This window comes from Lutra lutra, chromosome 1, assembly GCF_902655055.1.
Source record: "Lutra lutra chromosome 1, mLutLut1.2, whole genome shotgun sequence".
In the NCBI taxonomy this organism is placed as follows: Eukaryota; Metazoa; Chordata; class Mammalia; order Carnivora; family Mustelidae; genus Lutra; species Lutra lutra.
In genome coordinates this window covers 12,581,642-12,724,651 of record NC_062278.1, presented here as the reverse complement: position 1 = coordinate 12,724,651, position 143,010 = coordinate 12,581,642, and the positions used below count along the sequence as shown (strand labels likewise).

The 143,010-nt window shown below is 48.3% G+C and overlaps 3 protein-coding genes across 3 annotated transcripts; 1 reads left to right on the top strand and 2 right to left on the bottom strand.

Moving 5' to 3' along the window:
• Positions 1-25,819: 25,819 nt before the first annotated feature.
• MIS18A (MIS18 kinetochore protein A) lies at positions 25,820-36,495 on the bottom strand. The gene is made up of 5 exons (XM_047721055.1): positions 36,125-36,495; positions 33,951-34,017; positions 29,684-29,806; positions 27,157-27,253; positions 25,820-26,094 (listed from the first exon to the last, which is right to left on the bottom strand). Exons 1-5 carry the CDS (start codon positions 36,468-36,470, stop codon positions 26,014-26,016), a joined length of 714 nt encoding a protein of 237 aa, XP_047577011.1. The 5' UTR covers positions 36,471-36,495; the 3' UTR covers positions 25,820-26,013.
• Positions 36,496-51,936: 15,441 nt separating this feature from the next.
• Positions 51,937-70,866, top strand: MRAP (melanocortin 2 receptor accessory protein). Its single transcript, XM_047721041.1, has 4 exons — positions 51,937-51,962; positions 52,433-52,677; positions 68,546-68,645; positions 70,297-70,866. Exons 2-4 carry the CDS (start codon positions 52,491-52,493, stop codon positions 70,424-70,426), a joined length of 417 nt encoding a protein of 138 aa, XP_047576997.1. The 5' UTR covers positions 51,937-51,962; positions 52,433-52,490; the 3' UTR covers positions 70,427-70,866.
• Positions 70,867-72,160: 1,294 nt separating this feature from the next.
• On the bottom strand, positions 72,161-140,450 carry URB1 (URB1 ribosome biogenesis homolog). The gene is made up of 39 exons (XM_047721030.1): positions 140,208-140,450; positions 137,115-137,254; positions 136,155-136,306; positions 135,055-135,187; positions 129,758-129,854; positions 127,659-127,744; positions 125,877-126,002; positions 123,801-123,925; positions 120,297-120,492; positions 118,818-118,955; positions 116,238-116,411; positions 115,455-115,584; positions 114,734-114,850; positions 113,363-113,475; positions 111,668-111,787; positions 110,046-110,162; positions 109,438-109,576; positions 108,516-108,686; positions 107,363-107,556; positions 104,773-104,991; positions 103,841-104,020; positions 101,749-102,604; positions 100,410-100,611; positions 99,555-99,741; positions 97,730-97,788; positions 95,946-96,136; positions 94,795-94,905; positions 94,300-94,363; positions 92,434-92,605; positions 91,849-91,951; positions 81,199-81,359; positions 80,544-80,655; positions 79,082-79,188; positions 78,400-78,543; positions 77,066-77,175; positions 76,451-76,648; positions 75,007-75,248; positions 74,009-74,575; positions 72,161-72,934 (listed from the first exon to the last, which is right to left on the bottom strand). Exons 1-39 carry the CDS (start codon positions 140,347-140,349, stop codon positions 72,753-72,755), a joined length of 6,777 nt encoding a protein of 2,258 aa, XP_047576986.1. The 5' UTR covers positions 140,350-140,450; the 3' UTR covers positions 72,161-72,752.
• Between the last annotated feature and the right edge of the window lie 2,560 nt (positions 140,451-143,010).

Genomic DNA, 143,010 nt, shown 5'->3' with positions numbered 1-143,010 from the left:
CAAGGGCTCCTTGCTCCCTGTAGCAGGGGAGAGGCAGCTGGAGTTATACACCAGCTCTCCTTTCCTTCAGTCTGAAAGTAATTCATGCTACTTCCACCTTCTTTAATCACACCTTGTTCTATGGCCCCAACCTTGCTGCAAGCAAACAGGAATGTGTACAGGGGTGCATGAAACCCCATCTCTGCCACACTGGCATTTTCTTATTATCACCTCTCCCTCTCTTACTCTCTTACTCCTTCCTCAATCAACCCCAATACTATCGCCCTTGTTCCTCTGGCCCATGTTATCTCTCCCTTCCTCAGATATCCTTGCATCCAAGTTCTTCCTGAATCTTAACGACTTCTACTAAGTCAAAGCATTTGCTCTTATACAGGTTGTTGCTGCGGAGAAGAGGGAGGGATGGGATTGGGGTGGGTATGGATTGAGAACAAAGCACATCAGGAGTCTCCCATTTCAAGGTGAGGTTTGCTTTTTCCTAAAATGTCTAAAGAGTCGTTCCAACCTCATACCACAAAGATTCATTTCCTGAAAAAAACAAACAACAACAACAACAACAAAAACCTTTCTCAGCTCTATGCAAGATATGGAGATGTCCTCCTGTTGACATAACATCAACTTTATAATTTCAGTTGTGTGGAAAAAAAAAAAACCCTACATGTGCACTGGAGAGAAATCTTAGTAAAATATGGATAGCTTTTATACCTATGCAATGGGATTATCAGTCATTTTAATTTTCTTCTTAACATACAAATGTAACCCTTTAATGATAGGAACAGGGGAGACTTTTTTTTTTTTTTAAAGAAGTCAAGATTCCTTCAGCTCCAGGTGTCTCTTCCATACAGTTGTGCTCAGGGTGACCAGGAAAAGTTAATTCCCAGCACAGACATCAAGAAGTATAATTATCAGGGATTCGTTGTCTGACAGGGAAGTAGGAGACAGGGACGGGGGAAGGATATATTACCTAAACTTAAAGTTGAAACCATCTTCCAACCTGTCTCAAAAATCTTCAGAGCCTAGCTGATACTGGTAAAGTTTGACAGAAAATCAAATTCCAGTCATTTTTGCCCCAAAATGTTGCCAAGAAAGCTGAAGAGGGTCAAGAATCTGCATCACCACAGGCTTTCTTGAGTGAGTTGTTTATAAAACTCTCCCCCGGAAAAGGTCCCCACGAAGGGGTAGACACAAGTAGGCATGTGTGAGCAGCCGCGGAAGAGAAATGAGATCTCTGACAGACTCGGGGCCATGGGAGGGAGGCTTTCATAATATTCTGGCCACAGAGAAGCCACGAGAAAGAAAACAGAATGGGAGGAAGACTCTGATGAGATCCAACTTCTGGTTGCGTGTTTGTTGCTTCTCAAATAATGAAAGCTCACACTCCTGTCTGGCCCTCCGTGGAGGAAAAGTGTTATGGGACTGGCACATTTATGACACACTGGGGGCCTTTTTCCCAGGAGAAAATCTTTCGTGGTTTGAAAGAAAAATACAGTACAGTTCCTGGGTTGTTTGCGATCACATTTCCTGAACCACAGGCTTCTGCTTCTTTTTGATCCTGCAGAAACAAAGGCAGTTCTAACTAAAGAAACAGGGACCTTTGATGTTGGAATTGAATCTTAGTTGCTGGGAATCACGTAGAAATCAGAAGCCCACGTCTGAGGCAGGGGAGCACTCAGTGACATCAGGGTCAGTGTGCCAGGAGGTTCTAGAGGCAAGCAGGACCAACAGTGACCAGTTACATGGCACTGGGCAAAATCAAGGGATAGAGCCAGACTCTGTTTTAATGTCTCTAAGATGGGGATAATAACAGCCCATGACATTGTTGTCAGGATTAAGTAAGGCTTGGGTATGCAGTATAAGTTGACTCCCTTTCCCTCCACAACAGGTGCACATTCCTCTCTCTACCTGGGATCCTGTCTTTGTATGTGTGCTATACATACAAGCTGCCACAATCCTCGATGTCCCAGAGGTTTACTATTGTACCTATTACTATTATTATTTATTCTTTTTTTTAGGTTTTTATTTATTTGAGAGAGAGAGAGAGACCATGCCAGCGTGGGGGAGGAGCAGAGGGAGACAGACAAACAGACTCCTCACTGAGTGTGGAGCCTGATGCAGGGCTCAAGCCAATGACCTTGAAATCCTGAGCCAAAACCGAGAGTCAGACACTTAATCAACTGCACCATCCAGGCACCCCAATTTTGGAGCATTGGTTTGTTTTCTTTCCTATTTCTTACTCAAGAAAATTTACCCAGCAGTCACTTCTCAGTGAACTATTACTGCCAAGTCCATCTACACGCCTCCTCCCTGGGTTTATTTATTTGTGGTTTATTTTCCCAGCAGCTACTACAATTCCAGAACACAGGGAGTCTCGTTCGTGGCTCACTTCTGGGAGACTTGACAGAAGCTAGTTAAATACTTCAGAAATTTCTCTTTAAAGAAAGGAGCTAAAAAGAATGAGGTCACTTGAGCTGCTAAAATGTGGTCCTACATCTCAAAGTCACACTTAAATGTCAAGGTTGTATTTGGCTTTCAGTGTTTTTGGAGGGACCACAGTAATTTTATATTTATGGTTTTCTTCAAAGTCAGTACTATGGTCTTACCTATTCACAACCTTCATAAATAAGTTCATGGCTCTGAAAATCAAACATATGACTATTCACTTTCCAGTTCAAGTAAATCATTAGATGTGGTTATCATGAAAGTGGGACTTCAAATTCTTCACCAACCAAAGAAAATACAATCACAATCCAAGCAACATTTCAGAAGAGTGCTGCTTTATCTGAAGAAGCAAAATGTCAGGCTGACGGTGAGAAATGCGCAAGAAGGTAAGAGGACCAGTTCCCATTGGTGTGACACCATTGTGGCGACTCAAAAGTGATCACTCACAGCAGTTCCCCATCAGGGAAGACAGTGCACCAGCATGATGCATTAGATCCTGAGGATTTCCCTTTTTGCGGAAAGAAGAAACAGGGAGTCCTTGAGAAGTTAGAGAGTTTCCAAGCCAACCTCTCCAGGCTTGTCACTTGTCTCCTGGAGTTGACTGAAACATCAGAGAAGGACAGGGAATTCTCAGGCTGGGTTTCTGGCCCTCCCTGACCCCTGACACCTGTAGGAGAAAAACACATGTCAACCTCCAATAACTCAGAGACTTCACAGACAACATCTCTTTATAAAGAGCACCATTATGAAAATGGTCTTATCAAGTCATTTCCATGTCCCACAGAAGGTTGAAAGAAATTTTCTTTGTTGATCTCTTGACGATCAATTGCTTACTAGAAAAACTCTTTACAGTGGTAGGAAACAGCCTGACACTGGTTTCCCAATATGAGCCACAATCCACTCTAGGATGAAGGAGGATAAGTCTTCCAAAGACTGTCACTTCTCAGATATACCTGGATGTGGGTGTTTGAGATGAAAACCAAGGCCAATTTCCTCGTCCACATTATTTTATTGAATAAAATAAGTAATATAAATACTAAAAAAATCATTTTTCCCCTCAGGATTTAATATAACCATTTCATTTTGATTGAAAAAAAGTCATAAGCCATAAATATATTTCTTCACTTGAATTGGGCTATCCTACAACAAAAGCAAAAATACTTCTCACCACTGCAACACAGCAGAATGTCTGTCTGTTCCTCATTTGTGATAGCTCCCCTGTGAACAAAAAGCCTCCCTCTGAAGGTGACCTCTGGTCTGTCCTCTCGAATCCAGACGGCACTCAGCCCATCCAGGGTTAGTCATTTTATTCAACAAATGTCATTGAACACTGCTATATGACGGGTCCTGTACTGGGCTGATATAAAGGAATGCCACCATCCCTGACCTCAAGAAGCTCACAGGAGCTGGGGTGCCTGGGTGCCTCTGTTGGTTAACCATCGGGCTCATAATTTCAGCTCAGGTCCTGATCTCAGTGTCAGGAGATCAAGGGCAGAGTTGGACTCCGTGCTGAGGATGAAAACTGCTGAAGAGTCTCTCTCTCCCTCTCCCTCTTCCCCTCCCCTATTTGCTCTCTCTCTCTCTCTTTCTCAGGAAAAAAAAAAAAATTGAAGCTCACCAGGCTGTGGGCCTGAGTAGAGGGACCAGGGTTGCAAAGAGGCAAATGTGGAGAAGCCAGCTCTACCTGGTAAGGTTTCAAGAGAATTATTCCAATAAAAGTGTGAGCTCAGGCCTAACAAATGAGTGAACTCTATTCATTCATCCATCTCCCCAAGACAGTGTGGTAGTAGTAGAACAAAAGAGAGGAACTATACCTAGACCCACACAAATATGACCAAGTGATTTTTTACAAAAGTGCAAAAGCAATTCAAAGGAAGAAGGGTGACCTTTTCAATGCATGGCACTGGAGAAACTGGATGTCCATAAACACCACAACAACAAAATCATAACTTCAGTATAAACCGCTTACTTTCTACAAAAAACAAAAAAAAATTCAATAGATGGTAACTCAAAATGAAAAAACTTTAAACTTTTAAGAAGAAAACATAGCAGAAAATCTTTGGGATCTGGGGTTAGCAAAGCATACTTAGGACACCAAAGAAAATAAAATTGTTAAATTGGGCTTCATCACAATTTAAAAGTTCTGATCTGTGGAGTGCCTGGGTGGCTCAGTCATTAAGTGGCTGTCTTCGGCTCACGATCCCAGGGTCTTGGGATTGGGTCCGTGGTCAGGCTTCTTGCTCAGCAGGAAGCCTGCTTCTCCTTTTCCACATCCCTTGCTTGTGTTCCCTCTCTCACTCTGTCTCTCCCTGTCAAATAAATAAATAAAATCTTTTTTAAAAGTTTTGGTCTGTGGAAGCAGTTAAGCTACGTATTTGAAAATCACATAACTGATCAAGGGAACTTGTATCTAGAATATATCAAGAACTCCTAAGAATCAGTTAGGAAACAAACAACTTTAAAAAAAAAAATCAAAAAGCCTAAACAGACATTTTACCAAAAAACAATACGGGTGACAAGTGAGTGCATGAACAGGTGTTTACCATTTGTCCTCAGGCAAAGGCAAACTCAAATGCCTGCAAGGTACCACCACACACCTATTAAAAATCTGATAATAGCAAGTCCTGGTGAGGATGTAGAGAAACCAGAACACACAAACATTTCTTATAAAGGTGAACGTAAACTTCCCATGTGACAATGACCCAGCAATCCAGACCTTAGGAATTTACCCAAATTCCTAACCCAATTCCCAGACCCATAGGTCTACCCACAGATTTGTATACAAATGTTAATCTGAAAGGGCTTGTTTGTTTTTATTTCTTTTTAAGATTTTATTTACTTATTTATTTGAGAGAGAGAGAAAGATGAGTGAGGAGAGGCAGAGGGAGATGAAGAAAGAATTAGGCAGGCTCTGCTCCGAAACCAGGAGTCCGACGCTAACCGACTGAGCCACCCAGGGACCCCTGAAGGTTTCTATTCATAACAGTCAAAGCAGGAGACAGCCCAAAGGTACCTCTAACAGTGGATGGGAAACAAGTCGCAACAGTCACACAATGGGTCATCACCAGCAGGAAAGAGGAACAGCTGCGGCTTCCTACAGGGACGTGGGTGATCCCAAAATCATTACGCTAAGTGGAAAAAAGTCCGAGACTGAAGACGACACCCTGTAGGATTCCTTTACCACAAAATGCCAGCAAAGGACAAAACCCCACAGTGACAGAAGGAAGAAGAGCAGGCCAGGGGCCCGAGGTGAGGAGGGGATTGGTTGCCAAAGGGCACAAGGGAGGTTTTGGAGTAATAAAATATTCTTTATCATAACTAAAGGTAGTCACGCGACGGTACCTATTTGTCAAAACTCATCGAATTGTACAGTAACTTTAATTCCCACCAATTTTATTGCACTTAAATTATACCTCAATAGGGCTGATCACAAAAAAAAAAAAAAAAATCAATGGGAGGCAAAAACCCATAGGTGAAGCCAGAAGAGGTTAGGAAAGGCGTTGCAATGGAAGAATGTGCTCCAAGAGATACCAAAATACACCATAAGATGATCATTTTCAAAGTGTGCTATTGATACAGAGACAGACAAATAATCAACTGACATAGGGTCCAAAACCTGTATCCAGATCAGCGTGCATTTCTAGTAAATACTTTAGGAAGCAATTAAATTAGTGGGGAAAGAATGGACTATTGAATAAGTTGAGTTGGAATCTGGATTCTATTTGGAAAAAGAATGAAGTTTGCTTCATAATTCACACCATTCTCAAAACTTAAATCATAATTCGTTGATTGGCCCTTGACCTAGCGTACAGGCTCACTCCATTGATCTCATTACCCTGTGAAATGCAGAGGGGACCACTTAGCGCATTATGATAAGGTCTTACCGTAAATAAAAAGGATTCTACCAAACACCCACACTAACTGTAGGCACTTCTGCCTTCTGATGGGAGGTGGCATCAATCATCACAGTGGGAAAGTAATGATCTACGATTGTTCCCAGCCACCTTCCCAGACAAAGGACAGAAAAGGGGCAAAATCCCTGGTAGTCCTTCTGAGATGCCAAAGGGTGAAATTCCAAGGAGACAGATGATCACAGATCACTCTGATGCTCCTCGGATGTCCAGGGAAGGGGGTAAACAGCTAAAGTTCTCTCTGTATAACAAAAGGAATTTTTCAGAAGAAGTCTCCTCAACAGCAGGAGGCCTGTAGTGTGGCGAGGAGGAAGGCAGGGAAGAATTCCTGGTGACAGGCTAGCCAAAGGACTTCCAAAGACAAAGCGGGCTAGCGGCTGATATTCAGTGTTAAGTTGTCGGTGTCCTGCAGTGCGACCTCCCTTCTGTCACATCAAGTGTCAGGAAAGTCTTCTCACCCTGCATAGCTTGGGTGGGTGGTCTTGGGGAGAGCAACAGGGTGGAGAAGGTTTTCTTCCTTATTCCTGGTATTTCCTTTCGTGAGGCAGGATATCCATCAGCAGAAGGCTCCTCCATCATTTGTTGGAAAGAGTTACAGGGTCATCACTCAGCCCCTGGCTCCCTCTGTTATCCTTCAGAGCTGGCCAGATCGAGATCCGAGACACAGAGCATTTGGTCTGTACCTCCTTACCATCAGTTTCATAGGCCTGTGTATGATTCTATCATTAATGTGCTCCTGGAGCACACGCTCCTTCCCTTTTTCCTTATCCTCGGTTATTTCTGGATGCAGGCGAAGAGGAGAGGAGGAGATCCCTTGAGCTCTCAAACTCCAGCAAGGGATTCTGTGTGAAGTGAAACTCCAAGAGTCATCCAATTAAACAGTGAACCCAGGGCAGGCTCCTCGTGGGAACATTCCAGAACACAGAGTTGAGGAGATCTTCCTGGGGTTATCTTGGTCTGACTCCCATTCTAACTCCCTCACTTTGTTGCCAGCATCCTGGCAGACCCTTTCCGGAACCTTCTTTCCAGTAATTGGCCTTCAGAGTTTCCAGGGCACCATGTGGAGCTGCACTAAGACATCCCAGCTGTGTCGGTCACAGCTAGAGCCTGGCAGGCAGGATGATGACTGAGGGGAACGAATAGAAACTGACTTTCTCTGAGACTTCCCCCCCAAAGCATGTGCTGCTTTGGCTCCAAGGAGCAGAGTTTCTTTGTTTGGTTTTGAGGGTTGGGGGAGAAGCACGGAAGAAAAGGAGATGGGTTCCTTTTGACCAAAAAAGTCAGCCAGTCGTGGAGGATGGCTGGCTCCAGCCCAGACTAAGATTATGGGAAACACCCAGTTCTGAGCAAGCACAAATGTTTTTTCAGTGACTCTAGCCAACACCAGTCACTGCTCCTCACTTTGGCACCCTGCCCTTAAACCACTGCAGGGCTCAGAGTCAACGAGCCCTTGGATCATGGAGTCCACTCACTTCTATCGACCCTCCCTATTTTACACCCAAGTAACTGACTCGAAATATAACATCTCGTAGCCACTTGGTGAGCAGTGGCACAGCCCAAACTGAGAACCTGAACCCCTGAGTTCCAAGTCCATGTCCTTCCCATGGCTTGAGATTTCATGGCTCCCCAGAGGAGGAGGAGTCCTTTGATAACAGAGATCTGATGTTTTGCCCAGAAGAGAGGAGACAACTGACGTTTGAAAAGAGGCTACTACGTTCTGGTCACTAGAGTAGGGTCGTTACTGAGTATACACTTTTGGACACATCTCCCCAGGCCCCAGCAAGCCTCTTTGTTGAAGTGCATTGTTATGGGCTGAATTGTGTATGGTAAAAAGTTCACATATTGGAGTCCTAACCCCCAGTACCTCAGAATGTGACTATTTGGACAAAGGATCTTTAAAGGGGTCATTAAGTCAGAATGAAGGCATTATCATGGGCCCTGATCCAATATGACTGGTGTCCTCATAAGAGGAGATTAGGACACAGACACAACAGAAAAAAGACCACGTGGAGACACAGGGAGAGGATGGCCATCTACAAGCCAAGGAGAGAGTCCTCAGAAAAAAATTGACTCAGGAAACAAACTGAGGGTTGCAGAAAGAGAAGTCCATGGGTGGATGGGGTAACTCAGTGATGGTCAATAAGGAGGGCACGTGATGTGATGAGCACTGGGTGTTATATGCAGCTGATGAGTCACTGAGCTTTCTATCAAAAACTAATGATGGGGACGCCTGGGTGGCTCAGTTGGTTGGACGACTGCCTTCGGCTCAGGTCGTGATCCTGGAGTCCCGGGATCGAGTCCCGCATCGGGCTCCCGGCTCCGCGGGGAGTCTGCTTCTCTCTCTGACCTTCTACTCGCTCATGCTCTCTCTCACTGTCTCTCTCTCAAATAAATAAATAAAATCTTAAAAAAAAATTAAAAAAAAAAAAAAAACTAATGATGTACTATACGTTGTCTAATTGAATTTAAATAAAAAATAAAAAACAAAAAGTTTTGGCATACTGGACTCCAATTCCAGAGGAGAACATATATGTACAGAGCAAAAAAATTATTAAATTTGCTAAAACAAAACAAAACAAAACAAAAACAAAACCCCACAAATCTACCAACATCTTGATCCCAGGCCTCTAGAATTGTGAGAAAGAATAAAGTTCGGTTGCTTACCCCACCCAGTCTGGTAATTTGTCGTGACAGCAGTAGCAGGCTAATACTGGCATCCACTTCCCATCCTACCCGAGCTCCTGGACTGGGACTCTGTCCTCCAGGCTGTTGCTAACTGAGCCATGCAGACCCTTCACATCAGAGTGAGGGTGAAGAGAGTCACAGAGAGCAGCAGCCAGAGCAGAACCTTGAATATCCTCCCGCTGCCTAGACCCACACAACAGCCTGGGTCCCTGCCCTCCCTGCAGCCCCCCTGCTTTACCTTTCAGCAAATTCCAGAAGAGACCTCAATACCCTTCGACCACCCAACTCCCTTTCTTGGTTAAACTTTTCCAAAGTGGGTTGTGTTCCTTGCTACCCAAAGCCCTTTAACCATGATATTTACATATGTTATCTCATGTGGTTTAGTTTCTCCCATAGGTGTACCTGCCCCATCTTCCAGACAAAGGAACTGAGGTCCAGCACAGTAAGTAGCTGGTCACGGTCACAAGGTGGTAGAAATGGAGTTTGTGGCACTCATGCTCCTTCCACTGTCCACACTGTGCTTGATGGCACATCTCCTCCATGTCCCCCCTACAGATATGCAGTAGGTGCTCAAAAAAACCCCTGTTAATCGGGGGCGCCTGGGTGGCTCAATCGGTTAAGCAGATGCTTAATGACCCCAGGGTCATGATCCCAGGGTCCTGGGATGGAGCCCTGCATCAGGCTCCCTGGTCAGCAGGGGAGTCCGCTTCTCCTTCTCCCTCTGCCCCTCCCCTTGCTTGTACACATGCTCTAATAAATAAATAAAATCTTTTTTTAAAAAGTCTTGTTAATCAAATACACGGACTTACGTTCTGTTCATACACCAAAGGATAGGTAAATACATGGTATATTCAAACAATGAGAGCCAAAGGGAAATAAAACTCATTTGAGAATTTCATCCATCCTTCTACCCTTCTGCTCCATTCAGGCTGAATGAGGTTGGAGACTATAAACTAGGTTTTCTGTCTTCGGGAAGACCAAGACAGTTTTGTCCCCACTGACCCTGCAAGTCGTCTCTACTTCTTCCCCTACATGGGATGTTTCTTCTTCTATGAACCAGGGCAGCTACTCCAGCAGTAGGATTTCAAATTCTCTAGAAGAAATCTCTGAACCCTGAGTCTCTCTTGCTTCCTGCTCCTCTCCCATTTGTCTTGTAGAAAAAGGATACACACCATCCTTTGTCCAGGACTGTAAACTTGCCTCTCACGGGGCTTGGGAAGTCAGAGGAATCAAGAAAATAGAAGAGAAGAAGAAGAAGAAGAAGAAGAAGAAGAAGAAGAAGAAGAAGAAGAAGAGGAGGAGGGAGAGGAAGAGGAAGAGGAAGAAGAAGAAGGAGGAGGAGGAGGAGGAGCAGGGGGAGGAGGAGGAGGAGGAGGAGGAGAAGAAGGAGAAGAAGAGGAAGAGGAAGAAGAAGAAGAAGAGGAAAGAGGAGGAGGAGGAGAAAAAGAAGAAAGCTCTGGGCTGGCAAAGTATTTCTGGGCATTTTCCTCATCTTTATAAAAATAAAATTACTTTCTCCCCTCTTGCTTTGGAAAACCCCTAAAGCAAATCCAAGATCACTTGTATAGCTGTCATTAAACTTCTCTGGCAGACAAAGACTCCAAAGTTGGGTGGAAGGCAGAATGATGGTGGATATGGCCTTGCCATCTTGTATTTCAACGGGGATGCCTGAAGTTCAGGAGGGGGCCCTGGCCCCTCACCACAGCCTCGTGGGTGTAGACCAGGGGAGAAAGGCTGAGGGCGGGGGTCTTTTCCTCCATGGAGCTCTGTTCCAGGCCCCCCAGACCCGCTGCCTGGGCCTCCTGGTCACCCACACTCTAACACAGGGTCTCAGAGTAAGAAATGCAGCAGAAATGCAGTAAAATGCTGAGCAGGTGCTCATTGACAATATTTGTGTTTCCGTTATCCAGAAGCCATAATTAACTGTGTAGGGATGACGGTTAATGGAAACACAAATGAATGAATAAGAATGATGAATAGTCCATCCTCAGCAGGGAGAAAAACACACCAGCGTGTGGGTCAGCGCGCTGCATTTATGTGGCAATTTACAAAGAGCAGTGTTTCTGGAGAGTCTTCTTAGCCTCTCAACCACTCTGTCGGGTGCCACGTAAACCTCTCAACCACCCCATTTTGCAGAGGGGAACCCTGAGGCTCAGGAGACAGCTGCTGCCTGACAGAAAGGAGCAGGGCAGAAGGAAAAGCTCCTGTCTTCTGACTTCAAACTCAACCATCTCTCCCTTGCCTTCTGCCCAGCCTGGGAGCTGACCACCAGCATAGGTCCCACCAAGCCCCCAACATCTGCACCTTATTAAGCCTTTGATTCTTGCCACCAACTTTCTTTTTCCAAAATGAAAATATCTGTACTGGGTTTGTTTTTTTTCCCCCCGTAATTGTAAAATAAACACTTGTAAAAAATGTTTTGAATGATATAGATGTTCTATACCAACCAAGATTCCCCTGTCCCATAGCAAATCCCTAAATCCACCCACATTAGGAGGACCTCAGGTCTCTCCTGCCCTCTCCCCAGTTACTTCTCAGAGCTCCCCAGAGTACACACACGCATAGGCTGCCCCCCACCAAGGCCCACGGGACAGCACCTGTCCCATCTCTCCAGCTCTGGTTCCTCCAGCCCACTGGGGTCCAGAGGAGCCCTTAGAGCTTCCAGAAAGCAGGCCAGAGCTTCTCATAGGCTGACTGGATGGTGTAAAGTCTTAGCTCTCGCTAGATGTCCCACTTCTCTTGGCTGGGCCACTCTGGCACAAACCCTTGGGCAGCCCCCTTCCTCACACTTCTTTCTCAGTTGAGAAAACCCCATTGAATTAAGAGCCGTGGATGAGACCAAGAAGGGAAAAGAAGGGCTTTAATCAGTTTCCTCCAAGGCTGTCCCTTAAGAGGTGATGAAGGACTATCAGTGAGCCTATTTCTGCCAGAGTGAAAACAGCCTTGAGGGACAATTTTCTAGGATGACTTTTGTGGCTCCTAAAGGTGCTACATCAACTCATAGTCTCCTTCCCTCCCTCTATCACTCTCTCTCATGCACTCTCTCTCTCTTTCCCTCTCCCCCTCTCTCAGTATCTCTTCCTTTCTTCCACACTCCCTGTCTTCAAAATAGCTGACCGCAAGCCCTTTAGGTCCCTAACTACCACTTCCCCTTCAGAAACCACTCCATTTAAGCACCTGATGCCCAGGTAGAGGCAGCTCCCAACATGACCTCTAACCTCTCACCCCCGACCTGGAGCTTCCATATATCTCTTCTCCAACTTATCAGTAAAGAGGAGAAACCCACATAAAATCTGTCCCTCCCCTAACAATTTGTTAACAACTGAAAAATGAAGTCACCAAACAAAGACAGGAACTTGATCTTGGGCAGTCACCCAAAAAGTGACCTATTTACTCCAAAGGAAGGCTTTTCCCAAACTCCACTGAAGGCAGTAGACCAGAGACCAGCTCTGTGCAGGGGGATTAATCGCTCTCAGAAGCGCTTGTATTCTTCTGCCCATGGCTCACAGCAGAACCTTGCCTTTTCTGTTTATCAGGGACTACCAGCCTTTCTTTGCACTTAAATAGCAACTAAAATAAAAGTCAGTCGTACCAGTATGCTTCCCCTTCTTCCCTGTCCTCATCAGTAGAGTTTGAAGACCTGGGGAAGCGTGCTGCTACATTTACTCGGTCAGCATTATATATCGTATTTTAAACAGCTGGGAGAACTTAAAATAACTGCAGTGAAGATATTAGAGTTAGGCAAAGAAAGGGCTTCCAGAAGCCTGGCACTTGCCCGTCTCCGCTCAAGCGGAATGGGGTGCTCCAGTCCCTTGGCCCCAGCACACCCGCTACCAGAAATACCCTTCCCGGTCTGCTCCCCGTCTTGATTCAGTTGGCCGCCTGCTACATGGAACTCCTGTTTTTGGAGTTTGGGAAGAAAAATATGTTTGCTTTACAACATACCTTTCAGTGAACTCAAAAATATTGTCTTTACAGTGGGGCATTTACCATTTTCTCCCAGTGCAAGATGTGTTCCTGTGGGAGAGGGAGTGAACGTTGTTTTCTTTAGGGACCCTGAGAATTAAGGTGGAATTCCTGCAAGCTACCTGGTGGGTGGGCTGGGGGAGACCCTCAGGCACCCCCGACCCCCCCACCCCCCCATACTCCCTACACCCCACCCCCACTCTGCAGCCTCTACTGTTGGCGCAACCATTCGGAGAGCGCGATGAGCCGCGATGAGCACATGCTCTGTGCTCCCTTCCTCCTAGGAGAGGCCCTTGGAGAAGGTACTCACAGAACACCGTGTGAAGGATGCCCCCACCACAACCACCCCCACCAGTGTTGTGCACCCATGGCCTGTGGGGGAGGGTCAGAGGGAGGGAAGGTTCTGGGCCCCTTCATGTTTGCTGAGTGGAATTCTCCCCCATGCCTTTCCATCCGACCGGTGAATGGCAGGTATGTGGGAGGCATGTCTGGTTTCCAGCTGTAGTATTGTCTCTTTGGGGTTAATTGAGGCTGCAAATTTCCATTCATGCTCCCGACTTGCCCCCTGGGGGCCCTCTCCAACTGGAGCTGGAATTCCCAGGATTCTTTATTAAAATATTTCCCCCAGACTTCCCTTCCAACAGCCGCTGTTATCTCTGACAGCAGGCTGGCCTCTGTCTCTCTCAGGCTGGACAGGATCAGCCCCAAACCACTCTCCAGTTTCAGAGCAGTCTCCTGGCTGATGGGAGGGGGAGGTAGCGAGGGAGGGAGCTACTCATGCCTCCGCTCCCCATCCCCCCAGCCCCAGATGGTACACCAAAGTTTACTTCTTTGCAAAGCCCGTGCTCCCTCTGCCTTTGGTTTGCGATCATTATCTGGAATGCGGGCAGGCAGGTGTCTGATTAGCCTGAGTTTCTAGTAGCTTCTCCCTGGAAGCGGTCATTCAGGCGCTGCAGCGTCTACATTTGCAATGCTTGTCGGTTGGTTCATAAAAATCAGTTTTCCTAGAGAACTGGAAATAGTTTAAGTCGATGTAATAGATTTTTTTAAAATAACATTTTGAAAAGAAAATGATAAATCCCTGTAAGTAAACTGCTTTATGACTTTTTAAAAAGATTTTATTTACTTATTTGACAGAGCACACAAGCTGGGAGGAGGGGCAGAGGGAGAGGGATAAGCAGGCTCCCCGCTGAGCCAGGAACCCAAAGTGGGGCTCGATCCCAGGACGCTGGGATCACGACCTGAGCCAAAGGCAGACACTTAACTGGCTGAGCCACCCAGTCACCCCTGCTTTATGACTTAAAATGGTTTTTCACATGCACTTGCCCGATCAAATCCTTACAATAACCCAGTTCAAGAAACAGGTGCATTGATAAGGTCTAATCTTTGTGCTGTTACAAAGCGAGACAGAGAGATGAAGGTATGCACTCAGGTTATGTGCCTGGGCAGGAACTAGAACCCATGTCCCCTCCCTATTCTTGTGGCGTGTGCATTCCACAATCAGATCATACACAGAGCCCAGAGTTAATAGGTCTCACACGGCCCACTGAAGTCATTCGTTCCAGAGTCATTCATTATATGTGCACAGAGACATTCTATGAGAAGATGTTCCATACCCTGTTGTTTGTAATACAGAAAGTCTGGACACAGCCTCACACCTAACGCCAAGAATTTGGGTAAATGAACGATTCAATACTGTGAAATATTATATAGTCATTAAAACAATGGTCTATAAGTACATTTGCTGATATGGAAAACTGTTCATAATATGATAATTATTATTATTACAGCTATTGTTTAAATAATTATAGCTATAAATAAAATGCATAACAAATGATGTGCAAGGATACATACTAAAATCTGAATAAAGCTTGGATTAAAGATGATTTTATTGTCTTCATTTCATTTACCTGCATCTGCTAATTTTTCTACAGCAGAAGTACATTTCTTGAGTACTTTGCAACGGGCCGAAAGTTCTGTCACTCCCCAAATTCACGTTGAAATCATTTTTTTTTTTTTAAAGTAGGCTCATGCCCAGCATGGAGCCCAGTATGGTGCTTGAACTCAAGACCTTGTGATCAAAACCTGAGCTGAAACCAAGACTCGGGCCCTTAACCAACTGAGCCACCCCCAGGCGCCCCTAAAACACCCCTTTTAAAGTGTTAAGATGATTTCATCAGGAAAGCTCATCTGGTTAAAGAACAAACATGCACGCTTTCACCCGAGGTAAGTATATTTAATATTATAAAAATATTTCAGTTTATTTTCAGTTTATTTTCTCCTATCATTAGCTTGCTATGTATGGTAAACTCAGTTTACCTTTCTGAGGGTAATAATAAACATATTTCATAATCTTAGTGATGTCTGCCGTTAGTGAATTTCTTTAAGGAAACAGGACAAATCATAAACCACATTGTTTTCATATGTATTGTGTTGGGATTTTTTTTCTTCCCAGAAATGTTACGTATTTCTGTTCAAACATAAATCATAATTACTATACTCTTTACTGGACAAAGTCACCGAACTGCTGACCGAGGCCACCCTAAACTGTGCTCCCTCGGATCCCACCTCAATGTCCTTTTTGTTCACTTCCGTTTGACTCCCTGTCCCCTATCCCCAAACCGCCGCTGTCCAAGCCCTCGGCTCCCCTATTCTGCTCCCACCAGCTGATCTCATCAGATGACCAGGACTCTCTATCTCTGGGGCCTGGTGAGTTTGCATCTCCACGGGCTGGGGGGATCTGCGTTTCCAAGGACTTCTAATCACGCAGCACACAAAGTAGGGTAATGTGTGCTGGCTTGCCTCGGATGGCTTACGTCTGTCATCCCGGCTTCATTGTGAAATCTCCCCCTGTCCCTCTCTAATGCGCCCTGGTTTGGACAATACATCGTACGGTCTCACCAACGATGGGAAAAACGGTACAAGACAGGAGCTGCTCTGGTTGGGGGCCATCGCCAGCCCTTTCTCCGTGTCTTGGCTCCCCCACTCTTCCTCCCCCCCAAGTAGGGACAAAAATTATTTCTTTTTCCTGCCTCCGTTACTTCCTCACTGTTGGAAGATCATCTAGAGATTCTCAGACCAGTGGTCTGTGTATAATTTTTTAAATCTGTTCTCAGCGGCTCACCCCTGAAACAGTTCAATTCAAATTCAAGTCCACCTTCCAGAACTGGAGCAAATAAATGTGAGTCAGCCTTCTCCTTCCAGAGGAAAATCAAAAACAGGACTGGAACCAGAGTCCAAGTCCACGGATTGTCTGGCCCCACACTGGTTCTCTCCAGAGCCACGTCAGGGTACACTCTGGAAGGCTCCCCTCCAGCCTGGGGAGAGAGACGGCAGGGGTTGCCTTGGAAACTGCGGAGTTTTCTGCTGGGCCTGCTCTGTGGCTGATATCCAGCCCTGACTAATTTTGGTTCTGGTTGGTTCTGGCTTGGCAAAGGGGATCCAGTGATGGGGGTCGGAGGGGAGACAGGAGAACAGGCACAAGGAAAAGGACTCCAGCAGGGCATACGTCTTTTCCCTGCAAAGCAACGCAAGCAATGACAAAAGGAATCACGCGTGTATTTTAAAGATTAATATTCTTGGAGCACCTAGGGGGCTCAGTTGGTTGAGGGTCTGACTCTTGGTCTCGGCTCAGGTCTTGATCTCAGGGCAGTGAGCTCAAGCCCTGCGTTGAGCTCCACGTTGGGCATGGAGCCTGATTAAAAAAAAAAAAAAAGATGAATCTTCTTAATGAAACGGTGGTGACCAGAGATGCTGCTGTTAAATGAAGAGTTCACGTGCCATGTGTTAATTCTATTCAGAATTCTACGAGCTGATTCAAGAATATCTTCAAGACGCGTCACCTGCCAGCCACCTACATCGGACTAAGCCGCAGCCACAGCAAAGGTGGGCAGCGCTTCCATCGTGGTCTTGGTTCTCCAAAAGGGGGAGTCATTGCCAACGTCTGTCTGATTCCGGATGCTTAGTGTGCGCCATCAGGCATGGACCCCGTTTGCCTCCGCCCAGACCTCCAGGCTCCAGGCTGCCCGGTCTGGGGTGTGCTCGCGGACCCCTTTGCTACCTTCTGTGGGGTAAAATAATTGAATGCTTGAGTATATACACACACATGCCTAAAAACGCCCGTTTCAGGTCTGACTTCAAATGGGATTTCCGAATTTACTTTAAGGTCTTGCAAAATGTATGAATCTGAATGAAATGCTTTGGATGCCTCATCCCATAAAAAGATAATAGCATCCGTTCTTGTTTCCGGAGCAACGGATGGCATTAATACAGCCTGAGATTCCTGGGAAGTCCTGTGAGTCAGATCAGCCCAGTGACCAGAAGCGTGCTTTTTCAGGAAGGCCGACTCCTCTCACTTGACAATTCCAAAAGGCTCTGGGAAACACCCCATTTAAGGACTGAGAAAACATGGGGGAGGGGGTTTAGTAATGAACCTGAGTCATGGAAACTCCAGAAGTGACTGTAAGAGAAAACATAATTAACTTCTCAGTGTAAAACTTCAGTCTCCTGGGGAAAATGCTCCTGTGAGTGTAGGTGTAGACAATTTCAGGAATGAATACTGAGTAACCGAAGCTGGTGGCAATCTGGTGAGGGTTCACGGGGGTGGGGTGGGGGGGGCTTGAATGTGATTTTAATTAAGGGGCTCCGTTAGGAAAGGGATTAAACTCCAGGTTGAGATGAAGGAACCCACCCGGGGAAGGGACCTCCTGCAGCCACTCAGCCCCCGCGGGCCTGCGGGCCAGACACGAAGAGAATTTATTTGGTGAAATGCGGCCCCTTGTGGTCAGATTAGGGGAAAATCCAACTCCAACAGGACAGTCCTAGGAACCGACTTCAATAGGGTGTCAGGAGGCCCAGCGGAAACAGCTATGGGATTCAGAGAACTTAATAACCGTGACAAAACACCACTAATGAGGTGTTTTGTTTTGTTTTTTTTTTTTTTTTTTTTCACTCTAAACCAGCGCATCTCCCATCCCAGCGTGCGCGGGGGTCTCCCCGGGCCGGGGGGTGGTGGCGGTATCTTGCTGAACTTGGGTTCTGGGGCCCAGCAGACTAATGAGCTCCCCAGCAATGCCCCCGCTGTGAGTCTCCAGGGGCTGTAGAGAAGGCCCCTGCCCTCGGGTGGGCCAGGCCCGCACCATCGGATTCCGCTGCAGGGACCACAGGCCCCCGGAGAGCATCCCCCGGGGGTCCCAAGTCCCGGCCGCCCCAGACACCAACACACCAGGACAACCACTTTTCTTTTGCCTCTGCAACCTCAAGGGCCTGTCTACCCCAGTTCCCTGGTTATCCTCCCCCAACCCCCGCCCCCAGAAAAGGGTGTCCTGAGGCAAAGCCCACTCCTCGGCACCCTCCTATCTTATCAGAGAAAGCAGCGCTTTCAGGGTGCCCTAGGACCGTGCCTGTTGGATGTTCACGGGATTAAAAGCCAAGGTTTTCTTTCCGGGCTTTCCCGATCTCGAACATCCCCGGCAGGATGTTTCCAGCGCCACCGATGCCCAAGTCTTCTCGGGAGCCGCACGTTTGAAGGCGGCTTGCGATACGAGCGAGCGGGACTCCCCACCCGCAGAGCTTGCACCCCGGGGCGGGGTGGGGGCGCAGCGCGAGTCCCACGTCTTGTTTCAGGAGCAGGGCGGTCTTCGCACAGACACGGTTCCCGAAATTCACTGTATTAGGTTAGGGGGAAAATGTTTGATACAAAGTATTTTTAACTTTGATGTGGGAGGAGAAAGGGAATAGGGTAAGGCAGGAGAATGATCACAGGTGGGTAATTACACATGTAAATGAGTTCAATTTGCTAATTTCCCCTTGAATTTCTATTTACACGGTTAAGGGGGAGTTCCAACCCCACACCAACACTGCATTTTGGGATAGTTTCTTTTTATTCTTTTTTCTTTTTTTTAGAGATTTTATTTATTTGAGAGGGAGAGAGCGAGAGCACAAGCAGGGGGAGGGGCAGAGGGAGAGGGAGAAGCAAACTCCCCACTGAGCACAGAGCATAGGCTCGATCCCAGGATCCCTGGATCAGGGCCCCAGTGGAAGGCACATGCTTAATGGGCTGAGCCACCCAGGCGCCCAGTTTCTTTTTATTCTCATACGACACTTCTGAAATATTGAAAGCAATTTAGAATGCTTTGGCATAAACATTTTTCTCAGCTTAGTTGTTTTGTTTTTTTCTTTTCAGATTTTTTCAACTTACCATCACAACTGTACAAAGTAGACAGGGGATGAAAATTCTCTCTACATTTAACAGGTAAATATTAATTACCTCCAGCATACAAGACCTGACAACGTGCTGGGCCTCGGAAAAAAAAAAAAAGTTAGTCTTGCAGGAAAGTTTCCCACATAACTCTAGTTGAAATCAAAGGAGGCAAGAAAACATCCTTAAGTAATTTAGGAATGATGAAGTGGGAGAAATTACTTCTGAAAGAAATCAACAAGGGCTTCCTGGAAGGAAGTAACATCCCAGCAGGACCTTGAAGGACAAGTAAAAACTGTGTGTGTGTGTGTGTGTGTGTTTAATATTTTATCTGAGAGAGAGAGAGAGAGCATTAGCAGGGGGGCAGAGAGAGGCGGAGGGAGAAGCAGACTCTCTGCTGAGCAGGGAGCTGGACACGGGACTTGATCCCAGAACCTCAAGATCATGACCTGAGCCGAAGTCAGATGCCTAACCAACGGGAGCCGTCCGAGCAACCCAAGACTGTATATATTGTTTTCAGTGGCATATGTGAGACTCAAGAGTGTTCTGACGGGCAAAAGCTCAGAGTCCCAGGTAAGAAAAATGGGAGATAGAGCCTGGAAGCCATCGGAGGCTTAGATGCCCATAAAGCTGGAGTGTGAGAGCACCCTGGTGTTTGGGTTTGACAAAACCTTGCAGACATGCACAGAAACAAAGTCATAACGAAGTCTCCATGCCCCGTCAAAGATGAGCGGCAGTGATCAGCAACGTTGGCCACATGACCCCCCCTTGCTGTGTGGCAACTTCTCTGGCCTATGGCACAGCAGGTCCCCAGCCTCATGGCATATCAACCTTGTTTTATCCCACGCCGCTAAGAAATACGGACAACTGAAAAGAGAACTCTAAAGGCTAGGGTGATTTTTTTTTTTTTTTTAAGATTTTATTTGTTCATTTGAGAGACAGAGAGAGCACAGCAGGGGGAGAGGCAGAGGGAGAGGGAAGCATACTCCCCACTGAGCTGGGGGCCTGCCAAGGGGCTCAATCCCGGGGCCTGGAGATCCTGACCTGAGCCCAAGGCAGACCCTTAATCACCCAAACCACCCAGGCAGCCCAAGGTGGGCGTATTTTACATTGTTGGAAGTTTTGGGGATTTCAGACCAACAGGAACACTTGGTGGGAACATTGACTGGTAGCCCTCAAGAGAGGGGTTTCAGCAAAATGTTTCCTGTGGGCGACCAAAAGGCTTGTCGCGAGCCTGCACGGTTAGGGGTAGGACGGCGGTTCCGAGAGCTGGCTGGGCCGCAGGGAGGCTGCTTGTCGCCAGACAGACACCGGAGCGGAGTCCGCAGGCTGGACAGCTGGAGGCGTGAGGAAGCGGGTGGGTGATGCAGCGATAGGCACCCCGCTGGGTGCTCAGAGCACCTGCCCAGCGAGCGGCTGCATCCCTTCCCGCAGAGGCCACAGGACTGTGGGGATGACCGTCTGACAGAAAGACGATGAAGGGACGGACAAATGTACAATCTGATGTCGGGGGCAGAGGGGTAAGTGCAATAAAGCAGAGAAATGACACAAAGGAGGCGGTGGGAGGGAGATCGGAGCCAGGAGACAGCGGGAGAGGGAGACCTTGCCCCAGGGCAGCCGGGGAATCTGAGGGTAGAGACAAAGAATGTGCAGGGACTTCACCGCACAAGGGTTCAGTTAGCTTCATTTTATAGAAAAGGGAGACGTTCCTGACTTCTAAGGCCTCTAAGGGCTAATCACTCTGGGAAGTGATTCACCTCCCTTTAGGTATTTCCCTGCTAAGAGCCAAGGAGGCTCTAGCTGCAGCTTGGGCCACAGCGAGGAGGCAGCAGCACACTGCCGAGCCCTGGGAATTCGGGCTGGAACTTAACTTCTCTGAGCCTCAGTTTCCGCACCTGTAAAATGGGAGGGAGGATTCCTATGGAAGAGGCTTTTGTGAGAAGCAGGTGAGTTCCCAGCTCCCAGCACAATGCTGGGAAACAATCCTTTGCGTGCTGGATTGGACCAGAAGTCATCCCCTGACCCCCTGGGGAAGCAGCGAGGGGGAAAAGCAACTGTCTGTCTGTCCCCTTCAGGGAAGATCCTCTGCAGGTTTCAGAACATTTCTCTTCAAAATGGTGACCTTCTCTTACATTTGGTTTGAGAATTGTTACTCAACCAAACATGCGCCCAATTGTTCCAGAATTCCTGTTGCTCTGGGGAAGCCTCCAGGATTCTAAGCCCACAGCTCCTGGTAAGTGGGAGTGGGAGTCCCACGGCGGTCAGCGGGAGACTCGTGAATGTGACAACGTGTGTGGGGGAGAGAACTCAAGCTTGCGAAGTCGGCTCAGGGATTCTCACTGCCTCCCTTAGAACTCTCTCTCATTTCCTTTTTCAGCTCCCATGAGCTAGGAGGCTGAAAGGGCCCTTGAGGGCACCTTGTCCCTCTCTGCCTTAAAGTCCGATGGAGGATATCTGAAACTATGGTGGTAATTGTTTAGGGGGGGAAACGTTAGGCTTAATTTAATTTTGTCCAGCTAGCAGAAGTCGATTGGAGCGAACTTAAAATGAGGCCAGTTCTAGTTCAAACCACAGGTGGGCCGTCACCCCTCCGACCCCTCCCTTCCCGTTGCCTCTAATTATCACAAGAATTTAGACAAGTGTACACATTCTGAAGAGACGACAATTACATAGATTGACCTTGACTGCCTGCCGCTGTGATCACCTACCTAGATAAACCCCTGCCAGATAGATGAAACTCCGCTCTTATTAAACAAAATTAATGATCAGTACCCAAACCAGTCTGGGTTAGATCAAAGAGTAAATGATCTTCCCTCAGTTCAAAGCAATTGCAAATGCGCTGTCTGCTGCTTCACAGGCGTGCAACCGCCCACCTATTTATTCAGGAAGAACAAAAAGAGATATACAGATAAATATACATAACATTGACTATTTATACAAAATTTTAGGTCATTAGCTTTCAGGTACCTCTGCTTTTTCTCCAGACGGTGAAGAATGTGGCTGTAATCATCAAAGTCTTAAGATACAGTGTTTCATTTTAGATTTATTAAATGAAAAGACATTAGGATGGAATCTTCTGGGCGACAAAAGAATTCGTTTTCCTTCCCTTAAACTTTAAGACAAACAGTATGGAGGGAGATTCAAAATACACAGTAATGTCCTGGGAAACCAGCTGGTGGCGGTGTGAAGGGGCATTTTGGGTTCTTTAGCACGTGCTGATTTTTCTGGTATAAACACTCCCAGCCACGGCCAACACGAAGCTGCCAACAGTTTAACAACCAACTCACAAAATTCCTGACAATTTAATAGCTGGCTCTCAGATCCTGCACGCCCTGGAGCCAGACGGAGGTAACTGGTTTAAGATTTCGCTCACACCTTCCCTCTTATTCGACAAGTAAACTCAGTTGTTAAGCCACTGAAAGTGTGAATTTCATACCATATGATTGCACTTGAACAGCTTTTAAAATGTTTCCTTAAAAACAGGTGTTCAGGGGCGCCTGGGTGGCTCAGTGGGTTAAGCCGCTGCCTTCGGCTCAGGTCATGATCCCAGGGTCCTGGGATGGAGCCCCACATCGGGCTCTCTGCTCAGCGGGGAGCCTGCTTCCTCCTCTCTCTCTCTGCCTGCCTCTCTGCCCACTTGTGATCTCTCTCTCTGTCGAATAAATAAATAAAATATTTAAAAAAATAGGTGTTCACTAAAAATCAGGTATTTAATAATGCAGAAACATAGTTACGAAGTAGTTTAAGTGAAAACAGTATGTTTGGTATGGTTCCAAATTTGCATATAAAAAATGGCTATAAAAACATACCCAAAAAGTGAATCATTAATTTTTTTAGTTGTGAGATTATGTGCTTTATTTCCTTCTTTGTGCCATTCTTCTATTTTTCAAAATTTCTGCTATGTTCCTATGTTGTATTTGTAATTGGAGAAAGAAGTAAATGGTAATATATATATTTTTACTATGGTGTTTCACATTTCTCCCTTTACACTACTAGAATCTTATGGGGATACTAGGTAGGAAGGAACCAGATCAACAAGGCTATAAATCACTGTCATTTCATTTTTGTGATGCTTTACTGTTTTCAAAGCACTCTCATAAGCATTACCTAATTTGATAATCTGTGATTCAGGGGAAGGTTATTATAGCCTCATTTTATAGACGAGGAAACAAAGGCTCAAAGCGATTAAATAATTTGCTCAAGGTCACATGGCTGAAGAAAGCAGTTCGACTGGGATCCTGACCCAGGATTTCTGCTACCCGTGAGACCAACCCTCAAACACAAGCTGAGGAAGTCTCACTCACAGCTTCTTTGTTCAAGAATTTCCCACTAAATGCGTAGACCCAATTCTGCAAGGAGGCCTTCTCCCGATGCTGCCCATTTTACATGTCCAGAGCTTGACTAGAACCATCCAGACAGGACGCATTCCATCCCGGCTCAGGTGCCACACAGAGCAATGACCGCAGTGGGCCCTGTAGCTTGGAAATTTACAAACACGATGAGAGCATTTGCTGAGGACAGAACCCACACTCGGATGAAACTATAATGTTCTATGCAGACGTGGTTAGAAGAATCTAGAAAGACCATGTAAGAGGTCCTGGTATCAGCTTCCAGAGCTTCTCCCTAAGAACAGGGGAGTGCCCCTTTACGGGGATGGCTGACAGGACAATTTCTGGGTGGATCTGCCTGAAGACTCTTTGAGTCTTGTGCAACTTGGGCTGGAATGTCCGTGTCTCGCTTCAGCACCGCATTCCTGCGCACAAGCCGTGCTTCATCAGAACTTGGCAAGCAGCAACGAGAGCACACTGCTTTTCAGTTACAAGGAACAGAAACAAGAACCCATCGCCTCAAGTCTTGTCGGTGACAGGACGTGGATACACAGGATGCGTTTTTACAGTAGCGTTCTGAGACCTCAGGCAAAAGCCAGGAAAGCCAGGCTTCCCAGCCTTCGGGAAACAGGAGAGGCTGGCCCGGGATGGGGTGGGGGGGAGCCCCTCCTCCTGCAGGTGTCACAGAGCAGCACGCAGGGAGGACAAAGTATTCCCACCCGGAGGCCTCGAGGTGAGCGGTCCGGGAACCTGAGCAGCTCTCTGGCAGGGCAAAAACATCCCACGGTGACACCACGGGCAGGGGCCGAAGACGCGGGCTCCGCCTTGTGAAATGCAACTGTCTCCCGGGATCTCCTTCCGGGGGCTTCAGGGCAGAGCACGTGATACAAGCGTGTGAGTTTCCCACCTGCACCCAGGAGTGCTCCGTTGGCTTCCTCTGAAGGACAGCCTGACAGCAAAGGCAACTGTGGCTGATCCAAGTCCGCGCCAGAGGCAGCCCAGAGCACCCGAGCTGGGCTCGTCTCCTGATCCACAACAGATGCTCAGTCAGCACTTTGGGTCTTAGAAATGATTTTTCACTGCTGAAATGAGTAGTTTTCAAGATGCGTGGCTGGACTAGAAATCCTGCCCCAGTAGGAGCAGAGTAAAGGAATTAGGGAGCCAAACCACCTGTCTTTGGAACAGCCCTGAACGTGACTGCTGGCCTGTTGCCGCCGCACAACAGGAAGTTAGAGGAATTCCTGCTGTCACCGCACTCACCCATCTGCTCCAAATGAACTCGCGTGCAAGCTGCCCTGGAGCACCCGAGGGGACAGACACCGGGGACTGCCTCGAGCTGACCGAGGCAAGACGACTGTGCTGTTGCCAGCAGGGACAAGTATGTGCTGTCTCGCCACCACATTCTACCTGGTCGCAAGTCTGCGTGAGAGGAGACCAAGGGGGCTCACTAATCTCTAATTACCAGGCGTTACTGCCAATCTATCAAAAATAATAACTAAATGAGTCAGTCAATCCTTTTGTTGGGATACCTTTAAGTATTCTCAGAAATAAGTAGGGAACTCCTGAGCAGAAACTGAGTTGAGTTCCTCATACATACCGAGCACTAATGTTGTGCGGCCTCATCTGGACCCAAAACCAGAAAGGCGCCTGGAGAAATCTGGGGTTACCTGTACATTCCTGAGCAGGCTTTCATGGCGTCAGGATTTCTGAGTTCAGTTAAATACGGCAACTCAGTTTTGCTGCAATCAATCTTAAAATACTTTGTTTTCATCTTTAGTCTCCTCCTGATTTTAAAGATAGCACAGGCTTACTCTTAAGTCTCACATTATAGAATATTGAAAATTCCCCAGAACCCCGCCCTCAGAGAATGACTACTGGTCTCTTTGGCAAATACTATTCCAGATTTTGGGGGGCATATAGGAGTAAACAAACAGACCCAGAGGAATTCTACTACCATGAGACTCTATGCTGTTCGGCTCCTGTGCAAGTTTTCAAACAGTTCTGACAAGTGATTCAACTGACCGGTTTCTTCAGAGAACTTTATGCATCCATTTTCAGAGAGAGTCAGTCACACAGTGGGAGGAAAAACCCCTAAGATTTTTTTGCCATTCAATATTAAATATTTCCCAAAGTATTAAAGGTGAATGAAAATTTTTTTTAAAGGAAATGAATAATGAACTCAGTACAGAGAGAAGAGTTCAAAAGATCATGGCAGTTTCTTATTAATACAAAAGCTACTAAATTCCAGTTTCAGCAAGTATCATAAAATGGCTTTAAAATTCAACTTCAGGAAATAACCATCTCTTTACCATTTATTATATTGTAAAGTAGTTCTACAATTCTTCTCACTTGATCAATACAAGAGAATATGCATACAGCCCTTTAGAACTCCTTCCATTCTAGGTGAAATCAAATGATAACCAGAACTGCTACATATGAAGGAAGTGCCCGTCAGCAGGGAGTCCAGAGTGGGGGCGCTTAGAAGATTTCAGCTTTTGCAACTGGCAAAGGACAATTTTGATTCAATCTCCCAGAGCTTCGTTTGTAAGGCTTTCAAAACATCTTCCATCTATTGAGTTAAAAAAATATTTTCAGATACACATAGATTATGATTAAAATCATACCTGATTAAAATACGTATCATTAACAAAATTTATGAAAAGTTATGCATTTATACACACACACACACACGAATTTATAGTGGAATATTATACTGCCATAAGAAAGGCTGAGATCATGCCATTTGAGACAACATGGATGGACCTACAGGCGATCAGGCTAAGTGAAATAAGTCAGGCTGACAAAGACAAATATTATTGATTCCACTCATAAATGGAATCTAAAAATATGAATAAACAAAGGGCAGAATTAGACTTTTAAGTACAGAGAATAAACTGACGGTTGCCAGAGGGGAGGGAGAGGGGGTGTTGGGCAAAATGGGTGAAGGCCTCCAGTTATGGAACGAGTAAGCCATGGGAGTAAAGGAGTATAAGGAATACAGTCAATGATATTGTAATAGTGAGGTAACAGGACAGACAGTAGCTATACTTGTGGTGAACAAAGCATAATGTATCAACTTATCAAAACACTTAAGTTGTACACCTGAAACTAATGTAATATTGTGTGCCAACTATACTCAAATTTTATAAAAATAAAGGAAAAATAAGTTAACGACCAAAAAAAGGTATGCATTACACGTGAAAGTGTTTAGAGGCATACTCTGAATTTTATGTAAATAAGGCATCGTTCTCAGCCTCTAACCTAGAGCTTCTATCCACTCCTCGGTACCTTGCTTATCTGCCATGGGACGACGTCAACATTCAAAAACACTTGCAGGTTGTTTAGAACAGGAGAACTGAATCAAATGAAATATAGTTTACTAGTTTCTAGATCTATATGGTTTTGATTGAGACATGAAACGTCTTATAATTTTTTTTATAAAGCTTTAGCATAAGTTTGGCTAACCCCCAAAGTCAACTTTATTAACGCCTGAAATAAAACAGGCGCGCTCTCACCAGGAAAGTCCTAAGACCAAACCAGACGCCATTCCAAGGGCTGTCTGTGCAGGAGCGCTTGCGCGCTAATAGGAACTTGTTCATACAAAGATAGAAAAAGTACAGAACAGAATTACCTGCTTTAGAGACTTTTCTATTTCAACTCTGCTCTCGAGATTAAAAAGTTCTTTATCTTCTGACACAATTTGCTTTTCCGAGGACCCTAAAATATAACTGTGGTATAGCACAGTACAAAGTTAAAATATGAAAAAGAGGCAAATATGAAATTCATGTTAATAACATTAACTCTATCTTACACTATGTATTTGTACCAAATGAACATAAAATCACGTTTTTGTTACTATTAACTTACACAGGAAGTTGTGCCACCTAAAATCAAGTTTTTCTCCAAGATACCCTGGTCCAGGCATTGCTTTATATTATCCAAAATTCTAAGTATTTCATTCCTTGAACAAACTTGGTCTTTAGTTAACCGAGTAGCAAAACATTAACATAGTTCAAAATTCCTTTTTTTTTAAAAAAGATTTTATTTATTTATTTGACAGAGAGATCACAAGTAGGCAGAGAGGCAGGCAGGCAGGGAGAGCAGAGAGCCCAATGCGGGGCTCAATCCTGGGACCCCGGGCCCTGGGATCATGACCTGAGCCGAAGGCAGAGGCTTTAACCCACTGAGCCACCCAGGCGCCCCTCGCAGTTCAAAATTCTATAATTAAAAAGTTTTAAAAGATTCTGAAGAAGCCACTGCTTTTTTGCTTTCTATAAGTTTTTGGGAACATGGGTACTTTCAAATTTGACTTTTAGTAAATAATATATGGAGTCAATTCTTGGTGACTTGGATTTGCCAACTTCAACAGATATCCAAGTTATGTTTCACTCAGCTCTCTGAGGTTAGGAGATGCCGTGGTGTAGAAAATATGAGACAAGAGAAGTGTTGGCCTGGAAACAAAGAAAACAGTCCCTGGGTTGGTAACCCAGTAAGTCTAAACAGGAAACAAGAAGGTGCTAATATTTCTCCAAAGAAAGTTGATGAATGTGCGTTTCTTCCAAAGTCTTTCCTCACATGCAGCTACTTCAGCAGGCCACTTCTTTCGTCAAACAAGACCAAGCCTCCCTTGGAAGCCTCAGTGATTATATTTCTGAAAAATGGCACGGGAGGTAAAAAGGCAGAAGGCAATTAACATCCTGTTTAGGAAAGAAGAATGCCACGAGGTGGGAAAGGAAGTGGCGTGCAGTAATTTACAGAACTGTAAACAGGGGCGCCCGGCTGGCTCAGTCCGCAGAGCACGCGACTCTCCATCCTGGGGTCATGCATTTGAGCCGAAACTGGGTGTAGAAATTACTTAAAAATAAAGTCTTTTTAAAAAAAACCCCAAAAGTGTAAATAAACACTTCTAAAACCAACCAGGTTCCTTGGCATTAAAATTCTTTTCATCTTGGGGTGCCCGGATGGCTCAGTCGTTAAGCATCTGCCTTCAGCTCAGGTCATGGTCCCGGGGTCCTGGGATCGAGCCCCGCAGTGGACTCCCTGCTCGGTGGGAAGCCTGCTTCTCCCACTCCCCCTGCTTGTGTTCCCTCTCTCACTACGTCTCTCTGTCAAATAAATAAATTCTTTTCTTCTTAAACTATTCTTCTTTCCTGATGTATAAGGTTTTCAGGCATCTTTAAAGGCTTGAGGGTTACATCTTTTGCAGGATAAGTGAAAATACATTGGGGTCAAATAAGTGATTTAATTTTGTGTTTCCTATTTAAAAAGGTTCATGAATTAGAAGGCCACTAAGATGCCTGAAACTCTTGGGTGCCTGGGTAGCTCAGTCAGTTATATGTCTGCCATTGGCTCAGGTCATGATCCCAGGGTCCTGGGACTGAGCCCCATGTCAGTCAGCCTCAGTGGGGAGCTTGCTTCTCCCTCTTCCTCTGTCCCTACCCCTTGTTCATACATTCTTTCTCTCTCCAATATATAAAATCTTTTAAAAATAAATAAACAAAAATTAAAAATAAATAAATAAAAGCTATCTGAAAACTCTTTAACTGACATCTGTCATCAGCCTCCTATCTGCCTTGTTTCCAAATGTCTACTTTCTATAGAAATCTTAGAGAATGAAGGCACTTCCTTGCATGCCTCAGAAAAAAAAACAGGTGATTCCTTACTAGATGCAAGAAAATAAATAAAATCTTTAAAAAAGATTGTATTGGACTTTGTATTTCTGCTTTTCCAGAAGACCAAAGGGACTTCCTTCCTAACCAGTTTTGAAATTCCAAATCCTTCATATTCTAGATGGCTAAAAACTTGGGAGAGGGGGGTTGGAATAAAATGGACGACACATATTGATCTGCACAACTGCTTAAAAAATCCTCTTAAACTAAATCAATTTTTATGGAAAACTGAACCTATTTTTATTCTGAAAAAAAAAACATTCTCACAGTGTTTTCTCCTTACAACTTATAATGTCTGATTTTCCAATACCAAATACATCAGGTCAAAACAAACAAAAAAATCACCAGCTCTACTGTCAGAAATTATTACTTGAAAATATATTTTAACCAAACAGTGTTGATTTAGTTCTGATGTTTTCATACCAATTTTTCTGCAAACAACTTTCCAAGAAATCAGTTACAAGGTATTCATTTATTCAGTATACTTACCTTTCAATGGATTCCACACTGAGGCAAAACAAGTCTCTCTTGTAGTCTAGGCTCTTGGGTGTGCACCTGTACACGTAGCCAAGCCTGAGCGAGCACCCCGTGCAGGAGAGGGCCTCCAGAATGCTGCACAGAGGAAGAACCATTGCTTCAGCCAGGGAAGGAGCAACTCATTATCACAAAAATCCCACTGTTAAAACCCATAAACGCTTAATATTTAAGTTGCTAAAGTATGTTATTCCAACCCGACTAGGTCACATGTTATGTATAAAGAAGGAAAAAAATAATAGTAAAATATTTATATTAAAAAATGTAGACAGTCACCTCCAGGCTACACTGCCTGCAGCACCTAGTGACACGGGACATCAGAAAAGTGACAAGGGAGGATACTGATGTGGTGTTTTTCTAGAATGTAAATGCCCCCATCTGGTATTAAGAAAAATTATCTAAAAATTAAAAATAAGACAAGGATTCCACATGCCCTTTTATTGGCACACTGTCCAACAAGCCCACCAAGCCTCATGAACGCTTGGGGACAAGGAGGCAGATTTCTTCTGCGATGATCCGGGAAACAAGTATCTTCAGTCTGTAGGCCGTGTGGTGTCTACTACAATGACTCACCTCTACTATTACAGCACAGAAGCAGCCACAGATAATACATAGCTGAATCCACACTGTGTCTATGTTCCAATAAAAATGTACTTCCAAAATAAGTGCCTGACCCATGGGCCATACTCTGCCCTCCCGGAAGGTAACACTGGTTGCTCACTACTACTGATTAGGGCCCAGACTCTCCGAAGTTAGATGATAACTTATAGAAAGGAGATTAATAAGATTGATAATTTGTAAAATCAGAAATAATTTTAGTCTGGTAGAGACACAAATGTTCTCTGCTAGTAGAAAAGGTAACCTCAAAGGCTGAGTCTCTGTTGTCCTGCAGGACAGTAACTAGATTTGTTCCACAGAGAGACTCCTTCCCTAAACCAGCTCTGCGAGGCTCCGACTCCCCAAGCAATGAGTTAAATAAATCTCTGACATGTGCTCATCATGTTCCTGTTAGGGGTGCCTTTCTCTCTCTCTTTTTTTTTTTTTTTTTAAGATTTTATTTATTTATTTGGCAGAGAGATAGCAAAAGCAGGAAGAGCAGTGGGCAGAGGGAGAGGGAGAAGCAGGCTCCCCGCTGAGCAGAGAGCACAATGCGGGACTCGATCCCAGAATTCTGGGATCATGACTGCCTTTCTCTTTTTAATTACACTTTGACCTAACACTCTTCTATCCACTACAGATATGTTGTACACAGACAACTCACAAATATTTTACTTGATGATCCAAGTTCTCCACATAATTGTTCCTTCATCCTAGTTATTTCTCATCTCAGGCTCTGCATATTTGAATATAAGCTCCCCCACAATGTCAATTCATGTCTTCTGAAAATCTTAGAATCCAGTCACCCAAATGCCCTGTCAAGTTGACCTATCCAAATTTGCCAATGTTTAATATCTATAATAAATCACAGTCCCAACACATAGCAAACTGATAACTGAAGATTTAAATCTAGAGATCATAATATAATATACATCACAAAAGATAGCGATTATTTCAAAATTCCTATTGGTATTAGCCATTTGTAATAACTACAGAGCTATTCCTGTTATCAAAAAGTGGAGCCAACCAAGACTCAAACAACATATTAGAGACTGCGTTATTGTTTACCTAAAGATACTGAGAGACTTTAACTACTGCAGCTACATATGGAACAAAGAACAAAATGCCCAATAAATGATAAGTCCCTAATGGTGATATAATTAGCTAAATAATATGCCACTGATCATATATTAAGCTTCTATATGTTTTTATATTTTTAAAAATATTATATATTTTTTTAATAGTTCAAATTTATATTTATTTTTTATTTTATATTTCTTAGTAAAGCCCTGGAGGGAACCCTATCCATACTACCAAGAGTGAACAGGAAGATGTCCATACTACATCTCGAACTTCGTCACCTCTGTGTGGCTGCCATACACAATTACCAAGATTGTGAACAAACATATAATGCAGGTGTAATCACCAAAAAGGATACTTAAATAAACCTAAAATACAAAACACACTCATCAACAGATAACAGTGTCTTATCCCAGATTACCCAAATCAAAAAACAGCACTGAGGAATACACATGCAAACCCGTTCACACCTCCAGAGTGACCTTGAGGAACAATGGAGAGAGCAGCACAGTTACTGCAACGTCCTTCTGCTCTCCCCACTGGCCAATTTTGGCCAGAACTCAGCCTTAACACTGAACAATACTGAGAAAGCAGTGCCAGAAATCCTAGGGTGATTTTTCAAAGAAAATGAGTTTTCGAAGAAAAGAGTGAGCATGTAAGAACCTTAACGAATGACAGAAAGAACCCAGGAAACGGCGCTGCTAACCTCCTAACACGTTTCTAAAACCCACGAGTGCCCTTGTTGGCCAGCTGCGGAAGGGCTCAGGTGGCTATCCGGTCAGACAGGCCCATCAAAAACTTACGAGCATCCCAAGGCAATATGGTAGGTTATTTCCCCAAGTGCAGAATATGGGACCCTAGTGAATGTCTTGAATTTAAATTTATGTGGCAAAAGTGATGGGTTCGGGTGACACAGGTAAACAGGACTAAATAACAATGGCTCACAGCGTAGGAGTCAATTCCCCTTTTCAGTTCCCTATCAATCCCGATTATAAAAAAAAAAGTCTCAGTCCAGGGGTAGGAAATCTTTAACAAGAATCTCACAGCTGCAGATCTCTTAACAGTGAGAATCCAGACCTCAGGCTCAGAACCAGTCAGGTGATAGCATCTTTGCTAGAGTTTAATAACAATTTGTTTTCACTGTGGTTAATTTCTAGTTCAAGCAAATGATATGGCAGTAATATATCAGATTCCTTTTGAAATAAATTTAAATGAAAATCTGGAGTCAATGTAATGAAAGATATTAAGTACATGATAGCAAAGCTAGTATGTGGATATGGCAAAAATGGTGAAAGTGGCATCAAAATAACTAAAATTGGAAGGAAAGAAGAAAGAACACTTTCCAAGAAGGAAGGAGAGACAGGCACCTGGTGGCTCAGTTGGTTAAGCAACTGCCTTCGGCTCAGGTCATGATCCTGGAGTCCTGGGATCGAGTCCCGCATCGGGCTCCCAACTCCGCAGGGAGTCTGCTTCTCCCTCTGACCTTCTCCCCTCTCGTGTGCTCACTCTCTCTCTCTCAAATAAATAAATAAAATCTTTAAAAAAAAACAAAAAAAAGAAGGAAGGAGAGACACGGGCACCATCCTAGCTCTACTAAACAGTCCTATGGTTTAAGCAAACTTCTAATCTCGCCAGGTCTTTCTTTATCTACAGAATGAGAAATGATCTAAGACTGGTTTTCCAGACTGAGGTCCCCTGCGTCCCCGCAGCACCGTTTCCGTCACATCCACATACTACCTGTACTGTTATTAATTTAATTCTCCTTAAAGAGGGTAATTTTTTAAATTGAAATACACTTTATTTGAATAGGACCCTCCGGCACTACTTTAAAATGAAAAATGAGTATTTTTAAATACACACTAAAACAAATACATGATTATTAATTTCTGTGTAGTCGTTTGTATGCCACCTAAAGTTACTTAAGACAGATCAATTAAGACACACTTTGGGCAACAATTATACAGGCAGAGCCTTCCATTCAGTTTACTGAGGATGCGGCTTGTAGCAGTGGGTGGCAGGTACGCCAAGATGGTGATCCCTTCGACCCCTGGAGCTGTAGCACAGGCCCTGGACTGCTGGAGGCCCCGTGCTGGTTGCTTCTGGCCTCGTGCAGCCTTGTCTGTTTACCTCAACAGGCCACATGTCCATGCGTGTGAGTGTGATGCCAGCATTTTCTATGGGTAACATAACATTAAAAAAAAGTAGGTAGCATTGGTCTAAGGCACCCTTTGGCTGGGATTTTATGATACAGATAATTTCTTTTTCTACTTTTATTTTCAACTTGCTTTAGCACTAAGCCCAAAGACCCAGAAGAGAGTGTCAGAATGTGACTTTGGAAATTCAGAAACTCTTTCATCGCAATATCTAAAAATGACCACCATCACTCAAAAATTCTTACATTAAAATGACTGATTCTGTATTGATCACCATGAAGAAAGTTATATCCCAACTACTCTTACTGGTAATGACCTTATTAAAGATTTTTAGTTGAAAAATAAACATCTTCTATAATACATATATTCACACAGATAACAGCCTTACTCACCAACCATTTTCATTTTTACGTTTGGATAGTATCTGTTCCTTATCCACAGCAACATTACAGGAAACACCTACAGCAAAGTAACATAACGTATTAGTGTGGTTTGCTATAATACACCTGCAGATATTTAAAGAAACTCTAACTCAATTTTTACTTTAGCACTCAGAGAACCAGAAAAAATAAGAGCCCAGAGTCACATATAAACAAAGGTGGTTCAAAACTAAATGTACAGAGGTCTTCTGGAAAAAAGATGGCAGAATGAGAGTTACTTCTTTCTCTTCCCTGAAAACCACTGACATTAATAGAAGGAGTAAAATTAGCAGGGAAAATTCAACAGCCAATAAAACTTGAAACAATTAGAACCTCAATCACAGACTGCCAACAATACCTGCAAGGTATAATAAAAGTGGGAAAACCCCCAGAAAGATGCTTCAAGCCCAAGTTTCAAATGCAGAGTTCTTAAGGACCTGGACAAAAATCTTTTAATTAGACCATGTCTTGGATAGGGTCATAGTTGACCCCAGAAGCAGGAAACATTTCCAGAGGATCCAGGTCCAGGATGCACTAAAGGAAGGGATAGGGGATGGAGGGAAATGAAGAAGGGACATCACACCTAAAATGTCCACACTAACCTCAGGGCCTTTGCACTAGCTTCTCTCTGCCTGGAAAAAGCAAAGAGCATGACCCCAGAATTGTACATGTAGTCAAGTTGCCATTCGTGTATAGAGAGAACAGAATGACATTTCCAACCATTCAAACTTGAAGTTTTCTTGGGGATTGGGGTGGGGGTGAAGAGTGTCTACTGATGATAATGAAATAAACAACTCAGAAATGAGAAAGCTATTAATAAGCTTCCTTGTATTAATAAGAGTCCTGGAGTTAAAAAAACAAATTCATACAAGAAGGTATATTAAGGTTCAACAACCACGCTATGGCTACAGAACAGAATAAGTATGATAAACCTTGACAAACTAAAAATAATCAAACTAACTCAAACCGAGGCAGGAGGGAATAGAAATTAACCAAAGAATTCATTTCTTTATCTTTCACAGCAGCAGTGATGAAGAGGGGGAGTAAATCGAATTATCTAAAGCTGATTAAGTTGTTAAAATTTAAAAACTGATACAAAGTAAATGTGTTTTTATATATATTTAAAAAAGGGGGAAAAGCATGTGGCAGATGATAGAAGAGAGACTGTAAAAACAGAAAGTACGAATAAAATGAAAGGTTAAACACCAAATGTATTATTTCTTGCCTACTAAGAAAAAGAGATTCTCCTACAATATCAAAAATCTCAACCCAAGTACACACTGTTCTAATGGCAGCAACTCTGGAAACAATCTAGACCTCCAACAACAGACACAGATTGGGAGGATTAATGGTATCTCCGTGGTGAATTTCTTCCAAATATTTATAGAATTCAGACATAAACCTGATTTGAAAACCACAAGTCCAAAAAGAATAGCCATTTTTACAGCCATTCAGAAAAATACATGTGAACCACTCCCCTAAGTAAATACTAGGAAATCAACAAAGCAGAGAAACACAGAGGTAACTGGCAGAGCCAGTATTAGAAGCTAGATTTCAAGCCACCTTCTTGACTTGTTTACAATTAACTCCTTCCTCTCCAGTTTTGAGGAGACTGTTAGTGTTTTTACTACAAGTTTCCTTAAAAAAAAAAAAATATTCTGATAGTAATGTGTTCTGACAACTCTAACACAACTAATAAGAAAAACCAATCCTGACATCCCCCTGCAGGAATCGGGTAGCTGAAAAGCTTCATTTCCTAAATAAACCATGAACATATTATTTACGAATTAACAGCTAGCTAATTTCTGTGGGGAGTAATAGAGAGTGGCAACATCCCAAATGCTTAGAGTTTAGGTCACTTTTTACTGTACAATGCTCACAAAGATGCCGACTGAACCGCTGCTCTTCTGGGCTGGCGGAATCCCAGAAAAGGACCCAAAATTCGTGAGCCCAAGGTGCAGGGGTGACCCTCCTCCTCCCTTTTTCCTGGGACAGCTCACCTTCTAAGATTTTTTTGCTTTTAAAAACCCTGGACGGCCCCAAAACAGCCCCCTCCCCTTCTCCTCCCAGGCCGTCCAGGTGCGGCACAAGCTCTTCCCTACCTCCTCACCCCCACCCCCACTTCCCACCCAGGCGCGGCAACTGACAGCGCAGCAGGATGCAGTTGGTGTCCTCCTGGCTCGTCACCCAGCTCAGCGAGTCGCCCAGTGGCCGCCTGCAGCCGGAGCACAGAAACACCAGCGGCCTATCCTCCTCCTCGGCGGGTTCCGCAGCCTCCTCGCGCCGCGTCCCCTCTGCACAGGCCACCGACGCGTCTCCGCTCACGAAGTTCCACATGTTTGCCCACTTCTGCAGCAGCTGGTGACGGTTCGAATCTTCCGAGAGCCGCCTGCCCAACAGAGAGGAGTCGCTCCACTTGCCCTTGTCACCGCCACACGTACAGCTTGTAGAAGAGCATCCCTTGCAACAACTGGAAGACCAAGCGGCCGCCATTCCTCCAAATCGCCCGCGTCGCGGAGCGCCACGGGAAATGCGCGCCTGCGCCTGCGCGGGGCGGGGCAAGGAGGTGGAGGCCAGAAGGGGGTGGGGCCTTAGGGGGCGGGGCCTGGGAGAGAAGAAATGGCGGGCAACCTGCTAGGGCGCATGCTCTTTGTCGGGCTGAGCAGCGCGAGTTCATCTCTGGGGCTGTGAGATTTTCCATCTTTAGGAAATTGAAGCTGCTGGAGATCCGGCGGCCAGTCTACGTGGGGAGCGGTATTGAGCCCCTTTACTAGTTACTAAAGTGAATACGCCGCCTCACACACCACCCAGGGAAGAGGAGTTGGGGAGCACATCTGCTTTCTACAGCTTCATTTCCCCTCCAGGCTGCAGCCCCTCAAATTTCAGCGCGCCCGAGGGTCACCAGGAAGCTGGTGAAAACAGATTTCTCGGCCCTGTCCTCCCAAATCCAGCCAATGGGTCGGGTGGGCCACGACGCAGTAACCATGAAGCAAACTGCGGAGAGTCTGTTTGCTCTCCCGGACTCTGATTCTTCGTGGATTAAATGGGTCAGTACCGCACCGGGTTCTTTACGAGGATCCAGTGAGACGATGGGCTTGGAATGCTCTAAAGTGCTGCGTCCGCGTCAATTAGCCTGCAATGGGGGGAAAACTGCCTTCTCTCCTTTTTTGTGTGCAAGCAAGCTTGACCTCCCTGGACTGCTCTTTTCAGGCACAATAGTATCTCCGGTACAACCCACATCTGTTCTTTAAGTAAGTGGATAGTAACTCGGAATTCAAAGGGATGATCTCCTTGCCCCAGACTTTGGGTTTTTATTGTCAACACTTAAATTCTGTCGTGGGATATCACAGTAAAGAAGGAATGCAAAGAGGGGCTGCCTGATTAGTTTCTCACCCATGCACTTTTGCCTTAGTAGGCCCATTTCCCCATTAATAATAATTATTATTATAATTATAATACAAATTATATTTTATAACTGTATTACTATAAAGATGAGTATATATATTTTATATTAAAACATTTTCTTTGACCTTAAAGTTCCTTTTTCTCTTCTGATTTTAAAGGAAATTCAAACATTTTCATGGGGCTGTAAAAGTACCATGGCCCTAGGCACTGTGCCTAATGGAGAAGTCAGCCCCAAGGCAAAATGAACCCCTCTGTCGTCACAAGTATGTTTGTATTATGAATATAAAGTATTTAGAACTCCACAAAACCGCATTTTATGTGGGGACAAAATTAGATGCTTGAGTAAGATGACCTTGAACTGGGTGGTGGCAAGAGCTTCCTGAACAGCCATTCCAACCCCTCCTCTTAGTTACACAACTGGGAGATTTGCATAAGGTTGAGTCCCACCCTCAAGTCCACTAACATCACCCCAAATTCCAGGAATGGATTAACCCAATTAAGGTAACCCATCTCTCTTCCACAGTCACGGTACAGTGATGGCTCCTACCCAAGACTTGAGCCAATCAATACATCGTGCTCCCCTGGTGATAAGGATTCACTCAAATTAACAGCTTGACCTAAGTTATCAAGTTTTGTCCAGTCAGAGTAAATATCAAGACTCTTGTTCAGGGGCTGAGGGAAAAGATGTCCTCTTTGTTCCCTGGGTCTGAACAAAAAAGCCCATACCCAGATTGCTTCTGGCAGCCATCTTGAAAACATGGAGAAGGGCAAAGCTGAGCCATCACAGAGATACCGAGCATGCGACCTCCAGCCTCTTCCAGTTATGTGAACCAACAAATCCTCTTTATTGTGGAAGAAGGTTTGAACTGTCCTGTTTTATCTAGCAACTAAAAGTGTATGTAACCATCTTTTATGGTATGTTAAAATTGAGATTTTGACTGAGACTCCAAGATGAGGTAAAAATGACACACAAAACATGTGTGAGACAGATTGCCTCCCTCCCCTGGAGGGATCCTCAGAGTGGATGTTGGAGAATTAAATCCCTCCTGCCCTAACCCACCTCCCACATTTTGGTAATATTAAGGACTGGAGCAAATAGTGACCGAGATGACTTCATAAGAAGGATTTCTTTGGAGACGGGCTGGGCTGTGAGTTCCACTTCTCCCCGGTAGAGGAGGTGGAGGGTATCTGCCCCCTTGCCTCAGTTCAGCTTCGAGGAGACTTTGAGGAACCATTCTCAGGGCCTGTGGGTTCCCAGGTGTTTGGGGTTACAGTGACCAACAGGAGAATCAAGCAGCTAAGCTGATTTGGTGGAACAACGAAGATGAGCCAGACAGGTTGTCAACCAGGTATGAGTTTGCTGATTTAAACTTCACATCTGGAATCTTAAATTCTGCCCAATATAACCTGGAAGGATAATGATTTTCCAGAAGTGAGAATCCAAGTGTGAAAAGGCCCAAGGGGAGAACTTCCTGAGTCATGGGTGAGCAGCTTGGGGTGAGAGTGCAGGGAGCTTCTGAGGGGCCAGGAGATATTTGGTTCTAACCACGCCAGGCCAGAGGGCGCAAAACCAGGTTATGACAGAACCAAGTCAAGTGAAAACCATTTTGTCCCTTTTGTCCCCCATTTCAACCTAGGAATGGAAATAACCCAGAACAGGTAAGGTGAAAAAGAAAGCAGGGCCAGCCACACACCCTTCCCCTACTAAAGGAAGGTGTCCACCTACATGTACCACCTGGGGGAGAGGGGTAACAATTCTTGTCCTGGAGAAAAGACTGTAGCAGTTGATTAATATCTTGGACTGGATACTATCATTCTGTCACTGAGATTCTGTCTGCAACTAAGTAGCTGCGTAACTGTTTACTCCCTAAGAGAGTACACCCAAATTTCAATAATATGGGGAGGGTTTCTTTACAAAGTGTCAAATGAGAAAGGTATAGACAGCATGTAGGAGAGATCCTCAGGGGATCAGGAACCCATGTTAACAGCCTTGACCCACAGGGATGTGGGGAAGGCGTTCTCCCAAAGAAAAGAGAGCTATGAAGAGCAAACCACCTTGGTAGGATCACCCTTCAATCAAGGGATGAAGCCAGCTGAGTTGACCTCACAAGGAGAGAAGCAGGAGATTAAATTCTTTGACCTTGCTCTCGTCCATTTGTCCAGTTTCCTGCTGGGGCTCCCCGTTGTCCAAGTTCAACAAGCATCCATAGGGCACATAGCATATTGATGTGGCCCACACGAGTCTGGTTGATGAGTGGATCTTGAGGGGCAAATGGAGGCAACCCCAAACACAACCTGCCCTTGTCTTCATCCAGAGGCAAAGGAAAGGCTGTCCTTACCAAATAAGTTCTAAGGTCATAGTAGGAAGCAACATTCAAAATAAGATTCCGTTTTGACTCCATCCTTCTTGCTCAACATACTGATTACTCAGACTACCTGATTATAACCCTCATTTCTGGCTGGGTTCAAAAGCGTTGATGTCATTAACAAACAAATGCTAGCCTAATAAATATCAATGGCTAGCCACGGTAGAAAGAGAAAGAGAGACAAAACAGGAAAATTTAACTAGGGGAGAGGAGAGAAGGAACCAACCCCCCTCCCACAAAACCTCCCCCAAAACAAAAAAACAACAAACAAACAAAAACAAAACGGGGAGAAGAAACAAATGAGACCTTGACAATCTTGCTGGAAGAATTTATGCCTTTTGGACTGAGTTAGAGATTGAGGAAAATTAGAAATTAATGGTTGCTAATTACAATCATGGACTGGATTTTAATTGCTACACTTCCTTACTCGTACACAAGAATGACAATGAGGAGTGGTTGCAGGTCCCTGCAGTGAGTCAGCTGGCCCCATTAGTATGTAGCAAGCTGGCTGCATTTGAGGACCACTTGGTCCCACTCTTACTGGTAGAGATACTGGGATCCAAATGACATCCCCACCTGCCTTCCCTGACCATCTGGCACCAAGAGAATGCCATGGTAGGCACTCAGCCCCCGGGGACCTTCTGGCACAATCAGAGCCCTCCTCATGGGGATAAAATGAGCTGTGGGAAAAGTTTGGTTGGATATTTCTGTGCTTCAGGGGTGAAACTATGGGAAGATGCTTCACCTTCTTAAAAATCCTCAGAGGCAGGATGTTCTTTAAATAGGTCTGTTTCCCTCTGCTATTTAATGTGTGGAATCACGCTTTTCTGGTCTCTAACAGAGATATTTAATTCTCATGCAAGTTAAAAAAGAATAAGGAGAAAAACATGATTTTCAGTAAATTCATAATATATTTGGGCTGGGAGAGAATCATAGAGATCCTTCATCTCTGTGTCTCACTCCACAAATAGAAAGGCTGAGGCCCAGCCTGGTTCAGAAGTCATGGATCTAATGAGTGGCAGGGATTGTGGACATCTGGGCTGTTACATGTCCAGCACCCTTCCCCTCTTCTTGGGAAAACTGCTCCACTCCCTCCCTCATTCCAGCAGTTTGACTGTGGTAGGGCTGCCCATCTTGAAGGTCTTACCCAGTGTGTACCTCACCCCAGACCACCACCTTCCTGACCACAGAGATTGATTCTAGTGAGAACTAGAGCCAGTCTGAGTCCATCCCTGGAACTTATCATGCCAAAGTTTGGAGGGAAAGTCCTCTGCTTACTCATTCCTCTTGAGTCATGACCCCAGAGCTGTCATCAGCCATGCCCGCCCCCCCCCCCCAGCTATGTGGAACATCCTGACATGACCCTGACCTTCAGAGAGAAACAAAATATGAGGTGTAGATGAAGATCAACTGGTCGCCCTCCAGTTCTGTGGATATCCCTCACAGCATGTTCCCATTAAGAACCACACTGATGTTTAAGCTAGTTAAAAATCAGGTTTCTGTCACTTACTACCAAGAGTCCTAATACACAGATTTCAGTCTAGAACCTAGGTCCCTAGACCCCAAGTACAGTAGTCACACCACTACACAAACTGTTGAAATATAATACCACATGTTTATTGGTGCTTTATAGTTTTCAAAACACAGTCTTTCAAGGAGACTAATTCAGGAGAATTACAATATCATGTAAGAGAAGAATGCTTTTCCAGTAAAAATTAGTCAGTCTCTCACATTCTTTCCAAGAATTCCTTTGTTTCCCTGGTTCTTTCCATTTTTTAAAAAAAAATATACAGCCAGAGGAAGGTCTCAGAGAATCAGAGTCTTTAATGCCTCAGGCATTAAATCTCCCTTTTAACTAAGAGGAAGTCCTCCAAACTCAATGCAGACTGATCAAAAATGAAAGATTGTAACTCCTGAATCTGGAACAATACTAAAGAGACCATGTGTATCAAAGATGCAAGTTATGTATGTTAAGAGAGATTTGAGGCAAGGTTGCATTCACAGTAGAATTGGAAGGTAAAGTTTAAGAAAATTCACAGGTTATAGACTAAAATAACTAAGAAATATAAAAGGTGGGAAAAAAGATCAAGTGTATGAGCAATCAGTCCAGGAGGTCCAACATCTGAGCAATGCCAGATCAAGTAGACAGGGAAGACAAAATAAAGGAGAACAAATAATCAAATAAATAATACAATATGATTTCTCATAGCTGGAGCACCTGGATGGCTCAGTTAGTTAAGCATCTAACTCTTGATCTTACCTCAGGTATTGATCTCAGGATCATGAGTTCAAGCCCTGTGTGGGGCTCCATGCCTAACATGGAGCCCACTGAAATAAAATAAAATAAAATAAAATAAAATAAAATAAAATAAAATACCAACTTCCCAGCCCAAGAAATGAAATAATCTCACACCAAGACTTAGCATTGTGAGATAACAGAACTCCAATGCTTCAGAGTCTAAAATTTCAAAAAGGGAAAAAAGTTGCAAGAATCAGAGTGGCATTACACATCTCATCAGCAACTCAACTTCAGAAGCTAGAAAGTTCAAAATTCAGAGGGCAATTCCGTTTCAGACGAGAATTACATACCCACTCAAATCATGATCTGGGTATGGTTGACATTTTCAGATGTTTAACTGAAGGTAGAAAATATATCTTCACCGTGTCCTTTCTTACTGGAAAATGTGCTGCGACAAGAAATGTGGGATGTGAGGTCTCACTAAAAGAAAAACAAATATTTAATATATGGAAAGACTCTCTGCCACATTTATTTTTAAACCACACTGAAAACCAATAGCTCACCTATAGATTGGATAAAATTTAGAAGTTTGGCAACATAATTTGTCGTCCAGGAAAAGAGGTAGTTTGATACACTGCTGATAGAAATACAAGTTCTTATAACCTCTATGGAAAAGAATTTGTCAATATTGAACACAAGTACATTAGTATGTAGCCTTTGACAGAATTCTCACTTTCAGGAATGGATTCCAAGAATATGATAAAAACATGAACACAAGGGAATTGCAGCACTATTTGCAATAGCAAGGACTGAAAACAATCCAAACATCCACCAGCTGGGAGCTGGATGAATAAGCTGTACTGTATCCACACAATATCAGCATTATACCTTTGAGAAAAAGAAAGATCTCTCCATGCCATAAAGATATCTCTAGAATAACTTAAGTAAAAAAAGCAAAGTTTTAAAAAATGTGGTTTTTTTAATATCTAAAAATGGGAGAAGAGAAAGACTGAATACTTCTACTTTAAAAATTGAAGGATAAACCAAAAACTTTTAGAAAGTGCTCACTTGGGTGAAAGTCACAGAAAGGGAATATAGGAATAGAAGCTAGAGTTCTGCAAATATACCTTAGTTTGTGCATTTGACTTTGGAATCATGTCAATATTTTATGTGAGTATAAAACTAAATGAAAAAAAATTTTTCAAAAATTGAAATATTTTATGTATTTAGTGGGTGGCAAACTGCATAGGGAAGAATTGTTTCAAGTGACTTTAAAACATAATTTTGACTGTACATATCTTATAGGAGATCCTCAAATAAGATACTCAAGTAACAATAACAAAAAATTGCCCCCTTCATAAAATGTCTCAAATTGTTTTCAATAATCATGTTGTTCCTATTGCTGATACTTAAACTGTTATTAAAGACTGTTTAAGTGTATATCGCATATTGAATAATTATGTTCGTATTGTTTGGAACAGGATTTTAACTTTTGGAGAAAAGAGATACAGCTAAGAAAGATAAGGTTAAGTGAAACCTCTACAGTTTTAATTTTGAATTGGAAGTATTTGTATAAACTCATAATATTTTTCATCTTAAAAAATAAATATATCCTAGCTCCCTGCATTGAATAGACCTGAGCATGTAACCAACCCAATAGCAATAAGCACCCTTAGCACTCAGATTATGGTAGCTAAACACCATTTCCCATTAAAAGAAAACCAGGAGTCCTTGGGGATATAGCTGAATCCATGATCTGGGGTAAGAAATGTACAAAGTGAGCCCGGACCATCTTGTCATTCCAGAAAACAAGGAAATTACAGAAACCAAGGCAAAGCAAACTACTAATGTAACCAACATGAAGAAACTCTCACTGTTCAAATAGGTAATCTGTGCATCACTAATGGTAGTAGCTGTAATGGATTGGAACACAGCAAATAGATGTAATTACATGAACTCATAATGATTTAAAAAATTCCTCTCACTGTTCACTGGGAGGAGCTAGAAAACCCAATCATTATTTTGAAAGCTGGCAATTAAACAGACAAGTAAATCACACACGTATCTCACCTTGGGGCACCTGGGTGACTCAGTTGGTTAAGTGTTGAACTCTCGATTTCAGCTCAGGTCATGATCTCAGGGTTATGAGATCGAGCCTGGTGTGTGGACTCTGTGCTGGGCATGGAGTTTGCTTAAGATTCTCTCTCGGGGCGCCTGGGTAGCTCAGTGGGTTAAGCCGCTGCCTTCAGCTCAGGTCATGATCTCAGGGTCCTGGGATCGAGCCCCGCATCGGGCTCTCTGCTCAGCAGGGAGCCTGCTTCCCTCCCTCTCTCTGCCTGCCTCTCTGTCTACTTGTGATCTCTCTCTGTCAAATAAATAAATAAAATCTTAAAAAAAAAAAAAAAGATTCTCTCTCTCCCTCTCCCTCTGCTGCTCCCCACCCTGCTTATGCTCTCTCTCTCTCTCAAAAAACAAACATTTATCCCGCCTTGATATGAATTGTTCCTCAGGTAACTGAATAGATCGTGAAAGAAGGCTTTTCTTTTTTGTTCATTTTTAAAGGACAGTAGCTACTAAATGAAGAAGGAATAATAGAGGAAGGTGATCCCCATTCTTTCAAGGCTTAATGCATTAAAGCATTGCAGCAAGGATGATCACTGGCTAGTAATATCATAAAAAAAGAGACAACCAGACATTTTGTGTCTCTTGGATAGTCTTGCCAAAAAAAAAAAAAAAAAAAAAAAAATCAAACCAAAGCCTCTAGATCTAACTTTACTTCCCAGGAAATACAGGGAATAGGGAATATGATGAACTCCACCATGGTGTCCAAATGGCAAGCTCTTCAGGGCAAATAGCCCATTTCCTCAACAAATAAATTGCAAGTTGAAAAACAGAAAGTGGGAGGAGGGAGAGAAAAATCTGTAAATTTAACTAGACTTCAGAGCCATAGCAACCAACTGCAACACATATGCTTTATTCTTTTGCTCCTGATTTGGGTAAATTGACTATAAAAGCAATCTTGAGACAAACTGGGAAAATTTGAACATCGAAGGGGTATTTGATGCAATTAGATGATTATTATTATTAAATTCTAGGTGGGATAATAGTATTATGGTTTTATTTCTTTAAAAAAATAATCCTTCTTGAGAGATGCGTATCAAAATATTTACAGATGAGACGATATATTTAGAATTTGCTTTGCAGTCATTCAGAACACAGGGGAGTGGATGGGAGTCCAGATAAAACTAAATTTGTCACAACTTGATCATTGCTGAGGTTGAGGTTGAGGTTGAAACCATGGAGTTTCATTGTGCTGTTTTTGCTGCTTTTGGAAATGTTTGAAGTTGTCTATGACAAAAAAAGTTTAAGTCGTGCAAAGTTTGCATTCAATGTACCATACCTATGCTTGTTGCATATTAAAATGTTTACTCTTTACCAAAAATCACTCTGTTATATTCCTATCCTTGAATGTAACTCTTAACCAAAAATCTTCGAAGAAAATGAACACTCTGGAGAAAAGTGCTGGGTTTATTTTAAAGATGTGTACACCCACAAGATAACATTGCTCACGTGTGGTAGGCTGAATAACAGCCCTCCCCAAATATCCCTATCTTTTTTTAAAAAAATTTTTTTAAAGATTTTATTTATTTATTTGACAGAGACAGAGATCACAAGTAGGCAGAGAGGCAGGCAGAGAGAGGAAGGAAAGCAGGCTCCCTGCTGAGCAGAGAGCCCAATGTGGGGCTCGATCCCAGGACCCTGAGATCATGACCTGAGCTGAAGGCAGAGGCTTTAACCCACTGAGCCACCCAGGCGCCCCCAAATATCCCTATCTTAATCCCGAAACCTGTGAATATCACTTTATACGGCAAAAAGGACTTTGGAGATGTGACTAAATTAAGGACTTTGAGATGGGGAGATTATCCTAGACTGTCTGGGTGGGCCAAATGTAATCCTAAGTATCTTTATAATAAGGAGGAAGAGAGACATTTGACTAAGGAAGAGGAAGATGACACGACAGCAGAAGGCAATGTGATGTGGGACCACAAGCCAAGGAGTGAGGGCAGCCTCCAGAAGCTGGTAAGGGCAAGAAAACAAGTTCTCCCCTGTGGCCACTGGAAGCAACCAGCCCTGGCAACACCTAGATTTTAGTACCCTAAGACTCATTTTCAGCTTCTGATTTCCACGACCTTTAGATAATAAATCTGTGTTGCTCTAAGCCAGCAAATCTGTGGTAATTTGTTACACCAGCCATAAGGCAGTAATACACCTCTGTTTGTCGATCCTGGGGGGTAGCGGGCAGGGCATGAAGGCTGCCCCACCTGGTTGTGTCCCAGCTCTCTGCCTGGAAAAGGGGGCTCCCAGAAGCTGAGGCAGAGTATTGTAAGCATCACACAAAGTGGACATAATACAGTAGCCTGCTCTGGTCATCATCCAATAAATGTTTGTTCTCCCTTCTTAGGTCTCTTCCTTTTACCTTCTCCCCTTCACCTAATCTGTAAACACAATGACAGATAACAAGTGCGCACATTTCCTATAAAAGAAAACACCATCAAAAAACAACTTCACCTTCAAGCTTCAGGTTATAAATTAGAGGGAAAAGAAAAACACTGCCAACAGATAAGGTCTTTGAGGTATTTGCTAATAGGAATATGTGGTTACTATCTCAGAGAGTTGACCTTGGTGAGTGTGTTAGCTCTTACTAATGATAAAGGGGGAAACACACTATTTTAATCTGTCTTTCTACCAGGGTACTTTCATGGGTATTTTAAAGTCAAGATTAATACAAAACCAAGAAATTCATTTTAATAATCAGTATTTGTCAGGTAAAAGTGAAAAATCAAAACTAATGGAATTAAATTGTCTTCAATTTGAAAATGGAGGAAGGAAGGAAGGAAGGAAGGAAGGAAGGAAGGAAGGAAGGAAGGAAGGAAGGGTTAGAGACAGTTATTTAGGTTCTAATAAGATACTGAAGGAAACCAGATAACAGGAAAGTCAGAGTCCTGTCCTGGCAGCATTCCACAAGAAGCCTATCAAGCCAGACAGGCCCAAGATGGTGGGTGCCATGATAGGAAACACCTGACTAAATAAGGAAGCGAAGGCAGGAAACCCAGCTTCCAAGAAATCCCACCCCAAGTGATAATATTATACCTCCTTGTTCACAGCTGTCCCTGAACAATAGAAACCCATACCCAGGATGCAAAGCTCTCTCTCTGGAGCTCACCTGTTCTCACAAGTCTAGAGTATACTTTCGTTTTAATAAACTTTCCTGCTCGGCTCACCTCATGTTATTCCTCTGCTGTATTGTGTCTGACCTTGAATTCTTTCTCCTTATAAGGCCAAGAGCCTTTGGTGACATCTTTGGGGCAGGCTTGGTCAAGGATCCAGGGACAACAGGAGGAAGGAAGGGAGGGAGGGAGGGAGACAGAAGGAAGGCAGGAAGGGAGAGAGGGAGGGAAGGAGGGAGGGGGTACAGAGGGAGGGCAGAAGGAAAGAAAGAAGGAAGACAGAGGTGCAAAGGTAAATTTTATATGTTGACTTGATCACAGGATGCCTAGATATCTGGTTAAACACTATTTCTGGGTGTGTCTGTGTGTTTCCAGAGGAGGTTAGCATTGGAATCAGTGGACTGAGTAAAGCAGATGACCCTCCCCTATGTAGATGGACGCTTTCAATCCACTGAGGGCCTGAGTAGAATGAAAAGCTTGAATTTGTTCCCAATCCAAGTGATGACCTGGGACACAGATCCTCTGTGTGGCTCAGGCCTTCAGTCTTAGTCTGAAATCTGTATCATCAGCTCACAGGCTCTCATGCCTTTTTGAACAATACCACTGGCTTTTCTAGGTCTTCAGCTTACACCAATGATTGATATTATTGGAATCTATCTATATGGAATCTCTCTATATGGGATCTATCTATCTATCTCTCTCTCCTAAGGAGATTTATTTCAATAGATTGGCTCCTTCAATACATTGGCTCTGTTTCTAATAGAGAACACTGACAGAAGGAAATAAATAATACAGAAGCAAAGAAAGAAAAGAAAAAAGGTAAATCAATCCACAATTCCTTGATTTTAAAAAGGCTACACAAAGATGTGAAAATCCTGCCCTAAGCCCCAACCAGCCTCCTACTTTCAATCCATAGATTTACTTACACAAATTTGACGAGCTTTAAGAAAGTCTATAATCTTCTGGAAGCCTTGTCCCAGCCTCACTTCCCAGGAGGTGGACATAGGGAGGAGACTAGGTTTCAGACCATGCAACAGGTTGGCTCATCTGAGCGTGTGAGGTGCTTTTGAGCTGACTCTGCCACAGCCTATGGACAGATTGTACTCATGAAGAGCTCCCCAAAATCCAAGTGTAAATTCTGATCATTTGCAGACATAATTCTTTAGAAAGAGGTCATTGACTTAAGCTGTTTGGGTTTGGTTTTGGTTTGGGAAATGGTTCTTTTAAAAATAGCATTTATTTGGTTTTCAGATCAGGTAAAATTTACCTACAGTGAAAAACACAAATCTTTTTGTTTGTTTTGCTTTTTTTTTTTTTTTTTAATTTTAGAGAGGGAGAGAGAGAGGAAGAGAGAGCGAGCTTCGGAGGAGGGGCAGAAAGAGAAGGAGAGAGAGACTCTTAAACAGGCTCCATGCCATGCGGGGCTCCATCCCACAACCCTGAGATCAGGATTTGAGCTGAACCCCTGAGTCTGATGCTTAAATGACTGAGCCACCCAGGAGCCCCTGGAAAGCACCAATCTTAAGTGTACAAATTGATGAGTTTTGAAAATGTATATACCTATGTAATTCACATCTGTGTTTAAATAGAAAACATTTCCATCACACCCAGAACGTTCCCTTTTGTCTCTCCCCAGTGTCTCCCCAACAGCAACTCCCAGAGGCAACCAGTTACAAAAATGATGTTTTTTGCTAGTTTTGCCCTTTCCAGCATCACACATATGGGATAGTACTGTATGAGATTGTATGTGCTTGGCTTCTTTCCTTCAAAGTCGTACCATTTTGCATTCCCATGAGCAGTGCTTGAGATTTCCAGTTGTTCTATTTACTCACCAACATTTAGCACTGTCAGTATTTTTTTAAAGATTCATTTATTTATTTGAGGAGGGGATGGGCAGAGGGAGAGAACTTCAAGCAGAGTCATCACTGAACACAGAGCCTGATCCCATGGGCTCAATCCCATGACCCTGAGATCATGACCTGAGCCAAAAGCAAGAGTCTAGCACCCAACCAACAAAGCCACCCAGGAACCCCAACACTGTCAGTATTTTTAATTTTACACAATCTGTTATATAGAGAGGTACCTCTTGGTTTTATTTGCATTTCCCTGATGACTAATGATGTTAAGCATTTTTTAATGTGTGTATTAGCTATTTCCGTATCTTTCTTTGTGAAGTGTCTGAGTCTATTGCCATCTTTTAAATTGGGATTCTCTTTTCATTACTGAGTTATAGAGTCTATATAAAAATTCTTTATTGGGTCTATAATTTTTAAGTGTTTTCTTACAGTACCTGACTTGCCTATTTGTTTTCTGTTCAGGTCTTTGATGGACATATTTATAATAGTTGCTTTAAGGTCATCTTCCCTCCAAACCAGAAGTCCCAGTTTTCCTGTGTCTTTGTAATTCCAGTGTTGTTGTGTTTTGTTTGTTTGTTTGTTTGTTTGTTTATGGAATTCCTGTATCTTTGTAATTCCAGTGGTTTTTTTTTTTTTAATGGAATTCTGAACACTGTGGATGACAAATCTTTTCCAGGTCAAAGCTCACAATTCTGAAAATTAGCTCAGCCAAGTGGTCAGTTCTGAAAATTAGCTCAGCCAAGTGGTTGTTGGGTTTTGCAATACTCACTCATGGGTCTACAGTTAGCAGTTGGTCATGGGTCTGCCTCCCGTTCCCCCTCCCCCACTCCCTCCTGCTCCTCCTCCTCCTCCTCCATCTCCTCCTCCTCTTTCTTCTTCTTCTTCTTGTGGGGCCCAAAGCAGGGCTTGAACTCATGACCCTGAGATCAAGACCTGAGCTAGATCAAGAGTCGGATGCTTAACCCACCGAGCCACCTTAGCCTGGAATTTCTTATACAGCTTCTTAACAGTTGTAGAAATCAAAGCCAAAACAAGTCACAAGGTCAACCCACATCTGAAGGATGGAGAAATGTGCTTTTAGCTTTGAGGGGGAGATACAAAGTCACTGTGTATACAAGGAAAAGAACGGTAACCATTCTTGCAATATGCCATACACGTGTATTACTTTGTGGGAGTGTAAATTGGTAAGCTGAGGCTTTTGAGGACTATTTAGCTCTGTACCTAGTAAAGCTATCTATTAGTTATATTTCTGATACATACTTAGGAGAAATCAGTGTCTATGTCCACTTACTCATAATAGCCAAACCCAGAAAACAATGCAAATTTCATCAATAGAAAAATGGAGAGATACGTTACAGAATATTCACATGGCAGAATACCACATGGAAAATAAAAGGACAAAGACCACTACCTGTAGCAATATGGTGACTAAAAGGACCCGACACAAAAGGATACATATGGTGCTATGCGATTAGATTTAGTTGAGGTTTGAAATTGGACAAAACTGATCTGTAAAGGTAAAACTCAGAACCTTGGTGTGTGGGGGGAAGGAGGGAGTTATCAGGCAGGAAGGAGCATGACAGAGCCTGCCCGGGCACTGGAATGTTCTCTATCTTGATGTGAGTGAGGGTTGTGTGTAAGTGTGTGGAGTGTGTATGTGACATTTGTCAAGCTGTATCTGTGAAATTTAGGCATTTAATTTATTGTAAGTTATTCCCCCATTTAAAAATATTTTTTAAAGATTTTATTTTTTAAAGTAATCTCTACACCCAACATGGGGCTTGAACTTCTGTCCCTGAGATCAGGAGTCACATGCTCCTCTGACTGAGTCAGGCAGGCATCCCTAAAATAATTTTTAAAGGGTGGTGGTGATGACAAGTTCATGCAATTGGAGTAGAGAGGAGGGAAGGGCACTGGGGCCTGGCAGGACCAGAAATTGTTTTCGGCCAAGGGGAACTTAAACTTGAAGGAGCCAAGATGGAGGACGGTTTAGGAACTGGCAGACAGAGAGGCAAGCACTCCCACCTGACTCAGCTACTCTCACACTCTACATCCAGTCCACCTGTTAATCTTTGTTGTTTTCTAAAAAATTTATTTATTTGAGAGAGAGCACAAGCAGGGGGAGCTCCAATCAGAGGGAGAGGGAGAAGCAAGCTCCCCGCTGAGCAGGGAGGCCAACTTGAGGCTCGATTCCAGATCCCGGGATCAAGATCCCTGCTGAAGGAGACACTTAACCAACTCAGCTACCCAGGTGCCCCTCCACCCGCCGGTCTTGCCAATCCCCCCAACTCCAACCTTCCAAACTTCTAAGTTCAGAATGAGAAAAGCAAAATATTATATAGTGACTTGGACAGAGAAACATAATCTGGCTGAAATGTATAAAAATGAATACAACCCAAATTAAGGAAGAGCTGGTAGAAGAATTTTTCTGTTCAACACATCCTGCAAAGTCAGACACATCAAACCTGTTGTCCCGGCAAAAGCTTTAGTACCGGGCTGGGGATACAGTGAGTCCTGGACAAATGCACATGGGGACACGCATGCTAGGACGGCTCAGCTTTCCTCTGGAGTGTAGAACAGTAACACTACCAGCTGGGGTCTTGGAGGGGAAAAGCTGCATCATTCTGGGAATTTGGGGTTCCTTGCACATTCTCAGAGGCTCCTCTCACATTCAGTCCTGCTCATTCCAAACATTTGGAATATTCCCCTCGATCGCATCCGTGGCTCTTAGAAAAATGAAGGGATAACTTAGAGGCTCTTCCTGCACAAACGCCCCTGTTGTCAGCCAAGGGCTGGGTGAACCCTCCGGCCCTATTGCCTAAGAGCCGGATCCGCGTGGGAGTCTGGTCCAGGCAAATAGCCTCTTCCGTCGGAACAAATGCCGCTGACTGGTTCGTTCTTGGGGTCTTTAGATAAAAGCTGGGAGGTGTTCTCAGTCGGGACGAGAGGGTTCTTTCGGTTTAATTAATTGGCTCTGCGTACACGAGAGAGGCTACAAGTTCAGGGCTGACATCAGTCAATTTCTGCCCTTAGATATTCGGTCTAAGTCAGCGATTTGCTGGTTGCTCAACAGGGCCCAGAACTGCCTTAATGTAAGTCAAGGGCACCGCCAGCCTTTCATTTTGGTCTGATTACTTTTTAAAGTCTTAAAGCAAAGAGTCCTATTCGGCACCTTGTCCTTCAAGGGGCCCAGGTTCCCGTTTTCCTGTACTTACGCGGAGGGGCACGCTCGGGCCTGCTGCAAACCCAGGACTCCTGCCTCGCAGCTCTGTTTGTCTTGGACTTTTATCAAGGAGGGCGGGGCGGAAAGTTCTGCGTGGGGGCTGAGATGTCAGGCACAGCCCCCTGGCCTTTCTCCCAGCCAAACAGCTCTGATAAGTGGGCAGGCCTTGAGCCCGGAGACCCACAGACACACTTGGATGACTTTACGGAAATCAGTTGGCCAGTCCCTCCGAGGGCTTGGACCCGCTTCGGATGTGCCGCCTGCCTGCGCCGCAGACATGGCCAACGAGACCAACGCCTCCAGCCCGTACGACGGCTACGAGTACTACCTCGATTACCTGGACCTCATTCCCGTTGATGAGAGGAAGCTGAAAGCCAACAAATGTGAGTTGAGGCAGAGCCTGGGAGGTTGGCCCAAGAGACTTGATCCATTCACCTCCTGCTCCAACAGGTGTCAAAGATGAGCCCAAACTTGACCCTGTACATGGAGATAGAAGGAAACAGGAGTCAAATGGTATCTGTTATCTTCTGTAATAGGCTTGAAACTAACCTGGGAAGAAACTCAGACACCTTGGGAGCAGAACGTGCGTTTTAAGATAGAGTTCCTTGATGGAGTTTGATTTGTCTGGGTTTCCTATGAGCTAGGTGAATTTCTTTGAATCGCCGATGTTGCATTGTGTCCACCCCTAAGATAAATGACTTATTAATTTCTATGAAAATACCCACCAATTTTAATCTTCATGGTCTCAGGTAGGACCACCAGAACAAACCAACCTCCTTTTGCTCATCTCTCTCTCTCAGTCTTTCTCTCTTGGGTAAGTTGGTGCTTCGGGAACAGTTGTCTCTGGTTATTCCAGCTACTGAGTCAAGATAAGTTAGCCGAGGAAATGACTATGAGAAACAAGACAAAACAAAGTCCAAATACTGGGGACCCATTCTCTGCTAGCCCCACGTGTCGGGCTTCTCAGGTATTTCACGCCCTACAACCACAAAATCTGACAAAAAGTAAGTGTGGTCACTGGAAGGAACAGGATGCTTTTTGTATGAAAAGCCAAAGAACGTGGTCACACACCAGCTCAACACCGAAATCCATTTGGATGTTATTGCTAATAAAAGACAGATCCCTGGCTGAGCCCTTGGAGGAAGTCATCTAGAATGTCTTGTTAGGAGGCTTCCTGTTTCCAGTTTCCCTTACGACTTCCAGGAGGCCAGCTACTCTCCCATATCTGCCCCAACATGGCACCAAAGCTTTTTGGACTGGGAACAATAGGTTTGGTGTGTTTTGTGCTGCAAGGTATATACTCATGAAATTAAAATGCAGAATTTTGCACATACAGCTCACAGTAAGGAAGACATCGAGTTCTAGGGAGAACGTGTCAGGGTTGAAATAAAAGCCCATTCACATGTATCATCAGAAGCCCAGAACTTTAGGATACATAGAGATCTGGACAAAATGTAGATTCGGCTTTTTGGGGTTTTTTTGTTATTTTGTTGTTTTCTTTTGTTTTCAAAATGTAGATTTGTATTCAGGAGAGTCTTTTTTAAATGAACATGAATTAAGTGCAATTCTGTGTTGGCTTCGGACACCCCCATCCTTTTGTGGGCCAGACACCCCACTTGGTCGCCCCCCACCCCCAGGCTCCAAAGCTCTCTCCCCTGCTTCGAGTAGGGACACGTTTTTGCAACTTTAAAACCTTCGAACCTACAGTCTCAGCCTTCTGCCCCATTCAGTCACCCACAAACAACTTCCATTTCTGGGAAAGGTGGCTGATGTGAGCTGTGTGTGAGGTTTGAAAAGAAAAAAAAATGTTCTTTCTTGCATACGTGAACTTGAGACACAAATTTATAGCATGGTGGGCATAAAAATGAAGGCAAATAAGAAACTCTTCCCCAAACTCCCCAATGCCATAAAGACCATCTCAGTGAGGACACTTAGGGGGAGCTCAGTTGCTGGGTCCCCTCAGACACCCTACATATCAGGAGCTTTCAACACCCATAGAGAATGAGCTACTCCTTCTGACTTCTATTTCTGATGTAGTTCAGTCTTTAGGTGTTCCCTGAACTTAATTTCGGCTTTCTCTGGAAAAGAAGTTTCAGGCTAGACAAAAACTCTGTGCTAGGCTCTTTATGTCCTGGTTGGGTAGTTGTCTAGCTCGCCCTAGAGGGTCAGCTGGGGGGCAGTGACCCACAGGTTGGAGGCCAGGCACGTGGGCTCCCAAGCCAGTCAGCTGCCGTTCCCATCTGAGCTCTGTCACTCACTAGCTCTGTGACTTTGGGCAAATCAGTTACCAAGGCCAGGCCAGATTCAGGAGGAGGGAATTAAAACCCATTTGCAATTAGAAAGGTGTTAACAATTCAAAGCAGTCTCTAATTCACCATTAATATGAAAAAATACAGCAGTTGGGAAAATAAAACTAGAAGGATAGCGAGGTAGAGCGGGGGCGCAAAGAGGAATTGCATCCTTGACTAGGGTGGTGGGTGAAGGGCTCCCCACGGTGACCTGTGAGCTGGTGAGAGATCAGGCATTGAGGATGGCCCTGGACGGAGCCTTCCAGGCAGCGGGAACACCAAGGACCAAGGCTCCAAGGCAGGGGAATGAATGCCTGACATATTCCCGGCATTCAAGCATGAAGACATGGATATTCAGAGTGTCCAGGGAGGAAGTAGAGAAATGAGTATTGCCAGATGCGGTGGATAAGATGAAAATTGCGTTCACCATTTTGGAGAGCGGAGTTGCCAAGGACCAGACAAGTTGAGGATGCTCACAAGGCATAAACCAGGCGTCCCTCTCCCAGGCGCCCTCAGGGAACCCCTGCACGCGCCCACGAGGATATGCATATTTCAGCGTTCACTGCAGCACTGTTTGTGATAGTCAGAAATTGGGAAGGACATCATATCCATCAACAGGAGGAGGGATACATGAGTTATGATTGTATTACTATCACCAGTAATATAGAGCAGTTATAGCACATGAGCCAGATCTGCATGTGACAAGACGAGCAAACTGCTAAAGTATCATGAGGTAAAAAGCAACGGGCCAGGGGCGCCTGGGTGGCTCGGTCATTAAGCAGCTGCCTGCATCTCAGGTCATGATCTCAGGGTCCTGGGATCAAGCCCTGCATCAGGCTCCCTGCTCCTCAGGAAGCCTGCTTCTCCCTCTCCCCCTGTTCCTGCTGTGTTCCCTCTCTCACTAGGTCTCTCTCTGTCAAATAAATAAATAAAATCTTAAAAAAAAAAAGCCATGAGCCAAATTATACATCCTACGGAATTAACTTCCGTTCATGCTTCACGATCCTATTGATTATAACGACATCTCCTTAAATACCAATGAATTTGTTATAATTAATGATGCAATTAATATATAGTAACTTGTAAATATAAAAATACGTATGTTCTTTCTTAGGGGGGTGCAGGCACATGGGAAAATATAACAGCATACATCAATTTCCCCTGGAGCGGAAGACCAGGAAGATGGGAAGGGCTCTGACTTTACCTGTAATCATTTAATATCCTTTTTTGGTAAAAGGATCAGAAGCAAATATTTGGTGGACACATATTCTGTTTTTCTCTACATATTTGGAACATTTATAATTCAGGTTTATAAAGTTTATTTTTTTAATAATTTGGGAGGGAGAGTGAGCATGTGCGTGCATGAGTCGGGGGGGCACAGAGGGAGAAAGAATATCAAGCGGACCCCCAGCTGAGCGTGGAGCCCTACACGGGGCTTGGTTCCAGGGCCCCAGGAGCCTGTGATGAGCTGAAACCAAGAGTCAGCTGTTTAACCCACTAATCCACCAAGGCCCCCTTAAAAATGTTTATTTTAAAGGTTAAAAAATAATAAGATTCATATGCTCTTAGTAAAAGATTCAGACAGCAAATTACTTCACTCTGCTACTGGGGAACCATCAGTGTTAGCATTTTGGTGCCTGGCCGACTAGGGTTTCTCTGTATCTTTTCATCTCTATGCACACACACACACACACACACACACACACACACACACATGCCTGTGTGCACACACAAAGGGACTCCTTGTCTGCATGCTGTCTATAAGAACTCCTGATGGGAAACTGAGAACTCCCTTGAGTTCCCTCTCTCCTCCTTGGGCCTGTCGGTGACTGCATCGGGTGGAAAGTGGTCGTTCTTTCCAGCGGAGGGACGATCTCAGCTGGGGAGCGGGGGGCAAGGACCCGGAGGCTGCTGGAGGTTGGGGAGAATAACTCCATGCTCTGGGCAATTTGGCAGAATTATAAACATTTAGTTCATTTGGACAGGGACCCTCTTTTTTTCTAAACGGTGGTTACAGCAGCTTGAACTGACCTAGATCTCGCCTCACCTAAGTGGAACCATACACTGTGTGACCTCTTGCAACTGGCTTGTTTCACTAAGTCTTCATCGTGACAAGGACTCTCTTGATAAGCAGGCCATTTAGCCCATTCACAGAGCCACGTGGCAGAAAGAAATATATGGTGGGTTAGCCCAAGACCACAAAAATGACCTTGAGGTTGATCATCTCCTGACACCAGAAACAGAGACACTCCCAGTATGGTGGTTCTATCCGAGTTCTCCAGGAAGAACTGCACCAGTAGGATGTATGAATGTATGTTTCCCAGAAACACCTTCACAGACACATCCAAGAATCCCATTTTACCAGCTGTGTGGGCATCCCTGAGCCCAGTCAACTTGACACATAAAATTAATCATCGTGGTGTGTCAGCCAAGCTGGTTATTGGAGGAGGAGCTTTAGTGGTGTAGAGGGAATGTGGGAGCCCCTGGGGTAGGGAACAGTAGCCACCGCAGGACGTCCAGAGACCTGGTCACCAGAGTGATGAATGGGCACAGGGGCACTGGCAGGGGGGCCCCAGCATGGGGTGTCCACTCATTATTTTCACAAAATGCCATTATGTTTCCCCATAGCTCATCAGCTTAGTCTGGAGGACTCCCTTCTTCACCAGCATCTCTCGCTTTCCACTGGCTTCCTCCTTGCTGTCTAAAACATACCCAGATCTGCATCCCTGCTGCTCTCTTGTACCATCAACCAAAGTCTCTCCCACCTGGTCTCCAAACTTCTCCAAGTGGTGCCCACTTTCCCCTTCTCTGGTCCTCTGCACCCATCATCATCTGAAACTGCCCCTTCCGAAAAATCACCCTGCACGCTCACTTCCTTCCTCCCCCTGGTTTCTGTGTCTATCTTCTCTTCTGTCCCTCTCAACCTCTTTCTTCTTTCCCTAGGTGCACTCTTCTTAGGGTCACCAACCCTCTAGGTTTGCCCAGGACCATCACAGGGATGCATCTTGGGGAACTGAGGCACTTCAGATGGTCATCTTAGTTCCCCTCTTCTCCCTCCAGTTCCACCTATGTAGGAATAAAGCTGCCACTATCCTCAATCACAGAAATCAGAAAGAGACCCCTACTCTGTGAACACAGTTAATCACAATTCATCCAGGGGAAATTCCTTGAGCAATGCACAACTTGTGTAACTCTTCATGGCATCCTTGCATAGGAGGGACTCCAGGTGCAACCATGCGCTCATTGCACCATTCCCTGTCCCTGCCATCTTAATGAGTCTAAGCTCCCTTTTCCTCTCAGTAGTCTCTCTGAAATTGAGTGCTGTCAATTTGGTCTTTCATCCATCTCAATAAACCCCATTTCCACATCATACTAGAAGCTCACCAAACCTGTCTTATCTTCTTGCTTTTGCTCACGATTAACTCAACAATCAAAATTTTGTAACTATCCATGATAGGCCAGGCATTGCATGGGCAGCTGGAGGCATAAATCCCTGTCCCTGATTTTTCTCAAGAACGATTTTATTTTATGATCATTGTTATCTATTTTACGATGATGCTGTATTTCCAAGCAGGTTACACATATCACAAGATCCCTCCACCAAACCTCGTAAGATAGTAACAAGTGAGAACATAACACTGTATCTAAACATTGCAATAATGGGGCCTCAGTGTCATCTAACACCCGGTGTACATTCAACTTTCCCCATTTCCAGTAAGGTGGCAGGTTCACATCCTTAATAAGCTGTTACGTGATTCATGGTGTTATGCTGGAGATTTGCAGAAGTGGCCAGCAGAGCTCAGAGAGGGAAGACACAAGGAAGGCTTCACAGGGAAGATGGACTAAGCTGAATCAAAAGACCCAAAGGGACTCTGCCCAATCCACAGAGGGGCGGCCCTGGGCGGGGTAGACCAATTACACTCTGTGTAGGCAAGAGGTGCTTCTGGCAAGCACCACATGGAGGGGGTTTTTTGGGAAGAGTGACATGGTGACAAAATTCTTGCAGGCCAGCCTCAGAGGATTCATGGAAGCTTCAGGGAGTCATTTAAAATTGTAGGCAGAGAAGAGACAAGGTCCAATTTGCTTGCTAAGAATATCCCTCTGGTGAATATATAAATTTGAGGTTTGGGTGGGTAGCGGGTGACACAGAGGCAGGAAGCAGCCACATGCCACCCCTGGAAACATACAGTTGCCAAGATCTCTACCCTCGGGAGTTGACCGTCTAGGAGGGAGGGGTCAGCATAAATAAATTAGGGTGCTGTAGTGTTGCAGCTATCGGAATATAAGTATGGGGGGTCCCGGGGCCCAGAGAAGCCAAGTGACTTTCCCCAGGTCATCCAGCGAAATATTTGCAGAGCTGGGACTTCAATTCCGGGCTCTGATCCCTGGGGACTCTTTCCAGGACACTAGACATGATTAGTGGGCAGACTGTCAGCAGACCGGAGGAACCAAGTAGAACCTTCCTCTGGTCTTGCTCTCTCTAGCCCCAGCTCCTGAGTGGTGCCCGGCATGATCTCTGCGGGATGGATTAATAAACGAATGGGAAGTAGGCAGCTCCTGCACACACCATTAATTTTCATGATGGATAACTGTGTCAGTTATCAATTTACTGCCTTCAAAATACGCTCTGTGATAAATGATGGGATTCCTTTAAAGTGAGCTGGGAGTTAAGATTTCTCGGGACAGGGCCCTGGGGGTGGGGGATCTGTAGGAGGGTTGGGCTGTGGCTGGGGGTCAGCGGGGGTGTGTGAGGACATGTGGGGCAGTCGGCCCCTGTCACTGGCCCCAAACACAGTCCCTCTAAGATCTTGTGGCCTCGCGTGGCAATAACTTCTCTGCAGCCATCTTGACCTGGAAACTGAGGTCCCTAGGCATTCCATGGCCCACAGGGGGCAGAAGTCACAAGCCCCTGACAAGGGGGCCCCCTACCAGCTGTTGGTCATTTGCACCCTGCTGGTGCTCTGGAGGGTGGTCGTTCGTTTGTCCAGCAGCTCCAGACCAGCTCAACATCTCTGCTATCCAGTGGCCAAACCACATCTCCACTGAGGTCTGAACCTCCCCCAACTATGTCCCTCTTTGGTGTGATGGGCTGGACTGTGTCCCCCCCAACCCAATTCCTATATCAAAATCCTAACCTCCGGTACTTAAGAACATGACTGTATTTGGAGAAGGGGGTCTTTAAAGAGGTGATCAAATTATTCTGAGGTCATAAGGGTGAGTCCTAATCCAATATGACCAGTGTCCTTAGAGGAGGAAATGAGGACACAGACACACACAGAGGGAAGACCGTGTGAGGACAAGCCAAGGAGAGAGGCCTCAGGAAGGACCAAGCCTAGGAAGGACCAACTTCCAGCCTCCAGAATTGTGAGAAACTAAATTCCTCTTCTTTAAGCTACTGTCTTCATTGGTTCAGGCTAATATAACAAAATACTATAGAATGGGGGCTTATGAAGAACAAAAATGTATTTTTCGCAGTTCTACAGGCTGGGAAGTCTAACACAAAGGCCCCAACATGGTTGAGTTTGGGAGAGGGGCCTTCTCCTGCTTTGGGGCTGACATCTTCTTGCTGTGTCCTCCCAGGGGGTGAAGGGGTTAGGGCATCGCTCTGCAGCCTGTCTTGTAAAGGCACCGATCTCATTCACAGGGGGCTCTGTCTGTGGCTTAAGCAGCTCCCAGAGGCCCCAGTGCCATATACCACCCCCCTGGGCATTAGGATTGGGCAGATGAATTTAAGGAACCACAATATGTTCTTATCATAGCGCAGCCTAAGCGAACGGACATGCCTGGGTCCCCTCCTGGTTTGGGACCCCTGTTTACTGGAGCAGGAAGGATGGAACGTGGTGAGGGGCAGGGAGGACAGTGGGGTCTGTCGGTGAGGCAGCTCAGACTCTGATCTGGAAGGCGACCAGGCACAGCAGTGGGGCCACGGAGGGTGATGTGTCCCAGCAGTGTCCACTCCCCGTGGGGCCCGAGACCTGACTTCAGAACTCTGATCCTGTCAATCTCGCCTCTCCACTCCCATCAGCACCCACCAGCGGGGGTCCTTGTGAGTTCCCTGGGACAGTGGTCACCCACCCCGGCAACCTGTGTGTGGGAAAGTGACTTTCCTCTGTAGCTGCTGTTACTTCTTTTTCTTTTTTCTTTTTTTTTTTTTTTTAAGATTTCATTTATTTATTTGACAGAGAGAGATTACAAGCAGGCAGAGAGGAAGGCAGAGAGAGAGAGGGAAGCAAGCTCCCCGCCGAGCAGAGAGCCCGATGTGGAGCTCGATCCCAGGACCCCGGGATCATGACCCGAGCCGAAGGCAGAGGCTTTAACCCACTGAGCCACCCAGGCGCCCCGCTGCTGTTACTTCTTGAGTGAACTCTTCACTGGCTGCCCTGCCCCCGAGCTGGACTGGCGCTGGTCCAGGCAGGGGTGTCCTCTTCCCCAGGGGGGCAGCAAGTTAAGCTGGCTCCTTCTTTCCTGGCAGGACCTTGGTGACATCTTCTGCAGCAGGGGGTGGGGGGGATGCTCTTTCTGCTCTGCTCATGCTGATTGCCCTGTCTCTGGCTTTCAAGATTTTCGCGAGCACAGACTCCTGTCCTTTGTGTCCCACTAACTGCAAAGGATACGTGCAGAGCGCCCCTGGAGTGGCCCTTTTGCAGGGTACCAACTACCCTCTCATACAGGGTAAGGGTGGTGGGGGACGATCGACCGTCTCGAAAGAAAATCCCTTGGAGGGAAGCATCCCAAAAGTAGATTTGAAGCAGTCAAACCTAGCTTAGTCTACTCAGGCTGCTGTAATAAAATATTATAGACTGGGAGCTTAAACAACAGACATTCAGTTCCCACATTCCTGGAGACTGGGAGCCGAAGATCGAGGTCGCAGCAGATTTGCTGTCAGGAGAGGACTTGCTTCGTGCCTTGTTGACAGCCACTATCTTACTGTGGGCTCACGGGGCCTTTCTTCCAGGCCTGCAAATGGAGGAGAGAGGAAGGGGAGATGCAGCGGGAGGTTGAGGGGAGACGGAGGGAGGGAGGCAGGCAAGGAGGAAGAGGGGAAGGCAGAGAGTGAGAGGGAGGGAGAGTTTCTTCCTTTTCTTACAAAGACACTAATCCCGTCATGCTGCCAGACCCTCCTGATCTCTTCTAAACCTAATTACCTCTCAAAGACCCCACTTTCAAACACCATCCGTCTGGAGATGAGGGTTTCCGCCCTGGGAGGTGGGGGAACATAGTCAATCCACAACATCGCCTTTCTACAGAGTCAACTATGACCGTCCTGTCTCCCCTAGAGATTTCAAATAGGATCTGGGATATTTCAAATAGGATCCGGCCATATATATATATATATATATATATATATATACACACACATTTAAGGTTTTATTTATTTATTTGAGAAAGAACACATGAGCTGGGGGGGAGGGGCAGAAGGACGGGGAAAGAGGGAGAGGGAGAGAGAAGCAGATTCCCCACTGAGCAGAGAGCCCGATGCGGGGCTCGATCCCAGGACCCTGAGATCATGACCCGAGCCGAAGGCAGAGGCTTAACCCACTGAGCCACCCAGGCACCCCCGGCTGTATATGCTGTTTTGTATTTTGCTCTTACCAACTTGACAATATTTTGTTTTCTTGTGTTGTTAAATATTCTTTCACAAGGATTTTGTAAATAACTGCATCGTGTTCTAGAAATTTCTATTTTTGAACATATAGAATGACTCCTGTATTTTGCTGGTACAAGCAGTGGACTTGAGGAGAAAAACTTCTGTTGTATGTCAAGTAAAGTTATCTCGCCTACTATTGTTCACGGTATTTGAATTCAAGGAAGTTTTTTTTAAAAAAAAACAAACAGGGGCACCTGGGTGGCTCAGTCGGTAAGCGTTTGCCTTCAGCTCAGGTCATGATCCCAGGGTCCTGGGATCAAGCCCTGCATCCGGCTCCCTCCTCAGCAGTGAGTCTGCTTCTCTCTTTCCTTCTTTGCTCTCTCTCTCCCTCTCTCACTTGCTATCAAATAAATAAATAAAATCTTTAAGAGAACAAACAAACAATACCACCCCCACATACACACACATGCAAAACCAGAAATCTCTACCATCCATCCACTCTCTGTGCTACTGTTATCACGGTGTCAATTTTACTTTCCGTAATGAAAAAGCTGGCAAAAGGCAGCTTCTGGCGGGCTCAGAGATGCTCTGTTACTTGGCTTTAAAGGTCAGGTAAGGCAAGCATGAGTCCGGGTGAGGAGGGACAGAGGTCACGATGCAGACAGCAGGTGAGCTTCTCTGTTAACAAATGCACCTTTCTCTCCTCGCCAGTTCCTCTGGGTTGGCTCTCTGACCCAGTCGAACAGATCAGAGAGCTTCACCTCCCAGTTCTTCGCCTCCCAGCAGAGGTACACATCAAAGGCAGAAGGAGGCTGGGAATGGAGCCATGAGCCAGGGATGCTTTAAAGTGAGACAAAGAAGGTCACATGATGTGGTTGGTTGAGATGCGGAAGATCAGGCTGGGCTCGACTTCTGTACCAAGTAGAAAAGGAGGCAAACAGAAGGAAAAGTACCCAGGCTCAGGTGTTCACCTAACAAGCAGGGAGGATTTTAAAGATTTTTGTGTTCGTGCCCATACACTGGAATTTATCCGTCATGGTTGGGCAGAGTGCTGGAAACACCCAGGGACTGATAGACATGTTTTATGGAGCTTTCAGTGCTGACTGGAAGGCTCCGGGTTGCTCTTTCCCAGGGCTGGCTTGAAATCTGGTGTGATTTTGTTAGAGGGACTTCACAAGGATCTATACCCTTGTGATTTTCAGATATGACTTCTGTCTCAGGGAAAGATTAAGAATTTCCCCAACACTGTTGACAAAGTGGGAAATGCAAATCCGTTTCTTGAGGCTCTGCCTGCCTGAATCGTATGTTTGCTTTTCTAGCTGTCCCCCTTTCAGGGGCTAGGCTTAGGGGAAAACAGTTCCATATACCAGTGTTACAGTAGCAACACATATTGCTGTAACACAAGGACTCTCCAGATACGCCCCGATGCTCCCTTGCAGGGAGCGGCAAGATGGATTGATTTCCTTTGGGTAGTGCCTGGCTTTCACGCTGTATTATTTGCTTCTCAGGTCAATATGTCTTCTTCCTTTAAATTATGGCTTAGGAAAAATCTATCATAGTTCATATCGACTTCCACTGATGTGCTGGCTCTGGCAGCTTCAATCAGAAGGCAGTCTGTTCATCTGCTTCTCTCAGAACAGAAACACACCACTAACCCAGCTCTTCTGAACACAAGGCGGAGAAGTTGGTGAAAGGATTGAGCCAGACACCTACATGTAACTCTTTTCTCCCATCAGAGCAATCAGTTTCATGTTACAAGTTTAACCGATACTACTAACTCTTCAGCAAACGGCCAGCCTTGTGGATAGGACATAAACAGTGAAAGTGACTTTGCGTCTTCACTTGGCTCAGGTCATTGATCTCAGGGTCCTGGGATCGAGCCCCACATCAGGCTCCCTGGTCAGTAGGGAGTCTGCTTCTCCCTCTCTCTCTGCCTGCCATTCCCCCTGCTTATGCACTCTTACTCTCTGTGCCAAATAAATAAATAAAATCTTTTAAAAATGTTAAAAAAAGAAAAAGTGATTTAAACAAGATACGAGACTGTTTACCTCGGAACGAATATCCCATCAAGGTAGCCCCAGCTAGAGGTGCTACACATGAATGATTCCATTATTGCTCCCAAACTGTTTGGGGCTCTTCTTTTGGAACTGACTTTGGTAGTGACAACATCTTCTATGGGACATCTACAGTGATAAACTATGTATCTCTTTCGAGGGTGGATTTGCTTTGGGGAAATATTTAAGAGTCATCCTCAACCAATCAGGTGAATGGAAGGGATGACTGAGCTGATTGGTACCGCCTGGGTGTTGAAAATAAAACATGATTTTATGAAGTAGCAAAACTGGGGTGTGTGTGTGTGTGTGTGTGCGTGCGTGTGCGTGCGCACGCACACTTGCCCTTGATGATAATCCCAAAAGAAAGCTTTAAAAATGTTTATGAATCTTTGGTAAATGTTTATAGATGTTTAATCAAGACACGTATTATTTTAGGAAGATTTATATGACTCTGTGATAGAAAATGATTATTGTGAAAGTCAGCATTCATTTGGATTTGTAAGTTTGGGTACACTCATTTAAAAAGTCAGCTCTTGGGGCGCCTGGGTGGCTCAGTGGGTTAAGCCGCTGCCTTCGGCTCAGGTCATGATCTTGGAGTCCTGGGATCGAGCCCCGCATTGGGCTCTCTGCTCTCTCGGGGAGCCTGCTTCCTCCTGTCTCTCTGCTTGCCTCTCTGCCTGCTTGTGATCTCTCTGTCAAAAAAAAAAAAAAAAAAAAAAAAAAAAAAGTCAGCTCTTTTTACTGATTCAGTGAAGAAATTGGTTACAGTCAACAGCACCCAATGGAAGAGAAGCTGGTTTCTGTCTCACAGAGAAGTCTGCAGGACCCTGTGCTGGGTCGGCTCCATGAGTTCCTCAGAGACAGCTTCCTTCCAGCTCCTTGCTCTGCCGTCCCCTGGATCCACCCCTTATCCTCACACCCCAGCCTTTCTCTGGGATTCACATCCAGGTTCCCACCTGAAAAATGGAATACAGAAATAGGAAGGGATACAATGTTATCTGAAATCCAGCAGGCTCTGCAGGAGGACGTCTAGCAGCAGTCCAGTAACCCCACTCACATCTCATTGGCCAGAACCCTGTCACATGACCCTATCTAGCTGAAAGGGAGTCTGGGAAATGTAGTCTTTATTCCAGGCAGTGAGAGGCAGGGCTTCTCTTACTATGTAAGAACCTGCAAACATTAGGATTCGCAACTTGCAGTCTGTACCTCGATTACCTTTACTCATATCCCACATTTCAGTGGAGCTTGCAGGACACAGTGGTATCACTTGCCCAACACCCTCTTAACAGAAAAAATAATTTTAGTTCTATTTATATATCATTTCACAACCATTAAACAAGGAACTGTGCCATTGGCATTATATATACATATTATTTTATTGAATCCACCTAAAAGTCTATCTAACATCTAAAAGTCATCCCCATTTAATAGATTTAGAGATGTAAAAATCTCAGATTGCCTGAGATCCCACGGCTAGAAAATGGCCAAGTCAGAATTTGAGTTCAAAATCGCCCACCTGCATCGCCTAGGTCCTTAACCCAGTTGTTGTTCCCCAAGAAGGGAAAAATCTTGGAGTGAATCTCCTATAGGGCTCTGGGACCCAAATGTTAGTAGCTTTTGGAGGAATGCTAAAACTGAGGTTCAGCAGTTCACAAAATTGAACAGCTCCAAGATAGGATGAGAAACTCCCCAGGTGTGAAGCCGCACCATTCCATCAGAACCTCTTCTTGTCGACCAACTGCGGATGCCTCGCTCCCTTCATTCTGCCCGTGTGGGCTCAGAAGGGAAGGAAGGAAGGAGGGGCGAGATGAGGGGAGAGGAGAAAAAGGAAGTAAATTAGGAAGGGGGAGGGAAAGGGGGAGGAGAAGAGAAGGGAAGGGGAGGAGAGGAGAGGAGAGGAGAGAAGAGAATAGGAGAGGAGAGGAGAGGAGAGGAGAGGGGAGGGGAGGGGAGGGGAGGGGAGGGGAGGGGAGGGGAGGAAGGTTTTCCGTGGTTGGACCAGTTTCCTTGTCAAGCCAGCCTGGGGTTCCTTGTTGTAAAAACAAGCTCAGGGATGTTTAAACATTTCCAGCCCTGAGGAATGACATCTCTGGACCTGCAACGAAATGTTCTCTCCAAGCACTTAGACTGAATCTTCAGTAGGAAGAGGAAAAAGAGCCCCCCCCCCCACTTTTTTTTTGGCCGTCCCTTTCAACAGAACATAAGGAAAGAGAGTTTAGTACCGGAAATGGCCAGTGGCTACTGACCCCCTTTTCAGTCTGAAAACAATTCAGATCTCACTTCTCTGAAGACACTGTTTTCTGTGGAAGGTGTTACTTCATTTCCTGTTTAGTATGTGGAGATAACTGACCACGGGCCAAGCAGACACGTGTGAGCCCAGGAGAAGGGGCAGGGGTGTCCCAGAAGCAGAACTTCTGAAGCTGTTTTCTTAGAGGCCCCGACAGAACTTCTCTAGCTGCCGGAAGATCTCAAACCGTGTATGATTTTCATGGAGACAGAGCAGAGTGGTGTCTGCCTAAATCTAAAACATCCTTACAGGATAAAACCAAAACTTCTGAAAGCATTTATTCCATCCCACTCCAAGGGTTATAAAAGATTGTGACTGGCCGATGGAGCCGAAGCAGGTGTTCTAGAATAATGAGTGAGCAGCCAGGAATGCTGAGAACTTCAGGGGCTCCTTTTTGAAAGTCCTTCAGTTTTGGGCAGACAGTAACAACATCATTCCCTATTTCCTGGGAGCCCATATACCCCTACGACTGGTCAGAGTTCTGGGGCACCACCAGTGTTTCTCAGGTCCGGGACAGAGTGGAGAGAGGTTGTGGGAGCCAGCCTGGGGGTCTTCGTTGTCCTTGTCTTTCTGGAGTTGGAAAGGCCAAGTTGTTGATGCTTCGTTACAAGGCAGTGGGGGTCTGACTCCTTTGGCGAGTACTGCCTCTCTTCCTTGTAACTGTTTTTGATGCTGTCCAGGTATAAGATGAACTCTTACAGTCCTTCGGTTTCTCTCCCTACCTGTCCCAGGTCATGGAGAGTAGAGGTGACACCCTTTACTCAAGTGCCATTATTTACCGCCGGGGCCTTCACTTCCGGCTCTATGTAGATGATGAACAAATCTCTAGCTACCTCATTCATTCATTCATTCATTCATCATTCACTCATTCATTCATTCTGTTCGTTTCCTCTTTTGCTTACCCATTCATAAACATTTTTTGTTTAACAACACAGCGCAAGTCTGGGCAGGCATATCCCTGGGAGTACTGGGAGGAGTGCAGAGGAGGCTGTAGGGGGAGGAGCGTGCGGGAAAGAGGGGAGCAGACATTTCCACTGTGCTCCTGTGGCTCCCTCTGAATCCTTTACACCTCGTGGTGGCACCTGGCATGAGTGGGTGCTTAATAAATTCCTGAGGGGTGATCAGCCTTCAGTAGCCTCCTTTGCTCACACGTGTATGTGTCTAGCAGGTCCATCTGGGGGCATCCGGGCCTGGGGGCACGAGTGTGTCTGGGATAAGATCCTCAAACACACTCATTACGAGCATAGTGTACTGTGCCCATAGCCATCGTCGATCACCAAGAAACACTACCGTATTGCAACAGTGCCTCGCAACTTGCAGAATGTTCTTGATCTGGAGCCCTGGAGGACAGCTCCTCCTGGCCTGTCAGGTTCTACCTAGGGCCCCCAAGAGGCTAACTATGTTTCCTAGTTTTCCTGTCCTTTCAACCTCTGGCCACAAATACAGGCACAGGGTAGGCTGCATGGGTGATCTTCCCTTCTGTCACTGTCCCTCGCCCCCAAATTGGCCACGTGCCCCTGGAAGAAAGGGGCCAGTGAGGCCTCGGTTAAAAGCTCTGCCCTGCCCGCCACGGGAGCGTTCTAGCACCCCAGTCTTGCCCACCTCCTCCTAAATCTCTTGGTCTTGGGGTCTCTGAGGCTGCCCCTAATAGAGCAGTCCCCAAAGGCCCCTGCCGCCCTCACAGGGGAGGGGAGGTTGGTTGTCATACGAGCTGCCCACAGCCCTTTCTTCTCCCTCTGAAGGAGAAGGGGAAGGAGGGGAGCAGCAGCAGCTGAAAAAGCAAATCCACGGGGTCCCTTCGTTTCACTGGCTGGTTTTCCTTCGGCAGTGGAAGGAAACTACCTGAGCCTGCCGCTAGTTGTTCTGGGAAAAAGTCCCTTCGCTGCGGCCCTGGTGCTCGTGGAAAAGTCTTCCCAGGGGTGGCTGCTGAGAGGCTGGGAGAGGAGACAAGTCCTCTCCTCAGACCCCAATGCCCGGAGCTGTGGGCTTCTGTGGCGTCACGCTGACACCGAGATGCAACCCCCCTTCCCACAGATTTCATCGTCATCACCTTCTGGGTGAGCCTGGCGTCCTTCGTCATGCTTCTCTTCCTCATCCTGCTCTACATGTCCTGGTCAGGCTCCTCACAGGGGAGGTGAGTATGGAGGGCGCCGGCACAGGTAAGTCACGGGCTGAACAGTGAGGGACCGCAGGTCCGCAGCGCGGGGTGCTGTTCGGTCACGAAAAGGAACGGATTCCCGATTCCCGGTCCGACACGCATTCACTTCCAAGACACTGTGCTAAGTGTAAGAAGCTAGATGCAAAAGGCCCCCGTGTTGTAGGATTCCATGGATATGAAACATCTAGAATAATCTAGACACAGAAAGCAGATTAGTGCTGGCTACTGGGGCCGGGGCTTCTTGTTCCGATGACAGAAATATTCTACAGCAGACTGTGCGGATGGCTGCACAGCTTGTGACTCTACTGAAGATCTCTGAATTTTCCATTTAAGCGGGTGACCTTTGCTGTCTATAAAATATAGCTCCGGGGGCGCCTGGGTGGCTCAGCGGGTTGAGCCGCTGCCTTCGGCTCGGGTCATGGTCTCGGGGTCCTGGGATCGAGCCCCGCGTCGGGCTCTCTGCTCGGCGGGGGGCCGGCTTCCTCCTCTCTCTCTGCCTGCCTCTCTGCCTGCTTGTGGTCTCTCTCTGTCAAATTAAAAAAAAAAAAAAAAATAGCTCCGTTAAGCTGTTAAAGAAAACCGAGCCAAAATGACCCCATGTGGCAGTTAGGGCTTGCCAAACGACTCACCAGGAGAAGGGGACCCAAATGTAGGCATCTACGACCACCATCTGTTATTGAATACGTACTGTGTGCCTTAGCGGCTAAACTGGAGGCTTCCTTTTGGTCACACAGGGAGGCGGAAAGCTCCCTGATCCGGTGGGCACCCAGGCGGCCGGGGCTGAGGAGTCCTGCCTGTCTTGAGGGCTACCATCTTACATGGCACATGGGTAATGCTATTCACCCTGATACCAAAGAAAGCGCTCTCCAGACATTTCAATGGGCACGGAATGCTCATGGGAGCCAAATGGATCATTTGTAAGATTTGGGAAGGAGATGCTGCATTGCTCCAAGGAGTTGTTCTTTCTATGCTTAAAGATATAAAATTCCACTAGCATCATCTGAAAGGAGGGCTCTGCTCTATCAGGCTCCCTTCCGGACCCTCCTCATTCATGTTAGAATTAGAACTACTTGGAACTACTCTAGCTGGGACTGATTCTGTACCAGAGCATCACCTCGTGTTATCCTGATGGCAGCTAAGAGGTGATGATGGTCCCATTTCATTGATGGGATGGGAAGGCGGGTGGGACGTGGTGGGCCGGCTCACTCCAGGCGGCTATGCCCACTGCCCCAAGCACCTCACATTTGGGAGAGGCATCAGAGAGGATGGGTTTCTAGCTAAGACACGAGTCTGGCTGGAGGCACAGGTGCACGGGCTACATGCTCAAGCATGTGGATAGATGCCTGCTCCCCATTGTAAGTGGACACGAGGGAGATGTGACCGCAGACGGAATGACCGAGGGTCAAGGTCACCACTGAGCACTGCCTATTATCTTCCACTGCTCCACAGTGGTGACCCTCATGAACTGGGCTGACCCTCCCCCAGGGTCTGTTCCCTTAGCGGAGGTGCTCTTGTCCCATGATGTCTTCTCTGTGGGTTCTGGGCAGGCAGGATGGCACAACAGGAAAGCACCCAGTACGTTCTCTCGCCAGCTTTGATGCCTGCCTCCCATCTGCTCTGTCCACAGGAACAAGGCCCAACACCACGCAACATGCCCCTGGAGTCACAGCCTCCACCTACCCCTCTGCGTCCGGGGGCAGCCCTCCGGCTCCACTGAGCTCGGCCGGAGCCCCGGGCAGCCGAGCACGCAGCCCTGAGCGGCAGCAGCGGCCACGAGCCCCTCCACCTGCCCCACTCTGCCCCCTGGACCCACCCTGCTCTCCTCCCAGAACTGGCCTTCAACGGGGACCCCCACAGCATCAGCTGATGTCAGGAACAAGTGGGGTGAGCCTCCCCCTGAAGACAGAACCTCTCAACTGTTTCTACAGTTGAGTTTCTACAGTGACACCAGCAAATCGGTGAACTCAAACCAACCTGAATGCACGGCTGCCTTTGGAAAGCCTACTTACGTGCAGCCGGAAGTGCAGGCCAGGATGTACTCGAGGGGACACAAGCATGCGTGACCCAGGGCTCAGAGTACCCCGCCTAGCACAGGGAAGCAGCCCCAGAGAGTGCTGATTTCCAGTGCATTTTACCTGCAAACGTACTTCTTATGTTCACTTTGGGAAGGGTAGAAAATAAAATATATACGAATTAATTTTAAAAAATATTTGCTTGCTATTACTGGGCCACTTTTTAGCTTCAACTATTACTGCTGTGATATAGTTTTTTAAAGATTTATTTAAGAAAGAGAGAGCGGGTGTGCACGTGCGCAGTGGGGGGAGGTGGGGAGGGGCAGAGAGAGAGGGAGACAAGCAGACTCCTCGCTGAGCATCACGGAGGGGGTGGGCGGCGGGGAGGGGCCTCCATCCCAGGACCGAAACCAAGTCTGATGCTTCACCACCCAAGCCACCCAGGCGCTCCATACTGCTGTAATATTTATCAACCCTGAGTTTTAGGCAGATCTGAACCTTCTTTAGGATACCTAGGGAGGGCGTCCCCATCCCCCACTGTCACCCACCATTACTAAGACAGGGCAGTGCAGGCCCCACCAGCCCCGCTGACTGCAGTCAAGGGACCCAAGTCACACTCCCGACCTCCCCAAAGCCTTTAAAAGGCAGAACCCAAGGGGAGAGGGGTGCACTCGAATGGTGTCACAGGATGTCTCTGAGCTCGTAGGATGGGAGTCAACTGGGTGATGTTATGGGACCTCTGGTCCGAGTCCTCCGAAGGATCCAGTCCTTCAGTGCCCAACAGCCTGGCCCTGTAGACAGAAAGCACAAAGCCCCAGAACCCACACCCCACCCCAGGTGGACTGATATATCCCCCAGACGGGGGCAGGCTCGGCTTCCCTGACTGGGGGCAGTGGGCTAGAAAGGAAGATGAGGGCGGGGAGACGGAGCTCCAGAGAATCAGAAAAGGCGTGAGAAAGAACACGTGGACTTTCTTACTTGAACCTAAAAGCACAAGTCTGATTTGGGAATGGTCTCAAAACACACTGTTCAGGTGTTTGGGGTGTGGGGGAGGGGAGGCAGCCACACCCTGCTTTCTAGACAAGGAGCCCGGACTGGGTAAGGGGATTGGAGGCAGACACTACCCTTATCCTGGTCAAAAATCCTCAATCGTGGAAAACCACCAGAACCCAGACTAAGGAACACTGCAGGAACATCAAAGTGTCAACGTTTAAGCTGAGGCCAAGGGACTGGGAAGGCCGCTGTGCGGTCCTGTGACCGAGGCCAAGCAGCAATCCCCCCCACTTAGCCCCCAACACCGGGTATGGGAGGGCTGTGGGCACACGCGGAGCTCTAACCGCACGCGCCAGAATTCTCTAGGGTTTGTCGGCTGCTGCACAATTAACATAAGAACCTTAAAAAGTCAAATCTTGACCTCTAAACTGCACATTTCTGTGAAATAAAATGGCCTGTTAAAACCAATTAAGCAAAACACATACGTCTAACAAAAATAGACATTTATTAACAAGTTACAAAATCCCAAGCCCCCGCTTTGAAACAATTAAAAAAAATACAGGCTTTCTTTCCAAAGTAGAGGTCAAATCCATTTTACACAGTAAGGGTCTAGTGTAACGTCCTTTTATGTACTAAAATAATTAACACTGGCAGGAACTCATTCACTCACAAAGCTATACACAGCTCTGTAAGACTTCTCACGTGAAGGAAAGCTGAAACATCTCTCTTCACCCTCTTTTAGCTGACGTACTGTATTCTTGGACATTTTGGCTTTAACATGCACAAATCTCTTCCGTGCTCGGAAGTGTTACCTCAACTTGACGTGTATTCTCTGGAAAGGGATGAAGCCGAGAGGAAGGGTCTTGCCTATCTGAACACTGAACGGGCTTGCGGCCCGGAAGGCCCAAGCCCACTACAGCTCCGACCACCCTGCGTGCGCTCTGTGCCTGCTGGTGCATTAATGAGTCAACGTCACTTGTCAGGAAACACAGTGACCGCAGACAGAACTTCTGCATGAAAACCCTGACTCAACCGAACTTCTAGAACCTGGAGTCAGGAAGTATCAGGAGGCAGGGCGTCACGCGCTGGGGACCGAGGCAGTGATGTCCTTGCAGAGGATGACGACGGCCTCCTCGTCACCACTTAGCGTGTCCTCTGTGGCGTCACAGATCATTTGGACATGGGTTAGGAGGGTGTCTGGCCGCTGGGCCCCCAGCCAGATGTCTTTAATGTACAGAGACACCAGGAACGCTGCGGTGGCTGAGGAAGAGGTGGACAACAGGGCCATTAGGACACAGGCTACTTCGCTGGAAAACCGGTCACTTCCCCCCAATGCCCCTCCCCCCACGCATGGGGACACAGGGGCTTTGCTCAATGCCCAATGAACTATGGCAAAAGGAGGTGAGCAAATGTTTAAGAAAAATTAATTTTGGGGCGCCTGGGTGGCTCAGTGGGTTAAAGCCTCTGCCTTCGGCTCAGGTCATGATCCCAGGGTCCTGGGATTGAGCCCCGCATCAGGTTCTCTGCTTGGCAGGGAGCCTGCTTCCTCCTCTCTCTCTCTGCCTGCCTCTCTGCTTACTTGTAATCTCTCTGTCAAATAAATAAATAAAATCTTTAAAAAAAAAAAAAGAAAGAAAAATTAATTTTGCCTTTGCTTAACTTTGGGGTTAATCTTCTTTACTCTAAAATTAATCTTTTTATTTGATCAATGTGTGTAAAATGTAAGGAAAGCTACTACAAGCCAAGTTTCTTCTTGGTTCTGGCCACCCGTGCTGAGAATCAGAATTAAGGTCTGAGGAGAGGTTCCGAGATCATTTCACATCATTTCCCCAATGGCACGGGGGAGGTGACAGGGTTTCCCAGGCCCAGACTCAACTCCCCGAAAGCATCCAGACGAGAGATGTCATCTCCCTACTACTGCCCCTGGGAGGTCACCTGCTTGGGCTGCTGGTTTAGCTATCCTCCCTTCCTGCTCCCCTCCCATCCCTGGGGAAAGGACGGCGGAAAGGACGGTACGTGTGCATGCCTGGGCGTGTACATGCAAGTCCGCACACGCGTGCACCTGTAGCCACGTGTACCCCGCGTGCCCCATGAGAAGGAAGCCCTCGCAGGAGGAAGGCTGGGAACGGAGGACAGCTGGTGCCCCGCAGTGGGCCTGAGGGGGCACTTGTCCACACACACACAGCCGCCCCTGGGCTCTCGCCTGAGAGCAAAGGCAAAGGCCTCCGCTCCCTTCATGTCCGGGGCCCAACAGCAGCTACAAGCCCGACACTCTGGCTCGGCCGCGTGAGTGCTACATCCCGAGTCCCAGACAGGCTTGACGCGGCACCTCACCTGCAGTGGCTCCATCGTCCTCCTGCAGGGAGGCGAGGCAGAGGCGCTGGACCGCCGGGTAGCAGGGGCTCCGCACTGGGCCCTGGGCCGCCAGCAGCTGCAGCAGGACCTCACTGAACAGGCAGGCCAGGCTCCGCGTGGGCCCCGCCAGCTCCCCAGCACTGCAGAACCGGCTGTACAGCTTGAAGATGCTACTTCTCACGGCGCTGTCCCCAAGCAGCTCAGCCACGACCCCCGGCTGCGGCAGAACGTGGCTCTTCAGCCAGCCGAGCAGTCCTGAGGCCTCCGCCCTGCTCAGCGGACACTCCGCCACCGACCGCAGCGCCCAGCGGACCGCCAGGGACGTGGCAGCGCACACCAGGCCCGGTGCAGTGCTCTCGGGGGTGGCCCCGTCCGTGGGCCCCCAGTGGGTCAGTATGGACCTCAGGAGGCCCCTGCATGTCTCCAGGGCGGCTGCCTGCGGCTCAGGGTCAGCCGTCTCCTCTGCCTCCCCAGGCCTCCTCTTCCGGCCCCGTGGGCCTCGGGCTCGGGCTGGCACAACGGGCTTGTTCTTGTCCTTGAGCATCTCTGTCACCCACCCAGAGAGGAAGGCAGTGAGCCTGACGCCCTCTTCCCCACACAGATCGGGGCAGGTGGGTAATGGAGGGGGGAAGAGGGAGAGGTCCCGAGCTCTGGCCCCTGCTCGGCTCCCACAGGACACGCTCCTACCCCTGGAGCCTGGCGAGAGCTCCACACCAGACCGGATTGTGACGGTCACCGCTGCTCTCAGGACAAACCCCATCCGTCCTCACCACAACCAAAGCCACCCGCTGGCCCTCCCCGGGAGCAATGACAGTGGCAGGGGGAGTTCCAAGCCAGGTCTCCCCAAGGATGGGGGGCCCACCCTCGGGACCTCATCAGCTTTGGCCACACTGCTCAGAGAGGGCATGTGCCAGCGGCTCTGCGGGGGACATGAGCACAGTTTGGGGAACACCACACCGTCGGGTCCCGACACTCACTCAGGAGCTCCCTAACTTGGTATTTCTCAATGGCTGATCTCAGGTCCTGCTGGAGCGTTGCGTCTCTCTCAAGGAGGCTCCATTTGTGCAGGAGGACGAGGACGTCCTTGGTGGACAGCACCGTCTCATTCACGGTAAAGCGGTTCATGTCCTTGAAGGCCTGCATGACGGTGGCCCGGTACCTGAGCACGGAGTCGAGCGCCGCGAAGAAGCTGGTCAGCTGGGCGGAGGCCAAGGTCAGCCTGTAGGGAGCCAATGTCACAAACTGAGCAAAAGCTGCCTCCTCATCCTCCAGCCCAGGACCGGGGTGGCTGGGCAATGCCACAGACCCAGAGGGGCCGAAGGTCCACCCATGACTCGGGTGTCCCTTCACAACAGACACAGGGGCATGGAGCCCACCACAAAGAATAGGAAAAAGCAAGTCGCTCCAGCAGAGGCTCGGTGGGGACCCGAGTCTCCCCTCCATGCTGAAGGCATAGAAATCTCCTGGAAACCATGGCTAACCGGGAGAGCGAGGCGGAGAGGCCGAGAGGGTCGGGACACCAGCCGCCTGACTGAGCACCACAGGACGGCCGACTCCCCTGGGCCTCACCACCTCGCAGACTCAGCCCCACTCACGGCCAAACCGGACCGTGAGCTCCCGCAGGAAATCCGCCCTAACCTCGAGGGAACTGAAAATTCAATACCAGCTGCTCCACACAATATTAAAAATTATTTTAAGTAGGAATCAGTTCTCAAACACCAGTGTGTCTTTCAACAGCCTCAGAATAAGAAAGCAGTCTGTCGGCACTGATTTCGTAATTCAGAGCAACCAAAGACCACATGCTCTCAGATTTATCAAGAAAGTCTTCACTGAGATTATCACCTATTGGCGATCAGTTCTTCTGGCTCCAATGAGCACTACCTCCGTCCCTAAGCCAGAACTCGGAGCACACAGGCTGCATTTTCTCTAAGACCGTGGAATCTGGGGAGCAGTCAGCAGTCTGAGGAACCGAGGAGCATTATTCCAGGAGCCAGATGGAAATACTGGAATTTTCAACGAGAGTCTCAGACAAGTGAGTCTGTGCAGGCTGGCGAAGGCAGAGGCAAGTCTGGGAACAGCCTGCCTTTCTTAGGTTTAAAGTCATGGAAAAGACGTTCTTTCTACAAGACACCACTTGAAGTGCTTGAATCAAATTATCAAGTTGTTTGCCGCTAAAAATGATCCGCTATGACACGTTTTAGGTTTCCAGAGTGTCAGGCTCTCAGGGTTGTGAAAGGAGCCTCCCGAAGTTGAAGCAGAAAAGAAGAAACAGCTAAAATAGATTTTCTGACATCATCCACGACTGACAGCAGCCCTCGGGCCCACAGCCCCACCTGTGGAGCCAGCACCGAGGGGACCACTGAGAGGGGACGTCCACAGAGGCCCCACGCTAGGGGCCGCGCCGGTAGGGCAGGCGCTTACCTCAGGTGCCTTGTGAGCGCAACGAGAACATACAGGAACTCGTTGACTAAGTGCAGGGCGAGCAACTTCTGAGGCTCCTGGGATCCTGGCTGGCAGGAAGCCTGGCCCTCCAATGCCACTCCTTTGTCCCCCAGGTTGGTCACCCACAGTGTGTGTAGCAAGGAGATGATGTTGGACAGCAGCTGGGTCTCCAGAAACCTGTAACCAAGTACAGAACGCTCGCTGCCATGTCCTCTCCTTTTGGTGACCCTGGCTGGAGCAGGGGTGGGGGAGCCATGGGACAGACTCTGCCCGCAGTGGCTGCACCTGGCAGTGGGTGGCAGGCTGGCCCCGCCCCCAGCAATCCCACCTGCTTACCCCCACCGCAGCCCCCAAAGGCACAGCGTCCAAGTCAAAACAGGGAGCCTGCCACACAAACAAGGCTTCGGCACGGGATGGGGTGCGGCGTGATTCTCCTTTCTAGCTGGACCATCCCCTGAAGTCCCAACGAGAGAGTCTGGATTCTACTGGATTCTACTGCCCATTTCCCACCAACTCCGAAGCCAGCAGTGGACTCCACGGTCTCCACCCCTCTCTCTTCCCACCCAACACACGTCTCACACACAAAGTGCTTACCTGCTCTCAAGGATGTGTAAAATCCACGTTAAAAGGCTATAGTCCCGCAGGATCTCATAGGCGGACTGGGCATCCCGGGCAGCGTTCTGCAGAATTTCGAGAATCCAATTCTGAAAACCCAAAACTAAGAGTTACTTCTCAGTACGAAAACCAAGTTTACTGGATCAAAGGAACAAGTTAAACAACATCACGGTCTGTCCCGTTCCCAGGTGGTGGCAGACGAAGCTTGCCTGGCTAAGTCTGGGAGCGTGGTGGCGATGCTGGCCGGACACACAGACTCCACAGCCACTGCCCACCCTGGGGGAGCCCACGCCTGCGAGCCCATCCTAAGGAACCAACCCACGGGCCTCAAGTCGTGGCTCAGAAACCACATGGCCCACATGTGAGGCTGGGAGAGAACATGGACCGACTCTTCATCCAGAAAAACAGCTAGTGGCCCATTTTGTCCCTTCCGTTTTACCACCTGGAAAGGCAGACAGAAACACAGGACTGCCCCTTGAATGGTGAATTGGGTGTTTTAGAGTTCTCCCATGCCATAAAGAATAAAAAACTATCATATCCAAATTCAGTTTATTCCGACGTGTTTCTCTCTTCTGACCTGCTCACCTTTACCCACATTTTATACACTATCAGACACAAAAGCTGACAGGCTACAAATTAATCCAAATACCGTGGCTTCACCTAGTTACTCCTTCCAGCCACCCTTGGCCTTTAGAACACATGAGCTCTTGGTCGAGGGCATTCCCTCGTTGGCTCTGACACTGTTGGTTTTGACTCCAATTCTTGTTTCCTAGCTGAGTTTTGGGAAAATACAGCTTCTGTGCATTTAGTGACATTCTGGTGGCTCCAAAGGCTCACAGTTACTGGGTAGCTCTACTAGCAGGCCAAGCCACAGAGAAGGGGCCACGACAAACAGCACATCACCCGAGGACAGATGGCAGTGAGTGCCAGCCCACAGCCTCTACAGGAAAGGCACTCGTGGGATCTCATTTTCCCTCATGGAAAGTCAGCTTGATGTCACATTAGTAGGTCGGTCATGTCCAGGCTGGGATTAGAATGCACAGATTTCACTTGCAAATAAAACCTTCAGAAAAACGGGGCAGCCCTGGGTGGCTCAGCGTCTGACTCTTGGTTTTGGTTCAGGTCACGATCTCAAGGTCATGAGATCGAGTCCCCCATCCAGCTCCGTGCTGAGCGTGGGGTCTGCTTGAGATTCTCTCTCTCTCCCCCTCTGCCCCTTCCCGTTCATTCTCTCTCTACAAACCCAACCCCCCCAAACCACCTTGAGAAGCAGCACAGCCCTAATGCGCTCAGACAGACTGGGCGCCGCCTACCTGGGCCTCGTCGTCACACAGCGGGCTGTTGAAGAAGGACAGGATGATGTGGAAGACGCCTCGCCGGGCACAGAGCTCGTAGCAGTGCCTGTCCCGCATCCCCTGCCGAAGGATCTCGAACAGCCATTCCCGTTCTGTCTTTTGCTGTAACCCAGGCAAGCAGGAGACTGCTGTTCCCAACACAGAAGCCCTGTGACCCGAGGCCCCTGCAAACCCCACCTCTCCCGAGTGCCGGCAGCACAGCAACAGCCACAGCCGCAAAGACGTTTGTCTGTTGTTGGCTGTGTCGTTGAAGAGCCTCAGGATTTGACTTGGTTTCTTCAGGCCAAGTTCAAACACTGCCCTGCATCGACTCACGAAGACGGTCTACAAAATCACATTTAATACCGACCCCGGCCCTTCACCAAGGACACAGAATGAGAGTGCCATAAAACGTAGGCCTGTTAAGGACTGTTTTGAACGTGTGAGAAGTCACCTAAGAATTAACACATGGCATGAGAAGCATATCGACAAGTGAGCCTGCGTGACCTTTCGCTTTCCTGACCGTCTCGCTCCAACACTGTCTGCGCAACTGGGCTGCCGGCCGCCAACAGCACCCGGGGGAGAGTACCAGAATGACAGCAGGGGCTCATGATCCAACGGAGGAGTCTCCGGGGGCCCTCGGGGACTTCAGAAGCCTCACCTCCAAGTCTGAGCTGTAGAAGAACTGGTAGAAGCCCGGAACTTTGCTCATATTCAAGTACTCGTGTGACAGCAGGAACTTGTTGATCTTCAAGTACATGTGGTCCTCTGAGAACAAAGGCAGACAGTCGCTCAGATCAGGCCCCAGCAGGACCCCCACACTCCGCTGGAGTTGGGGAGCAGGAGCTGGGGGTCAGAAATCCGTACCCCCCACAGAGCTTTTGTATCCTTATTCCGATTCTCAGTTCTTGAGAACCAGACTGCAGCAGGAAGACACCCGGCTCCAGGCTGCACACGGTTCGGAAACCACGGAGGATGCTGCCCCGCCCCCGCCAGCAGCCCACCGCATGAGCTCCAATCGGCTGGGATGCAGAGGGGGGCTGGCGCCCACCCCGACTGGCCTCTAGCTGAAGGGCAGTGTCCCAGCACGGGAGCCTCAGATGCCCCCCCGGTCACTCTGGGATGCAATGAGGCCGACGTGGACACACGCCTCCTCCCCCTGCTGTCTCCCACCCTCTGATCACCACCTCCGACCTGTCCTGACTGCCCAGATCCTCAGAGGCCACCCCCTGACCACTGCTGCCTGTGCTCCCGGCCCTGACATTGGTCTGAGATGGCACAGGCTGGACCAATCACCATGGCCTCTGCTAGGATAGTTTCTCAGAAGTGTCTCTTTCTTTAGAGTCTACAAATGACTGATTACTGTCTCTCCTATAATTTCTAAAAGAAAAACCATAAAATAAAAACTATACGGAGAAGATGGAAACTAGATCTGAATTCTAACAGCAATGCGACTGGAGAGAACCTGCGGGACCCTGGACAGGCTATCTGACATGGGGGGCCTTGGATGGGGGGGCTGCTTCTGCATCTGAACGAGACCACATGACACAGAACCCTGTGACCCCAACACAGCCAACACCTGTCCTCAGGCTACCTTGGCAGTGATGCCCGTGGCCACTGCACAAGGAGCCGTGTATTCTCGGACCCAGGCCAGCAACTGCATGGTGACGGCTTCCAGGCCAAACACCTTCTAGCTCAGGACCCACGAGCTGTGCAGACTCTCACTTCCATAAACAGACCCACAGCTGCTGTGGGACAGACTTCCTGCATCAGGCGCCCTGCAGGTACAGGATCCCCGTGCCCCCTCACAGCAGCCCCGGGGGGCAGGTGCCACGACAGGCGTGTCCTGTGGTGTCCCACGCCCACAGCAAATGCGAGGACACATCCCACGCCCCCTCACACACACTGCTCTGCGCTGGGCTTCCTCACTGGGCTTCTTTCTGATCTCAGCCACGGCGCCCAGAAAGAGCTTCCTCACAGCCACGCTTTACTCACTGCCTGTGCCCGCGGGCACGCACGCAGCTCACTGTCAGAGCACAGCGTGAGCCGGACACGGCCTTATTCACGCATGCAGCGGATCACGCTGGTGGGATTAATGCCGACATGCGGACATGCAGTGGTACCTGGTTTCAAAATCTGCGAGGCTGCTTTGGCAATGAAGAGAGTCAAGGTAAAGGTGAGTCTCATGTTCTGAGTTCGGATCCCATTCCGGACTACATCCAACAGGTAGAGTAGCTTAAAACCAGGAAAACAGAAGAAGGGGGAAGAAAAAAGAATTTTAAGAACTGTGACCAGCCTTGTCTTGCACAGCTGAAACACAGCTCTGCCAGGCGGCCTACTCTTCCCATCCCAGGGGCCGCCAGAGATGACGCTCGGAATGGCAGTGTCCCTGATCACTTCCTCGAGGAGTCGGGCACGTGCCCAAGGGCAGAGGGAACAAGCGAGGCTCCTCCTGTTCCCTGCCGCCCTGGAGCCAGGCTTCTGGGGCTCGGTGTGTTCTGGGTAACAGCTGCCTTAACCACTCAGCTCAGACCAAAGAAACTGAACTGCTTTGCCCACCTACACACAAGAAGTGTTAGGAAGGGGAGAGCTTTCTCAGTCTCCGTGAGGGCTGAAAACCAGAGGTAACCCCCAGCATCACTCCCTACAAGGGAATGGACCTTGGTTCTTTGTCAGCAGTCTCCTTCCAATACATTTCTATGCTCCCCAGAAATGCTGCTACCAGACCCAGCAGAAAGCCAGCTCCAGAGATCCGCCAGGACCCTCAGCCCCACTCACCTGGGACTGCTCTCGGAACCGCGCCCCTTCCAGCTGAGAGTAGTAGGCCGCCAGCACGTAGTAGGCTGCAGCCCGCATCTGGGGGTCATAGCTGCTGAGGGCTGCGACAGTTAGGCCCAGAGCATTGGAATCCAAAAATTTTCGACAATCCACCACAAATTCTATGGAAGTAAAATACAGCATTAAATCCACACACACAAGGAATGATCGTGATGCTTGTGTAACATGGGGAATTAAATTTCCTTTTGCATTTTGCCAACATTAGCGATGAACACACGCATACGAAATGATCACGATGCTTGTGTAACATGGGGGTTAAGTCTCCTCTTGCCAACATCAGCTACGAGTGGGAGATACAAGAAATGTAAGTATCTCCAGCTCCCTTTAGCTTCTGCTGAAGTTGGATTAAAGCCTATCTTCCCTGCACGGCAATAACCCCTACTTGCAGCTTGTAGAATGTTAGTCAACCCCAATCGGGATGATTTCATGACTTCTCACAAATACTCAACAAGCCAGAGAAGAATGAGGTGCCATTTAGACCTGAGACACGAGATCCCTGGGGAACACGACTGGGGAGCTCTCAGCCGAGAAAACCAACTTCCTGTCTCTACCCTGTTCAGCCCACAGCTTCTGAATTCCTAGCCACAAACACCACTAAGGAAAATATGAAAGGCAGGGAAGCTGGAAAGTTTAGCCAGGGCAAACCTGTCTGACCTGTGGCCCAACAATTTTTTTTTTTTTTTTTTAAGATTTTAAAGATTTTATTGACTATTTGACAGAGAGCTACAGAGAGACAGCACAAGCAGGGTTGAATGGCAGGGAGAGGGAGAAGTAGACGCCCCACTGAGCAGAGAGCCTGACTCAGGATTCCATCCCAGGTTCCTGTGATGGAGACCTGAGCAGATGCTCAATTGACTGAGCCACCCAGGCACCTCCGACCCATCGATTTTAGTAAAAAACCTACAACCATTTCAGGAAATGACGTGACCGAGAGAGAAGGTCGGATATACACAGGGACCCACATGACCACGACTTAAAGGGCCTGATTACCAATAACAAAATTCAGGACACTTAGAATCCTCTTTAATAAAGATCTAAGGCTTTTTACAACATAAATACTGTCACAAATTGTAAGGTAAAAATTGAAAAAAACCTTAGAACAGGGACAGGTCACTGTGTTTAAAAACAACTAAGCGGCAGGTTTGGTCATGGCAATCACCCACACAGACGCTCTGTAGACCGAGGGACTGGGGAGCTGGTGTTCCTGTTCAATCGGGAACCCAACACAAACCAACGGAGGTGACAACCCCCAGTGCACCATCTTGGAATGTACTATCGATTAAAGAAATGCCACCAGTGTTTTTAAAAAGTCAAACTCTTTTTTTCTTCTCTTCCTAACATTAGACTTTTAAAAGGTAATTCTGGCAATTAAAAAAACCTGAGAATCAACAAGAAGAAAAACCGCAATAATCAGCTACTTCTCTATAATTCCAACAGTTCCACAAGCACAGAATAGTCTCCAAATGGGTGGCCGCCCATGAGCACAGAAATCCCTTTACACCATTAAGTGTCCTTGTCTCTCGGAAGCGGCAGACCTCCCTAGACCTTCCACCAGCATCTCCCCTGAAGGGTGACTGATGGGGGCACAGATGCACGCACACAGTTCCCTTCTGCTTTCTCAATGTTTATCAAGGAATAACCAGGATTTCCACTTCCACCCAAGACAGTGGCAGAAACCTGAATTACCTGTCACCAGAAGTGACTAAAAACTAGAAACGAAACAAGGTTTTTCAAGACATTGGACCTGAGGCAACAAATGGCCGTGATCTCCAAGAGAGAAAACAAGATGAACCTTCTGATCATCCCAGCTTGAAGCCTGGAGATTTCTAGGCCAAGGCCCAGGGAGGACAAACCCAGGTAGAGACTGAAGAATGCTGAGTTGTGCAGACAAGAGCGCCCGGCTGGGAGGCCAAGGTGGCCAGAATTCACACAGGAGAGTCCCAGGGAAGAGAGCTCCAGTCGCAGAGCGCCACTCGGCAAGAGTGTATGAGGAAGCCGGCCGAGGCTGAGGAACAGGGACAACCCCAGGCTTGTGCCTGCCTGGAAAGAGTTCCCGTCCCCACCAGCCAGGGCAAAATCCTCCCAGTTCACAGGGAAAAGGGAGACTGCTCAGAATGATTTAATGTCAGCTGTGGGGCGAAGCTTGCCCCCGACTAAAACGCTGCTTTGGTGCCACCTAACAGAGATTCAAAGCAAGACTGGAGGGACCAGACCATTTCTAAGTAGCTCAAATGTGTCCTAGAGCAAAGCTCAAGAACATTCACAGGAATATAAAAATATCCAGGATGAAACAAGATAAAATTCACCAGGTCTGGTTTACAATAAAAAATTACCAGACATTCAAACAAGCACGAATACAGCCCAGCAGAAGAGGAAAATCCACCCTGTGAAAAGGACTCAGATATGACAAAGGTAACAGAACTACTGTTGTAGTTTTTGTAACTACTTTTATAACTACTACAACTGCATTCTGCATGTTTGAGAAGCTAGAGGAAACACTGAGCATGTTAAATGGACACACAGAAGATACAAGAACTCAGACCAAGTTTCCAGAGGTGAAAATTAAAATGTTGGAGATGAAAAATGCATTGGAAGGGATTATTAGCAGACTAGACATTATAGACAAAGAGGTCAGTGAACTCTAAGACAGCAACAGAAATGATCCAAATTGAAACACAGAGAGAAAAAAAAAAAATTGAAACCTGGAACAGAACATCATGGAGCTGTGGGACAATTTTCCAGCAGGATAATATATGTGTAATTAGAGTCCCTGAAAAGTTTCAAGAAATAATGGCCAAAACTTTTCCAAATTTGATGAGAACTATAAACCTACAGAGCCAAGAAGCTCAATGAACACCTCAAATATACGAAAATGAAAAAAATTACACTAAAGCACATTCTAATGAAACTGCTTGAAACCAATGATAAATATCTGCAGAGCAATCACACAACATACAGAGACACAAAAGTAAGAACGATGGTAGATTTCCTTCCTTCCTTCCTTCCTCCCTTTCTTTCTTTTTTTTTCCTTCCTTCCCCCCTTCCTGCCTTCTTTCCTTTTCTTTCTTTCTTAAGTAGACCCATGCCCAGTGTGGAGCCCAATGCAGGGCCTGAACTCATGACCCTGGATCAAGAGCTGAGCTGAGATCAAGAGTCGGATGCTCAACCCAGTCATGCTGGCCCCTAACAGCAGATTTCTTGTTAGAAACACTGCAATCCAAAATCAAGTGGCAACATCTTTCAAGTACAGTAAGAGGGGGGAAAAAAAAAACCTGTCAGCCTAGGATTTTATACCCTGAGAAAACCATTCAAAAGTTAAGCTCTTTTTTCTACAAAAGAACTGAAAGTACTGATCAGCAGATGTGAACTATAAGAATTCTTAAAGGAAGTATTTGAGGCAGAAGGAAAATGACAGAAGATGGAAATCTGGGTCTACACAGAGGAATTACCAGAACCAGAAACAATAACTGTAAGATAGTGAATATAAGCTGTTTAAATCTCCTTAAAAGGTAACTGACAATTTGAAGCAAAAACAACATATTGTGAGTTTTACAACATACAGCAGTAAAATATCTGGTAAGAACAGCACACAAAGCCAGAAGGGGCAGAAACAGATCAATATCGCTGTAAGGGGCTTCTACTATCCGTGAGGTGGTACAGCCTCACTCGAAGGTGAACTGTGATCCATTCAAGGTGAGCACGATAAACCCTACAGCAACACACACGTGCACTATAGCTAAAAGCCAACAAAGAAAATAAAACCAGAAATCAGATCAATAATCACATTAAACGTAAATGGTGTACACATTCCAATTAAAAGGGAGAGATGGCCAGACTGGTATTTTAAAAAGGCAAAACCCAAATACGTCTATCAGCAGAAACACCATTTTTAATATCCAGATGCAAATTAAAAGGATGAAAAAAGAATAATCTTGGGCTCCAACAGTGTACAGACTAAATTTCCTCATTTCTAACAAGTGATTGCTTTTGATGAAAAGGGGGAAAAAACCCTAAAGCTTTAGAAAAGCATCCAACTGTGGGATAACGCTGTTTTGGAAAAGATGAGATGTGTTAAGATACAGCTACATACCTATACACCAAACACACACAAATGGAATATATTTCGGAACGAGAACAGTCTAAACATTTAATATTACACTCACTAAAAACAGCTAGTACTCAGCCAGCTAGGGTATTTTTAGTAATTACTGACATTCTCCAGGACAAGTGGGTTTCCCACGTGTCCCTGAGGAAAAGTCAATTTCATGTCCGTGGTCACGTGCTATTCTCTGAAGTCTTGGCTTTGTCACCCTTCAGGAAAAGAGCTGGGGTGCGGAAAATGTAACAGGCTATCAAAACACGGATATAAACACCACTCTCTGTTTCAGGAACCTCATAAATAGCAATTTGACCTTCTGATAACACATCTTCTGATTGAAATGGCCAAACCAGCACAACGATCGAGGATTAAGATAAAAAGCACCCCACGTTTCATGGGCTTCAGCGGTTAGTACAACTGTGCCCCAGCACAAGGAGCTTCTCCTCACACCCCCTCCTCTACCCCTTCCTCGGGGGCGGCATGGCAGGGGACTGAGGAGTCCATGGGGCCTGTGTCCCCGTGATCCGGGGACGAGGCTCACAGAGCCGCACACCCGCTTCTCCATTCTGTGATGTTCATGCACGACGAGCTGCAGATAGCCATCCAGTTCTGCTGAGGACAAGAACTCGCTGTGGAGAAAGCATTTGTCACTGCCATTGCTAACAGCCCTGGCTGACCCTGTTTCTCATCCAAGGACTCGGGAGGAGGGAGGCAGTAAGGTTAGGAAAACAGGTTCTCGGTTGCAGGAAAGGCTGTAATGGAGCAATGAGACCAGAGTTTCTCTGAAGTCTGGCAGCCACACTTAAAAACCAATTATCTGCCTAATTGAGGCGTGCAAGAATTTTTTTTTTTTAAAGATTTTTGTGTATTTATTTGACAGAGAGAGACACAGTGACAGAGGAAACACAAACAAGGGGAAGTGGGAGAGGGAGAAGAAGGCTTCCTGCTGAGCAGGGAGCCCGATGCAGGGCTCAATCCCAGGACCCCGGGACCACAGCCCAAGCCAAAGGCAGACACGCCCAACGACTGAGCCACCCAGGCACCCTGAGGATTGCAAGATGTTAGCAACACAGGGTTGTTAACATTACAAGGAGTAAGAACGCTGCTGAGAACCTCTGCCCCACACACAGGATGAAGGAATCTCACAAACACAATGTGGGGCATGTGGAGCTAAGACAAAGGACACATAGGGCCTAGCACCATTCACAGAAAGTTCAAATATAGGGTCCTGGCTCCTGCTGGACAGGGAGGGGCACCGCCTAGAAAGGGGCACCACTACATGCTGCTCCTTGATCCAGCTGGTGGTTTCGCCCAAACTCCCACTATACACGTGTGGCTTGTGGTCATTTTTTTTTTTTTTTTAAGATTTTATTTATTTATTTGACAGAGAGAGATCACAAGTAGGCAGAGAGGCAGAGAGAGACAGGGGAAGCAGGCTCCCCACTGAGCAGAGAGCCTGATGCGGGGCTTGATCCCAGGACCCTGAGATTATCACCTGAGCCGAAGGCAGAGGTTCAACCCACTGAGCCACCCAGGTGCCCCTCATGGTCATTTCTATTTACCCCGCTTCAGTAAGAGTTCGCTCAAGACATTCTTCATGCTTACTTTTCCACCAAGGGAGGAAGCAAAAAGAAAAATACATGTTAAAAATAACATGAAAAATAAATTCATGGTTTAATTCAATAACAATAAACCTAGCCTACACTGGCCATATGCTGTTCACAGATTTCAGTTCTGTTCAACTTACCATTTTACTGTTAGAAATTTCTCTCTCCCTACAAACTGGTATGCTTCCTTCTATAAGACAACAACATTTGTTTAAAACATTATGCTTCCACTTTTTGTTCTGGATGACAAGTATTCCTGAGCAAAATTTAATGACCTAGTTTTTCTTGTCTGGTTTTTATTTCCTTTTTAACTTTCGTATTTACATCTGTATTCACCTCTCTGCTTTAAAAAATTTTCTACTTCGCTGTGAATGATTTTAGTGTATTTGGTATTTTAAGCTACCACAAATCCTTTTTAGGGTGGATATACTTTGCAAATTTTCCTACGTGTATTATGTCTATAAAACTTAAAATAGGCTGTATGTGGCGATTTCCCTAACTTCAAAGACCATTTACGAGTTACCTCTCTTCACAAAAGGCCTCCCAGACACTCTCCTCCCCACCAATAAAGGGCAGTATGCAAGATCCTGAGAACACTGTGTCCTAATTTTAGTATTTTTTTATTAGTGTTTTTCCAAGCCTTTGCCTTCTATCTCTTAAAAGCTCTCTTAAGAGCCTGAGCAACAGACTAAGTGATTTGTTATAATCCACTCAAGTTACCTCATGTTTTCAGACTCTGGAAAATCTATTTTTGTGTTGGATGACAAACAGACCTCGCCAGGGCTGAAGGCAGGGGGAAGCAGGAGAGCGTCTGGGCCGCACGCTGGTCCCGGTTTCTCTGTTAGGCTACCGGGGAGTCCCCGGGAACAGTGAGGATCTCTGCCCACCGTGGCGGTGACTATATGCAGGCCTGAAATGCCCCTGCTCTCCGGCAAATAAGACCTAGCTCAGGGGCGCCTGGGTGGCTCAGTGGTTAAATCCTCTGCCTTCCGCTCCGGTCATGATTCCAGGGTCCTAGGATCGAGTCCCATATTGGGCTCTCTGCTCAGCAGGGATCCTGCTTCCTCCTCTCTCTCTGCCTGCCTCTCTGCCTACTTCTGATCTCTGTCTGCCAAATAAATAAATAAATAAATAAATAAATAAATAAATAAATAAATAAGACCTAGCTCAGCCTTGTGCTCACGGAGGCCGGGGGCCACAGCAACCCCAGGGGCCACCAGTGAGGAAGCCCCGAGGAGACCCAACTCTGTCATCCTGTTAGGAAAGGCAGCGGTGGGAGACCAGCACGTCTGTTCACACGTAGGAGCGCTGGAGCATAAAAGGACAACAAATGGTGCTGGGAAAATGGGACAGCCATGGGTGGAAGAATGTCTCCTCACACCACACACATATAGATTCAAAATGGATGAAAGACCTAAATGTGAGACAGGAATCCATTAAAATCCTTGAGAACACAGGCAGCAACCTCTCCGACCTTAGCTGCAGCAACTTCTTCCTAGACATATCGCCAACGGCAAGGGTAGCAAGGGCAAAAAATGAACTAGCGAGGTTTCATCAAGATAAAAAGCTTCTGCACAGCAGAGGAAACAGTCAACAAAACCAAAAGACAACTGACAGAATGGGAGAAGATATTCACAAATGACATATCAGATAAAGGGCTAGTGTCCAAAATCTATAAAGAACTCATCAAACTCAACACCCAAAGAATAATCAAATCAAGAAATGGGCAGAAGACATGAACAGACATTTCTGCCAAGAAGACATCCAGATGGCCAACTGACACATGAAAAGTGCTCCCCATCACTCGGCATCAGGGAAATACAAATCAAAACCACAATGAGATACAACCTCACACCAGTCCGAATGGCTAAAATTAACAACTCAGAAAACAAGGTGTTGGTGAGGATGTGGAGAAAGGGGAACCCGCCTACACTGTTGGTGGGAATGCAAGCTGGTGCAGCCACTCTGGGCAACATCATGGAAGTTCCTCAAAAAGTTGAAAATAGAGCTACCCTACGACCCAGCAATCGCACTATGGAGTATTCACCCTAAAGATACAAATGTAGGGATCCAAAGGGGCACGTGCAGCTGAATGTTTAGAGCAACAACGTCCATAATAGCCAAACTGTGGAAAGAGCCCAGATGTCCACCAACAGATGAATGGATAAAGAAGATGTGGTATCTATACACAATGGAATAGTATGCAGCCATCAAAAATTTGAAATCTTGGGGCGCCTGGGTGGCTCAGGGGGTAAAGCCTCTGCCTTCGGCGTGGGTCAAGATCTCAGGACCTGGGCTTGAGCCCCCCATCGGGCTCTCTGCTCAGCAGGGAGCCTGCTTCCTCCTCTCTCTCTCTTTCTCTGTCTACTTGTGATCCCTATCTGTCAAATAAATAAATAAAATGTTTAAAAAAAAATTTTGAAATCTTACCATTTGCAAGGATATGTATAGAGCTAGAGGCTATTATGCTAAATGAAATAAATCAATCAGAAAAAGACAATTATATGATCTCTCTGATATGAGAAATTTGAGAAATTAAGCAGAGGATCACAGGGGAAGGGAGGAAAAAAATCAAACAAGTTGAAATCAGCAAGGGAGACAGAGACTCTTAATCTCAGGAAACAAACTGAAGGTTGATGGAGGGGAGGTGGGTGGGAGGGATGGGGGGTCTGGGTGATGGACATTGGGGAGGGTATGTGCTATGGTGAGTGCTGTGTTTTGTGTAAGACTGATGATTCACAGACCTGTACCCCTGAAACAAATAATACCTTACATGTTAATTAAAAATAAATAAATAAAAATAAAGCCTTAAAAAAAAGACAACTGTAGTTGAAAAGGAACAAAACAGCACAAATAAGGACACGGTGTCCCAGTGCAGCTAAATTAAGTCCAGCAGGAAGCAGCCTGGGGGTCCTGAAGGCATCACACCAGCCACACCAATGGGCAGAGCCACAGAACACAGGCCTTGCCCCATTCCCCACACCCGCCCCTGGGTCCCTCTGTGTAGGCCCGACAGCAGCTGTGACAGGCCACAAAGGAGCAAGCTGGGCCCTGGAGCACTTGCAAGAGGCAGCTAACATGTTCCCACCGGGAGGAAACAGAGGCCAGACGTTGGGTGGGAAGAGAGTTTCAGTGCAGACCCTCCGGTACCACCTAAATTTTGAACTTGTGAATGTATCAGCTAATGTTAAAAATCACTTAAATTAGATGCATAGCTCTGGGAAGATGGAGTGGACACAGTTTCTCTATTTCTAGCAGTAAGCACAAACGAAAAATCCTGGACAGATGTAAGATGACCCTGAAAGGTGGAAAGGAGGCTGACCAGCCGGGGGCCTCAGGTGAGCTCCCCGTGTTTTCTTTCTGCCCCTGGTGTCCCAGACTCTGAGCTGAAGAAGCCAGCGGCCCAGGAAACCAACAGGCACCGACAAAGCCTGAACAAAAGGCTGCTCTCTCTAGGCCCTAGAAGGAAGGCTAGAAGAGAAGCAGCCTAGCAAGACAAAATGTGGACAGTAGCTGCTCCGCTCCAGCCAAAGACCTCAGAGAAAGCCGCAGCCCTGCTCCCACCCACCCCAGCGAAGGCGCAGTGTGGTGCCCGGCAGGCTGTGAGACGGTACCCCAAGTCCCCTGCTGGGGTGGCGCCTGTCGGGGAGGCCGAGAGGGGGCTGGGGGCAGTACCAAAGGCCCCTCCTGCTCCTCACTGAGCACCAGCGGAGGCCTCCTCAGGGGAGGCCCCATGAGGAGCAGTCACGAGCCACTCCTGACTCTCCCGGCCCTGAGCATCAGCACAGACGTGATCCACGAAAGGGGAAACTGATCCACGGGACTTGCTCAAAATGAAAAACCTGGGCTGGATGAAAGGCTCTGTCCTGAGGATGACAAAAGCTACAGACTGGGAGAAAATATTCGTCAGCCACATACCCAACAAAGGACGAGTATCTGGAATATATAAAGAACCCCCAAACCTCATGGGGAAAAAAAACGCGAGAAAAGATCACATTAGAAAATGGGCAAATGACATGCCCTGACATTTCTTTTTCTTTTTTTTTTTTTTAAAGATTTTATTTATTTATTTGACAGACAGAGATCACAAGTAGGCAGAGAGACAGGTGGAGAGAGAGATGGGGAAGCAGACTCCCTGCTGAGCAGAGAGCCCGATGCGGGGCTCGATCCCAGGACCCTGGGATCATGACCTGAGCCGAAGGTAGAGTAAGCTTTAACCCGCTGAGCCACCCAGGCGCCCCATGCCCTGACATTTCAGTAAAGAGGACATAGAGAGAACCGACAAACCTCAAGACACTGGACACCATCAGCCATCAGGAAATGCAAATGAAAACCACAGTGAGGTATCATGACATGCCTATCAGTGACAAAACGCCGCAAACCAATAGACCCGCCACGCGCACGTGCAGCCCGCGTCCTGTCTCCCGCCTAAGTTCGCTCACAAACACTCCCGCCCTCCGGCTACTCGACACTTAATTTCAAAATTACACTTACCCCAACAAAAAGCCAACCTCGGCAGGCTCTCCCTCATTCTCAAAGAGAAAACCTGGTGGCATCTGATCACTATCTAGTGGGAATTCAAAAAAGGCTCTTGCCATTGAAAATTAGGAAAAACAGCAAGGATGAAAGGGTACTCCCAGGATTTAAGATTAAATATGGCTTCGTTTTTTTTTTTTTTTTTTTAAGTCATTGTATATTCAAAACATTCACTGTTACTCTTCTAAAAATCTCTGGAATGAAAAGGTAGGAAGGCGGATGGAGACACTCTAGGATGAGTAACAAACTTCTGTTACCATGGTAGTCACCCCCATGAGAAAGCTGATGTGGTCTGGCCCTGCGCCCTGGTCAGGCCCTGTGCCCCGGCCCGCGGAAGGCTGCACTCACCCGGCCTGGTGAGCTCGCTGAAGAGATGCAGGAGAAAGCAGGGGTCATAAAGGCCATCGAGATCCACTGTGCTCCGGTCTGTAAAGATCAGTTCCTCCGCATCCTGAGATAGCCCGAAACAAAGAGAATGTGAGGTCTGGTCTCATAATGTAGAAGAAACACATGAGTGCTTAGCCGCTAATCTAGAGTTTAAATGATTTTGAATATTCAAAAGCATAAGAAAACAGAGCTTCTAACACAAAACAGCTATTTTGGGGATGTTTGGCATCTGTATTCCCATTTTGTAAAAACTAGTCTTTTTGCCGGGGTCGGGGGGTGTGCAGGGGAGTTATGAATGACACGAGCATGGCCAGTGACAATAACGGCTGAAGCGGAGTGACAGGTGTACGGGGGCCCTGTCTCGGTCCCTCCGTGTACAGCTGGAACTGTACGGGACGCGATGTTAACAGCCCGTAAGAGAAACAGCGCATGTGTTTCACAGGATTCTGAAGCCGAGGGGGCCGACGGACTCCCCAGCGGGGCGAGCAGGAAGGCACCCACTGCTGCTGACAGTGCCCCCCGCTCACTCTGCCCCCAGCCCCGCACCTCGGGGGGCAGCAGCTTCCGCTTCTGGGGGAAGTGGAGGATGGTCTTCATCATGCGGTCCCGATCTAGCAGGCGGAGGATGTCCCCGACGCTCGGCTGCTGCCACAGTGACTTGCCCAGGCTCCGGCACGTCTTGTGATGCTCCACCGCCGCGGGGCCCCAGAGCAGGACTCTAGAGCCAAGTGGGATGACAAAGACGGGTCACGTCCCACCCCTGGGACAGAATGGACGACAGGGACGATGACCAGCAAGGGTAGCTCTGCCAAGCAGCCAGCACACGCCAGGCACTGTCCGGAGCATGGGACGAGAGTGCTGTCATCTAGTCCCCCTAACAAAGGGGGAGGTGCGGGTGGTGGAGAGGCTAGCAGTGATGGGGGCGGGTGACAGTGTCGGGGGAGGACACCTGCACGGACCTTACAACGTGCCCCTTACTCGAAGCCCTTCACATCTACTAGTCCATCGTATCTGTGGGACAACCCCATAACGGGGGTACCATTATTATCCCCATGTTGCAAATGGGGGAAGAGATCCCGGGAGGATTAAGGAAGTTGCTCAGCTGGTCACCTGACCAGCTGGTCAGTGGCAGAGCTGGAATGCCAAGCGGGGAAGTCTGGCTCCAGAGTCCAGATGCTGGGCCACAGCTGGAGAATCCCAGCTGCTCCAAGATGCTTCCGGATTCAAACCCCTCCCGAGTCGCAGGCAGCCGCGAGCCCCACAGGCCTGACCCAACGGCCTTCTGGCCATCGCTGCCTCGAGTCTACCATGTAAATGCCTCAACCTGTTACACACCAACACCCACTGCAGCGGCCCCAGAGATCGCCTCCCCTTCCTCCTCCTTTTCTCCCCACTACCATCCACCCACCTCCCCACTGGTGGAAGGTGCTCCGTGAGAGCCCAGCTCTGACGGGGACCATTTCTCTGCCCCCAAAGGTCTATCAGCTGTCTCTCTCCTGGATGGAAATGAGAGTATTTCAGTCTGATCCTTACAATCCCGACCAACCAGGCTGTCTGGCCTTCCCGCTACCTCTTCCCTCTGATTATCTTGTGATACACACAAGCTGAGCTGCTCACCATTCCCAGAAACTTACTGACTTTCCCAACTCCCAGCCATGGTGACCCTGGTCCTTCCACGTGGTGTCCCCAGGCTCCTCCACCGACCCTCACATCCATCAAATCCCTCCAGTGCCAACCAGGTCATGAAGCTTTCCCTGACACCCCCTCGGGAGACGGCACTCTCATGAGCTCCCCTGACAGCTGGGTCATGCCACCAAATGCCAATTAAGAAGAGTTACATTCACAGTCACTGATCCCCTTAAGAGACATGACAAGACCATGGCTTATGCCTCTAGGTGTTGCCAACAGTGCTTGGTCCAGCACCTTGTCAAACAGCAAGCGCTCAGTGAACATCTACTTAACAAAGACTTCTAAACTGAACTCCAAACACACACTCATTTCTGCGCAGGTCAGCAGGAGTCATTCGAGTCACAAAATAAATTAGCTACTTCAGGGGGCTGTTCCCTGGCGGATCGGGGGAGCGGGCAAGCAGCTGAGCCCCTGGATCCATCGGTCGAGCGGGCACGGTGTGCTGGCGTGAGGGCTGCCTGCTGAACGCCCACAGAGCGCCACGTGGGCCCCTCACTCAGGTCTGCTCCTTCAGGGATGGCCATGGACCATCCTTAGAGCGTGAGGCCAGGCCTTCCGCGGGAGCCGGGGTGTGACGGAGGGGAGCCCCTTCCATCCCAGCTCTCCCCGAGAACCACAAAGGCACCAGAGAAAACCTGGGGAGCTTGCTGTCAGAACACGCTCCCCCAGTCTTGGGACAGCGCCTTCAAAGGCTGCCGCTCGCCCCTCCAGGCCCAACCTCACCTGAAGTTCACGAGGCTGAGGTCATTCTGTTCATACACCCGGAGGAGAAGTAAAATCTTCTGGTCTAAAAGTCAAACCAAGGCCCATTTAGAAAGCTGAACCCCTCACATGCTCCTCCCATCCTGTCACACCACCTGATCTCATGCTCCCAAGTCACACTGCCTGGTCCCCTCACACTCCCCAGTCACATAGCCTGGTCCCCTCACACTCCCCAGTCACAGTGCCTGCCTGGTCCCCTCACACTCCTCGGTCACACGGCCCGGTTCCCTCATACTCCCCGGTCACACAGCCTGGTCCCCTCACACTCCCCAGTCACAGTGCCTGCCTGGTCCCCTCACACTCCCCGGTCACACAGTCACACGGCCTGGTCCCCTCACATTCCCCAGCCACAGGGCCTGCCTGGTCCCCTCACACTCCCCGGTCACACCCTCTAGTTACACCACTTGCCTGGTCCCCACACTCCCTGGCCATACCACCCAGGCCCCACACCCTTACCCAGGACGCTGAGAGTGGCACCATAGGCCCCAAGGAGCACAGCAAAGTGACTGCTTTCACAGACAGAGGGACACATCTTCACCACCACGGACATCAGATCCACCAGCGCTTCTGGAAGGAAACAAGACTGAACTGTGCAGCAGCGCAAGGGGATGTGCCCACGAGAAGAAAAGTAGAGGAGGAAGCATCTCGGGAACATTTAAATGCTTGAAATACCTTCTCTGAACAATATCGGTCTCTGGCCTGAGCCTCCTCCCTCTTTTTCCCTTCTTAAAAGAAGCCTATCTTCACCACCATCTCTCTCCTCAGGGCTTTGGCAAGGCTGTCACCGCTCTCTTCGCTCCCCCTCCCACACTGTAAGCCGCCAAAGATTTTAAAGCTTAAGCATTCTCCTCCGAGACTGTGCTGGCAAACTCTCTGCAGCTCTACTCCTGCCGAAATAAACGGCGGGGCCTTCGTGCTTTTCCTACCCCCATTCCAGCAACTCAGGGGTCGGCTCTCTTCAGTTAGCCGTGGTCACCGACCGACCCGTGGGGACTTCTACCGGCCTGAGCACGTTCATGTTGTCTCTAAGCAGAGCATGGCTTCAAGGGGACAGGACCCTTCGGACCATCTCCTCTGACCTCTCCCGCAGCCTACACCAAACTCGGGGTCACGGGCGCTAAAATAAACCCTACTGAACTGGGGCAGAGCTTCCAGAACCTGGCCTTTCCGACAGCTTCCTGGCCGGGAACTGTTAACTGGGACGTTCGAACTCTTCGCCCTTGAGGAAAGTTTCAATCTTCTGATTAAAGCATTTCACACAACTAAACAGCTTCCCTTAGGGCAGACACACACTGAACTTCCCCCAATTCCCAGATTTTAACACTTGCCTGTGACATGGATGTTAAGACCTGAAACGTGACTTCTAGAAGCCAGAACAGACTTTGAAGAGAAGTCTGTATTTGCTGCTTGGCCTGAAGTCAGAGGGAACACTTCTTGAGCTTGGATTTGAGAGAAACAAAATACCCTAATGCCATTCTGGTAACACTTCCTTAGCTCTGAAAATGTATCGGTGCTAAATCTTGGTGCACAGCGAGCGCCACAAAATCAAGAAATAAAAGATCAAGAAATAAAATCTGAAATGGGAGGGTGGGGGCGGGGGGGGTCACCTTTTACTTGATTGTCTGGGTTTTCCTCTTCAGATTTCAGCAGAGTCGGCAAAAACAGAGAGTGCTGCGTGAGCATCATGTGGACCACTGAGAGCTGGATGAGCTTCGCGCACACGGAGTTTTCCGGAAGATACAGGTGCTGTATGGCAGCGTGGAGGGCCTTCAAAAATGCGTGGTCCTGATACCGAAATCTAGGAGGCAAGTATCGGGGGTGCAGGGGGGAAGAGCTTCATATAGGGGAGTTTTATTTCACAGGAGACAATAAAAAACCTTTTTCTCGGCATTTTCTGAAGATAAATTTCTAACACACCGTAAAGATGAAAATTCTACAGTGCACACCCGTCTACCCATGCTGATCCCACTATGGTCACTGTAGGACACTCTCTTGATCAACCTCCTAGCCCTCCACGCACGGCAGGGGCATTTCTGAAAACAGGGACGGGATGCGTTCATTTTCCTGCAGCGCGAACACCAAACCAACCTCCTATTCGGCTAAAGTGCCAGGAGGTAGAATCGCTGCACCTGAACCAAGACCACTCGAGGCTCAGCCCGCCCTGCCACGGCAGCCTCCCTCCTTCCTCACGTCCAGTGACTGGGAAACCCCATCCAGGGCTTCAGAGGCCTTCTCGGTCTTAAACCCCTCAGAACCCACCGAAAGCATGAAAGCATCCTGCTCTCGAACAAAGCAGCTTTTCTGTCAGGTGGGACTCACTGACATTAAGAATCACTTAACGTACAGGGGGCATTCTAGAAATACACATTAGCCAAAGCCTGAGAGAAATGTCACCATTTCATGATGGTAATCCTCGGGGGCCATCGATCTGTAACCCACCTTCACGTCTTTCTCTCCTCTTGGACAGTATTTTTCTGTTTCAACGTGGTGACTCATCAGGGAAGAGAAAATCAGAGGCACAATGAGAAAGTGACTACTTTCTCGTGTAGTGACGAGTGACTACCTGACTGCTGGAAACCGGAGTCTGACCCTATCAAGTGTGAGTGAGGATGTGAGGAAAACGTGTGCTAGGGGAGCTTGGAAACTGTAGACAGCAAGTGAAAAATCTAGTAAAACCGAAGCTGTGTCCACACTCCCCACCAGTGAGCGCCCCTCCCTGAGAAAACCGGGCACGAGGCGCGAGGGGGTGCACAGCCTTCACTGCGGGCATGGGAGGGACGGAGGGAGGGAGGAAGACGTCCACTGGCGGGGGGCTGAAGACAGAACTAGACCCCACCCCCGCAGCAAAAACAAATGGGCTGAGATCTGTATGTATCAGCAGGGATAACTCAAAAGCACTTGAGTGCAAAAAAAAAAAAAAAACCACATAAGGTGATAGACACATTGGTACAGAAAGTGAAGCCAACTAAAATAATGTCATTACTGCTTAGAGACAGGCTGGCGTGCAACCGAGGTAGGAAAACACCCACGGCAGTGACAAAGCCTGACCTCAGGAGAGTGACGCTTTCAGGGGAGGGAGGAGGAAGGATTGGGACAAACACAGGACACTGTCAGCACTTATTCAATCTGGGCGCTGCTCTAGAATTCTCTGCACGCTTCTGGTTTCTAAAAATTATTTCATTTTTTAAAGGCCTCCTCTGTCATCATCTCCAGAAGCCAACTCCATGTCAGTGGGCAAATCGTCCAGCCGCACCGGCATCCCACACCCCATCATCTGTGAACCGGGAGCGCCGCGTGGTCCCCAGATGCAATGCGGATGAGACACCCCGCGGGCTCGGTGTCGCACGCTCACGCCCGCGCTGAATCACCCCGACAGAGCAAACAGACTCACTTGAGTCCAGTCTTCACAAATTTCTGCCAATCACCAGGATCAACTTCGTTAAGGGAACTCTGTGAATAAAAGAAGCAAGAAATATTCAGGGTTCATCTCCAATTAATTTAAAATTGAAAATACAGAGCTTAAATTAGAGCCGTCCAGAAAACACGGAATACGGTGACCTAAGCAAGCCACAAAAGCTCACAGCTGTTTCTTTCTTGGATTTTTTTCTAAGCTGTTTTATTACTTCTGTGAGTCGCTCTGTCATTTCATTAGCGTGTCTATGGTCACCAAATAGCAGGAAAAAAAATCCTGACAGCCCGGTTACCTTTCCCTTTGTCCACCATTTCAGAAGGCACTTGTGGCCTACGTCACACACAGGGCCAGCCACACATGGCTTATATACCGGACAGCACCTCTCCCCAGGGGAAGACCTTTGCCCCATGGGCAGGGCCGGTGCTGGCCCACAGTCCCTGAGGTAGAGAAAATTCTCCAAATACGGCACCCAGTTAAATCAGAGGGCTGGGTGCTCTGGAGGGCGGGGAACTTCGTTGATGATGAAAATCTCTGACAGGAGTGTGGGCACAAGGTCTATGTGCATTTGTTAACACTACGCCCCACGCTTAAGAGCCTGTATTTCTCTCCCTCTCTCTCTCTCTCTCTCTCTCTCACACACACACACACACACGGGGCTGTATTTCACAATACAGGCTGGGCTGTTCCATGTGCCCCCCTCGTTCTGCCATGTTTGGGCTCCTAGAAACCTTGAATGCACAAACCTGTAACAAGGAATTAAGGCTGAGATACGGGTTACGAAGTCTCTTGATACAAAGTAAGCAAACTGCTTGATCTATAACCTATGAATCTATTCATCACACTACTGTCACCTGGGATTATTTTCCTGAGAATTATGTTTTAAATTTGGGTCCAGACTTCAAACACAAGTCACAGACCTTATGAGTTTTAGTGTAATTTTACATCATGTGCTGAGTAATAATTCATATGCTTCAAGATGTTATTCCTGTGCAAAAAAATAAATAATTCTTTTTAAAAGGATGCTTCAATAGAAGGGAATAATGACCAAAAATAAGAGCTGACCATTTCCAAATATTATGAGAGCTCTGGACTCACTGCGGCAAGAAGCCCCAGAAACCCCATCATAAGAATCTTAAAACTACTCGAAGGCACATCACGATCACGTTGCTTTAAACAACGTTAAAAAAAAGATCCTAAGGGAGGGGAACAAAGGTTAAGAATGACAGACTTCTTATCGAGAACAACGTACGCCAGAAGACAGGAAAGCAATGCTTCAAAATGCTCACAGGAAATATAAAACCTGGAATGAAACTTCCCAACTCATCCTCAGGGCTGTGTTACCCGATCCTAAAACCTGACAAAGAACAACTGCCAGAAAATGAAATCATAAACAGATACTCCACATGCACACGGAAGGAAAAATTCTTAATAAAATATCTTAATAAAATACCAAATCCAAAAATATGGAAAAACCGTAATACACTGCCATCAAGCAGGTGTATCCCGGGAATGTGAAGTTCATTTAACCACCAAAAGCCAATTAATGTAAGTCATCTTATTAACAGACTAAATAAAAAAAAAACCCATAATCCGTTTCAGTAGAAGTTAAGCGTGCTTAACAAAATCCCACATCTGTTCTTGGAAGAAGGCGGTGCACGGTCCCGGGGCCTCCCCCAGCTGCCGCTTTGCCTCTCGGACTTGGCCCTGCTCATCTCCCGCTGGTTCTGGGAGCACGGCCGTGCACTCTGCTGTCTATTCCACTCTTCCCCTTCAAAGGCTCTCCGCGGAAAGGAAAGACACCTACCAGCAGCTCACTGAACCTCAGCAGCATCTGCCTCTCCTGATCCCGGGCACTGTCGGGGTCATGCTGGCCCCCACTGAAAGACGCAATCAGCCATTTGACACAGGACTCCAACAGAGCCGTCCTCCAGGCACGCAGCTCTCCGGCCGACCCCTCTAGCACTGCCGACACAGAGTCGGCCACACTCCAACTGCAGCAGGGGACAAAAGGCACAGAGTCAGGGGCATGGCCTAAATGCCTCCAGCTTAAGTGTCACTCACATTACAGTGGGCCACCTGGGACAGGTGCCCTGAGTCCCACTGCCCCACAGCACCCAAGCACCGGAGTCCCTGGCTGCCCTGGCCATCTTGCTCTATCCTCTAGATTCCAGAAGCGACAACCACCCCTACTGCCCACCCACTGAGTTGTGATAATAAAAAACGTCAGACATGGCCAACTGTCCCCAGGAGGGGAGCAAAATCACCCCTGGTTGAGAACTGATGCTCTCAGGGCATCAGACCCAGCTATCCACTCATGGAGATGTGCTCGTTCCAGGCAGGATGGCTGGAGGAAGACTTCCTGGAGGAGGTGCCTTCTCATGGATGGGCGTGACAGCAGTGCGGCAACTTTCCACTAGTTTATAAAAACTACTGGGATGCGGAGCCTGGGTGGCTCAGTGGGTTAAAGCCTCTGCCTTCAGCTCAGGTTGTGATCCCAGGGTCCTGGGATCAAGCCCCACATTGGGCTCTCTGCTCAGCGGGGAGTCTGCCTCTCTGCCTACTTGTGATCTCTGTCAAATAAATAAAATCTTCAAAAAAAAAAAAAAAAAGAAACCTACTGGGAAAAGTGAAGCAGAGACAGGAACGCAAGCCTTCCTACCTCTCGTGCCTGCCCAGAGTCTGCAGCAAATCGGGTAAATGGTCCATGAGGACAGCAAGGTCCTTGGCTCTTGCAAATGGAACCAGCTGGGCCAGGACCTCCTGATGCAGCCCGGACGCTGGGGGCCCATCTGTGCTGAGAAGCCTGGTCTGCAGCCGTCTCCATAGGGCCTTCCTCAAGACAGGAATGGCAGCAGAGGACACTAGGCAGAGACAAAAAGGAGAAAGTCACACACTGCTGTGTCCGGGACCAGCACGTACCAGCTCACAGAGCCCACGGCTAACTTCCAGGAACTTGTGACTGGCTGGGTCACGCTCGTAGCTTAAGGTTGGCCGGGGCAGAAACACGGATGCCACGAAGATCGGCAAACGCAAAGGCCAGCTGGTTAAACGCTGCCCAGCACGCCACTGGTCCTCTGTCAGTCAACCCTCCGACACGGCCCTGAGCGTAAGCCTAGCTCCAAGCTGGGCATGGGACTCTGAGGACCAAAGTTCTGGACTCACTCAGGACTCATGCCTCAAAGGCATGGGAATGGGAGAGGCACGTAAGAAGTGCCCCAAGAATCACTGACTAAAGGGGGCACCTGGATGGCTCAGCTGGGTAAGCATCCAACTGTTGGTTTCAGCTCAGGTCGCGATCTCCTGGGTTGTGAGATCGAGCTCTCCATCGGGCTCCCTGCTCAGTGTGGAGTCCACTTAACATTCTCTCTCTCACGCTCTCTCTGCCCCTCCCACTCGTTCCCCCCCTCCACCAGCCCCTCAAGTAAATAAATCTTAAAAAAAAAGAGGAATCACTGATTAAAAGCAGGTTCTGTTACTTTTAAAAACATCTGTCATTGCTGCTACGAAATCATGACACCCTGAGGGAAAGCAGTAAGTGAACATTCATTCATATACACAATTAAAAAAAAAAAAAGTAATTTCAGGTGAATAAAAAGTGCCTCAGCCCTGAGAGCCTGTAGGTGGAAGACGAGGGCTGGGCCCAAGCCGCTTCGGCTCAGCATCAGTGACACCACTGCTGGTGGGGACAAAGGAACAGGACAAAGGGAGGTCACCCCGAATGCCTCCATTGCCCCGGGGCTGACCTTCCTCGACCCAGCCTGCCCCAGCTTCCTGTGGGGGGACTTGGGGTGGACAGGAGCGTGGGGGCAGCACCTCACACCACAGGCTGAGATGTGGAGGGTGTGTGTGAATGTCTCCTCTCCCGCCATCTCCAGAGCTGGGTCAGTGTCTGGGGGAGAAAGAGAACTTCGCCCACACCCAAACATGGAAGTCCCAGGTCAGAAACGGCCCACTGACTTAGCACCACCGGCTGCCCAGAACCTGCGCAGCTCCCGTACCTCCCGCCGGGCGTGCAAAGTGTCCCTGCGTCCTGGCCCGGAGGTAGGCGTGGAGGAGCGGGAGGAAGTCGTCCAGGCGCTCCTGCAGGCAGAGCCCCGCGCCGGGCCGCGCGCACCACAGCTCAAAGCGCAGGACGTGGGTGCAGCTCAGCGGCAGGAGCAGGGCGGCGACGCCGAGGGCCGCCTGCGTCCGCCGGGCCAGGCAGTAGTCGAGCACGTCGACCCCGACGGCGGGGGCCAGCGCAGGCTCTCTCTGCAGGGTGTGCAGCAACACGGTGTCCAGCTCATCCACGGCCAGCGTGGGGAGCAGAGCCCCCAGGCCTCTCACAAACTCAGAGGCCCAAAGGAGCTCGCTGCTCTGCAGCTGGTCCTGGGGGCTGCTGGCCAACAGCTGGACCAGGGTCTTGCCGAGCGCATTCAGATGTCTCTCCTTCCCGGGAGACTTCGGGAGCCGCTGGGCCACCAGCTGGGCCTCAGGCAGGCTCAGCAGGGCCAGGGTGACCTCGCGGAGCTGGGCGCCCTCCATGTAGGGATGCAGCCCCTGCAGGGCCTCCAGCTGTGGGAGCGTCTTTGGTGGCGACGTAGCCGAGCCTGTCCTCCTGTGTCGCAGCTCCTTCAACACGCTCTGAGTGATGGCCTCGGAGTACTTGGCCAGCAGGCCCTGCTGACCTGTGCGCTGGAGGACCGGGGCGCTGGCCAGCAGCAGCTGGAGGACCCCCGCATTGAGGTAGGCTGCCAAGAGTTTCACAAGGACGGGGCTGAGGGCGTGCGGAGGGATGGCCTGTTGCTCCAGGGCCAGGAACCAGCCCTCCAGCGTGGGGTGTCTGAGGATGGCCACGAGCACCTCCTCCAGCGTCTGAAATAGAGCGACAAGGCACAGACCTCACACACGGCCCAGGGCCAGCAGGCTGTAGGACGGAGGGCAGACAACGGCATCCCTGAGCCCTTTCATCCGCAAGCCCGAGTTCTCACGCTCCTCTCAGGGCCATCTCATGGCACCCCAACCCAAGCCCAGTCAAAACTGTATCCCAACTGCAGTGCATCCCACCCAGACCACCCCCCTAGCCCCCGGGGCGACTGTGACAGCTGACGGAGAGGGGGCTGCTGCCCCACCCACACTGGCAGGGGCTGACGAATTCAGCCTGAACTAACGGATCAACCATACAACAGGGCTGGGCCGCGCAGAAATGCCCAGTGTGCCGAAGGCTGGTCACCCGGCTCCTGCTCAGTGGCCCTGCCCTCCAATGACAGTCTGACTGAGGGACACGGGCGTCCCAAGAGCAGCGGGGTCACGTCGCGGGAGAGACCCCACATCTGGGAACGGCGGATGGGGATCAAGCAGCTGGGTGAGCCCGGGAGCGGGAACTGAAGGTCACATGCGGGTAGAGGCTGAGCCCTGAGTGACCCCCAGGGGACCAGCTCTGACCCCTGCTGTGTTCAGATCACCCAGCGGAAAGCGGCTGAGTGCCCCCGCCGGATGACAGGATAATCTGATCCAGCTGTTCTAAGCAGCCGTGGGGAACACGATTCCTAGCCCTCGGAGTGACCAAAGAGATGAGACAAGGCCATCCACGAGAAGCGTGGCGTGAAGAGCGCGGCTGCTTCCTGAGCCCATTGAAACAGCGAACATGGCTGGTGGTGACAGAAAGACGCACCCTGGCCCCACGTCAGTGGCGGCCTGGGGGTTCCCAGCAAGGGAAAGGCTGCCTCCCGAAGCCATGAGCTGCCGCTCTGGAGCTACTGGGCCGGCCTCACCCACCACCCAGCCTTCCTTCGACCCAGGCCGCGACTGCTCCAAAGGAGAACGTTCCCAGTTTCTCAAGATGCTCACATTGCCCGGTGTGAGGGCAACTGCTCGGAGGGAAGGTGACTGGAAAGCTGCACGTCCACGTTATACCGTGCTTCTCTGCGGGCACAGGGGTTAGGGGTCAGGGGCTAAGGTGGGGGGGTACAGTGTCTCTTTTACAATGTTCTGTCCTTATTTATCTGCAACAAACAAGTCCTCACGTTGGATCAGAAGGAGAGGGAGGGCCAGGGTCCAAGATGCGACAGGCACAGGCTAACAAGACCCACAGCTGGACAGCAACGGTACCTTATCATCGGCCAGCTCCAGCGAGGCCACACACTCCATGTCCAAAAAGAGGTCGGATTCGGCCTGGGCAGCCTCACATTTCTGCTGGTTCTGTGCATCCAGCTGCACACAGTGGACGACCAGGCGCCGAAGGAGGTCCAGGAGGAGCTGCAGGATGGCGGGGCCTGCACTTCGGCCCAGCTGTGAGGACAAGAGCTGCACGATTGCTCAGGGACCAGGAAAAGCCTCGCAGTCACCACGACCGTGACTACCCCGTCCCCACGTGACCAGAAACAAGGACTGAGGAGAAAAACAGGCTCGAGTGGCAACTCCTCATAAAACACCAAGAACCTCAAATTCCTCTCCCAGTAAGATGTGCCCCTGAACCTTGCTGAAGCATGGGGGTTTATCTTGACCAAGGTGAGGGAAACCCAAACCGCAACTCCGTAAACCACACTGGGAACAGAAAGCTCACCAGTGAAGGGAAAAATTACAACTTATAAAAGACGGTGAGTCTGGCAGTGCACTGATCCAGTCCGCTGTGGGAAAAGTCCGGCCTGATGGGCGGCGGCCCTAGCAGCAGGGTCGGCCATGGCGGCTCCCGGTCTGCAGCTGTCTGTGGGGGACAGCTGTGCTGAGGGGGCCAGATTCTGTGAAGATACTGAGGCCTGCAGAAAATGGGTGCCCAACGCACCTCTGCACGTCTGCTCCAGGAAGGAACAGCAGCCCAGGAGAGAGGGGCAGGCCGTGACCTAGCAGCCAAGACTCCCCAGCTGCAGGGGGACCTCACGGCCCTGTGTATGTCATGTCACGAAGTCTCCTCGTGAGCAACGGGGTGACAGTGAGACTCCACCAACACTGCCAAGCGGTCTGGACCCGACTCCAAGGGGGCTGCTCTGGAGGCAGAGATGTGGGGACACACGGGGTCTGCGGGAGAGAGAAGCAGTGCTGACCTGGCCGAAGTTCTCCACGGTGCTCCGGAGGTAGAGCAGCAGGTGCTTGGCCGAGCGCAGGAGCCAGGGCATCGGGACGTGCGGGAGGGCGGCCCGCAGCTGTGCCTGGACCTGCTCATCCAGGAGCGCGCCCTCGCTCTCATAGGCCGTCTGCAGCAGGGCAGCGAAGGAGGCGGCGGGAGGACCCCGGGGGCCGAGGCTGCCTGGCATCTGAAGGGGCTTGGGGAAGCAGCAAAAGACCAGAGAAGAGGAAAGACAAACAACCACAGATGAAAAAGGTACACGGTCAGCTAAGACAGGTACAGGGTGATGTTCACGACGACGGGACACTTCCCAATCACATCCTAATACTAAAAAATATGGGACTACACGGCGTTTTATTTCAGTCAACTAAACCACAGTGTTTTCAGTCACTTGTTCGTCCCATGAAGCCCCTGGATGGGGAATGCATTCACACACGCCGGGGAACGTGTGTCTGGAGCTGCGTGCAACAGACCTTTCACTCAGAAGAGGCACTGTGCGGCCAAGCACCCAACTCGCGATGTGGGCTCAGGTCCTGATCTCAAGCCCCGTGTCAGGCTCTGCGCTCAGTGGGGAGAGTGCTTCTCCCTCTGCCCCTCCCCTCACTCATGTTCGCTCTCCCACTCTCAAATACATAAATAAATAACATCTTAAAAAGCAGAGTCACGGGGCACCTGGGTGGCTCAGTGGGTTAAAGCCTCTGCCTTCGGCTCAGGTCATGAACCCAGGGTCCTGGGATCGAGCCCCGCATCGGGCTCTCTGCTCAGTGGGGAGCCTGCTTCCTCCTCTCTCTCTCTGCCTGCCTCTCAGCCTACTTGTGATCTCTGTCAAATAAATAAAATCTTAAAAAAAAAAAAAAGCAGAGTCACTGTGAAAGTGGCAGGAAAGTGGGAGGTCCGTGCAGGAGCCAGATCGGTAAGCCCCGGCCTTCCAGAGTCCCGCCGGCTCCCCAGGAGCCCGGGTCAGAGTACCTTGTTGGGACACTAACAAGACAGTGGACAGAATGAAGACAAATTTCTGGAGTTCTACCTCAAACCGAAGTTGTTGATTTCTTCTATGACAACCACTCTGCCTTTTTTTTTGACCCTCAGGCACCTTGTACTACCGTTAACCCCACACACTCCACTTCCTAGGCCAGTGAAACGAGGCTGTGTCCAGAAACCAGCAGTTTTCCAGGCAGGGTCCTGGGACCAGCAGCCACGCTGCTCGGAACCACAGAGAGAGGCCAACCCCCGGTACCCATAGCGGACATGTGAACCGAACACCCTCAGGGAGGAGTCCAGAGACCACATCTGACGCCCCCTGAAGCATGAGAAGCACTGCTGACTACTCGACAGAGAGGGGACGCCTTCCTTCGAGCACCCAGGAGGTGCAGCCCTGAACTGTGACACGTCCCCTGAGCTCTGACTGGCCACCCCCAAGTCTGAAGCACAGCCTAGCCCACGGAGAAAGGTGACATCGGCTGGGAAGGGGGTGGATGCTGGAGCCCACCGCCTGGCCGGAATCCTGACCCTGCCCCCACTGCTGCCTTGTGATAGAACCACTGTGCCTCAGTTTCCCCATGTGTATAATAAGCCCAGTAAGTCCTAACCTTCTTGGAGTTGCTGTGAGGATTAAGTGACTTGAAAGGCACATCATATCCCCTAGCAGCGGGCCCTGATGAATGGAAATGTTCAACCACCATAGACATGGCTACAGATACCACAAGACAAGGAGGCCCTGAGCTGCCTTTTTCAAGAACAGCTAAAAACTCAATGTATAAAAAAAGTGCATGGCACACTTAACTGCTCCCCAGGCCCCCCAACATTCATAAATAGTCTGCCCTGGGGCCAGACCTACAGTACCCCATTACAAAAATGTAGTCCCCCTGGGGTGCCCGGGTGGCTCAGTGGGTTAAGCCTCTGCCTTCGGCTCAGGTCATGATCCCAGGGTCCTGGGATAGAGCCCCACATCGGGCTCTCTGCTCAGCGAGGAGCCTGCTTCCCCCTCTCTCTTTGCCTGCCTCTCTGCCTACTTGTGATCTCTGACAAATAAATAAATTAAACAAACAAACAAACAAACGAACAAAAATGTAGTCCCCACGTAAAGAAAATTCTTTGTTTCCACTTTCCCAGTCTTCACAGAATGGAGACTACTGGGGGCCGCCAGGGCCAAGGCTGACAGCTGAGCCCGCACGGCTGAGGAGCGTGCTAAGGCCCGCTGAAGCAATCTAGGACCCAGGCGTACCAAATCAACTGGAAGGGGAAAAGACAACCTCCCTCCTGGCCCGAAGCTGGCACGGTGACAAGGCGGCCACGCAGCTCGCGGGAAACTCAGTTCCCCGCATCCCTGAAGCACCCATGGGTATATGGGTAGCCATCCACCCATCTCACAGCTGGGCCGCCGTGGTGCCCTGAGCTCCTTCTCTCGTGCAGGGAGAGCAGAAGGTTAACAATCTACTCACTCCCTGGAGACCGAGCAGCCGGACAGCCATCCGGCTGGGGCACAGCCAGCGTGGCCCACGGATGACACCTCGGGGTTTCCCAGGCCAAGTCCTGGCCTCCGTGGGAACAGCGAGGCCCCAGCTCACCGAGGCCTCTCGGGCGGTCTCCGGGATCCAGCGGCTGTAGTACTGGTGGAACCGGGCCAGCTGATGACAGCAAGACAGGACTGGAGGCTCCAACTTGTCGTAAGCCTGAAGCAGCAGACACAGAGCCAGAGGGTCTCTCTGGGTGTGGAGGAGGTCTGTCAGCACTGCCATCAGGTACACTACGACACTCTCTCCTGCAGGGAAATAAGATGTGTGAGCATGGCTGCTGGGACCACCCTTCTGTGACCCATCAAAAACACCAACTCCCACACGTATCTGAGACCCGCAAAATGCACACCAACAAAGGCAGATGCTATCACTGCAGAGCGCACCCAGGCCCCGTCCTGTTGAATGTGTGACACACACACTCAGGCTTCTGGTCCCAAGGCCTGGAAATGCAGACGCAGGTGCAGAAGCAGTGGTGCAGAAGCCATGGGGGCCAGGGCTCACTCGGTGCTCCCCAATCCATTTCCCGTTCTTGGCACACGGGCCTCCCCTATGGGGAGGCTGCGACCATGTGACTGATGTCACCACTTCCAGGCCTGGCCAGAACAGCCTCTGCCTCACTGCCCAGATGCCACATTGAGATGGCACAGCTACCAGATGGGAGTGGCCTGGATCCCTGAGCTACCTCCCAGAGGACAGTCACCCAAGAGAGAAATGTGACCTGTGGACTACACTAAGGTCTAGAAGAACACCTTTCCTCATTAAACCACTACATGTCGGGGCTTATTTGTTACTGGAGCAAAACGTGAGCAAGCCTGACTAAGGACACCATTGTGATCTGTGAGTACTTCCTTGGTTCTTAGATCTAGCAATTTCCACCAAGTATGAAGGACTTGTAGCCTAGCATCGTGATAGGAAGAACAAACAATGAAGAGAAAACATCAGCGTTGTAGCAGGGCTCTGTGCAGCCACACAAATGACTATGGATTTATCCTCAAGTGATGACTCTCTGCGAGTTCGGCCAGCCCCTGGATTCTTATCCCTACATTCTTAGCTCTGGAGACCAGGAAGCTATCACGTTGGTGGGTCTGAATCTTGTTGCCTGGGAGTTTCAGCAATTACTCCCAGAGCCCCTGGACTCACAGCACTTACCCCAAGAGACCCAGCCGGACGACATACCCAGAGTATCCTGATGACACACAGGTACCTGTTTCACTTTCCGTCCCGAGGAGCAACTTATTCCTGGCTTCCAGGGCAGCGGGCACCACCGCACTGAATGGGAACGTGAGTAGGATCATGTCTTCATTCAGTAAGAATCCAATTTCCTCGTCCAAGCCTTCACTGCCCTCCACCAGGACATCCACCATGTCGAGAACATCTGAGTCAGAAAGGGGAGAGTCAAACCAAGGCAAGAGCCCCCGAAGGAACCCACTGCAAAGAGATCCACAGGAAGGGAGAATGTTTGATAAAAGCTAAATGTTTCTGGGGGGAAAAGCTTAACATGAAGGCTGATTCTAAACCGGTCGGGACATCGCCTATGAAATCTTGAGATCTTTGCCAGACAAAATGCAGGCTCTCCAGCTCAGTGGTAAGAGACTGAAGTTTCCTCAAGTGACACAGACAAGCCCCCAAACCTTAACCTGGATATTCAGGCAAACAAAGCAAAATCTGAGAAGCAGAAAGGGTAAGGGTTGAAGCGTAGACCAGAGCCGGTGACCGGATTAAAACCCTGACTTTCCTAGGTACTAGCTGTGTGACTTCAGCTAATTACCCTAACCTCTCTGTGCCTCGGCTGCCTTATCACTGTACAAAATGAGGATAAGGACACCTGCCCTGTAGGGCGGGTCACGAGGTTGCAAGAGGTAATTTATGAAGAGCTGAGATCAGCACCTGCCACAGAGGAAACACTGCACAAACAAAAATTACCCAGCAAACAGACTCTGTACCTACTCTCCATTCTATGAGCAAATAAAGCTATTTTCATTTCCAGAGCAGGCTGATCTCTGACTCAAAGAAACAGGTGTCTGCACTCTGCATAAGACACGAATGCGATTCTCATTTTTGTCACTGATTGGCCACGGTGGCTCGATCTTCGGAAGCCTGAGGAGCACAGAGGCAGGGGCGCCTACCGTCGATGTGAGAGATGGGAATACTGACATCGTCGGCATCCTGCTTCGTCCCAGTGGCCTGCAGCGTGCTGGCTTCCTGGACAAAGTCAGAGGCTTTGTCTGTGTAGGAATAGGGATTCGCCACCAACGTCAGCAAAACCTGGGCATTGAAGAGTCAAGCAGAAAACACTGAGATGGCCACAAATGAAATGCAAATATGCCCCAAAAATGTTACTGGTAAAATAAGGGAAGAGCTAACATGTCAGCAGTCCTCAATAAGAACAATAATTTTTCCCCAAAGTTTTTTTTAACTTTTTGTTATAGAATTAAAAAAAATTACATTTAGTATAAGCCATTGCTTTTAATATCACGCTAAGCGTACCACGCTAAGCATACCACTATTCTCTGTCCAAAAGCAAATCCTCAAAAGGAAACTAAAATAGTACACGGTAATACAGTCCCATTTTACAGTTTTGACAATGAAGCGAATTCTGACATCTCAGCAGAATTAGGAAGTAAGCCAGAAACAGGGCATTCGGCACCAGGGCATCAAAAATGCCTTAATTATACTAAAGCTTGCTTGGCATATTTACTAACATGCTCCTCTAACACCAGAAATAGGTGCTTACACGTTCCAAAAACTGAATCACGGTCTCTCGTTTCTCCTCCGTGGTGTCCTCTAGGTGCTCCAGCCACAGCTCCAGCTCCCTCCAGGTGTGCTCGAACACCCCCGTGTCCCGCAGAATCTGTCAGGAAGCAGACCCGGGGGGTGGCGTTGTTGGGGGGGCGGGCAGGACGGAGGCTGCGCTCTGTGGGAGCCCAAGCAACACAACGCGGAGACCCAAGGGCACAGAGGGGGTCAAAGTCTCATGTGCAGCTCTACTCCAAAAGTCACTCTTTCAAAGCAGCTCTCCCGAGGTTGAGGGAAACAAGGAAGAGACATCATCCTGCGCCCTGTGAGCGATCACACCGTCTCTGGTCTTGCTGTCTCCTATTCCCTTCCGTCATCTCCTCAATAATAAAAAGGAAAAAGCTTCCAGCTGCTACTTAGGAGTCTGGTTTTTCTATCTGGATTTTCACAAAGACCCCAGGTAGACATGCATGACTCAGCCCCTCACAGCAGCCCACCATCAGCCTACACGAAATTCTCCAAGGCGACACACCGCTCATATCACACTGCGTCGCATCGGATCGCTTCGCATCGCGTCGCATCACATCATGTCACCACAGTGTGGCCCCTCAAACCTCAGACCTGGGGCAAGGAGCACCAGCATTTCTAAGAGAACAGAATGTGTTAAGGGGCAGGATCTTGAACCGGGGGATTAAGTGATGTCCCCAGATGGCCCGATGCCACAGACTGAGCGTCTGAGCAGTCCCAGTGCACGAGCCCTGCAACATGGTGCCCCGAAGGGAGGCCCGACGGTGCCAATCCCGCCTATGTGCAGTCAGCGATCACAAAATCAGGCCGGGTTCAAGAGCAGGCCTACAGGGAAATGGCAACTAGCAGAGGTCAAGACCCAGACATTCATGTTCTTCGAGTAGCTCAGGTGAGAATGTTATAAGGCAGCAAGATGATTGGCCCCTCAAATAAAGGCAGAATCTCTGCATCCGAAAAACCACCAGGAATTCTGTAGCACCCATGAGACGTCCGCTGCACAGCAGAAACAAGGAATTCGATTTCCTACAGCTACACCAAGTGAGTACCAAGTGTAAGACCGAGAAGCTGACAGTCCAAATCTCTGTTCCCTTCCACTGACTCTGACACCCGTGCTGTGGGTGACCGAGGAGGTCAGGACAGCTGAGCCCCGGAGAAGGCTGGAAGAAGGAAGAGGGATCATCCATTTGAACAGTTCCCTGAAGGGCCAGAAATCTATTTATTGAGTCTACACGCCCTACAGCATGATCACAAGTCCTCTCCCCTGCAATCCTACCATTTCATCATTCCCGTTCATCACAGGAACACAACGTTCGGAGAGCCTGAATGACCTGCCCAGTGCCACCCAGGAAGGAGCCAAACCGGGACTCAGATCTGGGAACAGGACCTCAAAGCCCACATTTCCCACTTCGCCGTGCTGTCTCTCGGGAACGCAGCTGGGTTTAGAGGTCATAAATTACAACTGTCAAATAACCTCCCATTTTTAAATTTAAAGAGGTCCTGATACACCCTTCAGTCAACAACTGTTTACCAAGTACTTTCCATAACAAAGAATGAAAATGCGCTCAGAATCAGGGACTGGTAGAACAGGCTCACCTTTATGATCAGGAGTTTGGTGGATGACTTGAGCTGCAGGTGGCTGCTGGTCACGAACATTTTCATCAGTAAGTAAAATACTGATCGCTCTCCTCCGACAATGTCTGCATCGGGCCCTTCCTGGAGTTTGAAGAGCGGCACGTGATCAACACTGCAGAGGCCTCAAGACACTGAGCAAACAGGTACCGCACGCCCCACGTGCTCCCAGGCCTCTGATCTCCTCTCGCTGTAACTGCGAGCCGGCAAGACTGCTGGGATCTTAGACTGGGGAGCCTCAGGACCTCAACAAAACCCCTGACCAGCAGCTGGGCCAGCTGCATTTCAGCACGATGCCGGTGTGGGCACAACCGACCTCTGATACACAACTTAGCCTCTCACAAAGGCTTCTGACATTCGAATGCGCATCTCAGCGGAGTATGCGGAGCTCCAGATCCCTGGTCTCAGTGCCCTCAAGGCTGTCTGGCTGGGGTGTCCCTGCAGCCCCTGGCAATGAGGGTGACCCCGAACACGTGAAGGGCTTGGTGTTCGCGAAGCCCAGCAAACGTCACCTTGTAGGCAGAAGGCGGCACACTGAATATAAGTAAACATTTGATCACCAGTTCTTGTGAAGTTAAGAGGCCTCCCTCTGTTCACTTTCCAAATAAATCATCAGGATCCCATTGGCCCTGTTCAGCTGGGGTGAACAACTCAATGACACCCCTGACCAGTCATCTCTCTGGGGTCCGTGGCAGTGACCTCACAGTGGGGCACAGAGGCTGAGAGCTGGGCTGTAGGCGACATGGCCTGGGGCCAGTCCTGGGTCCTCCGACTATGGCTGGCCCCCTGCACAGGTGTCCCAAGCCCTCTGTGCCCCGGCTGCCCCATCTTTAAGTGCTATAAGGGGTGGACACAGGGAGCACATGTGTCAAACCTCAACTGCGATGCCCGTGAACCTCAGGAGAGGACCTGGGGGAAAGGCACAGACCCCAGCACTCCCCACATTCTCATGCCTTTCCAGAAATACAACACGTAAAAATGCCCACATCCACTGCCACGCTATTGGTTCCATAAGATTTTAAGTAAGATCAAAGTCACTGAAAAACCAGCGATCTGAGCTACTGAGAATCACATTCTGACAATGCTTAGTTTTCCCTGGTCATTTTTCCTTCGGATAGAAGCAACAGGCATTCCGTGCTTAAATACACAGGTTAAGTGTCTGCCACATCTAGAAGACATTCTTAAGGGCAGAAAAAAATGCCAACAATTTTTACAGATTCTCCTGTCCGTCTCAATCCTTTCCTGGCTTGGTGTCTATATCTCTATCTTACCTTCTTCCAGGATACGGACAAAGGAGAAGAAATGTATTTTATTTATTTCCAAAAAGGTTTTAAAATAATAAGCAAAAGGTAAAGCCTTCAATATTAAAAAAAGTAAAATAATAATAATGAAAAAAAAACCCAAACTCCTAATAACCAGCAATGATATCGCTTCAGTCAGGACACACGAAAACACCCTATTTTGCAAAAGCAGAGACTCCAAAGCCTCCTGGTTCACCATCAGGCCCTGGCCTCTGCTCTGAGTGCATCTGAGAGGGGACGCGTGAATGCTGTCTTGGAAACCAACAGTCAGGTTCTGATCCAGTCAGCAATTTCCAGGTCAAAACACCAGCATGCCTGCGAGTTAGTTAACAGATGGTGGGAACTCTCTGCTTCCTACCTGTGCCTTTAACCACAAAAACTTGCTGGCGGGCAGCTCCAGGGCCACTTTGAGAATGTGATGCTGCAGAATGGGGGGCACCTGGTCTCGGAGGCCCTGCTCGGAGATGACACCTGTGGGCAGGAGAGAGGAACACAGACAGGAAGTCCTGTGGAGGAAGGTGCCCAGCCCCTGCTGCCCCGGTCCAAGGGGACTGGAGAAGGAGCTCCACTGGCAGAGATAAGAAGGGCGATCTGGGGCTCTGTCCTCCCTTGTCCCGGGCCCACTCTTCTGCCTGCCTCCCCACCGCCCCACACTATGGCCAAACTTTCAGCAAAGAGCCTGAACTCCCACCTGCCCTGAGCAGCCCACTGGCCCCCATCAACCTCTCCCTACAACCTGAAGTGCAGCCCTCATGCCCCAGCATGCCGTCTCTGACCGACGTCAGCCCGGCGGGATGCACCGGCCTCATCCCCCAGATTGCAGAGATGTCAGGAGCACACTGTGGCCACCAGAGCCCCAGCTTGGGTCCTTATCCTCTGCCCTGCTGTCTGGGTTTCTCTTCGCTTGGGAACGACACAATACTAAACAGTACATGGTCAATTCCAAATTCCCGTGGCAGAGAGAACCTTCTGCCTTCAAACAATTAAGAAGTTAATTATAGCTTTTCATCAGGATTATTCCAATAGCTTATATAAATCCCAGGAATGATATGTCTGCAAGCTTTCTTCTGTAGGCCTAATTATGAAGTCGATTTTATTAGACAAACTTTTCCCTCAAGGAAACGTGACCAGACAAGCATAACATTACTTTCACAAGATGCGGTTTGAACCTGCCTCACTGGGGAGAACGTGAGTCAATAATGTCAGAAGTGCCTCTGTACAGATGGGACATCCCTTCTCAGTGGCTCTCATTTCTTTTTTTTTTTTTAATTAATTGATTTATTTTTATTTAAATTCAATTAACACTTAATGTGCTATTGGCTTCAGAGGCAGAGGCCAGTGATTCATCAGTCTTCTATAACAGCCAGAGCTCACTACAGCAGGTACCCTCTGATCCCTGCACCCCTGCTCCTTTGAAAAGAAGCTTCAGACTTAATGTCACACGACCGGATTTGTCACTCCTCCCCAGCAGACAGCTCGGGCTGTCTGCCTTCTCCCTTCTCCACCTGCTGCTAAGTGTTCATCTCATGTTTACTTAAGGAAGACCGACTATTTAAAATACATTAGTCTAAACACACATGACCGGACTGGGGGCTCAGGCACACCGGTGAAGCAGCCCACAAACCCTCCCGGCCCCAGCTCCGGGGCTCTGCTCTGGCTTAGCCGGGCTTCCTCCACGCACCCCCCAGCACCCCCAGCGGAGGGGCGTCTGCAGTCTCAGGGGACGCACCTTTCAGGAGCTTGCTGAAGTCAAAGTTGTACTGCATGACTACATGTGGGACCACCTTCTGGTAAAGGCACAGGACCTGGAGAAGAGCGGCCTTCAGAAGAATGGTCTCCGCATCATCTGAACCAAGATCAGACACGTTAAAGAAAGAAACGCACTTGTTCTTTGTCCTTTATCAGCCGTTGAGCCACCTGTGACCCACTGCAGTCAACCCCACGCCGAACGCAGAGGCTGCAGACGGATCCCTACGAAGCCAGCGTGTGGTCAAGACGGTCCAAACAGACTGGACTTAAGTCCCGATGTCGGTGCTGTGGCCCGAGACAGGATACAGCTGCTCTGACTCTCTGTGCGCAGGTGCCCTCGATGAACAATGGGGACATAGCAGCACCTCCCTGCTCAGGGCCACCATAAGGACTGAGAAGCACAGAGACAAGATATGAGACCCACTGCCTGGCAGGCTAATGACAAGGTCTGAGTCGATGTGTCTCATTACTGGGGGGACTGTGTAGCCCACTTCTATCTGCAGAGCAAACGAGAGCCCCTACCCCCACATGGAAAGGCCAAGAGTACATGCCACCCATCGTTCAAGTCTCTAGAGAGTCACGGTCCTCGAATAAAGCTTGGGCACATTTCCAACAGATCCCTTGAAAGCGCCTGCAGGCAGGCGGTGTCCCCGGCTGCCTGTACCCACTGTCGGCACACAGAAGAGCCCCAAAATCCTCACCGCACTCGGGAGCCACGCAGGTGGCTGGAGTCCGGCCGTCCTTCTTCTTTCCTTTCTCGTCATCCTGTTTCGCATCCTGCTTTCGAAGGGACTGCCAGACCCACACGATGGTGTTGAGGTCTGGTAAAATCTAAAAGGGAAAACAAACAAACAAAAAAACCCAGTCACATTCAACAAGGGACAGAAACAAATGAGATGAACCTACTAATGAGAAGCGGAAACAAAGGGAGGATTCGAGTACACATGGGTGTGTGTGAGTGTGTAAGAGACAGGGTGTGGGGGACACAGGCCCACATCCTCTGTGAGTTCTGCCCTGTGCTGACTCCCGCGACTGTATGGCAAGGACTTGGTAGAAAAACAAGCACCCATATTTACAATAAAACCCAAAAATTCATTCGCCTGAGCAAGACACTGGGAAAAGGAAACCAGCTTTCGGGCCCCGCCCAGCATGACCCTGGCCCCTTTGGGGCAGGAGCCCCGTCTGCAGACGACGACTGCCCTTACTAGAAGAGGCCCGGGGGAGGAAGACATACGAGGGGCCTCCCAGCCACCCCCACTCCGGGCCCCAGTCCAATGTGCGCGTGGCAGCTGGGGAGGGAAGAACCATCCACTTCCGAGGAGCCCGGAGGTCCCAGGAGCACCCGAACCCTCCACGGCACTGCGTTTCACACCCAGCCTCCATGCTCCTGGGACTGTCTCTTCCCCTGGTGTGCTCGCCTGTGACGGCTGCAAGGAAGGCTCCAGAACCTCGTCCAGAACGGCCACCGCTGCGGCCGCGCCTACCTTGCTCAGAGCTTCTCTGAAGAGTCGCACGAATTCCTCCATCAGCGCGGCCGTGTACACGCCTGACCCTTGCCACACCTCTTTATCCAGGCAGTGGTCGATGGTTTTCAGTGCTCTTTTCAAAATGACGGAAATAAGGGAGAAAGCGGTGTGTTTCACCGATTTGCTGTCCAACTGGGAAGAAAAAGAGGTAAATCCACACGTGTGGAGGCGGCACTGGAGGACACAGACCTCCCAAGCCCTGGGTCTGGCTGGCCCTTGCCTCTCCCGGGGTCACTGGCCGGGAGGGCAGCACGAGCCGGGCAGCCTAGGGACCCAGACCTCCTGACCTCCTGCAGACCTTGCCTCAGCAGTGGCTAAGGAGATGGCAACTGCAAGGAAAATCTGATAGTTATTTTCAGTTCTGTTTCCCCCTCTTTTTTCGGTAAGTTTTTTTCCGACAGCCACCGAGCTCACGCAGATGGTCCGCATCAGGAAGAGTTCCTCTCTCAGCAGAACCCCACCAGGCCCTGGAAGAGCTCTCCATGTCGGGTGCCCCAGTGACAAGAAAAGGCCCCACGTCGAGTAGGAAAAGCCACCTCCAGGCCTGGGAAGCGTGCAGCCCGCAACCCAGGCCTCCAACAACCAGCCTCTCCACTGGGATTCAGAACGACACCCAGGAGCCTGAGCCGAATCCTCACTTGCAGCAGAGACAGAATAAAATTCAAGAACCTGAGCTATTACCAAAACGAGGGTACCTCCCAAGAGACGCAGTCCCAGGCCAGCCCGGGGCCAAATCCTTTAGGCCCAGGCACACCTCAGGCGCAGCACAGGCTGGGACGCACCATGGATTGACAGGCTGGTGACACAACCACGACACCCCCTTCCCCCGCCTTCTAATCAGCTGGGGGCTCATTTCACATGTACGCTGGACCCAAGAGGAGCACGACCTGAAATGCCCGAGGCCAGCAATGACTCCCTCCCCATAATCGCTTCAAAGGCAGGACCCAAACAGGGGTTCATGGGCCCACGCTGCCTCCCAATGATTTCTTTCCAGTTTCTAAAATAAACTCTTTTCTTGGTGATTCTGAAATCAGAAATTATGCTATTATAAAATTCCGGATAATACCGTAAAGAAAACACAAACGTGGAACACACACGGAGTCCACGGTCATCACGCCCACGTCACTGCCCCACCGTCACAGTCAGGAAGGGCCCACCGAGGACAAGACAAAGCCATGCACCTGCATGGGATGGCGGCACTGACAGGACAGAAAGGATGTCCCCTCCTCCACCAGCAGCCACCCCATCTTGGGGGCAGACACCCCGGGGGCTCCCTCCGCGGTCCTCAAACAACAGTCGGAGAGGGGGCGGCTGGCCTTCCATCTCAGATTTCCTGCGGGAGCCACTCCCAGGGCGCAGGGACACCGCCACGGGCGACGCAGTCTTCCACCCAGAAAGCGGCCGCATCCGACATCTACCCTTCAGTTCTGATTCCTTAACAGCCCCTCGAGATCGAATAGTCTGTGCCTCCCACCAGACTGATGCACAAGTGAGCTGGGTCCTCACTGTGGTTATTATGATTTGGCAACCAGAAGAGAAGGCCCTTCTGCCCGGCCCACACCAGCCTCCTCCCTGTTCCTTGCCCACAGCCCACTCTCAACACAGACCCCAGATAAGCATCAGAAATGCCGAACCCCACTGCACACTCTCCCAGGGAGTCCTCACCACTCTGCGCCGACTGCCCGTCACTGCCAGGGCCCCCTCGCCCCAGTGTGACCCACCACAGCAGACCCTGGTCCCACTGTGTCCATTCGACAACCCAGCCAGCCTGCAGGGTGGGGACTACTCCTGCCCCACAGACGCCACAGTCTGCCTCCTCCAGCTAAGACTTGAGGCAACCTGGGAACAGGACGGCCTGGCAGAGCCCACGACCCACGTGTGCCAACAGCTCACAGCAGTTTACTTAAGGCCTCGGAGCTGTGCTGAGAGACACATGCGCCCCTCAGAACGCAGCTTCTGCAGGGACTTGGGGACCTTTATAACATATAATGACAGGAAATTTAATTTTTCTGTGAATGTGTCCGATTTTTTCCATGAACTTGTCCTCCCAAGAGGACAGCCTAAAACAGCTGATCCTCCAAGTTAACATTCCCCAGAAATTTTAACACTATTCACTTTCACCACAAAAGACAGGATCTGCCAGGCCAATTTCAGTCCTACCCCATCCACAGATCCTTAACTAATACTTTCTTACACGACAGTGGACTGCAGCTGGACACACTGCCCTGTGTCCGAGTCCAACAGGCTCCCACCCTCGGGCAGGTGCAGGGAGCCATGCGGGGGCCTGTGGTCTGGCTGTGCTGGAGCAGTAAAATCAGCAGCTGGATGTTCCTCAGGCTCCAGTGCCTGGCTGGAAAGTTCCTGGCTGGAATGTTCCTCAGGCTCCAGGGCGCCTTGCCCAGGTAAGTGCACACGGAAAGCCTGAGGCTCACTGACAAAACACCATCCAATAAATCCAGGCAGGCATTCTCAGAATGATGCCCAGAAAGGCCAGTGCGGTGAACAGAAGAAAGTTCCAGAAGAAAGGCAACCACTTACATTTAACGCCTGGGTGAACATGATCTTATTGCACACCAGGGGCACGGTGGTCACCATCACCATGGCCAGGAGCCGAGGCAAGGGGATGAACTCTCTGGTCTGAAAAGCCCGGGAAATGTCCGGCTGGGCCTCATAGATCTATGAACAAAAGAACAGAGAATGAGGTGGTGCAGGTTCCGTTTCAGAGCGGCAGCTAACCGTAGGCACCCCACAGTGAAGCTGTTCCCATGAAACGACTGCAGTGATAAAGGTCCAAGGCCGGCCGAGGAACAGGGTCCGGAAGATTAACCCCTAAATGTACTTATTAGAGAAAAGTGAGGTCACGAGACTGTTCGTTACCAGGGCAATGACCTTCAGAGCAGAGCCCAGCCTGCAGCCTGGGGAGCCCCTTATAACCTCTGATGGCAAGTAAGTCACCACCAGAACCAAGAACCGTGTTCCTCACCAGCTACTGCACTTGACGGACACCTGACAAATTATGTCATCTTTTCAATACTTCGTGACAAGCCTCTGAGGTAGGGATATTTTACACTAAAATAAAAAATGTTACTGGATGAAAAAACTGGATGTCAATAAGGTTAAGTGATTTCCCAGGGGCACACGCCTAGGGAGCAGTGAAGCAAGGACTCGCACCCAGGCCTGCAAAGGCCAGGCACTTGCCCCCGCCCTTCCCTGGGGAGACCAGCACCATAGTACCTCCCCAGAGGGGTCATGGCCACAAGGCTACCTTCCCCAGAATGAGGGGCAAAATGCCTCCTTCTCATCCCAAGATACACATGGGATTGTAGGCACACACACCTGAGAGATAAGAGGCAATACTTCAAAAAAAAGCTTGTTTTATGGATAACACCATGCCCAGGTCGAGGCACAAGAAAACAATCCTAGATATTTCACCACGAAGCAGGCCACAGATCAGAGCTTAACTGAGCCTGGCAGTACTGCCAAAGAATGTGCAGCAGGTACTCCCACTGTGGCGGGTAAAAGGAGGCCGAGGTCTGAGACTAGAAGGACATTAACAGGGGAGCCTGGTGGCTCGGCTGATTAAGCGGCTGGCCCTTGGTTTTGGCTCAGATCATGATCTCAGGGTCCTGGGATCGAGCCCCACATCAGGCTCTCTGCTTAGCAGGGAACCTGCTTCCCCTTCTCTGCCTGCCTCTCTGCCTGCTTGTGATCTTTCTCTCTGTCAAATAAAGTCTTTAAAAAAAAATCTGGATGAAGGAGAGGAATTCAGCTTAATAGATTCAAAAGGCATCCACCTCCAAATTCAGCTCCGTTAAAAGCAAAATGTCCTCAGAGGACCAGGACACCACCCTGACACGATCTAAATTACCCCCGGAAGAAAGGCTGAAGGAGTTCTCCGTCCTGAAGTTTATGGGCATTTCAATCTCTCCCCGCCCTGGCCACCTCCCCTCGGCCCCCACCCCTGCTGCTGACACTTGGCCCACCACCTAACACCCTCCACAGCAGCCGGGCTGTTACCTTGTTCAGTAGTTTGATGTTATTGGACCATGTAGACTTTGCTCTTGGGAGAAAGGAAAACGTGACTTCCTTGAAGTATTTGTTCAGCAAGTCCGGGCACACCCTGAGGATGCCTACCACGAGCTCAGCCACCAACTCGTCGTCCGCGGCGGTCTTCAGACCCAGCAGGAAGTGCAGGAGGGTCAGGTTCCCACCTCTGTCGGAGAAGGACAGGAGAGGAGGGTCTGCAGGGAACTTGAGAGCTCAGGGTGATCGGGCAACGCAGCTGTAACTCAAGTGACGGGCAAACTGCACCTGTGACTCGCCCACCCTCGCGACACAAGGTTTTCACACAAGTGTTTCACGGCCTGGGGGGCGCGCGCTCTCCAACAAAGCACTGGAATTTCACTCCTCTATTGCTGAGTGGCTCAGAAAGTCTCCACTTTGTCCTGTTGGCCATCTCTCCTTCCCTCCCTCGAGTTCCATTTGACTTTCAGGAGAAGGAAGAAATGCCCTCTCTCTCTACCCCACCCACCTACCAGTCTGCCCAGGGGTCAAGGCCAGTGTAAAGAGAGGGCCAGACCCGCAGGGAGGAATCCACTCCCAGAATTTCCCTATGAAATTTTACTGACCTCTTTCCTCCTAAGGCACATGAAAAAGCACATAGGTAAATTAATATACCTGGGAGTATTAAGTATAAAAAATACAGAGGATGTGTTTTTCTTCTGAAAAGATTTTTTTTACGTGGAGTGCTCATGAGCTGTCCCAAGTCCACAGTGCCACAAAACTGTTTCTAAAACAAGACGAAATGGCACAAGGTTTTTCCACAGATTTTCTGCCTCACCTGTTTGTAACTTATTTCAAATTCCTAACTTTTATGTAGTAGGTGCAAGGAGATAATACAGGGAACAAAACCTACTGTATAAAAATATTAAAAACTTGTCCCAAAGAAGGCAGTTTTCAAAAGTATAAAATCATAAAAAGAAAAACCAGGAAAACCCATGGATATTAAAACTTTCCCTGGGAAGTCATAAAATTCAGAAAATCTGAGAATTTACCATAAAGCATGCCACGCTGATAGCTTCTAGGACCTTCACTGTTCTGTACTCTCTTGTATACCAAAACTAAGATAAAATATGCAGCTTTACATACAACAAAAAAAATTTCAAAAGTTGAATCAGAGTATAATTTTGATCAGAAACCTATCCTTCAAAAAACTCAAAATTCTTACGGTGCCTGGGTGGTGCGGTCGGATACGTGTCTGCCTTCGGCTCAGGTCGCGATCCCACAGTCCTGGGATCGAGTCCTGCATTGGGCTCCCCGCTTGGCAGGGAGCCTGCTTCTCCCTCTGCCCCTCTCCCTGCCCCTGCTCATGCCTGTGCATACTCTTTCTCTCTCTCAGATAAATAAAATCTTGAAAAAAAAAAAGTAAGATTTTTAATATGAACATTTCATAAGCAAAATGGTTTGTGCTGTCAAAGGAACACAACGCTAAATCTACAAAATGTACTATAAATACTACACATATCCCCATCATTTCAGTCAACAATGTCATCAAACGAATAACACTGCTATTGACATAGCATGCAACCCGTGCTGGCCACCGCTCCTGGCAGTTACCATACTCTACCTCCCTCTGAGGTGGATGCCAGTTTTGTTTCCATTTTATAGATGAGGCAACAGAGGTGGTGAGAAGTACTGTGGAGGTCTCAGAGCTAACTCCAGAATCTCTTCTCTTAACCTCCATGCCAGGGGCTGGCAAATTATGGCCCACCCTCTGTCTTTATAAATAAAACTTTATTGGAACAGTCACACCCATTTACGTCCACAGCCGCATGGGTACTCTGATGGCACCGCTGAGCGGTCACGATGCAGACTGAATGGCACACCAAGCTTGAATACTTACTATCTTTCCCTTAGAGAAGAAGTTTACTAAGCCCTGTTTACGCCGGAATTCCAAACAGAATTCCAAACACCCACTGTGTGCCGGGCACTGTTCTGGACAGACCAGCCTCTTGTTCTCACTGATGCTCATCTACTGGGTGACGAACAAGTAAATAAATAAATGTGCAAGGTGGCGGGACGTCACCATCGAAAGCAAGAGCGGGCAGAAGGGCAGTGACAGTGGAAAGGCAACTTAAAGGGCTGCCAGGGAAGGCCTCTCGGAGGTGGCAACGCGTGCAGGGAGCCCTGACTGGGGTGAGGGCACCAGCCTTAGCAACTATGGGGGGACCATAAGGACCACACACTTCAGTTTTCTCAAAGCTTTCCGTCCACGTCCCCACAAACAGAATTCCCTTCCTCTCCCCTGAGGGCAAACATTTGCTTTGGCCCCTGGCTTCAAAGAACACATAAACCAGAACTTATTTGAACGGACCTACATCCCACAAGTTGACTCATATATGCTCATCAAATGATGGTCGATTTTATGGGTCCTACTTAAGGGGAGAAACACATGTGCTTGAGGCATCGCGTTATCTGCTGTTACCTTTTAGCAGGCAAGTGAGCTGATTTTTGCTAATGAGAGAAAAGGTACACTATCATAAAACAAGGTTAAAAGAAAAAAATGATGTGGCAAGTTAATTCATAATAACCTCAGAATCAAAACAAGTCACAAGGAGAGAGGAAAATTTTCACCGTATTATCCTATTCTGAAGAAATCAGTCATCTCTTATCTGGGTGAAACTAAACCAAACCATCTGTAACTTTATAATAAAATGTTACAGAGGTGAAAAGAAAAAAATAAGGCTATTCACAATGACCAGAAAACATACCCAATACTTTTACTGTCGATGGGAAAAAGGCAGATTGATAAATCCGACGGTAGGCTATTTTGGTTATTAAAAACTAGCAACAGATACGTATTATAGTGAGACTAAAAGAAAGTCTAAAAGGACATAATCCAACCACCAGCTGTGGACTTCATTTCCTCACTCATGAAATGTCACCATCATCGTGCAACATGAAACAAAGTGTAAAAAACCAACTTGTGAAAACCTTGCTCACTAGCAGCTGCTTCTGAGGAGAGGAAGGACTATTTTGCTGTTACGAGGATGGGCTTGGAACCAGATTCCCTGGGTTTAAATCTGAACTCTGCCACTCACAAGCTGAATGACCCGACCTCTCTGTGCCCATTGCCCTTACCTGCTAAAATGGGGTAACGGTGGCTACCACCTCAGGACCACGCTGAGGCCTGCAGAGCAGCCCACCCTCTCTGGGGAGGTGAATGTTAAGACTTATCCTCAGACTCCGCCAACGCCACAGTGTTGAGCGAAACCCGCAGTCCCTCGCTGGGTGAGACAGCCCTAGTCGGTGTCTAAGTCAACAGCTACCCTGAGCCCTGCGCCCCGAGGGCAGTATAGAGCAGCCGCTTTCTGGGTCTCCAAACGTTCATCCCTAAGAGGAGTTCCTCAGTTGTGAGCCACCACCATCCCATCATTCCACAGACTTCCCCAGGGGAGTCACGGACGAACGCAACGATTGCTGAGGGACACGCACTCGGGGTTCACCAGGGCCCCCCCTTACCTGCCGAGGGTGCCGAGAGACGCGTCATAAAAATTAATTCCGTGCTTGAGAGAACAGCACAGATCCATCAGGAATGAGTGAACAAGCTCCCTCACCATGGTTTTCCCCGCATCCTCAGCAGAAGCCTGCAAGGGTTTTTTTAAAAAATTCAATGACAAGCTCAAGTTCATAAGCCTCGGTAACAACTACAGAGTGAAAAACTGGACAATCCCACACACCTGACGATGACTTAGAGCTGACATTTTAAACACTTGGTATCATTCAAACACCAATTCAAACACCAATCAAGATTAAAAAAAAAAAAACTTCTTAATACAAGGACGCTAGAAAGAAATAATAAATTAAATAAACAAGAAATTAAAGAAAAAAGCAAACGAGCTCATACAGAGAACAGACTGGCAGCTGCCAGAGGCGGGGGGGGGGGGTTTGAAAGAAATGGATGAACTGTTTTTGTTCCAAATAAACTGAAAAAGAAAATGTTTCCTTTTCAAGTTGGGCAAACAGGGAGTTGCTGGAACAAGAAAGCACAGACAACCAGACATTTCATGTCATTTCTTATTGTTTCCAAGCACTTGGCAATGTGGGTTCTCAGTCCGTCTTTACAGCTGCCCCCTGCGTCTGGCAGGACAGCAATGACCTCCCCACCCCCCGCCACCCTGCACGCAGAGCAAATTGTGCACGGCACAGCTGAGCTCCCCAATGGCTTAGCGAGAGCAGGGCAGGCCAGCATCGGCCCCTGTTATTAAAAAGTCTCTCTTTACACCATATACTTCAGTTACAAAATCATTTTTTTAAGCTTCTCTTTGCTTGTGTGCTGTGATACTGGGGACAAGTAAGGAATAAATACGGTTAACCTTTGAACAACACGGGTTTGAACTGCACAGTTCCACTTCTGTGGACCGCTGGCCTCAAATACAGCACAGTACTATAAATGTATTTTCTCTTATGATTTCCCTAATATTTACTTTTCTCCAGCTTCCTCTAGCAAAACAATACAGTATATAATACACGTTAACATACAAAATGTGTGTGGATCCACTGTCTATGTTATGGGTAAGGCTGTCAGTCAACAGTTGGCTATTAGTAGTTGAGTTTCTGGGGGGCGTCAGAGGTCGCACATGGATTTTTGACTGCACAGGGCTGGTTTCCCTAAACTTGAATTTGAATGTCCTCACCTATAAAGGAGAACCATTAAGGAAAAAAAAAGATTAAAAAATACTCTTAAGAGGGGCAAGTTTAAACCTATATTTTTAAACGAGCTTAAGAATGACTTAATTTCTTTTGTTCTTTTGAATAAAATTCCACATTTGGGAGTGTTTTTATGAAGCCTCCGAGGCTTCCTGGTCACAGAGCCGACAAAACATGTTCAAAACAAGAGGACGTGGGCAAGTCAGAGAGATAAAAGGAGGTAAAACACAGGGCTCTTGAGAGGTAAATTACTCTAAAGTTCACAGGAAGTCTGAGCGCTCACCACTCTGGCCAAGTCCATGTTCAGAAACACCCTGAGGAAAACTGAAATGAGGAAGATTAAAAGATACATGGGCCTCGGGTCAACTTGAGATCAACTGGTCTAATTCGACACTTGAGTAACGATTACAAAATAAATTACAAGTCAGGAGGTGAGGAAATTGGGGTTTTCCTAGACACTCAGGATCCTGAAGTGAAACCAACAGGCCTTGAAATTCCAAAAGCTGGTACGGAAAGAACGGAAAGAAGGAAAAGAGGATGACAGTGAGAGGAGGAAGAGACCCTAGATCAACACCACACGTGTACTGGGCAGCCCCGCAAGGAGTAAGACCAGCATGTCATTCAACTAAAGGAAGTAAGAGTTTCCTCTTTAAGGGGAAAAAAAAAAATCTATTATCATAATACCTCAGAGATTAGAGAAAAAATTCTTATAAAAAAATAAAACTTAAAAGATCATATTTCATCTAAGTGGAGAATTAACAGAACTACAAGCCAAGAGAAACAGATCAGATGGGAGGCCTTTTTTTTTAAGGCGGTAGATTCCTCAGCCTCCAGCTGTGAGGACCACATGCTAACGGCGAGGTCAACTCAAACCCAACAGGACAGTACCTTGGCATTCTCCAGGCTCACGTCAACAATCCCGTTCCAGCTGTAGAGAGCTGCTATGTGGTTCAGTAACTGCCCGGTAAAAAATCGCACCTTCTGGGTTTTGGTGATATTTTTATTGTGAACTACCTGAAAACAATAAAACCAATCAATTCCAAGGAACTTGATTTTTTTTTTAAAGATTTTATTTATTTACTTGACAGACAGAGATCACAAGTAGGCAGAGAGGCAGGCAGAGAGAGAGGAAGGGGAGCAGGCTCCCCCACTGAGCAGAGAGCCCGATGTGGGACTCGATCTTAGGACCCTGACACCATGACCTGAGCTGAAGGCAGAGGCTTTAACCCACTGAGCCACCCAGGTGCCCCAAGCAACTTGATTTTTAAGAGTGTTCCTTGTGTCTCATTGTTACAAAAAATCATGTAGGTCTATGGCAAAATGTGTGATCAAAAAAAAGAGAAACATGAAAAACAAAACTCAACAACCTTCGAACCATCCTAGGCCACGCACAGTTGGCATGGCGGTTCATCTCCTTTCCGTGCCTCCCCTGCCACCCTGCAACATGTAGTACCTGTGCATACGTACTGTTTGGTTTAGGTTTTTTGCCTCTTTGAGACTATACTTATAGTTTCCTGCCTACTTTTACTTTTATAGCATGAGCTTTTCCCACATTATTAAAAAATCCTTTAGAACCTCTTTTTGGAGGGCTGAATATCACTCTAGCCCATGAATGACCCTAATTCCACTATTCCCCGGGGTGGGGACCATTAGGCTGTTTCTACTCTGGCCGTCATCAGCATCTTTGTACAGAGTATTCCCTGCATCCCTGATCACAGGCTTGGAAATGGGACACCCGTTCTCAGCTCCCCCCAACACCCACTCCCAGAACCTCTGGGGATGTGGCCTGGGTGTGTTTCAGATTTGCTTCCTGGGTGGTTCTCAGGGAACCTGCCATTACCCCCAAGTCTGGGAACATTTTAAGACCTCTGGTACATACAGCCAGACCTGCTCTGACACTTCCTCCAGGAGAGTACCTGATTCAAAGCATCTCTGCTAGCACTGAATCTCACTGTTATAAAAGGTCAAGGCTAACTTGATAGGTGAAAAAAACCCATATCTCCTGGATTCTCAACCTCAGCACTAATGATGTTTTGGCCCTAATAACTGGTGTAGGGGACTGTCTTCTGCACTGTAGGAGGCCGAGCCGCATCCCTGGCCTTCACCTACTAGATGCCCCCGGACTTCTCCAGCCATGACGACCCAAAATGTCTCCAGACCCTTCCAAATGTCCCACAGTGGGGAGGGGGATGGTGTCACAAAACCACTCCCAGCTGAGAACCACAGTATTAAACATACTAGGCCAATTAGCTATTTTTATGTGGACTGCCAGTTCGTGGTTTTCACAACTTTTTCTGTTGGGAGGGTCATAGACTTTTTCTAAATGACCACTTAAGTTGCTTCTGTATGGAAGACAGCGATTCAGCCGGTTTTAAAATTCCTACAAGATGCTTGTAAGAGGCAGAAAATGCAAAGTAATTCAAAATGACATTTTGGTAGGTGTGTAAATGAAAAACAGCTGTAATTTACGGCTCACAATTAATCCAACGGCTTCCCGTGAAATAGTGAGGAACAGGTTTTCTCCTGATGGGATGATATAGCAGGCTTAAGAAACAATCTTCCATTCCACCTATACAACAACCCCTGTGTTCTAAACCGTTACAGCTCTAGGGTCCTGCCAAATACGGGAGCAGACCAACGACAGGAACACAGAGTAAAAACACGTTGTACCTTTGTTTTCAGCGTGGATAACAAAATATTGATAGTAGAAATCCTGTCCTCCTTGATGCCTGAGCTAAAAATGCAAGGAATAAATTCTGCAAGTAAAAAGTTCAATGCATTAAACTCAAAAATATTTTGAACATGAGAACAGATGCAAGAACATTACTTCTTAAAATGGTACAGCACACATGCTATTTTCTTCCCCCTTTTTTTAAGGTTTTGTGTTTTTTCAATTCTACAAGTTCGTAGTAGGATAACCACTTCATGACATAGGAAATTAGTATCCGTAAGTAAAACAATGATAGAATCATTAAAAAAGTTCAGAAGTTCTGGTGTTTTACTTTCCTTTTCTCACATTAAGTTAAATAAAATTAATTCTGTATGAACCATTTGAGTGCATGGCATGATCACAATTTTGCTAAATGTCTCCCTTTGCTTAGACTTAATCAGCTGTATTTTAAATCATTTTATTGACTGGGGGCAGAATTCGGGATGATCTATTTGCTTTCTTTTCACACTTCTGGACCCCCAAGGACTCAGCCACCACAGCCAGACACCACACACTGACACGCTGGTGACACTGGGCAGAAACATCCAAGCAGTTATAATTTCACTTGTCCCACTGGTGCTCAGTGGGCACACCGACTTTCTACGAAAGCAAAGTCATTCTCGAAAGAAGAAAAATTGGAAAATGCCAGACAAACCGCAAGAATGAAATCTGCAAGGAACCATCACTCTGCTGCCCTGAGGTTAACACTGTTAACATCTGGGCTACTGGTTAACTGTTAACCTTCTGCTAGAACCTGTTGCATGCGTGTCTTTATTAAAATGGGATACCCAACGATTTCACAACTGAGTTTATATCCAGTCACATACTGTTTAAAGGCGGGCGTCAGGAAGCGTATTTCTACCCCAGGTTCAACTGCTGCTTTCACGTCAGCAACTAGTCAGTTCGCGCACTCAGTCCTTTGCTGGCGGACAGTTAGAAGTCCAAGTTTCAGCGAACATGAGAAAACAGCCCCTAAGAAAACCTCTACTCGCCTCCATCATTCTTCCCTTAGGAGAAATGACTAGTCATGAAATGGCTGATCGAACCTTTTTAAAGTTCTGATGCCTTTGGCCAGCGTGCGTTGCCAAAACACGAACCGAAGTGCACCCCTGCCCCGTTAGCAGAGTCTGGGACAACCCCCAAATCACCGTCCTTTAAGGCTAGATGGCGGGGAGGCCTCCGGGGAATTCTGCACAACTTGGGAGCCCTGGCAGGAGCCGGCCACAAGCAGGAAAGGCGACTCGTCCACGGGGCCGCTTCCCCAGGGCAATGCGGCTCCCCGCACCGATCAGGGCTGACGACATAGAAGGCGACCAGCACCCACACCCTATTCTTAAATGGTCCCTGGGAGTCACCTGGAGAGAGCTCAGGTCTCCCACCCTGGGGGAGGTGAGGGAAGGGCTGGAGATCTGACCACACGGGGCCACAGGGATCACGCCGTTGCTCCAACAACTCCCAGAGCTCCGCAGGGACAGCCCCCCACCTGCAGACCGGGCTCGATTCCGGGGGATCGTGCGGAACGACGGCCGTGTGCTAACTGCGGGCTAGGGCTGCCACTTTGCCTTACAGAAGCTCTGGATAAAATGCAAGTGGCCCTAACAGCCTGGCTCTGGGGGGACAGCCACCAGAAAGCGGCCCAGCTGGAACTCTTTAGCTCTGTTAGCGATGTTCTGGTAACACACGGCAAAGCTCCTGAAGTCATTAACCTTTATTTAGTTCTTCAAACCCAGTTACTAAAGAAAGCCAGGCAGCCAGGCTACGGATCTGTGCAGGGTCTGGAGCCAGAAAGCCTCCTTCGTGTGGGGGAGTCTCTGAAGCCTGCATCCCTCCTTCGTTAGGACATCGCTCGGCATTCCAGAGAGCAGAGCAGGAGTCCCTCGGCCACCTCCGAACTGCACTGACTGAAGCTTCGCCGCACGCGCACCCTTCAAACTCGTGCGCACAGCGACTGCAAAAGCCGCAACCTGGGCTTTTCAACCTGGGAAAAACGCTTTGCGGGAGACTTTCCCCGAAACGAGTCGCAATAAGGCTTTGCTATGAGACAAAGAGGCGCACCTACCTTTCAACTCCAGCACCTGCACTATCGTGCTGTCGTCGCCGGCGATGAGAAAGGAAAGAGCGAACTGAATGTAGGCCAGCCGGACGTCGTGCATGCCCTAGGGGACGAAGGAGACCGCCAGTCACTTGTGTATCCACACGCCGTCCCGGGAGGAAGCAGGGACTTGGCGGCTCACGTGCCCTTCCCAACCCCATGGCAGAGAGGCCTCCAGGCTTGTGCCATCAAATGGCTCAGAGTCTAAAACCAGGAGTCATCTGGGCGCCTGGGTGGCCCAGTCGGTTAAGCATCTGCTTTCGGCTTGGGTCATGATCCCGGAGTCCTGGGATTGAGTTCCACGTTAGGCCCCCTGCTCAGAGGGAAGTCTGCTTCTCTGTCTCCCTCTGTGTGCTCGCACACACACTCTCTCAAATAAATAAAGCCAGCAGTCACCTCTCTGTGGGAACCTGGGTTTTCTTCTTTGCTCTTTCCCCTCTACCTTCTGGTCTACTTTTCTTGCTCTTTCAAGAAGTTTCTAAATACAGAAGTATGGAGCGCCTGGGTGGCTCAGTGGGTTAAGCATCGGACTCTTGATTTGGGCTCCGGTCCCAATCTCAGGGTCGTGAGATGGAGCCCTCCACTGGGTCCCCCCCGGGCGTGGAGGCTGCTTAAGATTCTCTCTCCCCCCCCTCTGCTCCTCCCACTTCTCCCTCTCTCAAAAAAGATAAATGTCAAGAAATGGGCCAAAAGTATAGAAAAAACTTTATTGAGATGTCTATCTGAAATACCGATTTTCATTCACTATGCTTAAAAGCAACAGCATAATGGCTCACTGCTTAATACACACAGAAGTATGGTTAAGTATAGTTGTGTTCCCTCCCCCGGGCATACATGACCACTTGTGGTTTATGGACCACTTTGGTATAGAGCAGAAGATTCTCAGCCCATCTAGATCCCATCGACTTCACTTGCCAGTGAAATCATATACACATTTTTGAAAATCCAGAGCCAATGGAAAGACCAGCGCTGCTTTTGCTGACGCCAGTGAGGTGGTGTCTGGGTTTTATCAGGTAGTATAAATTCACACCAAACACCGAAGCCCAGACGCTGCCGTATTACAAACCCAGTGTGGCCTTCCCCAGACGGCCATCTGCAGGGTCCCCGCAGGATGCAGCCATGACCCAGGCCAGCGGGCATCCTGAAGGAGCGCCCACCAGCCATGACCACTTCCTAACACTTCAAGGGAAGTGGCGGGGGCCATCCGATCACCTTTCGCTCCCAGTAATTTTAAGACGCACTGTGTCTTGTCATCCGTTTCCCACCCTGCTGGCCGGTCACGCGCGCTGCTCATCCGCGGTACCAGCACCAGCTCAGACACTGGGGTCCTCCGCTGCTTCAACGGTGCTCTCCTTCCCCACTTCAGTTATTTCAAAGATACCTTAATTTGCTGCCAAGAAATAAGTTAATACCATGAAGAATGACTGCCCTGGGTGCCTGGAAAAGATTAAGAAGTCTGCCTTCGAAATCATTCCATCCTGGTTAGTAGTGGCAGTGTAGTGGTGGTGAGGAGGAGGAGACCAATGTCATTTACTGAGCACTTACTATACGTCAGATACCAAATCAAAGGCTGCACATCTGTGACTTCACTTACGCCTTACAACAGCTTGAGGTGGAGATGCTTTCTATACCCATTTCACAGATGAGGAAACAGAGGTTTTAAAAACTCATTCAAGGTCCCACAGCTACTAAGTGAGTACGTGCTAGAATCACAAAGTAGGAAACAACTGTACACACTACTTCACACCCAACTTTACGTCTGACTATAGAGAAGTGCTTTCTTCTCGGAGCTTCCAGGCCATTTACATTTCGCTTGTTGTCAAGATGCAAGGACCACACTTGGAACCACTTAGGCCTCTACGTTAAGTATTTAATTAATTCTCTCTCATTTTGTCAGATGTATGTTTTTCAGGGAGAAGAGAAAGGTCATCGGACCCACACTCTGCCACATGCGGATGGAGGCTTTGCACACTGACTGTACTCTTGGGTCTCTACCTCTGTCCACGCCCCACAGTATTTCAGCAAGGCCCATCAGACCGACGCTGGCTTGTTCCAAATACACGAAGAGCTCAAAACTATCCTCCCCATTCTGGGGACTTCCCCTGCAGACCTCCTCACAATACGGAGTTTGGGTACAATGGTCACTAAAGTCTTGAAAATGAGCTGCATTTCCTCAGAGTACCAGCAGCGTTTCAAAGCCTTCAAAAACTCACCAATACAATGTTGTTCAAACACCAATTATATTCAAGATGCCATAATCTCAGGGCCAGACAGGACACAAAGATGACTAAGATATTGTCCCTGTCCTCCAGAAGCTTAAAGTAACCACTGCTCCCAAGCTATCCAGATGTCACCTCCTTGAATGAAACAGGTCAACTAATTCGAGCAGTTAACCTGCTGTCCTGATCTATGTATGCCTCATGTTTCAAAAGAATGGTGAGATGCCAAAACTTGCCAGTAAGATTAAATTAGGTTCTGTGCTTTGCTAGCTAGTTAGAAAGGTTCCACAAGTTTTGGGTTTTGTTTGTTTTTGCTTTTTTTTTCTGTCCACTTAAGTACTGGAAGTCAGGGCTCTGGAATGCAGGTCCCAGTTATGTGCCATTCGAGATCTTTCTATCCTGCTTGTACATAGCAGTTGGGACTAGATGCCCTTGAGGGTCCCTCCAGCAATGTATTTTGAACTGACATGAAATGTAGTCCTCACCTCCGGTATCCATCTTGCATATCCCAGCCAACCCCAAATTTTAGGTTCCTGACACCGTGAACAAACCAAGACCTCAAGACAGAGCACCCACCGCACTCCAAGCAGCCATGGCCAAGCCTCCCGCTCATCACCGCCACCCTCCACCCCCGCCCCGGGCCAGACAGCCCATCAATGTCCCCTGGGCCTCCACCCTCCATCTCTAGCAAGCTCCATCAAAGGCAAGAGGGTCACACGCCTACTCCTCATTCCTACCCCGTGACTTCACAGTGCTATTATCCAGGAAGAAAGCATCCCGAAGTCTTTACGGCTTGTTCTGCAAAACAACGGTCTAAAATAGACCAAAACATATTTGGTAAAACTGCTCTTTGGCAAACAGTATAAACAGTGCTTTCTTTGGCTATATGAAAAAGAACCATAATCCTCTCTCTTCTTGAGGCTTTAATAATTCCCTCTAAAATGTTAAAACACACTTAATAAAAAAAAATCTAGATATCCATCAGCTTCTTCAAAAACTAAACGGAATGAAAAAAAAAAGCTGGGGGGGGTGTAGGGACAGAAAACTCAATGACATGAAAAAATTTAAGAAACAGACCCACAAAACACAATAAGTAGCCCTTGTTTGGATCCCGATTTGAACGACGAAGTCTAAAGACAGAGAGTGGGGGGAAAACTGAGACCGAGCTGGGCATTCGGTGATATTAACAGTGATGAACGGTATCCGGTACAGGGATGGTACTGTGGTTTTGTGTTTTAAAGGTTGCTTTCTGTTAGAGGCCCACACTGAAACATGCATGAGGGAACACGGTTCTCGTGGGGGATCCGCTCTATCTGACCACCTCGACTACCCCCCAAACCAACCAACACATGGCAGAGGTGACTGTGTCTGCAGCTGGAGGACGGGTATGTGGGGGTTCTCTGTGCTATTTTTTAATGTCCCCAACATTCGTGTGTGGGAAAAAAAATTAATGTCTAAAAATCATTCCTGGGGTGCCTGGGTGGTTCAGTGGGTTAAGCCTCTGCCCTCGGCTCAGGTCATGATTTCAGGGTTCTGGGATTGAGCCCCGCATCTGGCTCTCTGCTCAGCAGGGAGACTGCTTCCTCCTCTCTCTCTGCCTGCTTCTCTGCCTACTTGTGATCTCTCCCTATCAAATAAATAAAATCTTTAAACTAAATAAATAAAAATCATTCCCCACAATGAAATATTTAATGTACATCCTAAAGTAAAAGTACTTTTGTCCTGACAATAATTCCCACTACAGACCAAGGAGACGTAGTATATAACTTGCCAAGAGGACCCTGTGGTGAATCGGGCCCACACAGCCTGCAGCCGGCGCTCCTTCCCTCGTTGTGTCTCTGTGGGTGGTCAAGGTCCTGACATATTTTACTTCCAGGGCTGAGCTGGCTGAGGTCAAGAGAGACGGGGTGGAAGTGGGAAGGGAATCTGATGGATAAGTACAGGCAGGCCAACTGCCAAGTGAGACCAAAGACCCATGACATCTGCCCTAGTGTGCAAACAGCACGCAAATTCTTTTTATGAGGAACGCATTTAACTGTCAGCAGCCATTCCTCAATGAACGAATCTGTTGACACATCCATAGTGTGTAAATAACTCCTGATAATAAAGACGAGTATCCATGAGACACTAAGACCTGGAATTTTTTCCTCAGAAGGACACCTTATTTGTCGTGCCGGAAAAACCCTAACTCCAGGCCTCACAGCCTCACAGAGCCAGGAAAGTCACCCGGTGTTACGAGGATTAACTTCCAGTCTAGGACCTGGCAGAGTGGAAACTTACTAACTTCCTGAAGAGTGACAGGACAGGGCGCGGGAGTAAATCACGCTAGCGGGCTTCTCCACCTCAGCAGACAGGCTGGCTGTCGGTCGGCTGGCTGTCGCTCTGCTGTCTGTGCTGGGGAAAGGGGGGTGGGAAAGGGGGCCCCGGCTGTTCCCCGCACGGCCGCGCCAGCAGCGAGGCCTGAGACAACGTACAGCCGGCACGCGGCCCCTCCCTCCAGCCTCCGAGTCCTCAAACTTGTGCTCCTCAAGAACCTTTCTAAACCCCAGTGGAACTTCCAGAGCCACCCGGAAACTTCTTTTGTTAACGGCTCTCCTGAAAACCATTCCCACTTCCATTCTCTTTGGCAAAATCCAGCACCCAGTCATCAGACTTACTGACGGGAGACGCGGGAAACATTAAAAAGCCATAAATGTCCTCTTGGATGATGTCACTGGCTTAAACTTCCAAGGGATTTCTCCGAAGTGGACAGAATAGGAACAGGACTGGACGCCCCGCAGGGTCCATGCCATAAGGCACATGGAGATGATTTCCTTTACTCCGTGAAGACGCTCACAGGCCAAGCACCGCAAGGCTGAGCCCCCAGAGACGCTGTCCTCAGATGTCCCTGTCGTTCAGGCTCTGCCATACATTTCTGCACACACTGGCCTCCTACTCCACCCACGTGGGGACCAAGGCCAGAGAAAGAACGACAAACAAACCACTGTGACCCTCCAAAGGGAAAAGGAAATACCCGGGAGGTACGAGATGCTCAAAGCTCCTCACCTTGGAATCCCTCTTGGACGCCAGGGTGTACAAGGTCTTTTTATTCAAATCAAAATGGCTGCAGACGTCCCTGGCAGCCTCGGGACCCTGGGTCACCATGGCAGCCATCAGGTTCAGACAGGCTCGGGCCATCCTGCAGAGGGACAAAGAAATCAGGCATATTAGAGACAGCAGAAGCACAAAATCAGCTGTGCTCCTGGCTGGGGTCTGCCATGCCCAAGCCAGAAGAAGGAAGGAAAGAGACATGCAGACGTGCTTTAAAAAAAACAAAAACAAAAAAACACGATTTAACAAAATCTCCAAATAAAGCTTAAAAGCTGGCTGACAAGAATCCAAGAATACAAAATATGACACAAATAAGATGGTGGTTTCTCTCTGCAGTAAATCGTCCTATAACCGGGCGCCCAGCGGCTCATCCCCCGCAAAGGCAGGGTGCAGGGGAAGACTTCTCTGCAGTGTGCATCTCCAACAGCAAGCTCTCCGCGGCCTTTCCATTCCACGGCCACCCGGCATCCGTGGTTTACTGCGCACCCATCACACTCCAGGCACTGTTCTAGGTGGTGGAAAACTGCACCTTCTAGAACAGTCAAGGCCCCCACCTGCGCTCCCCTTTTATTCGAGTGGACAGAAACAGACAGTCAACGGACGGACATGGAGTATTATGTCAAATGTCCAGCTGCACAAACAGACCTACAGCTATTTCTGTTCACAAACCAGCGGACAGAAAGGGACAGTGGACAGGGGAGGTGACGAAACAAGGACTCCCGGAGACGACGCCTGCTCACTGCAAAGTCCTGAAGTGGAGAGGGAGCGAGAGATCACCACAGAGAACCACCGGGAAGAAGGACGGGCAAGGGAAGGAATGTCAGCAGTCTCGGGTTCCCACGACAGCAAGGGGACAGGAGGGTAGGAGGGGGACGGACGCACAGTAGGAGTCGGCAGACAGCGAGGGGCTGGTCAACAGGGGCGGCAGGGGCAGAGCCACCACCCCGAGGGCCTCTGGAACCGCTCAGCTCTGCTTTCCGAGTGGAGGGAAGGTCAAGTGCACTCCGGGACAAGATCGGGCCCGTGGCCAGTCCTGCCGCAGAAGGGCAACTTACCTGTAGCCCGAGGCATACAGGGACTCGCAGATAAGCCTCATGTGATTGTTCATCAGCTTCTTCACGATGTTGGTCCCCACAGCGTGAAAATGGGAAAGGTCACTTGCTGTCCGCAAGAGGACAGCCTCGAAAACCTGGAATATTAGTAGCATCTGCAAAGACAGGATTGAAACGCTTACCAATCAGTTCCTTTGTTTTTTGCCTCTGTACCTATGTTCCTCTTATCTTAGCCACAGACACTTTAAAACCTTCAACAGATCCTGAGCCAGAGGCAGGAAGGTGGCAGCTTAGCGGGCGGCTCTGGAATCAGTCTAGCTCCCACAGTCCAGCTAAACAGAGACTTGCTCACTCACAATTACGCCAAATGAAATGAAAAGACAAAATTTCTACTCGTGGCCAGGCCTCACCGCTTTGGGGATATCCAGGTCTACAGCCTTACAGCAATAACCCTGAGATTGCAACAGGTTCATGAACATCCCGAGTTTTGAACCTCTTTGGAACCAGAAAGCCACAGTCAACTCAATATGTGTCTGCAACCACGACACGCAGTTTCTATCTATTTCCTCTTTGTTAAAGCAAATCACATCAAGGGGGTACCTGACCTGCTCAGTCGGGACAGCGTGCAACTCCTGATCTTGGGGCTGCCAGTTTGAGCCCCACGTTGGGTGGAGAGATAACTTAAAAACAAACTATGTCAAAACCAAGTGCATTTGGAGTAAGAATCTACGATCCTTCCTCCTGGTATCATTCACCAATAAGAAGTGAGCGCTTTCCACTAAAATGCTTTACCAAGTCATGGTGCAACACTGAATGTATTCCTACGACAGGCACAAAGCACGGTCTTCTCTAGAAAGCTGGAAACGTCCTAGAAATTTCTATCCCATCTCTCTCCCTCAAGCTTAACACAATAGTGGCATGAACTTTGCTCCTCTTCAGCAAGCCAGGTAAGGAATAACCTACTTCACTTTCAGGTCGCTTCTCCCCACTCAGGAGCTGGAACATCTCGGCACACTCAACAGAAATCTTGATGTAGCCTTCCACAACGTCATATGCGTCTTCTCGCGGCAGCTTCTTGGCAGCAGCGACAAACGCTTCCAAGGCTGAAATAAGAATAATGTTCCAATTTAACAAGGACCATCTCCTGAGCAACACTCACAAGCCAGAGGCGGACCTCCAGCCAGAGCATCCAGGTGACTTAATGTGCCACTTACTGGGAGGGAGAACACAGCAGAGATGGGGAGACTGGGACGGCGCGGGTTCTGACTCGGCCTTTTCTCTATCCCCAGTGAGGGAACAGGCAACGGCTTTCAAAGGAACTGCTTTAGAACCCAACCCTTCTCGATGCAGTGATCCTCCCTGAACCTGCCATCGATCCGCTTCCGGCCACCCTCTGGGTCTTGACCAATCTAACCCTGAAGTTCTACTCCCACCGCATGGGGGTAAAATCAGAGAAAAGATAAAGAAAATGTGGTATATCTAGATCTATATGTAGATCTACATACAATGGAATGTTATTCACCCTGAAAAGGGGGGAAATTCTGCCTTTTCCAACACATATGGACCTTTGAGAGCACTGAGCAAAATAAGTTAGAGAAAAACAGATTCTAGATGTTCTACTTATATGGGGAACCTAAAAGAGCCAAACTCATAGAAAAAGCCACCAGAAGGGCACGTAGGTGGCCCAGTCGGTTAAGCGTCTGCCTTTAGCTCAGGTCATGGTCCCGGGGTCCTGGGATCAGCCCCACGCTGGGCTCCTTGCTCAGTGGGGTGTTTCTACCTCTCCCTCTGCCCCTCCCTGTGCTGGTTCTCTCTCCCTCTCTGAAACTGACAAATAAAATCTTAAAAAAAAAAAGAAAGAAAGAAAAAGAAAAAGAGAGCAGAATGGTGGTTGCCAGGGGCTGAGTCAAAGGGTTCAAACTTCCAGCTATAAGATGAGTAAGTTCTGGGGGGCCTGGCTGGCTCAGTAGGTAGAGCATGTGACTTTTCATCTCGGGGTTGTGAGTTTGAGCCCCACACTGGGGGTAGAGTTTACTTAAAAAATAGTAAGATGAGTAAGTTCTGGGGATCTACTGTACAGCATGGCGACTATAATTAACAGTACTGTAACATATACTAGGAATTATTCAGAGCGTAGATCTTGAATGCCATCGCACACAAAAAACAATAATTATGTGAGGGGATGGGTGTTGACTAAGCTTATTGTGGTAATCATTTCACAGTATACGGGTGTCAGCAGCCTACTGTATACCTTAAACTTCCATCAGTTATGTCAATAATATCTCAATAAAGCTGGGAAAAGAACAACACAAAAATAACAATGGATGCAAACAAAACCCTGACATCTGTCAATTCCTCTTTTTTGATCTTTCCAACAGGAGATCTCATCACAGGAAGTTATGAGAACATATCAACAGGGAAAGAGAATCCAAGATAGAGACCAGATTCAAAGACAAATGCAACACACCCTCATTCAAGGGATTCACCACCTGTCCCCCTCTGACCAGTTTTGCACCATCTTCCAACTACTTCTTCTGTACCCATCTCCTGTCCACCTGAGTTTCCTTGGGAAACCTATTCAAATGAAGCAACCGAAGGCCACGGAGCTCTCTGAGCAAAACCATGAATATGTACACGAATACAATCTTTTAAATAATTAAGCGTGCTCTTTCTTCTGCCACAAAAGTTCTGGTCCCTGTTCCTACCCCATCCTACAACTCCACTGAAAAGCCACTGCCTCTGGGGAGACTTCTTTGATCTCCCAGATTAGGTTTGAGGCGGAGGACTGGTACTGAGAACTCTTCCTATGTGATTTTTTTTTTAAGATTCTATTTATTGACAGAAAGAGAGAGATCACAAGCAGGCAGAGAGGCAGGTGGGGGGGGGAGGGGACGGTGGGGAAGCAGGCTCCCCGCTGAGCAGACAGCCAAATGCAGGGATTGATCCCAGGACTCCAAGATCACAACCCGAGCTGAAGGCAGGGGCCTAACCCACTGAGCCACCCAGGCGCCCCTTCCTATGTGATTTTATTGACTGACGTCCATCTTCCCTACTGCACTACTTGTATACTCCATAACTGAAGCACCTGTCTGACTTTTTACTCATCATTTTATCTCTACCCAGCAAATAACAGCCCCTAGTAAATAATGAATAAATGAATGAATGAAATGTATTATTCTGAGCTAAAGCAGGTATCATCTTCATAGCACTGGCTGCCCGTTGCAGACATCAAATGTTTAAAAGCAAAATGTACAGAAGACAAGTTATTAACTGGGGCTACTCTGGCCATCAGCTTAACCTGAGAGACACTCTTACTGTCTTATTCTGACGGAGTACCAGTGTCTCCCCATACTGGCATATTCAATTGCACTTTTATTCCCTCCTAACCTACACTACTTCCTCATGGATTACAAGAAGCTGTGAAGGAGGGTGATCACACTTTTCAGAACGCGAAATTACAGAATCGGCTCCATCTCGGTCACTAGTCCGATCCTGGTCAACTGACAAGTCCTTGTGGGGCTTCAGGCAGTAGCTTTACTTCGTGTCATCAGATCAGGGTGAGAGTTGGAGGGTCAAAGCTATTGACAGCGCTGACGGCCGGAGAAGTAGCAAACGGCCTCACTGAGGAGCCCAGAGCTGACTCACAGTTGCGACTCGGTAAGCAGTTTTAAGGACTGTCCGTTGTGTGACGGTGAGTATTTGCTTCCCTGACAACTGCAATAAGAAAAGTCTTAGGGCCTACTGAGGGATGCTGCCTGGCCACGGGAGGCGTGCAGTCGCGTGGAACTGTCATAACCGAGCAAGGCGGCCCTCTGGCCTCCCTGACAGCCCAGGGTAAGGAAGTACCTGCAGCGCGCGGCCCTACAGCCGCCCCGGCCCCCGGGACTCAGGAGGCCCGAGCGCCGCGGCCTCGGTTTTCCCGTTTGCAAACCAGGAGGCCCGGCTCTGGCTCGGGACCCAACAGCTGCACATGGGAAGGCTGAGCCTGGCACAGGGCCGCGGCCGGGACCCGCCTCGCTCGCACGTGCTCCCCGCCCCGGCTGGCCCAGCACTCACCCGGCTCGGCGCCCTTCGGGTCCCGAAGCTGAGCCTTGAAGCTCACGCCCGTGAGCTCTTCGGAGCGGGCCCGCTTGGCTGCGCCCAAGAGGGGACCCGCGCCGTCCTGGCCGCTCGGGGCCTTCCTCTTGGGGACCCCCATGGCCAAGAGCGCAACGGCGCACCGGGATCCACACACACCGAGACCCGGCAAGGGACGCGCGGAAAACGATGCAGCGCCTCCCGGGGTCCCAATCCACACGTGCGCCGGAAGAGGCGGGCCTTACGAGGGGGGCGGTGTCAGGGGTGGGAATGCACGGGCCGGGACAGGCGGAAGGGGCGGGTACTGGGGCGGGGCGGGGCCTGAGGGAAAGCCGGAAGCAGGTTTGCTGTAGGGGAGGTGGAGGTGACGCAGCTTCCAGTTTTCTCCCGTTTCTGGAGTGTCCGCCGGCTGGCTCGCTTCCTAGGACGAGCGGACACCCCCTGGCACTCCCACCCGGCCGCGGTGAGGAGGAGCCTCCAGCCCCCGCAGCCCTCCCGAGGGTTCTCGGCAGGTAGAGCCCCGGGGGCCCTCCGTTCCCCGAGGGCGCGAGCTCCCGGGCGTCGCGGCTGCACACCAGGACGAGTTCTTGACCTGAGGGCGCCCTGACGCTGCCGGCAGAAGAACTTGCTTGACAAGCAGTGGGATTGGATGCTTTGCCTATTTGAGGCCCTGCGAGTCGGCCGGGAGGGTGGATGCCCCTGGCTAGGTACCAGGCGGCCTTGGGCGGAAGATCCTCCCTCGCGCACCTGGTCGTGCGAGTGCCCCTAGCTCCGACCGCGCCCTGTGTCACAGCCCGAACCAGACGGGTTGTCTGGTGGGGTGCAGCCCCACAGTGGCCTCCATCCCAGTCTTCCTCAAATGGATGGGAGGACGTGAACCCTTCTGGCCAAGCAGGTGCGAGGAGACGCTTAACTTCTGGAAAACCCTTCTTGCACACAGTACAGCGGCTTCCGCATCCAAGTTCCCATCCTTGAAGTGGAGCCGGCAGTCCGGCCCTACCTAGTCTCCGGGGCTGTCACCCGGCCCCCCACCCCCGCCCTAGCTGAGAAAGTGATGCAGTGTATGAAAAACTGCTTTGATGGGAAATAAAGTCCCGTGTTTTGTAAGCCGTCAATGACTTGAGAGCCGTATTAAATGCTTTGCAATAAAATAGAGGTTTAAATTTATGAGTAAAAACAGACTGTTCCATTTCTTAATACGGTTTCATCAATACTTGATTATGTGTTTAAATAAATCATGAACCAGCTCATTAATTGGGGGATTTGGTGATTCCTGGAATTCTCCGTGAGGTTGTCTCCTAGTCCGAGGTAATATGGTCCTGTGTTCTGTAAACAGTTGTGTAATGAACATCCATTAGTGTGGCCTGTTGCGGCCTGTTGGGATTTAGAATCTCTAACAGAAAAAGCCCCCGTGTTGACCCTGAACCTCAGACCCGGCAAGGTGAGGGCACCCGTGGAAATGCCTGTGTTGTGGGCAAGTCAGATGGAGTCCGAACGGCAGATTTGAGCTGATGTGGCGGTATTAAGAGTCAAAGATATGCTCAAAATGCAAGCTGTAAAGGGCAACACTCTAATCAGTAAAGAGAGACTTAACTCTTAATTGTCTGCACTGGTGCTCTTCTGTGGTTAATTGCCAACCACCAACTTTGTTTGCAACCAGGGTGACCCAAAGAGGCAGCAGGGAAAGAGATCAAAAAATCAGAAGCCCTATATTCAGTTTCTGCCTGTGTGACCTTGGGCAAATCGTCGTCTCTCTTTACAAAGACTTAGAGAGGGTGAGGGAACGTGCCAGTATTACCCAGCTAATAAGTGTTGGAAACACTCATCCAGTTTATCCTAACTCCAGTTACTGTCCTCAGTTTAAAAGCAAAAAAAAAAAAAAAGGTTGTCCCAGCCCAATCCAGCCTTATCCAGAGATATGCCTGGTGAGGTATGGCTCAGGAACATGGCTAGATGCTTCAGACCAGCCTGATGCTGTGAATTATTGACACCAGTTAGCTAACCCCACTCGTTCAGATATCGGGCTTACCGAACAACCTCCAGGTAGTGACATGGCTTTCTATATTAAGGGCCTGCATGGAGGGAAAGGGCATTACTTGCCCCAAAGAACATTCTAGTCTACTGATGATAAACACCACTGTTTTCATGATGTACTAGGCTGGTAACCACTCAGGAGTCTTTGCACTTGCTGTTTTCCCTAAAACTCGGACCTCACATGACTCATACTTTCATTTCATGTGGGCTCTTCCTATCCATGTCTCCCCTTCTTATCCTCTTCTATTTTCCTTTATTACCAGCGGTGGTCTTAGATATTCACTTGTTTGTCAAGCTCCTTTATTAAAACGTACACTCTATAATGGCACAAAACAAAGTTCTGTGTGCTACTCTCACTACCTAGAACAGATGTGGTACATCACAAGGTTCAATAAATATTTATTGAATAAGTAAATGTCTTGGTTAATGTCAGCCTATTTTAAAAGTTTGTCTCTTGGATCAAAAAGCCTCAGGATGCAGGATTTTGAGTCTACAACCTTGTGAACTGGCCCCTGGACTGTAGCGAATTAGCCAATGGAAGCGTCCAACCTCTAACAGCCAACCAATTCATCTCTAGTCACAACTCTTCTTACTCACAACTGGGGTGTGTGTGTGTGTGTGTGTCTTCTATTTCAATCTTAGAAGTTTAATTTCAAATTCTGGAAAGGGGTAAAAGGAGAAACTGAATCAGAGCCCCTATCAGGTTCATATTAAAGCATGTTTATTGTAGACACTCAGAAGGTGAGCG

Coding starts and splice junctions, on each gene's coding strand:
- URB1 (XM_047721030.1), bottom strand. CDS start 140,349: ATGGGGGTCCCCAAGAGGAAGGCCCCGAGCGGCCAGGACGGCGCGGGT. Junction 116,412..118,817: donor TGTTCACCCAGGCGTTAAAT/GTAAGTGGTTGC, acceptor TTTTCTTCCCAG/TTGGACAGCAAATCGGTGAA. Junction 104,992..107,362: donor AGACCGCCCGAGAGGCCTCG/GTGAGCTGGGGC, acceptor TGCTTCCCCAAG/CCCCTTCAGATGCCAGGCAG.
- MRAP (XM_047721041.1), top strand. CDS start 52,491: ATGACTTTACGGAAATCAGTTGGCCAGTCCCTCCGAGGGCTTGGACCC. Junction 52,678..68,545: donor GAAGCTGAAAGCCAACAAAT/GTGAGTTGAGGC, acceptor CCCTTCCCACAG/ATTTCATCGTCATCACCTTC. Junction 68,646..70,296: donor TCAGGCTCCTCACAGGGGAG/GTGAGTATGGAG, acceptor CTCTGTCCACAG/GAACAAGGCCCAACACCACG.
- MIS18A (XM_047721055.1), bottom strand. CDS start 36,470: ATGGCGGCCGCTTGGTCTTCCAGTTGTTGCAAGGGATGCTCTTCTACA. Junction 34,018..36,124: donor CAACTGCATCCTGCTGCGCT/GTCAGTTGCCGC, acceptor ACTTTGCTGTAG/GTGTTTCCTGTAATGTTGCT. Junction 26,095..27,156: donor TAGAAAAGTCTCTAAAGCAG/GTAATTCTGTTC, acceptor TTAACTCAATAG/ATGGAAGATGTTTTGAAAGC.